General features: G+C 37.6%; 4 protein-coding genes and 1 pseudogene across 10 annotated transcripts in view; 1 reads left to right on the top strand and 4 right to left on the bottom strand.

Annotated features, from left to right (window-relative positions):
- Positions 1 to 33,598: 33,598 nt before the first annotated feature.
- LOC125268019 lies at positions 33,599 to 33,715 on the bottom strand (annotated as a pseudogene).
- A 4,772-nt stretch (positions 33,716 to 38,487) lies between these two features.
- zzef1 (zinc finger, ZZ-type with EF hand domain 1) lies at positions 38,488 to 93,899 on the bottom strand. 3 transcript variants are annotated; one of them, XM_048187797.1, is made up of 54 exons: positions 93,259 to 93,899; positions 92,225 to 92,369; positions 91,885 to 92,079; positions 90,882 to 91,065; positions 90,564 to 90,763; positions 89,697 to 89,907; positions 88,575 to 88,691; positions 88,119 to 88,297; positions 87,338 to 87,436; positions 87,024 to 87,115; positions 86,714 to 86,859; positions 86,270 to 86,375; positions 85,214 to 85,432; positions 84,970 to 85,061; positions 83,706 to 83,896; positions 82,213 to 82,346; positions 82,051 to 82,121; positions 81,830 to 81,944; positions 81,426 to 81,585; positions 79,570 to 79,691; positions 79,316 to 79,438; positions 78,961 to 79,130; positions 78,740 to 78,821; positions 77,945 to 78,146; positions 76,604 to 76,746; positions 76,266 to 76,509; positions 76,036 to 76,115; positions 75,869 to 75,959; positions 75,261 to 75,768; positions 74,190 to 74,354; positions 73,968 to 74,087; positions 73,668 to 73,829; positions 73,322 to 73,451; positions 71,097 to 71,235; positions 70,731 to 70,896; positions 69,634 to 69,896; positions 69,342 to 69,511; positions 69,041 to 69,179; positions 67,634 to 67,806; positions 67,195 to 67,475; positions 66,356 to 66,530; positions 66,058 to 66,190; positions 65,282 to 65,514; positions 64,181 to 64,498; positions 60,965 to 61,065; positions 60,409 to 60,544; positions 57,674 to 58,033; positions 57,383 to 57,526; positions 57,123 to 57,291; positions 56,741 to 56,839; positions 52,016 to 52,181; positions 50,418 to 50,568; positions 43,719 to 43,790; positions 38,488 to 40,790 (listed from the first exon to the last, which is right to left on the bottom strand). In XM_048187797.1, the coding sequence occupies exons 1-54, from the start codon at positions 93,736 to 93,738 to the stop codon at positions 40,710 to 40,712; spliced, it is 9,147 nt and encodes a 3,048-aa protein (XP_048043754.1). In that variant the 5' UTR covers positions 93,739 to 93,899; the 3' UTR covers positions 38,488 to 40,709. The 3 variants fall into 3 exon arrangements, with proteins under 3 accessions (XP_048043754.1, XP_048043755.1, XP_048043756.1); XM_048187798.1 differs by having other exon boundaries at positions 84,970 to 85,040; XM_048187799.1 differs by lacking the exons at positions 60,409 to 60,544; positions 60,965 to 61,065.
- Positions 93,900 to 96,475: 2,576 nt separating this feature from the next.
- Positions 96,476 to 98,554, top strand: LOC125266784 (neuferricin). Of its 2 annotated transcripts, none has more exons than XM_048187793.1 (4): positions 96,476 to 96,914; positions 96,998 to 97,174; positions 97,844 to 98,030; positions 98,115 to 98,554. In XM_048187793.1, the coding sequence occupies exons 1-4, from the start codon at positions 96,617 to 96,619 to the stop codon at positions 98,290 to 98,292; spliced, it is 840 nt and encodes a 279-aa protein (XP_048043750.1). In that variant the 5' UTR covers positions 96,476 to 96,616; the 3' UTR covers positions 98,293 to 98,554. The 2 variants fall into 2 exon arrangements, with proteins under 2 accessions (XP_048043750.1, XP_048043751.1); XM_048187794.1 differs by having other exon boundaries at positions 96,478 to 96,914; positions 96,998 to 97,138.
- Positions 98,555 to 98,736: 182 nt separating this feature from the next.
- ankfy1 (ankyrin repeat and FYVE domain containing 1) lies at positions 98,737 to 115,837 on the bottom strand. Of its 4 annotated transcripts, none has more exons than XM_048187789.1 (25): positions 115,739 to 115,837; positions 113,436 to 113,640; positions 112,905 to 113,023; positions 112,596 to 112,731; positions 110,589 to 110,712; positions 109,894 to 110,043; positions 109,361 to 109,526; positions 108,966 to 109,170; positions 108,765 to 108,833; positions 107,430 to 107,629; positions 107,239 to 107,336; positions 106,458 to 106,668; positions 106,277 to 106,375; positions 106,046 to 106,199; positions 105,650 to 105,818; positions 104,716 to 104,834; positions 103,062 to 103,218; positions 102,716 to 102,916; positions 102,434 to 102,610; positions 102,191 to 102,338; positions 102,015 to 102,105; positions 100,860 to 100,984; positions 100,568 to 100,714; positions 100,386 to 100,476; positions 98,737 to 100,207 (listed from the first exon to the last, which is right to left on the bottom strand). In XM_048187789.1, exons 1-25 carry the CDS (start codon positions 115,746 to 115,748, stop codon positions 100,075 to 100,077), a joined length of 3,504 nt encoding a protein of 1,167 aa, XP_048043746.1. In that variant the 5' UTR covers positions 115,749 to 115,837; the 3' UTR covers positions 98,737 to 100,074. The 4 variants fall into 4 exon arrangements, with proteins under 4 accessions (XP_048043746.1, XP_048043745.1, XP_048043743.1 ...); XM_048187788.1 differs by lacking the exon at positions 115,739 to 115,837 and adding an exon at positions 115,404 to 115,431; XM_048187786.1 differs by lacking the exon at positions 115,739 to 115,837 and adding an exon at positions 114,858 to 114,894.
- Positions 115,838 to 116,732: 895 nt separating this feature from the next.
- Positions 116,733 to 122,846, bottom strand: part of ube2g1a (ubiquitin-conjugating enzyme E2G 1a (UBC7 homolog, yeast)) — a 9,149-nt gene continuing 3,035 nt past the window's right edge. Inside the window, exons 2-6 of the mRNA XM_048187795.1 lie at positions 122,331 to 122,433; positions 121,458 to 121,555; positions 120,337 to 120,515; positions 120,066 to 120,189; positions 116,733 to 118,255 (exon numbers count right to left, since the gene is read on the bottom strand). Coding sequence (XP_048043752.1) covers positions 120,103 to 120,189; positions 120,337 to 120,515; positions 121,458 to 121,555; positions 122,331 to 122,433 — 467 coding nt within the window. The 3' untranslated portion in view covers positions 116,733 to 118,255; positions 120,066 to 120,102. The remainder of the gene's footprint in view (positions 118,256 to 120,065; positions 120,190 to 120,336; positions 120,516 to 121,457; positions 121,556 to 122,330; positions 122,434 to 122,846) is intronic.

Genomic DNA, 122,846 nt, shown 5'->3' with positions numbered 1-122,846 from the left:
GACCAGTGCACTTCTATAGATCTTCTATAGTTATGCTTCTGCAGAGTAAGGCTGTCTTAACAAAGCCCTTTCAGAGACTACCGTGGATACCCTACTTTAAAACCGTTGCCTCTGGAACACAATGTGCTTTTGAGGACTATATTTATCTCAAAATGTCCCAGGTCTCTTTCCACCTATCCAGGTCATAATCAGCTTCCTCTAAAGTACAGCAGCTCTGTTTAGACATAAGCTTTGTGTGCTGATCTAGGACCAGCTTTCACAACTGAAAGCGTAACCTTCATCATTATGTCCGATCACAAGCAAAGGGCAAAAGGCCTGTACTCAATAATGATGATAAACTTAACTTGAAAAGAGCCTACTTTAGTCATCACCATACCGCAATGGTGATCAGTATTCAGATCACTTTCTGCACTTGATCAATTCAGATATTGACTCTCTTCTTGACTCCACATAAAGTTGGATAGAGGAATTCTTGGGTTAAGCCAGTGGCTTGAGGCAGCACGCTAATACAAATTGATGGATCAGATTGCCTTGTTGGAAAGGAATATTAATAGGACATAATTCACATCAGTTACCACTTCTCATTTCCAAAACAGTACATTGGGGTGTGATGCGTAACTTTCAGGCTTCCTAACTTAAATGACTCAGCATGAAGCTGCGGAAATCTAATTTTGTTGACAGTTGCAATAGGACAGTTCTCTCCTCTGTCAATTCTTAAAATATAACCTTTGTGATGAAGAAAGCTACCTCAATCTCATCCCTGCACATTGATAGCAAAACTTAAGGTTTGATATATCTAGTTTATGTGACCGCACAATTTCATAATGGACACTCACATAAAACCAGTGTGACCATTATATATTTGACATCAAACCCAATCCACCCTCCCCCTAAATGAGAAAAAATAGAAGGGAAATCCTTGAATGCCAAAGTCCTTACAGAAAGGAAATCCTTCCCCCTTTTCCCTGACTATTTTACCACACTGGTGTACAATGGATGTCTGTGCGAGTTACAGATTCAGACACCAAATTTTCCACTCGGGTTTGTGAGCCTCCCAGCCGCATTTGCCTTCAAGCCTGGCTGGTCTCACCGTCACTTTGCATTATGGAAATCAGTTCCTAAATACACTTAATTTTCTTTCTTGTATACCATTCAAGACATTCATTGTTTCTATCAAAAGGGATGCTCTTCTCTCTCTCTCTCAATTCTGCTCCCTCTTTCCTGTGTAAAGAGAAGAATCCACCAATATGCTGTCAATATTAAATATACATAATAATGCCAAATTATAACTCTCAGCATTTTGTACCCATCAGCTGTGACGTGATGGGAAAGAACCGCTGTGATATCTGCTACAGGCACAGTACTGCGGTACCTTCATTGACTTTGACTCAAGGAGATCTGGAGTGAGACTAATCCCCAGACTGCAGCAGCTGCACCTGACAGAGAGCAGAGAGACAGAAAGAATGAGAGAGAGAGAGAGATTGTGCCCATGCTAGCATCCCCTACACTCCGTCCCAATCAAATGCAATGTACTTCATCTTCCTTTCTCTCTTCCTGTTACATACACAGACTCCAAGCACATTACATCTGTGACGCAGTAGTCATTTCACAGGAGGGTACCAGGGGATGCCAATGCGCCGTCTGCCAGCCTGCCTGACGGGAATAAAAGATGAGAGGGGGAAAAGGGGAGGAGGAAGAGAAAGGTTTGTCTGAATTGCAGAGTAACAATTATGTGCAATCCAATCATATCTAATATCTATTTTAGCCAATCAGAGTGTTGGTAACACGGTGCTGGAAAGAGAATCTAGAGAGAAGAATTGAATAACATTTCTTTTTCAGTTATTTTAACATTGCCTGATAGAACTTTTTCAAATATATTGAAGTGTAGCTCTTGTGCAAATATGAAAATTTAAATGTCAGTGTCAAAACACATACAAATATAAACACTTCATGAAATATCCATATTAAACATGCACAAAAGAGTCACATCTTTGTGACTTTGCCAATCTTCATCTATCAGTCATCACCTAATGGAATCAAACAGTCTATAATGAACCAATTAATATGCAGTGAAAGTTGTTGACTGTTAAAATGCCAGTCAGCCAGGTGGCCTGTTCAAGTGACATCACTAAACATAACTTGTGCTCTCATCTCATTATGATGATCTTATTCATTTCGATCCATTGCAAGTGACATTATTTCCCAGAAGCTTCTGATACTGGTTTCTGTAGAGGAAGTAAAGAATGTTTACAATTAAACAAATATGAATGAAGATTTTATGCCTCAAAAATGTGAAGCTTCCAAATGTGGCAGTGCTGTTGATATATTTTACATTGTCTATGTACGTCATTCTGTAGTTCCAGTCCACAGCCCTTGCAGAGTTATCACTCACTCTGTGAAGGGTCTGTCAGCATTGTAATAAGGGCTGTCAGTGCTTCAGCACATGCACTAATGTTCAGTGCAAATATAAACCACAGAGTGATGTAAAGTATTAGCAAGACAGCAAAAGCGAAATAGGGAAGAGTGGTGTATCGTGTGGGAAACCATTACTAGAAATGTACTGTTATTTCATAATGCACTGAAACATTATACATAATAAACATTGCCCACTAAAATGCACCTCCATTAAACATGAAAAGAACATCAGGATAAACTCGGCACCAAAAAAATCTAGAGATGTAAATTAAATCAGAGTTAATTACTCGCATCAGGAGGTACGTAACACAGTGAGGAAGCATGCATGCAGCACCTTGAGTGTTACTCTGAATCAAAGTAATTATCCTCTCAGAGAAAAAACAATGAGCAACCTTCAAAAAGTGATACTGTATTCCAGAGCGTGATGATCTCTTTCAGATGATCTCATCTGTACTTTTCGTGTGACAATGTAATGTTTATGGATTATCGAACTACACTTCTGACTTTTGCTCATCTCTATTCAAGAGGGGCCAGAAAAGAGGGAGGGAATAGAGGAGAATTTATTCTTATTTATTCATTCTTATTTTTATGCAATATTGCAGTGTTTATTATAAATGTTTCATCCATGCACATCCTATTTCTTTTTTTAAATTAATGTGCCCTCATAACCCTAAGGGATAGTTCACCCAAAAATGAAAATTATCCCATGATTTACTCACCCTCAAGCCATTCTAGGTGTGTATGACTACTTAAAGATGAACACATTCGGAGTTATATTAAAAAATATCCTAACTCTTCCAAGCTTTATAATGGTAGTGAATGGCGCTCCTGATTTTTAAATTCCAAAAAAGTGCATCCATCTATCATAAAAGTTATTCACATGGCTCCAGGAAGTTAATAAAGGCCTTCTGAAGTGAAGTGATGGGTTCTTGTTAGAAAAATATCCATATTTAAATTTTAATAAACTAAAATAACTAGCTTCTGGCAGATGGCCTACGCAAATCGAGTAACGGCGGAAGAGTAACCTCTGACCCGACGCATGACGCAATGACGAATGCTGAAGCGCAGAGGATAGAGCAAAACAAAACTCTGGTCACAAATTAGAAGTCTAAAATGAGAATTTTTAAAAATAAATGTTTGAACTTGAAATTTGTTTGAACTGCGAGAGGCCTCTAATCTTATGCTACTCCTACATCCTACGTTATACATACAGAGGATTACTCTTGTGGCGCAAGTCGATTTGCGCAGTACGCGTACAGAAGATAGTTATTTTAGATTATAAGTTTTAAAAATGGATATTTTTGTTACAAAAACCCATCACTTCGCTTCAGAAGGCCTTTATTAACCCCCTGGAGATCTTTTATGATGGATGGATGCACTTTTTTTTAAATCAGTTTCACCATTCACTACCATTATAAAGCTTGGAAGAATCAGGATAATTTTAATACAACTCTGATTGTGTTCATCAGAAAGAAGATAGTCATATACACCTAGATGGTTTGAGGGTGAATAAATCATGGGATAATTTTTGGGTGAACTATCGCTTTAATAAAAAACCGTGATCAAAAATTTATCTCCCTCGACAATGGACCCATTTCACGGTTTGTGACGACGCATTTTCAAAGTTATCAACATCACAAATCTAGTAAAGTTTTACATATTTTAATTTTTTAAAAATGTAATACATATTTATAACGCTATATATTGTGTTATATTGTCTCGTTAGTAAATGACAAAAAAATGAATTAAAGCTGCTGTGTTTCTAATACAGTTTCTAATACAGCGGCTGAGGGAGTGATGGCAAATTTGACATCTTTCTCTCTTCTGACCAACGTAATCATTCTCTCTATATTTTCCTCTCTTTTGGAAAGTCGTGGAAACACTATCACATATTTTTTCTTGTGCTATTGGAGCAAATTGAAATACAAATACAATACTTCCCTTCAGCAACCTGTCACTCACATGAGATTGCATCAGTTAGCAAATGACAGCGATCCAATCAATCCCCATGGACAAAACAAGTCCTGCCCTGCCCTGTTTCTCATTCAAGACACCGTTACACCGTTACTGTAGACAGAGAGAGAGAGAAAGAGAGAGAGAGAGAGAGAGAGAGAGTGAGAGAAGGAATAGACAGTCAGACTCAGTAAAAGCAAGAGAGAGAGAGAATAAACCAAATTGTATGAAACACAGATGAAGGGGAAAAGGGTGGCTGAGGAAAGAATAAAAGAGTTAGGTCAGACAAAATCAGGGATGCAAAAAGAATGTGTGAATGAGAAGTGCAGAAAGAGAGAGATTGAATTGGAGCTGGTGTCATTGATAGCTCGGCTCCTACTGACAGAACACCCCAGTGGTAAAGAAAAGGCTTTGGTAGATATCGATTCTGAGAGCAGGCTGGTCTTGATTTACAAAGCCAAAGCTGCGTAAGCTGGCCAGTGTTTTTTTTTTGTTGTTGTTTTTTTTTTTCTTTTTGGTGTAAACAAAGACACACTGCACTACTGAAGAAATGGGAAAGAAGAAAGGCAAAGAAGGGCCTTTCAGAAACAGGCAGAGAGACAGATAAAAAGGAGCAATGAAATGCAGGACACTAACTGTGCAACTAAAATGAATGCAACTGAAACATGAATTAATTCTGAATAAATCCTAATCACTTCAGTATTACTGTAGCAAAGCATTAAATAGACAATTTATCATCAATGATTGTTTATTAAAATGGCCGATACTTTGTTGACAAGATGCTATTCACCTTCCAGAAGCCTTGTTGTGCCTTGTTACAAATGTCACATAGGGCCCTTTTAACAATCTAAGCGCATGGTCTAAAGCGCATGGCACAAGTGCACTTAGGCTGTGTCCAAATCCACTTTTGCGATTTTAACGATGGGAAAAATGGTCAGCATGCATGGTCTAAAAGGGTTGTATCTATTTTCTTAATGAGTAATGGGCGGGTTTTGGGCGTAACGTGCAATAAACCAATCGGAGTCTCAACTCCAATTCCCTTTAAAAGCCAGTTGCACTCGCGGTATGGCGGAATTTAGAAGCGGAAAAACTGAACGCTTCTCTAGCAAGGAAACGGATCTGCTCATGCGCAAGATTAAAGCGTGTAAGCATATCTACGGGACAAGCCAGATCCCACCAAAGCATTTTTAAATTTATGCACACAATAATAATCTTTTACATTTTAATCCTTTCATTTTTAATATTTGGCATGTTTGTGTGCTGCTGCGCATCCCTGTGTGTGTAATAAGCAGAGTGTACATGTGTTGAGTACCCACCTATAGGCCCATATTACCAACAAGCCCTTTAAAGAACAAAAAAAAAAAAAAATTGACTTTAGACCAGGTTTCATTTGGTCAGTGGCGCAGTCTATTTTCAGTTGCCTCAAAATAGCAAGACGCCAACAATGCGCCTGAACACACCTTGTTTTCAGACCAGCACGCCCATGGGTGCACAGATAAGTGGAAATGCATTTGCTATTTGAACAATGTGGCGCAGGACAGAAAATGATAACTGCGTCGGGCTGAAATTTAGCAAAAAACACTTGCGTCGCACCTGGCGCCGCATTGTGCCAGGTGTAAGATTGGGCCCATTATGTCAACAGTCAAACAAAAGATTTATCATTTGTCAAAAAAAGTGAAATGCAACAGATAAGCATGATTTGATGCATAATTTCTTTCAGAAAGGCAAGGACGCATCACAACAACTGGAGCTAAAACAAAAGAATACCAAAAGAAATAAAGTACACAGCAGTAAGAAACAAAACATAAAAATGTGCCCATGGTCAGTCATATTTTACATACTTTTCCTTACTCACAAAATATTATTTCTCTTCATTTTAAAGCTCCAGAGTTTAGAAAAACAAACTTAGGAAAATTAATGTCTATATTCAGCCCTTGAGGTATCTAATTAGACCTAATTTCTTTGTGATTGAAAACCTTGAGACATATTGTGCAGAAGTCATCAGCTTATCTGTCGAAGCTCCAGAGACTGGGACTTATAGGAAACTGATCTGACTCTCTAATTACACTCTACCTCCCTTTGATTACCTGCCCTATAAGCAGAGCACGCTCACATGGACGACTGATCTTGAAGTTCCCCCTTGATGAAGTACCCAAAGGAGGGATCATGTCCAAGTGATTAGTGAATCACACTCTGGCTTTTGAACAGAGTATACACACCTGTCAACTTGTTGCCAGCTTGTGTGGTTCAAGGATCACTGTGCTTTCTCTTAAAATGTCTCTAATCTTCTTAGTCTCTATTTTAATTCGTCACTCATTTCCTTTATCCTCTATCCTCTTTCATTTGTAATAAGGAACCAGTGAATGTCTTCAGTGAATGTCTTTTCTTCTCTTACTGTCAGCAAAGTAACCATTAAAGAGGGACCCAGCATTGCAATATTTTATCAATATCCAGATCACTATACAATAAATGTATTATTCTTTTATTTTTCTCGCTGAGGTCCACTTACAATGTTGCAACAATGTTGACATTCATTATTTAGATTTCACATACTTTACACCCTTTCTCTCACCATTGGAATTAAACAGGACTTTTTCATTTTGTCATTATGTTTTGCATACAAAATGTTAAACATAATGACAGGTTCGTAAACATGATCACAGTCCACCCTGAAATGTTACAGTCAGATGGGAAAGATGAGGGACATTGTTAAAAATATGCCTCAGTCCATCTTTTCTAATGTTGTCTAATCCAACAGAAGGAAATGCTCTTTTTCTGAGCACCATATAGGCATCATTGAGAAGTAAATGTGAGCAGTCATATTATTAATATTCAATAAATGTCGTCTTTTTTTCATTGTGGAGGAAGTTTTAGGTTTTGAAAGTCACAGTACTGTATGTTTTCATATTTTTTATTTTTTTTTCATACTTTTATCTCACAAGATCAAGGAAATAGTGGCTCAACATATGACCCCTTTAATGATGCAGCTCATCTATTTATAAATCAGTTAGATAGCAAAACATTGTTTATAGCACTAATCCACTGTAAGATGACTAATAAAGCAGTTTATTTCACCCAAAAATGAAAAAGTGATTTATTCACACTCATGTCATTACCAAACATGTTTGACTTTCTTTCTCTCTTTTGTAGAACACAAAGGAATCTATCTAAAAAGTCTCAGTGTTGTTAATTGTTTTGTTATTTTTTAGGATTTCCTTTTTAAAGTAATCCATACAGCTGTGATATTACTATCAATCTGTCTCACTTTCTCCCTTTATATGAAAATCCTTATGACAGCTTTAAAATACTATTTTTAGCATTCACCTGTTCTTTTGTAAAAGCTGCACTCTTAAACAAGAACAGACACAAAATCATAAATATTCTTTGTTATAAAAAATTATGTGTCTGCTGTGCAGCTTTGACTAGGACAGAATCATTTGACACCGTCACAACATGTCCCTAAAGGCAGGAGCAAATAAGATGCATTAATGTGTCAATTTGGTTGGGATCATTGGACATTTTTCACTCTATTTCTCCTTTTCCCTCTACTCTGATAGAACTATAATCTGTCTTGCTCTGTGTTTAAGGTAATGCTCAGCTTGTACACCACACTGAAAAGAACATTGCCTCTCTCTACTCTCATGGTACAGCAGGATTATCTGCACAGTCCAAACTAAACATCCAGCTAACAACTAAAGAGGTATGTACTCTGTCTTGTGGCTGTCTTGGTGACAAGGAATAAGGATTGGGGTCATGGGTAAAGAGCGTTTCCATTCCATTAAATAAAACAGTTTGTAAAGTCCATGGGTTTGAAAAAGTATGCTTTTCTCATAGTGTATATACAGTACAGTATATTACTATTCAAAAGGTTGGTATCTGTATGACTTTTTAAATGTTTTTTAAAAGAAATCTCTTTACTCACCAAGGCTGAGTTTATTTGTTCAAAAATACAGTAAAAACAAAAAATAATATTGTGAAATATTATTACAATTTAAAGGGGACCTATTATGCCCCTTTTTTTTACAAAATGTAAAATAAGTCTCTGATGTCCCCAGAGTGTGTATGTGAAATTTTAGCTCAAAATACCCCACAGATATTTTTTATAGCATGTTAAAATTGCCAAGTTTTGGGGGGTGGGCAAAAACACGCAATTTTTTTGTGTGTGTCCCTTTAAATGCAAATATGCTGCTGCTGCCCTTTGAAGAAGAGGGTGGAGCTTCAAGACCTCATGCAACAACAAAGCAGGACAATCTCATGCACTGAAAATGTCAGAAACTGTCAGCAGCAGTTTTCGGCCTTACAGTATATGTTCAAACCGGAGTCGGACATTGATGCCTACAGATCCAGAGAATATATGCTGCATGGTATAGTTTAGTTTAATTATGGTTAAAACTTGTTTTGTCACCTTGCTTTTATCTACTATTAGTACAAGCCTTTCGTAGGGGACCCTGTCTGAATGATGGCCAAACTGCTAATACGGCAGAGTTGGTCAGCAGTCATAGGCGGGGCCTGAGCAGTATGACTTCAGTCATGTCAAAAAAAAGGAGTGGGTGGATTTTTTCATTATAGGGTGTTCAAACATTACATATGTTCAAACACCATGTAAACGTGAATTTTGCGCAACAGGTCCCCTTTAAAATAACTGTTGAAAAGCTGAACCATCACTCCAGTCTTTAGTGTCACACTCTTCTTCTGAAATCATTCTAAACTGATTTAGTGCTCAAGAAACATGTTGAAAACAGTTTTGCTGCTTCATATTTTTGTGGAAATCATGATCCACTTTTTTTCCCTGTTCTCAGAGTAATGACAACATAACTTCAGTCCCCAACGACTAAGAATAGAGAATGGTTTGGAATTAGAGATCTAGAGAGTCAGATATGAAACATTTTGGGCGGATGTGAGCTCTATCCAGTGGCAGATCTGGTCCTCTGGGATGTGTCATTTTCTTGCCCATTTGACCTTTTTTAAAAATGGTTCTGATTGAGACCTGCACTGGGATGAGACACTGATAAAACGAAACATGAAGGGATTACACAATTTAAGATGTGCTACAGTGTCTTCTTGAAATGAGATGTCCTTGAGTAGTTATTTTTCTTGGTAGTTTTGATCACAGTGTCAATATTCTCCAGGTATCACTGGCATTTCATATAATGTTTCATATAAGTGCATCAAATATGATTAACAGCATTTAATAAACCTCATTTCAAATTATATTACATAATTCGAGATGACTTGATGTTATAACTGAAGTAAGATTAATATTACTAGCTGTATAGCTGTAATTTGTCTAATTCCTATTATTAAAACAGAATTAGGAACATTAAGGCAGAAGGCCCAGACTGCTCTCTTCATTTATCAGTGGTCTGGCAGCATATGTTATAAATGCTGCACAGAGGAAATGACAAATAAACAGCCCTCCGCACCTTATCTACAGGAAGTCAAGAGAACTTTTCTCCGTCGCCCACCATGCCTTTGAATCGCTTCTCTCAGAGAAACATATACACATGTACAACAGAAATATCTTCTCTGTGAAGAAGGTACAGATTTGACTCTACTGATATGAGCTGTGATCTAACCAGACTGATGATGCAACCTTTATAACTGTCACACGATTCTCCTGTCATCACCATCCAGAGCCATCTTTATTCAGCGTGTACAATGAATAAATGAATGAGTGATCAATCAATCAATCAATGTCAAGAATAAAATATATATATTTTAAAATCAAACACCCACACACACAGGTTTAGTGTGTGTACAGGTTTGGGTATACATGTGAGGGCCAAATGTCCTCACTTTTATAGTAAAATATTATGATAACCGATTAGTGAGGACATTTTAATTAATATATATTCTCCTAAGGCCACATATTAAGGTCTGGGTGGATTAGATGGTAAGCAAATGAAAAGTACTCATAATCAATGTGTTGAATGCAGGAGAAAAGGGCAGGAATAAAGATCTGAGCGACAAAGGCAAGGCGACTCGGTCAGAGTATCTCTGAAACAGCAAGGCTTTTGGGTTGTTCCCGGTCAGCAGTGGTGTGAATTTACCAACAGTGGTCCGAGGAGGGACAGACCACAAACTGGTGGTCTGGTGGATAGAGTGATGGGCACCCAAGGCTCATCGATGCATGAGAGCAACAAAGACTATCTTTTCTGTTCCAAGCCAACAGAAGATCTACTGTGGCACAAGTCACACAAAATGATTGTTATAGGAGGATCACAACACACAATGCATTGCACTCTGCTGCGTATGGGCCTACATAGACACAGACCAATCAGAGTGCCTATGATGACCACAAGCCGGTGGATGGAGTGTGCTCTGGGAAATGTTCTGCTGGGAAACCCTGGGTCCGGCATTTCACGTGGACGTAAATTTTACACGTGCCACCTACCTTACAGAAGGCACTGGAATGCATATCACCAACAAGACTGTGAAACTGCATTTAATTCAAGTCTAACATGCATGATCCAGACTGCTGGCTTTCAGGTCTGTAGGCATTTATTTTGCACTACAGAGCAAAGAGCTCCTCCCAGAGAGGATGTGACCCTCTGCAAACAGGATTCAAGATTGAAAATCAAACAAAGCTTAGCATGCAAAAGCATGCCAAGCTGAAGATGACAGCAGGGAATATTCATATCACTGTCTGATATTTTTTGTTGTCATGATTTTCTACAAGTCAAGTCAAGTCACCTTTATTTATATAGTGCTTTTTACAATGCAGATTGTGTCAAAGCAGCTTTACAGTGATAACAGGTATATAATTTTGGCTGCACAGCAGCTCTTAAAGAATAGTGTCAATGCAGGCAGATCAAAAGCACTGTTGAATAAATGTCAAGAATACTGTTGAATATCAAATGTTAAGTCAAATGTCAAGTGTCCCCAACTAAGCAAGCCAAAGGCGACAGCAGCAAGGAACCCAGACTCCAACAGGTGACATCAGGTGGTAAAATGGAGAAAAAAACCTTGGGAGAAACCAGTGCTTTGTTACGATTCAGGTTGCTATTATAAGTCTGATAGGATCACAACATTCAAAGTATTTATTTCAGTTCCATCCAGTTGAGGATCGTATTCATCACGCCGGTATGGACGGTCTGTTGAGGAACTGTGGCACTGGCTGTCGTGTCGATGAGGCCTTCATAGTGGATGATCTAGTTGACTCGATCTATGTTGATACTTCAGGGCTGCGTTGTGGTCGTGTCAGGGCGCTGGTCCTCGGTCTCAGCTGGATACGGCCTGGATCCGGTTGACTACGGTAAACCTCGGGATAAAGAGAAAAACTAATATTAGCGTAGATGCCATTCTTCTTCTGATGTAACGAAAACATCTGGTGTTATAGGAAGTGTTCCCGGTTCCGGCTGACCTAATTTATGCAGCCTAATAATCCTTTAACAGATTTGAAAATATAAATTGATAATGTGTTATGTGTATGCCAGGTTAAAGAGATGCGTTTTTAGTCTAGATTTAAACTGACACTGAGTGTGTCTGCATCCCGAACAATGCTAGGAAGATTCTACAGTTACTTCATAATACTTTTAAAGAGTTAAATGATGGTGTAAAGTTAGACAAGACCAGATATTGATAAAAATATATTTGGATGCAGTGTCCATCATAAGTAAATATTGTTAGATGTCTCATAAAATAAGATTTAAATTAAAGTCTGAAGCCAATAAAATAGAATACAGGGAAAAAATACACACTGCTTTCAGAAAAAGCTCACAGAAGGGCAATAACACCAATCTGTTTACTGTATATTTAAAATCTAGTTATATAAGATAGCTCAGTCATCATATGCTACTGTTATTTGTTAAATTTGGACAGCAGTCTGCTCTAGTCGTGATTACAGCTGCACTGTTTACTGCGAAAGAGAATATGTTCATTTGTGTCATTAACAGCTCTAGTACATTTGGAAACCTAGTGTTTTTTTTTTTGTGTTTTTTTTCAGTCATGATCCTGGAGTGATCTTAGCTCAAAAATGTTAACATTCACTACAATCTGACAAGGCTCAAAGGATTACACCATCAACTGACAACAGATGCATTTACAAGCCTCTAAACCCACAGCTAACAATGTTAACTCAATTTATTTCAGCATTGAATTCAATAAGCCGGTTTAAAAGATAAAGTTTCTCCTGAGATGCCAATCACAGCTCACATCCATTCACTGTAATCCATCTCTTGAGGACAAACCTAACCAACTTCAAGTAGCTAACAGATGTATTTCAGTATGTGTCTCTGAGTGTCCTGCATTCTGTGCTATGAATCATGTAATTGTTGTCCTTTTTTTACAGTGTACTCTCAGTGTGCTGTTCTCAGCGTTCAGCTTTTGGCATCAGTGGCAGGCGCTCAGTGCGGCATGACATGAAGGTATTCAAGGGAAATGGGCCCTAATTATGTGTTTTGCAGGCTCAGCCATATTTGGAGAGATACAGCTGTTATGAAAGTGAAATTCATAATTGATATAGGACCTTTACAGTATAGCCAGGTTTCAATACAGATATGTTTGTGTGATTTTAGGGGTATCACATAAAAAGTGCTAAATGGGGACACAATTTAAAGGTGCCCTCGAATGAAAAATTGAATTTATCTTGCCATAGTTAAATAACAAGAGTTCAGTACATGGAAATGACATACAGTGAGTCTCAAACTCCATTGTTTCCTCCTTCTTATATAAATCTTATTTGTTTAAAAGACCTCCGAAGAACAGGCAAATCTCAACATAACACCGACTGTTACGTAACAGGCGGGGTGTACGCCCCCAATATTTGCATATGCCAGCCCACGGTCCCAATATTATCATTATGAAAGGCATTAGACAAGGGCAAAACGTCTGGATGTGCATAGCTGAATCATCAGACTAGGTAAGCAAGCAAGAACAACAGCGAAAAATGGCAGATGGAGCAATAATAACTGACATGATCCGTGATATCATGATATTTTTAGTGATATTTGTAAATTGTCTTTCTAAATGTTTCGTTAGCATGTTGCTAATGTACTGTTAAATGTGGTTAAAGTTACCATCGTTTCTTACTGTATTCACGGAGACAAGAGCCGTCGCTATTTTCATTTTTAAACACTTGCAGTCTGTATAATGCATAAACACAACTTAATTCTTTATAAATCTCTCCAACAGTGTAGCATTAGCCGTTAGCCACGGAGCACAGCCTCAAACTCATTCAGAATCAATGTAAACAATATAACAGTATACAATACTCACATAATCCGACGCATGCATGCCGCATGCATGACGAACACTTTGTAAAGATCCATTTTGAGGGTTATATTAGCTGTGTAAACTTTGTTACGGCACTGTTTAAGGCAAGCGCGAGCTCTGTGGGTGGAGAGCACGGGATTTAAAGGGGCCACAGCATAAATCGGCGCGTTTATAATGATGCCCCAAAATAGGCAGTTAAAAAAATTAATAAAAAAAAATCTATGGGGTATTTTGAGCTGAAACTTCACAGACACATTCAGGAGACACCTTAGACTTATATTACATCTTTTAAAAACATAATCTAGGGCACCTTTAAAACTTAAAAACTGCACATTAAAAAATAGTCTTGCTTAAAGGGTTAGTTCACCCAAAAATGAAAATTATGTCATTAATTACTCACCCTCATGTCGTTCTACACCCGTAAGACCTTTGTTCATCTCCGGAACACAAATTAAGATATTTTTTGTGAAATCCAATGGCTCAGTGAGACCTCCATTGCCAGCAATGTCACCGAACCTCTCAAGATCCAGAAAGCTACTAAAAACATATTTAAAACAGTTCATGTGGTTACGTTGTTTCTACCTTAATATCATAAAGCGACGAGAATACTTTTTGTGTACCAAAAAACAAAACAAAATAATGACATGTCAACAATATCTAGTGATGGCCAATTTCAAAACACTGCTTCGAAGCTTAATGAATCATTTGTTTCGAATCAGTTGTTCGGAGCGCCAAAGTCACGTGATCTCAGCAGTTTGATACACAATCCAAATCACTGATTCGAAACAAAAGATTTGTTAAGCTTCAAAGCAGTGTTTTGAAATTGCCCATCACTAGATATGGTTAAAAAGTCCTTATTTTGTTTTTTTGGTGCACAAAAAGTATTCTTGTCGCTTTATGATATTAAGGTAGAACCACTGTACTCACATATTTTAAATATGTTTTTAGTAGCTTTCTGGATCTTGATAGGTTCTGTGACGTTGCTGGCGATGCAGGCCTCACTGAATCATCAGATTTCATCAAAAACATCTTAATTTGTGTTCCAAAGATGAATGAAGGTCTAAGGGGTGTAGAACGACATGAGGGTGAGTAATAAATGACATTATTTTCATTTTTGGGTGAACTAACCCTTTAAAGTTTTTTTTTTTTTTTTAATTCGGTAAAAAAAGACGTGCATAAATTAAAATTGAAACACATTAATTCACAGATGAACATCAAAAACTCTTTTTTCATAGATTGACCTAAAAAAAACTTTGCCTCAAGCCATGTGACTGAATAATTTGCTCAGAGAAGAAAATGTCATCAGAAGAAATCATCATATAACATCTCAGATGTTGCACTGGTCATTATGAAAAGCAGGAGCTAAAGCCTGTCATCAATGATTGACATGCTGTCACTCAAGACATTCAAGGAAACATGATGATTGTCGGAGTGGTTTGTCTGTGTGCTCTAAAGTGTAAGTAATGATATATATATATATATATGAATCCTTTTTAATTTTTGATAATTTTGCACTGATAAGGGACAACACAAACTACGAAAACATATTTTATTTTATTACATAAACAGTTTAGACAAAGAAAAAACATACATTTTCGGTTCCTCAAAATATCCACCATTAGCAGCTATCTGACCTAAACTGGGTTATAATTGGTGTGTGTGTATATATATATATTATATATTGTATATATATATATATATATATATATATATATATATATATATATATATATATATATATATATATATATATATATATATATATATATGAATGCATGTGATGGAAACGTGCTTTACTCACAAAATGATATTCAGAATCTCAGTTCAGTTCAGTCAATCAGTTCAACTTAAGTTTTGAAAAAGACTAAAATATGATGAAACTACTGTATGGTTTGTATGAATGAACTATTGCAGATTTATAGATCATAATAAATAATAGTTAATTAGCTTCTGCGACAGCACCGTTGTGCAAACATTAATGCAAATAGAGATTTCTTGAAATGAAATTTACCAAAAGACTCCTGCATACAAAGAGCTGCCACAGCTCATGAATGGCCTTCAGCACTGAGGGGGAAGTGAAGCGTTTCTCACAAAATGTGCTGTGCTGCTGACTGTTTTCCAATTCCCAGGAAGAGCAAAAAAAAAAAATGAGAGAGAGAGAGAGACAAGATTTTTTGTTCTTTTACACTTTAGATGAGTTCAGATGCACACAACTCGCTGATAAGGGGCGATCAATCTTCATCATCACAGTTGTTCACTGAAATAGCCATCAAACAGTGCGTCATCTTCATGCCTCATTTGGTCACTCCATCCAAACACCCTCACCCCACAGCATCACGTCACCCTCTCCTCTCTTGCATACCCTGCTGGTTTCTCGTCATGTTTGTTGCTGGCAGTGGGTGGGCTTCCCTCCCTCTCTTTCTCTTATCCAGCACCCATTACCAATGCAGCACCAGTGACTCAGCCTGCTTTCTTCCATCTTACACCTCACACACACAAACAAACCAACTCATATACAAACAACTCACTCGACACATGCAAAGCACATGCCCACAGTCACCCTTCTCTCCCACACACACAAATACATGCAAACGCAATTAAAACCCACACACAGCCACTGACCTCTCAGTCCCTTCAGATCCCTATAATAAGGGCAGCAGATATGTCCCAAACAATTAGCGCTGTTGACTACTTGCATGCGCATATAGTCACAATAATATTTCAGCTCACGCAAATGCGACACTTAGTCAAACCTACTGATGGGATGACAAGTAGTCACGATGTCAGCTCTCAATTGAGCCACCTTCCTGCACAACACACACAAACACACACTGAAAGAGTGTTGCATCATTCATATGATTGCTACAAACACGCATTTCAACAATAGACGTCCACATACAAAGTACAGTTTCAGGAAAAAGTATGTGAACCCTTAGTAACAATAGTTTGGTTAAAGGAATAACACACAAACAATGCTACGTTATCATGTTTTTATTAAACACATTCACAGTGCAAGATGGGAAAAAGTATGTGAATACCTAAGCTGAAGACTTTTCCAAAAGATAATCAGATTCCAATCAATAAGAATCAGTTTACATGCACAGTTATAAAAGAGCTAATGCAGGTTATTGCGTAGTCAAGCTACAGTCTTCATTTGTCTATTCAAGTATGCATGACACATTGCATAATCCAATATTTGAAAGATTAAATACGTTGCGCATCACCTTTTTCTATCCAAGGAAGCACACAAGGCTGATAGTAGTTAACAAACTATTATCTCCATCCCAAAATATCAGTTAACCAGACAGTGATTCATTCAGAATTATTAAAATATTAGTGTCCGAGACATTGCGAGTTCTTTTTTTTTAATTGTGCAATCAATGAATAGTGCTCATAGACAGTTGTTTAGATAGTATACGTTGACAAAGTTGCTGAAAATCACATTATCTAGGTCTGTTAGTGAGACTATACAAAAACCGGACTGGTACAATTTCAGTCTGACCTAAACATTTAGCGAAATGAATAAAGATTTTAAAGTGCATGTAAACACTCTTATTCAAACAAGATTAGAGGTATTGGTGCCTTGTCCTATTAAAAAAGTGATCTCAGAAGACCCAGAAGAATAATCTTAAAAAAAAGATCAAAGAATAAAAATCGTTGACTTGCATAAAACTGTAAAGGTTAAAAAAAGGTACAAGCTTTGATGTTCATCAGTTCACAGTAAGACAAACTGTCTATAAATGGAGAATATTAAGCACTACTCATCCCAAGAGTGGGCGTCGTGCAAAGATGACTGCAAGAGCACAGATGCAAAATACTCACTGTTATTAAGAAGAATCAGAGATTCTTAAAGCTATGGATTGAACCATCCACCCCTTCTGCTTCCGTTTGGCTTTCTTACTCCACAGACGTTGCCTTGCTAGAGGGCACCACTGCTAACCTCAATGGGGCCAAGGACAGAACTATTTAAAGTTGGTCAATAACCGCAGAGATGCTGTTAGAAAAACCATGACTTCCTAATATATAATTATTTTATTTTGGTCTGGTAAATTTTCATGGCATCTCATCTGGGTTCATTGAAGCTTTGATATAGGTTTCTTAAATTTATTATAAAATGTTGATCAAAAGAAGATTCAGCCAGCTAAAGACTGTACAGAAAAAGCTGAAAAATGCAAACATCTCGTCTACGATACATAAAACTATAAACAAGAATGGAGCTCATAGGAGAACACCATGGAGGATGCCACTGCTGTTCAAAAACTAAATAAAACATTTATGCAGCTCTGAATTTGCAAAAGAGCACCTGGTTGTTCCATAGCGCTACTGGCAAAAATGTCTGTGGACTGACAAAAAACAAAGTTGAGTTGTATGTGGGGAAAAAAAGGAAAAATAGGCAAGCACAATGTCAAAACCTTATCCCACCTATAATCGATGGTGGAGCAGCCATCATGATTTTAGAGTTCCTTTAATGCTTTAATGATAGCTTGCTATCATCTGCAGAAAAAAATCATTCTCTTAACTTTTTAAAGGATGTTTGCAGGAGAATGTAAGGCCATCTGTTTGCAAATTGAAGCTCAACAGAAGTTGGATGATGCAACAGGACAACAACCCAAATCACAGGAGTAAGCAACAACAGAATGGCATCAGCAGAACAAAATACGCCTTCTGATGTGGCCCATGGCCTTGAAAGCGATTCACACCAGACATCCAGAGAATATTGCTGAACTGAAACAGTTTTGTAAAGAGCACTGGTGAAAAAGTCTTTCTGACTGATTCGCAATTACAACGTTTGCTCGAGGTTATTGCTGCCAACAAGGGTCAGCCAGTTATTAAATCCAAGGGTTCACATACTTTTTCCACCCTGAATTGTTCACAATGTGAAATTAGTAAAGACACGGAAAAGTATCATTGCTCATGTATTATTTAAGCAGACTGTGTTTGTCTGTTGGGAACTTGTTGAAGATCATAATTATCAAATTTATGTAGAAATTCATTGTAAATCCATTTTTATTTTCAAGTAAAATGCACATTTATTCTAGATACGGCATGTGGGGGGCCAATGTATACAATTTCCATCCTTCACTGCATAAAATGCTGTGCTAGCTATGTTTGTTCTTTCTTTGTATATCAGATATGCTGTGACGAAACATCCCTGTGGAACACAATGGCAGTTGGAGGCTTTAAATAAAACGATGGCCTGATTATGAGAGAGAGGGAGAGAGAATAAAAAAGGGAGTGAGGGAGAGAAGGAGGCACTGCCAGGCTGGACCAAAGATAAAGCACATAGTTTGGATGACTGATATTGCTCATTTTCAGTTGCAATTGTGGGACAAAATAGGGTTTTTGTGTGGACATCCCAAGAAGAAATGAGAGAATACTACCTTTGAAATGATGGATAGATGCAAGTAAAAATGAGAAGATGAAGGAGAGATAATACTGATTTGCAATGCAAAAGACCTCAAACATGCAAATAAGCTTATTTGGTAGTAGGCGAGAGCAGAAGGCCACACACACAGATCAATGGTTAGAGACAAGTTTAAATTAGAAGCATTCTGGGAAATGTAGTTTTAAAACGATCATCTTCTCATGTAACTAGTACAGCATGCCGCTAGCAACACCAAAGATGAGGGTTCTAAGAAACACACATAATGGTCAAATGTATACCTTAAATTCACTGTAAGTTTGGATAAAAGCATCTGCCAAATGCATAAATTCTGCTAATGGCAACAAACATGAGTTTAGTTTAAAGGATTAGTTCACCCAAAAATGAAATTTCTGTCATTAAGTACTCACCCTCATCTCGTTCTAAACCCGTAAGACCTTTGGAACACAAATTAAGATATTTTTTCTTTACTACTTTTATGATGGCAAATAGGTTGCTTTCCATGGGGGATAAAAAAAACAAACAAAAAAAACCACTTGGATTTAATCAAAAATATCTTAATTTGTGTTCCGAAGATGAACAAAAGTCTTACGGGTTTCGAACGACATGATGAGGGTGAGTACTTATTTCATTTTTGGGTGAACTAACCCTTTCACAGAGTTTAGTTTGATGGTATTTTAAAATTTCATCCAAAGATTACATTGCGCCAAACACATAAAATATCGACTTCACACAGCAGCCCTGAATCTCAAGTGAAGTGACATGTGGCCAAGTATGGTGACCCATACTCGGAATTTGTGCTCTCCATTTAACCCATCCAAGTGCACACACACAGCAGTGAACACACACACCGTGAACACACACCCGGAGCAGTGGGCAGCCATTGCTGCGGCGCCTGGGGAGCAGTTGGGGGTACGGTGCCTTGCTCAAGGGTCTCACCTCAGTCGTGGTATTGAGGATGGGGAGAGCGCTGAATATTCACTCCCCTCACCAACAATCCCTGCCAGACCTGAGACTCGAACCCATGACCTTTGGGTTACAAGTTCGACTCTCTATCCATTAGGTCACGACTGCCCCTAAGATAACAGGTCAGTCTATTGAAAGTTATTTCAGCCAGTTGAATCACTTTGGGTTCCTTGGCAGATACAATTCATCAGGCAGAGTAAACCGTTTCTGACACCGGCTCTGGCATAAGAACCAGCACTATCGCCATGAAAAAAGAGCATATGAGGGATAACCTCTTCTGATGGATCACAAATGTTAGAAGCTATTTTCTAAAAGAGAAATATTGCAGACAAGTTATAATTGTACCTTTTCAAAGTATGATATACTCTCCAGCAAGCAGTTCATAGACAGAGATTTGAAAAATGACTCATCGTCCTGATTCCGTTCAACTCTTTTCGGCAAGGTCCGTTTCACCCTCAAACAGCCCACATGTTCATGCAAAGTCCTGACTGCTTCAAACAAACAGGTCAATATAGCAACTAATTGCTTGAATTTCGTAATTAGCACTTAGCGGAACTGCTGTACTTAACGTACACTGTAATGCAGAGAAAAGCAGTGAGCTGGAAAAACCTAGCTAATGGCTAATTCACTCACAAGTCATAAACATTAGATGAACCCCACTGGTCTGGAGTAACAACTGAGCTTAACAAACTTATCTGTATCGTTAGTTGTAACATTTCTCTTGACTTGGAAACAATAAAAACAGGAGTCAGTGGCACCTTTTAACTCCCTACAATGTCACAGTCATGTGCATGACAGAGGCTGCATATTTAACATGCTAAATGTGTTTCTCTTTGTGACTGCTCAGGTGTTCTTGACAGATCCTTTTCTGTTTTAAGGCCAGCTGTCCACGACAGATCATACAGACGGTCTTCGTCTTCTTTCTCTCCTAAAACACATGCACATGAACCCACTGAGTGCCTGCTGTTATGTTCCCCTCAAAACAGGAGCAACAGCACCACCGGATCCATTGGCACATTCAATGGCGCCTGAGTTAAACTTTCATGAATCCCTTTCGCTATCGTGTTCTGTTCATCATTTTTCAAGGTCAGCACTTTATGGGTGAGACAAAGCCCGCGGAATAGTACAGAGAGACTGAAGTCGACAGAGCGTCATGTTTCAGCATTTTTAGCCGTCTCCTCTGGAGTGTGCAGTGTCAGGTTCTAGTCACACAGCGTGAGAGCTTCAAACCCCCTGTTCATCCGTAACACTGCTGCGAAGCATGTGCTAATTAGTCTGTGTCTCTCTTCTGAGCATGAGGTGAAGTCAGTTCTGAGAGAAAGACCAATATAGTAGTAGTGAAATGTGCTTTGGAGCAAGACACAGAGGACACTGTTATGAAATAAATCATGTTTCTATTAGAAATAGAATTTTATTCCATCTAAAATGGGCTGATCATTTGTTCCAAACCCAGATGAGTTTTCTTCTTCTTCTGTGGAACATACAGTATTTAGCAGAATGTCCAAGATGCTCTTATCTAGAGAATGCAAATGGATGAGGACCAGGAAGGCACAGTTTATGAGAAAACAGCAACACCGGGCCCTATTTTAACGATCTAAGCACATGATCTGAAGCGCACGGCACAAGTGCACTTAGGGCGTGTCCAAATCCACTTTTGCTAGTTTAAGGACAGGAAAAATGGTTGGCGTGCCTGACGGGTAGTCTAAAAGGGTGGTCTTTTGGGCGTAACGTGCAATAAACCAATCAGAGTCTCATCCCATTCCCTTTAAAAGCCAGTTGCGCTCATACCATGGCGGATTTGCTATTTACATGGTGGAATTTGCAAGCGGAAAAACTGAAGCTTCTCTAGCGAAGAAACAGATCGAGGTTAAAGCGCACGAGCAGACCATCTACGGGAAAAGCTGGATTCCACCAAAGTATTTTTATCTTTTTGCACATAATAATAATCTTTTACATTGTTATCCTTTTATTTTTAATATTTGGCATGTTTGTGGGCTTCTGCGCATCCCTGTGTGTGTAATAAGCAGAGTGTACACCCGCGTTGTGCACCCACATATAGGTGCATATTACTAACATGCTCTTTAAAAATATTTGGCCATTGACTTTAGACCAAGTTTCAGTTGGTCAATGGCACAGTCTATTTCAGTTGCCTCAAAATAGTAACGCGCCAACAACGCACCTGAACACACCTCGTTTTCAGACCAGCACGCCCATGGGCGCACAAATGGGTGTAAATGCATTTGTTATTTAAACAACATGGTGGAGGATGTGAAAATGATAAGTGCATCAGGCTGAAACTAGCAAAAAACACTTTGAGGCGTTGCGTCTGGCACCTCATTGTGCCGGTGTATGATAGGATCCTTAGAGTCAAACAAATTAGGAACAACAATGATGACAGAATTTTCATTTTTAGGTGAACTATCCCTTTATAAAATAGATGTTAAGTTGTTTCAAATAAGTTTAGCTGAAGAACATTATGCTTAAAATGAGGCCTACTGCCAAAGGAATTCATCACTTATGAAGGTGACCTCTCAGCACAGCCAGGAAGAGACTATATCCTCCTTGCTTTGAGTGAGATGAAAAAAAAAAAGAAAAAAAAAATGCATTGTAACCCAGTGAAGGTCATGGCCAGTGGCCACCACGTAAAACCAGTTACCATAATAGAAATGCGCCAAGCTCATTCTGAAAATCTTCCATTGCCTCCCTTTATTACCTCCTCCCCTCTATCCCTTATATTTTGTGCTCTCCTTTCCTCCCTCCTACAATTGCTTTCTTCCTGATATACAGTCTTGTTGTCATTTGTTTGGACTCATTGCTCTTAGCAGCTCCCCTCCATTTGTATTTTTCCTCCTCTGCTTTTTTGTCTTTCCTATACTGCTGAAGATTTCAGTGATGGAGCAAAGACTGAAACACATTCAAAAAAGTTTCTTATGCATATTCCTGGTCTTATTGTGAAAGATTTGTCAGTTATTTAGACATGCGCACATCATTCCACCTTCAAAACTAATTTGCTATTGCTATGTTCTGGTATAGCATCCACTATTCACCACCCAATCAATTCTCAATGGATTCCCAAAGTCATGCCCTACATTTTTGTCTTGTTCAACACTTGTCACATTACTTAAAGGGATAGGTCATTATTTACTCAACCTGGTGTTGTTAAAATGCTGAATGAACTTTCCTTTTCTTTTTTGTGTTTTAGTTATCTTGATTTCTCAAAACTTTGCTTTTCCTAGTCGAGCTAGCGTGAACTGCTGTGCTTAAACAGTCTCTTTAACACTGCATAGGAGAACTATGGCCAAGGTCAGCATTTTCGTTAAATAATACATTTAAATTTGCCCTCAAAACACTTGGAAAATACAACATATAGAATCATTCTGTGATACTTTTGCATCCTTTCTGTTCAAGCCTGAAGCTGGTCACTATTCACTTCTATTATGGGAACGACAAACGAGCTTGAGCAGGACTTTTTAAAAAAGATCTCATTTTGTGTTCTGAAAAAGATAGAAGGTCAAACACCATTAGAACAGCATCAGCGAGAGTAAATAATTTTGGGTGAACTATCCCTTTCGGTAAAAAGTGTTATGCATGGCAACTCACATTCACTAAGTAAATTAAATGAAACTGTCATGTTGTTTAAGTGGGTGTGTGCCATTTTCTTTACTTACAGATAAGGAATCAGTATATTTAGCAGGCAAACTCTAAATAACAACTACTAGTCATTATTACTAAAAGGACTGTACATTGTGTCTCTGAAAATGTGGAAATGTTTGATTATAACCAGTGTGAAATGCTTCTCGCATTTGACTTTCAGCAAAATACTACTAATAATAGCAATATACAATTTAACAATCTTAGATAGGATAATTTTCAAGAAAGGAAGCAGAGTACTCTCCGCCCCACTTAATGTTATCTGTTTTAGACTTGGAGTGATCACTGCAGTCCTGTAGCCCTATATTTCTGTAGAGTACTGATGTTTTGAGGTTACCGCCCCACTGCAGAGACTGCAGCGCTGCAAAGCTATCGCATGTGAACATCACAATTACACATCACGCTCTTGCTCAAGGTGTTAACATGGTGCAATTTTACTATCACTGAACCATCATCCAGTTTTTCCAAATGACACCTTGTATCATTCTCAGAGTGCTATAGTTTCATATCTTGATATCAACTAGAGGCATCATAATGACATTTGGGTTCACAGTGATACTTTACAGAGAAAATGCCATAAGGAATGACCTCATAAATGTGAAAGAGCAGCAGAAGAAGATCAAATGCTTATATAATTTACTCACCCTCATGTTGCTCTAAACCTGAATGACTTTCATTCTTTTGTGGAACAACATACAGTAAAAGGAGGTGTTCTTTTTGGCAGAACTGGTCCCCATCCATTGTTAATGTATGGAAAAAGAGCAGCGTGGACATTCTGCTGAACATCTCCTTTTGTGTTCAACATATGAAAGAAAGTCATATAACATGAGGGTTGGTAAATGATAGAATTTTCAGACAGAATTTTCTCAGAAACTTGGCGAGTGATAAATTGCAATTTCTACTGAAACTGTGGCACAATAAACCAATGAGTGGGTGAAGTCAACATTACAGAGATACCCAGCTCATTGAGGAGATAATAGCATGACTAGCAGAACTTCACCTCAGCCTCCTTTTAATAGCAACAACAGATATCATCACTTCTGAAAGCACCAGGATGCTTTAAAATGTTTGAGAGTAGATACAAACCTAATAAGTATAAAATAAAAAATTTGTTTTCCTTTTGTATTATATTGAATGTGGTTACGAATCAAGCTCATGGATTACACAGCCCTCAAGTGTTTTAAGTTCAGGGAAGTAGGTGGCGTTACGCAACACACACTAGAGAGAGTCTGCAAATCAGAGGAAAAATGAAGGAACATGTACTGGTGAAAGAACAACTAGAGCTCTTAGAGAAGGTCTCCACCCACAGCTTTACCTTGAGTGGATAGACATTTGTGGGTAGATGAGAAGAAAAGGTCAAGAAATGTTTCTGGACTTTTCTTACTTGGTCTTTTTTCATTAACCTCTATTCCAGTTCTTTCATCCTCTAATCAGCATATTCTCTCCATCTACTAAGAGAATCTTCCCCTCTAACTCCTGCTGCATCTTATCCTTATCCTGGAAGAGATAATGAGAATGAGAAAGAGAAAGAGTGAAATTTAGACTTTAACTAATTTGCTGAAGTCCTTTTAACCAAGTCTAGGAGATAGTCTCAGAAACTTTCTACACAAATTATGAAAATCACGCCATATCTAAAGGTCTCTACATGTCGACAGATATTCAAGAGATCAAGATTTGTTGGCCATCCCTGTACTCTTACTTGATTTAATCTCACTTTATGAAAAGTCATAATCTGTACAAGATTGCAAAATCATAATAATTTGAGTGAGTTGAGTCATTCAACGACTTACCTAACTATGTAATAGAAAAAAACATATAAAAGTGTTTTCGTACAATGTAAGTGGTATGTTATGATACGTTTTCACCATCTCATATGAATGATTACTACACTGTAAAAAAAATCCCAGTAAAATTTACGGTAAAAAAACGGCAGCTGTGGTTGCCAGAATTTTACCGTAAAAAATACGGTAGCAACATAAAAAAAAAAATCTTAAATTTACGGTAAAATAACATATTTCATTAACTGATATTAATGTTAATTTACCAACCTAATGAAGTACTAATATCTGTTTTGCACCTTTATAATACACTGACAATCACCAAACACAGTGGTGATGAGAGTCACATGATGAATCAAAGTTCATCACAAGCAGCTTTTCCACAAGCTGAGAAGGACAACACTAACATATAGAAGGTGCACACGGTGTCATTCACACACACACACTAAACACCATCATGGTATCATGGTAACACACATGATATTTTAAAAATGCAATAAACATTAATTTAACAACATTAGGTGTAACATAAAACCCTAATGTACATAACTATTAGAAAAAACTGAGAAAAACCAAGAAGAAACAGTTATTTCAACGAAAATATATCAAATGTGAAGTGTCACGCAGGGAATTGTGGGAATGTCAATTTACGGTTTTTCACTGTAAATTTTACAATGAATTGTTATTTTCACTTCCAAAAACTGTGAATTTAACGGTATTTTACCATAAAATTACAGGTTATTACTTTCTGTAAACCAATTAACAGTTTTTCACCGCAGCATTTTTACAGTCTTTTACTGTTAAAATCACAGTCATTTTTTACAGTGTAGTTGTCATTTTGACTATTGGCCAACCCATTATCATGTGAAGATTTGTTCAAGGTGGCACAATTTGTTTAATAAGATGGCAATAATTTGATGAAATATGTACGAATATGGCATTAGTTGCACATTACGACACGTTTTCTAGTTGTCACTCAAATATGTTGCTATCTGGACCAATTCTGTAACATGTAAACAGGACTTTGCTTGTAGGTGGATAACCAAAAATGTGTGCACAATTACAGTACACCTAAACCATCTGTAGCCAGTTAGAGACTGTTCTTGATTTCTTCATCAACAGCATGGACCTTGAACAGATTAACTGGAGACCTGTGTTGTAGTCTTAATACCTTCTGCTATTGACCAGGGCTTGTTTCCTTGACGATAAAGGAGAGGAACGGGGCAGATTATGACAACAAGGCCCCCAAAAGCCCTTATTAAGAATCAAACAGAGAAATCAAATCTAAAATAGTCTCCTGCGTCTCTCAGAGCAATCAGACATGTCCCTCTGTGATGTCATTAAATCTGGGTTAAAAGGCTGAGTGGGGTCTCGCACTTGTGGGTTATTTAAACAAGCCAATTAGCTGGCAGGTCTCTAAAGAAGTGACACTTGGGAAACAGGAAGTAGGTCTCATTAGTATTGTGATGGGGCATTCCTTTAATGAAGCTCTCAGATGTCTGTGACATCTGATGTGATGTCATTTCTGCTAAATGAGAGGATTTGGGGTGCCACATGTGAACTTAGGGTTAGAGTTGGGGTCTGAGTTATCGTGGATAAATGCTTATTCTGTTTGTAAAGAAATGACACCCTAAAACTGGTTAAGGTTGCGGTTAGCTCCATCTTTACACTTAAGAAAAAGTGTGTGGGGGGGGGGGGGACTTACTACATGACACAGAACTGCTGAATAAAGAAGCTCTAGTAACCTCTTTTCAGTGTTCTGTTGAAGGACAAACGCTGTAAAGACAGTTTTATTTTCCAACCTACTACAAGGACGGAGAAAGGGTGGTAGAATAGCTATAGTCCTCCATCATACTCATTAGAGACACTAAGAAAAAAGGCCATGTTCAGAATAGCATATTGCCATTCTATTCATACTATTTTTGAGGTATGTAAAATCTCTGAATGCATAGAATTCCTGGATTACCTATGCAAATGTGCACTATACAACCACACACTGTGAGGAAAACCGTATCCCACATGCAATGACAGTGTATTTATGTATGAACATGAAACAATATCAACATTTTTTTTTTTTTTTTGGTTTAGAGATAATTGAATGCTTATTGCTGAATTCACCATACAATACAATGTGGTCATGTAACAGCAGTGAAGCATATAACAGTCTGAAATAATCACCATGAGATACTGCAAGTTGTTTTAGATATTTAGAGAATACAGTATTTTAAAAGGGGACCTATCCTTTTCACAAGATGTAAAGTCTCTTGTGTCCCCAGAAAGTGTCTGTGAAGTTTCAGCTCAATATACCCCACAGATACTTTATTATAGCTTCGTCAAAATTTTCCCCTATTTGGGTGTGAGCAAAAACGCACCGTTTTTGTGTGCGTGTCCCTTTAAATGCAAATGAGCTGCTGCTCCCGGCTCACTTTCCAAAAGAGGGCGGTGCTTTAATAGTTCATGCTTCAGTTGCTCAACAACAACAAAGCTGGAGAATCTCACCCAGCCAAAATGACTAATGTCAGTAACGGTGTTCAGCCTTACATTGTTCAAACCAGAGTCGGACACTGATGGAGAGACTCAGGAAGAAGTTACAACTTTTATAATGCAACTAGACGTTTCTGAATGGTTAGTAGGTAAATTTATGTAGTTGCTGTGGAGTTGATTCAACTCATCGACTAGCATTTGCATCATGTTAATCGTTTGTGCAAATCCAGCGTTGAATTGATTTAAAGGTGCCCTCGAATGAAAAATTTAATTTATCTTGGCATAGTCAAATAACAAGAGTTCAGTACATGGAAATGACATACAGTCAGGGCCGGATTAACATAAGGGCTAGGTGGGGCTGAAGCCCCAGGGCCCGCGGATAGAGGGGGCCCGTGATTGGCTGGAGGAAATGAGATTGACAAGTGGTTGATTTGTGTCTAATAAAATAACAAGAAAAAATGATTGGAAAATGTGCCTGACTGATAAATCACCGTCCAATCAAAATCACTTTACAATTTGCGCCATGACATCGGGAAACGCCTCTTTGTGTTATGCTATCGCATGTAGACTAGAAAATGGGAAATTGGCTTTTATTGCTTGTTCAGCCTCGCTGGTGTTCAAAATGATAAAAAAATAAATAAAAAAAAATAAAGTGATAGTGGTGCGAAAAAAGGAAAAATAAGCTTAAAAGGGAGAAAAGGGATGCTAGTCTTACAGCAAAAATTCCCAAACTAACTAACTACTTCGGTTCACATAAAACATCCGAGCCAGTGGAAGACTCCGCGTGCAGCGGCAGCTCACAATTATCTTCACCCACCGACACCGTCGCCGATCTGCGTGCTTTACACGTTGAAGAAGGTGAGATAGCAGCTGCAGCAAGTTATTATTCTTATAACGAGTCAAGCCCTATTCGGATGGTAATTGTTTCTCATGAAAACGTAAGGTGTTTTCAACATTTACAAGGACGAGTCGATTGATTTTATTGCCGTTTGAATTCAGAATGTCAATGTTTTTCTCTCATCATCATCACCCGTGTAAAAATCCCGAATTAACTTTCCTACTGTGTTTTGACGAACACCAATGTCGTGTGACTTGTCTTCCACTATCTGCCTTTGAAGCACATTCTATCAGTTGCAGTTCTGGTGCCTCCATCCGTACAACTCGACCTCGACACATTCACATCACATGTTAACACAGCGGTAGAGTTACTCACGGGACACTGCACTTATTCGCAATCACACTTTATTTGCATGTGCTTTAAAGCCCTGCCAGTTAAACATGTCATTCGTGTGCTGTTCTGAGATGCGCTTTTTCTGACCCCATACACCCGAAGCGTGCACACACACTTAAGCCTGTCAAACAGCACCTGACTATGGACTTCATCTTTCGCGTCTGATTGCGCTATAATACTGTCAAATACACAAAAGGTTTACATAAACACAGTTGGTTATGTCTGAAGTGAGTTGAGAAAATCGGACGAGTGCAGGTCTTAAAGTGACAGCATCCTAATAGTTAGTATGTGGACCCTTGTCCTTAAAGGGATAGTTCACCCAAAAATTAAAATCCTGTCATCACATACTCACTTTCAAGTTGTTTTGAACCTGAATGAGTTTCTTTCTTCTGTTGAACACAAAAGAAAATATTTTGAAGAATGTGGGTAACCTAACAGTTGCTGGTCCCCATTAATTTCAATAGTAGGAAAAAAATATATAATGTGGAAATCACTGGGGACCATCAACTGTTTGGTTACCCACATTCTTCAAAATAGTTTATTTTGTGTTAATCAGAGGAAATAATTATTGTGTCAGCAATATATGCAATACAATTTTAAAATATGTATCATGCACATTAAAAATATTAATCAGCTCTACTTTACTTAATGTAAATAAGAGGCTGCAGTAACTTATTTCCGCTAATTTCTATATTTTTAAAATAACATCTATCATTTTGAGATAAAATGCAAGATAGAAAACCAGATGGACAAATCTCCATCTGAATGCATGAGTTGCACTGAGATGCAATGCAAATTGTTAGAACCATGGATTTTAATGAAATCATTAAGGATTTCTGCTCTGTTAAAGTTAGAAAAAAGACTATTTAATAGTAAGACCCTATTTATAGTGATAGTTCACCCAAAAAACACCTACTCACCCTCATGATGTTCCAAACATGTATGAGTTTCTTTTTTGTGTTAAACACAAAAGAAGATATTTTAAAGAAGGTTGGTAACCAGACAGTTGATGGCACCCACTGACTTTTTCCTACTATGGAAGTCAATGGGTGCCGTCAACTGTCTGGTTACCAACATGTAACATGTAAGTAATGACAATTTTCATTTTTGGGTGAACTATCTCTTTAAAGCATTCATGGTAAAGTAATCATTGAGGAAGTATGACTGAAGTATGACAAATGTTTTTGCTGCTTTTGGCAACCTGTTTGTTTGAGTTCATATCTGGAGTTAATGCATTTGTTTTTAATGTGTTAAATAGCATGGAATATTTAGTGTGCTTGTGCTTATATAAAATGATTTGATAAAATGAGATTTGTAAAAATATAAAAATAATAACAATTAAAAAAAAAATCTCGTGGTACAAGACACTGTGGCATGGTAATCAGATGAAAGGGGGCCCTTGGTGTTGCGATAGCCCCAGGGCCCAATGTGTTCTTAATCCGGGCCTGCATACAGTGAGTCTCAAACTCCATTGTTTCCTCCTTCTTATATAAATTTCATTTGTTTAAAAGACCTCCGAAGAACAGCCGAATCTCAACATAACACTGACTGTTACGTAACAGTCGGGGTGTACGCCCTAATACTTGCATATGCCAGCCCATGTTCCCAACATTATGAAAGACATTAGACAAGGGCAGGTAGTAACGTCTGGATCTGCACAGGTGAATCAACAAACTAGGTAAGCAAGCAAGAACAACAGCGAAAAATGGCAGATGGAGCAATAATAACTGACATGATCCATGATAACATGATATTTTTAGTGATATTTGTAAATTGTCTTTCTAAATGTTTCATTAGCATGTTGCTAATGTACTGTTAAATGTGGTTAAAGTTACCATCGTTTATTACTGTATTCACAGAGACAAGAGAGCCGTCGCTATTTTCATTATTAAACACTTGCAGTCTGTATAATTCATAAACACAACTTCATTCTTTATAAATCTCTCCAACAGCATTAGCCGTTAGCCATGGAGCATAGCCTCAAATTCATTCAGAATCAAATGTAAACAATATAACAGTATACAATACTCACATAATCCGACGCATACATGCCGCATGCATGACGAACACTTTGTAAAGTTCCATTTGAGGGTTATATTAGCTGTGTGAACTTTGTTTATGCACTGTTCAAGGCAAGCGCGAGCTCTGTGGGTGTGGAGCAGGAGAATTAAAGGGCCAGTAGCCCTGAATCGGCTCATTTATAATGATGCCCCAAAATAGGCAATTAAAAAAATGAATTAAAAAAAATCTATGGGGTATTTTGAGCTGAAACTTCACAGGCACATTCAGGGGACACCTTAGACTTATATTACATCTTTTTTTTTAAAAGTTCTAGGGGACCTTTAAATTGTAACAACACTTCACAATATTACTGTATTTTTTGATAATATAAATGCAGCCTCAATGAGTATTAGAGACAGATGACATTGCAAAATGCTTACAACCCCAAACTTATGAATGACAGTGTATGCATTATATACGGCGTAGTATGTCGTATTCCATTCTGAACACAGCCATTGATAGAGAGAGAGAGAAACACAGGAAATATTGTCTAAAACGCTCATATTGCAACAATGCAGGGACATAAAGAGAACAATAATCACAATGACGTCTTTTAGCTCTGCCTAAGGCAAAATAAGTAGGAAAAAACTGAAGTTAGGTGCAGTGTATTGACATTTGATGTGTGTGCTTCTCGAGTGTCAGGAGAAGAGTCACGGAGGTCAGCTGACTCCAGAGAAGCAGAGCTCACCCTCAGATCATCTCAGCCTGGCCCTATAGGCATTGCGATGGAGCTTGACATCAGAGAATTGCAAACAAATGCAAATATTCTCTCCCCAAACACACACAAACAAGCCTTTTCTCTGTCTCTTCCTCACTTACAAGAAATCAAACCTGCAGCGTTTGACAGAAGTCAGAGAGCAGATCACTGCTTTTCTCTAGAGCACGCTAACAGCGATGAGATCCATTTCACACAGCACTTTCGCCTCGATTTCATTTCGTGACTGAACATTAAAAGGACATACCGCCAGGATACTGACACATTTGAAGAAAAAGAAATCGTATCAGTTAATGAACATGATGAATAATTTAGCTAAACTAGCTTCTAAGTGATCATGAGCTGTTTAATTATCATTTTGAACATATAATCATGATGTATATTGGTAAATCTATGCAAATACTGTATGTTAATCTATTAGCTGACAAAAATAGCTAAAAGTCCACATAACATTTTAACAACACTTCCTTGGTCAAACATATGTTACATACACAACATGGCCAATAGTATGAAGACACCCAAATATCACATGTGCTTAGTGAGCATTTTTTACATCATCAGAATGGTACGAAACTTGGTAAAGATTTTAGCACTTGCTATGTGAACACTTTTGAATGTGGTTAAATATAATCATGGACATGATTCGAAAAGGTTAAATAGTCACACAAAAATGACCATACTGGAATGTAATGGGAAACGAATTTCATGGTGGAAGCGTTTGGTACTGCGCCCAAACAAAATCTTACTGAAAGGTCATTTTTTGAGATATCAACTTCAAATTTGGAACACAACTTGTTTAGATTTATGGCTTTGATTTTCTCACAGATTTAGAGTAAAACATGTTTTGGAAAATACATATTTCATATAAAATTTGAAAAAAGTATTTTTGTGCATTTTTCATAATAATAATAATAAACAAACTTCTCTAACTTTTTTAATTTCACTTTTTTCACTTCAGCAATAATCTGCCAAGCGTCATCTTTAAAAAAAAGGCCAAACTTTAAGTATGTGCTCCAAAGCATTCAAGATGTACGACAGTTTAAGTTAATAGTAATAAATGGATTATAACTACTGCATAAATATCATGTCATAAAATAAAATAAAAAATTATTGAACTAAAATATAGAACTTTCATTTCATTGAAATAATAAAAAATTGGTCATTTTTGACCACCATGTGAGCAGAGTACATGCATCCATGATTATAGCAAGACACAAAAGAGATCAGCTGTTTAGAAAAAATATAGGATTGTTGCACCATTATATTTTGTTTTTGACTTGCTACAGTCGTAATAAATAATAATAATAATAATAATAATAATAATAATCCTTACATTTCTATAGCGCTTTACATATTGAAGGGGGAATCTCCTCAACCACCACCAATGTGCAGCATCCACCTGGATGATGCGACGGCAGCCATATTGCGCCAGTACGCCCACCACACACCAGCTTATTGGTAGAGAGGAGACAGAGTGATGAAGCCAATCAGTGTATAGGGATGATTAGGAGGCCATGATGGACAGAGGCCAATGGGCAAGTTTGGCCAGGATGTCGGGGTTACACCCCTACTCTTTTCGAAGGACATCCTGGGATTTTTAATGACCACAGAGAGTCAGGACCTCGGTTTAACGTCTCATCCGAAGGACGGTGCTTTTTGTCAGTATAGTGTCCCCATCACTATACTGGGGTGTTAGGACCCACACAGACCACAGGGTGAGCACCCCCTGCTGGCCTCACTAACACCTCTTCCAGCAGCAACCTAGTTTTCCCAGGAGGTCTCCCATCCAGGTACTAACCAGGCTCAGCCCTGCTTAGCTTCAGTGGGCAACCAGTCTTGGGCTACAGGGTGATATGGCTGCTGGTCATATCACCCTGGTAATAGCCAACTGCAGGCCCATTCTCAGTGAATTCATACACTCATAAAAGCTGTCAAAGTCTTTTGGGTAACACTTTATTTTACAGTGTCCTTGTTACACGTTACATGTACTTACTACAGTAATAACAGTAAATTATGCCTAATTACATGCATCTAACCCTAAACCAAACCCCAAGCCTATAGTAAGTAGCCTACATGTAGTTTCTCAGTACTTAAATGTATAATTACACTGTAACAAGGACACTAAAACAACTTTTGCATCCCAAAAGAATAAAAATACAGTAATATGAATAGTCCTCACATCAGTTGTTCATCTATGAAACTGTCACTGTTTTCCTAAGAGTGTGACTGGTTAATGTAAAAAAGCACAGTATAGATAAATGTAACCCTGGCGGCAACATTAAATGGCCTGAGATGTAAATACAAATACAATGTGTCATTCCTGTGCATCAGTCAGTCTGTAGTCTTCTACTATCATATATATACAGAGTTCTTTAATTATAATGGAACTATAGTACAATGCTAGTGGCAGATAGCCAAAGACATCCACATCACAAGAACAGTATACAGTTACAGTACAAAAGTAAAACTACATGTAGATGATTGAGAATGTTGTCAGGGGTCTTCAATTCTGTTTCTCAGTCAGTCTTGCAGCAAAGTTGCTATCAGCGTTGCTAGCTGAGTTGCTAACATGATGCTACAACTACCACAAGGATGCAGTTCAATTTCTCATGTGCCCTTCATCTGGAGTTGGAAATATCATAATTATGAGTTCTGAGCACATGAATTACAGGCTGACATTGCATTTCCTAGCGGGGAAACTCGAGTTGCTATGAGTTGCATCAGTTAATTACTCTACTTTCATGATTTGCTCTATGTAGCCTAATGAACATTTATTTTTTTATATAAAGCTTAGTGATAGGAATGAATCATTTTAATCATTTTTGGAATTCAGATATAGTTATTGGGGTTTATTGTTCACAATATTATTCTTTTATTTTGTTTAGGCTACTTCTGTTATGTTTCTGACCTGAATGCGTGATAATATCGTATTAATGTTTTGCTGTATTGACTTCTCAGGTGCTCTTGAAGGCAGAATCAGTGTACCTGGTAAGCTCCTACTTCTGAGTAGGCCACTCGTTTTTGCAACATGTCATGCATTCAAGTAAGAAATACAGAAGTTGTCTAAACAAAACAAAACCATGGAACAACATGAGAAAAAATACTACTTTTGAAACAATGAAAACCATTTTTCTATCACTTTTTTATGCAAAGTATCTAAGAAAAACATTTAATTAGTGGTTTACTTTACATTTGTTGTCTCTTACGTACATATTGCATTAATAATATTACTGAAAGCAAAAGAAAATTGAAATAGAAAATTAAAATAACTTTGCAAAGTCTTTCATTAGGCTTACTATTTAGAACAGACACAATGCTTTGAGACACAATAAGTTGAGAATTATCTATAATTCAGAGTTTCCCAATTTATAAATACAATATTGGTCATTCATGTGCTTGGAAAGCATTTTCGACTCCACTTGAAGGCCATATAACAGGAACTTTTCACTGTGTTTCTAAGTTGCTACATAAGTAGGATGTGAGTTTAGGTGCTAAACGTATCAGTTAACAGTCAGTAGTTATGTAAGTCTAGTAGTATCTGCAACTGGTTCGCAACTAGCACAAGTTTGAGGTATAATTGTGTGGTTTTTTTTTTTTTTTTATTTAACGAAATGCATAAATCTCATCAACTGTTGTTAACCACAGACCATGTTTTACTCAAATCAAAATCGCTATATCCATAGGAAATTCTTCACTCTAAAAAATAAAACATTGGTTCAACAAAAAAAAAAATAATATGTTAACGTTTTCCACTAGAATTTTTAACTTAAGCCAATTGGGAGAATTACATTAATTCAAAGCAATATTTTGAGTTGATCCAACATAATGTTTTAAGTAAGGTGAAGATGTTTTTTTTTGCCACAATAAAAACACATTTCTAAGTAACATGAACTTAATAATTGTCAACATGAATGCAATTATTTAAGTTGATCCAACATAATGTTTTAAGTAAGGTGAAGATGTTTTTTTTTGCCACAATAAAACGCATTTATAACATGAACTTACCAAGCACCGCTTGTCACCATGATGGCTGTGTGTTGACTAGAAAATGCTAATTCTATTTTTAAATATTAGTACTACAAACCGAACAGTTTAATTCTATACTCCTGCATTTGTCTAGTGCAAGCCCTTATTCCTGCATAACATGACACCGAGCCAAAACACAAATCATCTGGTGTGAAAGCACCATTAATCCGGACTCATCTTCAGCGAAGCCTGAATCACAGCCACCCACCCCCACTCGAAAACCAGCACATCTACAGATTATCAGTTACTCCGTTTTTCACTTCGCTCTCTCTCTTTTCCCCTTCTCCCTTTTTATCAGAGGTGTAGGTGTGAAGAGCAAGTTTCGCGCCATCCCGGTGTCACAGGCTATTTATACTTCCTCAAACCCACTGCCTCACATTCCCACCGGATGACTTCATCATCATCATCATCATCATCATCATCATCATCTCCCCCTCTGTAGTCGCAGCTGTAGGGTCTCACTGCTGGTGTCCAGCTCGTGGGAAGGCAGGGAGCCGGAGAGGAGGTGGGTGGGGGGGGGGGGGGGGGGAGGTGTGAGGAGAGCTGACTCACAGGGAATGAGGGGGATGTTACAGTTTAGAGTGCCTCTGAATCATCAACGTCTTCTCCAGCACAATCACCACCAACACCATCACCAGTGACACGTCCGTCATTCAGTGTTTCTGTGAATGGAGAGTAAGAAGGAGGCAGAGAGAAATGCTGGTGGTACTATGATATGAGGTAAAGTTGTCCATATTTATTTGTGAAGATGAGTTTAATTCAAAAGCCAGGGTGTGGCTTTTTCACGGGTCCACCGTGCATGTGTGTTTGTTTGAAAGCGAGAGCCTATATTTAGGAGAACGGTTACAATAAAACAGCAGATGGTTTACATTCTAGGAGGGAAGAAAATGCTGACATAGGAGGGACTATTTGTAGTACTAAAGGGAGGGTCCATGTGTTTGCCAAGCCAAAACACAAACATATAGACATGAGACCTTAGACACCTCTGCTGTCTGTATTCAATTGGATCAGGATGCTGGAAATGGTGTTAATATTCAAAAGGGAATGGGGAAAAGAACACAAAAACTTTATGTTGGCTGGATATTTTAATGGACTTATAAATGTTACATTTTATTGAAGTTAGAGTCAAGTTTCATAAAAACTGGATTATGTGTAATTTAGTATAACTTTCAGTAGCAAGCCACATTCAAGGCTTCAGTCTTCAAATGTAAGGCAGTTGGAGAGGAATCGATCCTTTCAGCACCGGGAAAATATGTCTTAGTGCATAAGAAATGTGATGGCTTTTATTTAAAAGTGCAATAGGTAATTCTCAGAAACATTTTTTTTAATACTGGTTGAAAGTCTCCTCATATCCTGAAGGCAATCACTATGTTAAACGGTTTAAATATATATATATATATATATATATATATATATATATATATATATATATATATATATATATATATATATATATATATATATATATATTATATTTGGTTCAAATGAAATAATACAATCTCCTACCTGTCTGTAAACGTGTGTTTTTAAATACCCTCGTGCACCCTGTTCGCACAGACATCAAGCGCGCTTCATGATATGTAGTTTATACAGACAGACCTCAGACATGGAGCACTGCAAACAAACAGCAGCCACCTTTTACAGTTCCTACCGAATCAAAACAATGAGGTTATGCTGCATTCTCACCAAAACTACCATAATTAAGAGATGGCAAAATGTGGCGTTCTAACCGGAGCTCTTCAGTCAGACTCGAAATTATGCGTATCCATGTCAACAGTATCAACACCAAAATGAATCTGCAGCAGTCAGGTACAAGCTCTCGAAGTTGTTAATGTTCACTATTATTGTAATGGTATGTGCTTTGAGACATGAGGTAGTTTAACGCAGTCTCTTGTGACACTTTGCCGAGAGCAGCTGTGTGTGTGCGTGTGCATTCATGTGTTTTGGAGGAGGCGTGGCTTTAGACGGCGATTCGCAGGGAGGGTGGGATCGTATGCTTTCAATGCTAGCGGGCTAATGTTAGCACTTCTCAGATCACCTACTGCACCTTTAACTGCTGCAAAAATTATATGGAATTTAATATGAAAAAGGTTTTGAAGATCAAAGCGACAAAAACCTTATGCAAGAAGTATGGCTATAAAATTAAGCTTAAATACTTAATGGAAAATTTTGTGATTTTAACTTAAAGGTTAAACGGGTTTATAATTTCAAAAGAAAGTGAAATAGGTAAGGAAAAACTTACAGTAGAAAAACAAAATGAAGTTAATTTTACAAATCAAAGTGGATAAACAGAATGTTCTTCAGTCAGCTCAGTGTATTGTTATTACCGTTAACGAAAATAAAAAAGTTTTCATTTAGTTTTAGTTAACTGAAATAAAAATAAAAACTAGCATAAATGGGAGAAAAAGAAACTAAAATACATTATAATCACTCCAAAATTAAGTAAAATAAAATACAATATTGCTAAAAATTTATGTATTTAATTAATGTTTTACGGTATATATTATAAAACTTAAATTTACAAAAGACGAATTGCTTAAACTAAACTAAATCATGCTCAAGATTTGACTTCTAAGTGACTTTATGTAAAAGAAGGAAACCTTTAGGCACATGAATTTGCATATCTTGCTTTTTTAATTAAAAACAAATGAGCAATCAACCCAAAGCAGTTTTTTTTTTTTTTTTTTTGCGTGACATAGCAAATCAATTCAAAAGGATCAAGTGTAAACTTACAACAATATAGTACATTGTTCTGAGTTTTCATTAACGGAGGGCTGACATGAAAAATTATTTTCATATCAATTATGGAATTGTCCATATTCACAACTATATACATTCATGTCAAATTCAAAGCAATTGAAGCCATGAACTGAGAAAAAAAAACAAAAAAGACATTCATAAAAATAAAATAGATAGAAAATGCTCCAATTAAACTATATAATTTTTTTTAAAAATATAGTTGGAGAAAGGACTTTTACAATGATATGAAGATTAAATTAAGATTGCTTCATTTTAAACATAGGCACATCGTTTGTTAATATCTGAGGCTTTATAGTGACAGGAAGTTTTCCTGGCAGACATTTTAAAACCCACCCGAACTGAGGCTGAACAGGGCCACCAAACGTAGCCAGTGCTCCATGCTAGTACGTATGTAAACAAAAACATTGACGACTAAAGGATCTGTGTCCGTCGTTGGAGCCCTACACTTTAACCTTCTTTTCTATTATAACACCACCACCACCACCACCACCAACAACCTCAATATAACAGCCTCCTTCCGGAAGATAAATAAGCATTTCTGTGCATTTGATGCTTCTTTTTCAAACAATGATTCTTTGGCATAAATAACTATCCATCTCAATCCCTTTCCAACTAAAATGAAATCAATCAGAAATAAAAATCACAGACCTGAATACCCCTGTCAAGAAAAAAAAAAAAAAAAAAAAAAAAAAAATCCTAAATGACTACTCCGATATTTTATAAAAAATAGAAACACTTGACTACAGGGCAAAAATCACAATTAATACAATAACTGTTTAAATAAACATTGATTAGAACTAAGAACCTGACCTGCAAAACAGCATCACTCTCTATTAGCCAATCAAATGCTTCACTCAAGATTCACCCTATAATGTCCCTGTAATAATAATAATATTTATATTTTTTAAAGCAGCCCAACTTCCATAACCGTATCCATGTCACCACAGTTAAAATACTGGCGAGACTTAATCGCTAGATTAGAAGGAAATGGATGAAGCTTCGATGGATGAAGTTATGCACCATATGATCATCCGCTAAACTCACAACTGTGTATCAATCAACAGATCAAACACTTAAGATCACCTCCAACTGCAGTAATATTACAAAACAGAACTATAAAACACCAACCGATATCCCCTAACAGTAACGGACATCATGACATTCAGTCCAGTGTTGCATGCAGCACAACATAAAGTGATATTTCTGTACATAGTGCTCTACATTTCCTGATGGTATGCTGCACTACCGAGTGAGTTTTTGAGAATCTAGGACGGGACAACGTAAGACACGAGCGCTGACATTCCGCTTACTAGGACATTTTATAGCTTTGTTAACTGGCCCACCATCAGTTGAAAGCTGCTCTCTTAAGGCCTTTTGTACTCAAATGGCACATCAAACTCTTTGTCGTTTTTTTTTTTTTACTCGCAAACATCAGCTAGTATTTGTCTAGAAGCATGTGGTTTTCAAGTGTAACTGCTAGTACTGAACAAACATCAGCTCATCAGGCTCCACTGAGGGTGAACAGAGACAAGGCCCTGTGGTTTTGGATAGATATCGATATATCGCGAGTCGTATATATATATATGTAGTCTCGGGCCACTTTGAAGGATGAGACTGCGCCGGGAGCTTCGTATTTTTAGGCGACGTGTCCAGGGAGAGCGTGTGAGGCAGGGAAAGGTGACCTGCTTTCACTTTGATCGATTGTCTTGCCCACGGTGGCTTTTACGAAAAAGAAAATGAAGGAGAGAAGAGAGAAACACGTGTTTATGGGTGAGAAACAAATTTGGCACAGCCCACTAAACTCTCATGGTTAAAGCAGAAGTAAAACAGACGAGGCGAGCCCAAAAAACAAAATATCCTTCGCCCATCATTTCAAAAGGAAACTTTTATGATTACGAAGAGACACGAAACATCAATGTGCCCCTCACTTCATGATTTAACAGCGAAGGGGTGGGTTTTTCTGGAAGACGTATGTGGCCCGTTCGCGCCGCAGCCGTCGAGCGCAGAAGGCCGTACCCATGGGGCTCTGGCAAGCTTCCCTTCTCTCATCTCCATCTCTCTTTCATCCCTCCTTCATGGGGACAGGTTGAGCAGCTTAGTGGATTTATTTGGGTAATTAATGGCCAGGCTGATGGCTGCGATGTTCTTCAGCGCCTGTGCAATAAAACAGAACAATATAAAGAAAAGTGAGTACAGGAGGAGAAAAGAAAAAGTGGGGGGCAACAAAGGCAGAAAACATCAGAGAGAACGAGAGGGAGGGAGAGAAAGAGAATAAAACCATTAAGCAAAACATTGTGGGTAATTTATCAAACCGTTTCACACACCTGTGGCCCTCAGAGCAGCAAAAACACCCACACACAAACATACAATTATCACACTTCAAATATGCCACTGCTCAACCCAATTAAAACTTTTTTGGCACAAAAACACTATTTGCTTAACAACATAAAACCACTTGTTTGGCTGTCATGAATATTACAAGCGTGTTCCATTGAAGCTAAAAAGGTGCAAGGGAGAAGATAAATACAGAGCATTAATCCCGTCCTACACATCACAATGCGGTCCTTTAGCCGCCCCTGTGGCGGAGATGAGCCTGCGCCACACCCAACACGATAATGGGGTTAATGACTAAAAGCAACAGAGTTGCCCCCAGCCCACACGCAAACACACTCTTGCACACATGTATATGGATGATGGAAACACATACGCCTCGTGTGAGAATCGACAAAGGTGTTTTTATCAATATCCTTTCTGATGTTCAGCTGTTTTAGCATAATGTTTGGTTAGAGCCATCATGTGATGAGGAGCGCAAATATTTATTTCACCAAAGGCAATTTTGTCACTATTTGTCGCCATTATCTATCTACAGTATGTGAACAAAGGTCGTAAACTCTTACTTTCAGAGAACTCAAATTTAGACAAGTATTTTCTCAAATTGCATTTATGAACCTGTACTCAAACGAATGTTACTGCAACAGAAGCAGCATAAATGATCACAATGATGTGATCTCTACTGTATAGTAATAATAAAACACACTTTCATTAATTTTTCATCAAGTATCCATTCCGTACAATGGCTGTCAGTCATCAAGTTGTGCTAATAAAACAAGCTTTACACATCATTAGACATTAAAGGATCATTATTCCTTATCAACATATGGTGGGACATTTAATGCAGCCATCCATCAGAGCCATTTGAAAAACATTCACCTTTACACTGTGCTGTGGTTTCCTGTCCTTCCTGTGAATTAGCAGCTTTATGGCACACGTTAATGCACTAGGTTCTGCCACATCTTACTTTAAGCAGTGAACCAATGCAACTGAAAACACAATGTGGCTCCTGTTATACTGTAGATGTACTCATGTGAAGATGGGTGCATCAGTTTTGTCTTCATCAACTGCACAACCCTGACTAACTCACTGTATATTGTATAACAAGCTCTGTTATCTTTCTCTTATTATATGTCAAATTATTCATTGGTATATAGTGTATATATTGATTAAAAATATTACAGAATTACATGATATGCTAATTAATACAATTGGCCAATCTATGGTACTCGCGCTACTCACATAAAGTTTTTGTTTAAATAATTAAATGTACTGAATTAACAAGTTAAATTGACGGTCCATATTTATTTACAAGGCAAGACCATCTTAATGTTACAAATGTGGAGTTTATGGCATATGTTCACTGGACATTAGGGCTGGGTAAAAAATATATATTTCTCGATTTTAATCGATTTTCATTTTTACGAACTGATATCGATTCTTAAATTCCAAGAAACTATTAGTCTATCCTGTTTTCAGTTGATGAATAAATGGAACATTGTAGGGCACCTTCCATCCAATAAATAAGATTTGTGCTTTGTTACTTTTGATAGGAAACAAAGTCTCAGTTTTCAAATTCTGTCCATTTTATTATGAAGTTAGAAAAAAGTTTGGCGCTCTTTAATGTGGCGTGACAGAATCGCTGTAGCGTCTCAGATCAAGACAAACTGATCATCTCCTCCGCTTAAAAACAAGTTACACAGTGCGAAATAAACATGAATGAACACCCAAAGGTGCATTAAAAGATACAGTACAACTTACCTAAATCTGTATCATGTCTCATGTAATCATTCAATAAGTGTTTCAACCGCAGAAAAACGTCAATAAAACATTGTCATGTAACGTCACATTTCCCTCAGAAAAAACATGTTCAGTGACCATAAACTCCATATTAGCCAGCTAGAAAAATAAAAAATAAAAAAAGACTTTGAATGAACTCTAGAGAGGAGCATTTTGCTAAATACATGCGACATATTACATATTTTATCATTTTTAATATTCTTCAATATTTAATGCATGTTTGAATAAATCCGTCAAGTTTTTTATGACAGCCACCATTTAAATGTTTATATATAAAAAAAAACGGATTGGAGTATAAATATAATTATGTAATTGTAAAGTTAACTTTATTGTTATAAAAACTTCCTTGAGTGTAATTTAAGTGTTTGTATACAAAACAGTTCATTTTTAACCTTTAATATTCTAGTAATGTAGTACCACTTGACTTCCATGTATAGTTTACATGCATTAATTGAGAGATTTTTTTCCTTAAGAAAATTTGCCATGTACTGTACCTGATATGCATGAAAAATAATCGACTCGGAATTGCAAGTTTGTGAATCGAAATGGAATCGAATATTGAAATTTGTGTCAATACCCAGCCCTACCACACATGCTGTTCATAAAGCCTTGTCTGAACTAGGAAAAAAGGATTTTCAATATTTTAGTATTTTTATTATCTGGGAACAGCTTACAAACTCTCCTCAAGCTTCTAAATCCAATTACACTGAATGAGTTTAAACCATTGTTATGTAGGTATTTCAATGGCAATCTGAATCACTGATGATTTCCATCCTACCTGACCTTTTTTTTATTTTTTATTATTGTAATTATATATTTCAGCTAGTGCTTTTATGTTGTCTGCTCTTGATTTAAATATCAGTGGGGACTAACCTGTTAAAATAAAAAATATAAAATAAAATATATATAAAAAAAAATCTATAAACACAATAGGGAGTGTGGTTGTCTTACCTGTGCAGTGCGCACTACCAGCTGTTCATTGGTGGTGAGAGCAAGAAGGTACTCTTGCAGAACATCCTGCTCCTGATGGACAAATGAAAAGACACAGACCAGCTTCAGTATTCACCCACAATATAAATATGACATATCTGATATAGAAAACGAGCTGTAAAAATTGCTGAATTTATTCTATAGCACTTGCCAGGAGAGCAATCTGATGAGAAGCCAGTTCAATTCAAGGCCAGTTAGACTATACTGTTATTCACCATAGACTGGCCCACATGAGCTGTTAATCTGGGGTTTGGAACAGCACCATGCTGTTGATGACATGACTCTGAATCAAACCAGACACCATCTAAATCAGCCATGCCTCTGCTATCTAATTTCCTGAGGTAGGAGTATTTGCTCTCTTCCAGGTATTTCACATTGATCAAAGTCTAGATCCTATTTTTGTGTTATGCATAATCTCCAGGGAACTTTTGAGGAAGCATGGTGGAACCTAGGAACTGTAAAGCCCATTTAAACATGTTATGTAAAGTAGGCATAGCAATACAGTAAAGTAGACTCACACGTGTTTGTTAAAGGAACACACCACTATTTTTGAAAACAGGCTCATTTTACAGCTCCCCTACAGTTAAACCGTTGAGTTTTACCGTTTTCGAATCCATTCACCCAAACTGGCGGTAGCACTTTTAGCTGCAGCTTAGCATAGTTCATTGAATCTGATTAGACCGTTAGCATCTCGCTCAAAAATGACCAAATAGTTTCGATATTTTTCCTGTTTAAAACTTGACTCTTCTGTAGTTACGTCGTGAACTAAGACCAACGAAAAATGAAAAGTTGTGATTTTCTAGGCCGATATGGCTAGGGACTATACTCTCATTTCCGGCGTAATAATCAAGGACTTTTGCTGCCGTACCATGGGTGCAGCAGGCGCAATGATATTACGCAGCGCCTGAAAACTAGGTAACTTCCAACGTGACCGGCACTAAGTTTGTGTATATACCTATATCTTCTGAATTGTCTCTCACAAATGTCTCCATGGTTGCAAGGCACGCTCCCTGTGCAAACAGGTGGTCATGTTGGTTATGTTGACGGAAGTTAGCCTATTTTCAAGCACTGCGTCATATAATTGTGCCTGCTGCTCCCATGGTACGGCAGCAAAGTTGGAAAAGCCTATTTTCAATATTGAACAACTGAACAAAGGAAGATATTTGGAAGAATGTTTGTAACCAAGCAGATCTTGCCCCCCATTGACCATAGTACTTATTTTTCCTACAATGGTAGTAAATCGGGGGCCAGATCTGCTTGGTTACAAACATTCTTCCAAATATCTTCCTTTAAGTACAGCAGAACAAACAAATTCATACAGGTTTGTAACAACTTGGGGGTGAGTAAATGATGACAGAATTTTCATTTTTGGGTGAACTATCCCTTTAAAAAAGTAAGAAGTCAGTTCACATCAAGGTAAACTTTGTATTATGACAATACGTATAAACACAGCACACAACGAGGTTGATAAGGATAATGATTGTTAAAATGTGTTCATGAACTCAAGATGGCACGCTAGGCTAGAAATGAGAATGCTAATAACAAATGGGAAACTGAACAAGTACAGCACAAAAAGGTGCTGAAGACCGAAGTAATGGCTGCTGAAAATTCAGCTTTGCCATCACAGAAATAAATTACATTTTAAAATATATGCTTGAATTTTTAAAAAGAATAGGATCTTGCACACTTTTCAATTCACATGATTCCAAGTAGGGCTGAAACGATTAGTCGACATTATCGACAACGTCGACAATAAAAAATTGTCGACAAATATTTTTGTTGTCGAATAGTCTCTTGATCTCATACGACCTATTTGAAGGGCCTGCAATAACGCGGTGTAACCAGTGGGGCGCTGTAGCGCAATACTGTAATGCAGCCCTCCGGGATCCAATCCAATAAAAGAAGTCAGCGCTTTGGAGAGCATAGTGCAAACGAAGTCGAACCCGTGAAATGTGGGAGATTAACATAGCATAAACATAACAAACATAACGTTTAGCATAACTACAGAATACTGTCATGCAGGGCCACCAACTCTCATTCAAACTCACTGTTCTCACGCCACACGTTCATTTTCTCACACAGTGAAAGATGCATCGCAGAGCAAAGAGGACACAGACAACGGCAACGCACCGACAGATCAGGTTACTTTTGATATAAAACTAAGTCTAAGCTTTTAAATTCAGTCAATATTACTACGGGATTCAAACAATACTTGTGGTGGTGACTCTGTTTAACGTTGTGTGGCAGATCGCTGTAACACCTCGGTTCAAGCGGCATGTGAACCTATTCCTCTCTATTACAGCGCGAAATAAACATGAATGAACATCAAAAAGTACTTACTTAACTTACTGAAATGAATCCATCTCTATTGTAATCACTTAATCGGAGTTTTAACCGCAGAAAGAAGTCAATAAAACTTGCAAACAAATATATCACACAAAATGTAACATTTACCTCAGGAAAGCCATTCAATGACCATAAACTCGATAGTTTGTGTGTGTGTGTGTGTGTATATAATATATATATATATATATATATATATATATATATATATATATATATACACACACACACACACACACACACACATATATATATATATATATGATATGTAATATGTGTATGTATGTATGTTGTTTCATTTTTCACAAAAACCCCCACATAATTACATTATATTTATATATTTATAGTATATTGGTCTATTCAGTTGGCTTAAAAATGATTAAAAATACACTTTTAAAAGCTGAAGTGATTTCCTTGTTTTATTTACTAGTTAAAGTACAGTATAACTCAATATTTTAACTAATTGCTAAAGTAGAATAATCGAACAAAGCCTACTGATTAATCAGTGCAATAATCGATGATTAGTCGATTAATCGTTCTAATAATCGACAGATTAATCGATTATCAAAATAATCGTTTGTTGCAGCCCTAATTCCAAGATACAATAAAGCCCTTCCAAAAAGGGAAAAAGGGAAACTCAATACTTGAACTCAACTAGAATTGCTGATTTTTAAATGAACTGAGCACTTATTTTTTGCACTTGTAATAAAAAGAAGATTGCTAGTATCTCAGCGTGTAATCCTTTTTTGGATATGCAGCAAATTAATTTCAAGTAAGAGGTTTTTTTTTTTTTTTTTTTTTTACTCTACTTTTGGAAGGGTCTTATTTAAAAAAAAAAAAAAAAAAAAAGATTAAAAAAAAGATTTATTTTAAAATTGTAATAACATTTCACAATATTATTTTTTCATATCTCTCTATTCAATAAGCATGCTGGAAGAATGTAACAAAATAAAAATAAAACATTACTTAAGTAAATAAATTGCTTTTCGACATAAAAATATTTTAAAAACTAAAATATATCCATTTCAAACAACACCCTTACTGAGAGCTCTGCGTTGATGACTTTAGTGGGAGGAGTTATGAATGGAGTGCCATCAATGCTTTGGGTTAACAGAAGCCGTTCAGATCGCACTCCACTTCTACACCCAAACGAACAGCATCTAGACATCTAAGCATTTCTCAACAGAACTCTATGTAGACTGTGGAGAGGCTGCAGCTTTTGTCATGTCAGAACACATTCGAAACCACTTCCTCTGTGAAAGAGGGGTTTTTGTCATCCCGCAGAAATGAGTCTTACTACACTTACAGGAGAGGAAGACAGAGCAAGTCTGAATGCCTTATCTGTTTTTTTCTTCTTTCCGTCTCATTTCCGACTCAAACGGTGCATCAGCTGAGTATTCGCATGCTGAAACACTCTTGCAAATACAATCTCCCATCAGTTCAGTGTTCTAATCCCATTTTTTAGCATTGCCTTACTGAAAATAAACAATAGATCAGTTATAATCATCTCGCTGCTGAGAGGTTTGAACTCTTTATGGTCAGTTCTGAGAAGTGCAGCGGTTGTGGGAGAGATTAAGGCTCTTCATAATGAGGCCAAACAGTGTTGAGTGTCTACTGGTGTAACCACTCAACACTCACTTCATCCATTTGCCTGTCAGTCCTCAACACTAATGCTCACTGAAACATTTTTCATTCAAACACACACACACACAAAAACAAACCACTTCATATTCGTGTCCAACTTGGCTGTTAAAGGATTATGTCTCAGTGATGAAAGAGCATTGTCAAAAAACTTTCCTCCCATTCACAGGCTCAAAGAAAGAGAGCCATTCACTCAGGCACGGTAGAGGTTTTACATGACGTGGCTGTTTATATCTATAAATATCGTGTACCGCATATTTTCATAATGTTTGTGTGTCTCTCTGAACTGTGTGCGTGTGACAATACTGCATTCTTGAAGAACATTTTGGCTTACTTTGAATACAAGGAGGTGTCATAGTGCCCCCTAGTGCCCGCTTTTGTCTCTACCATGTGTATAATTGTTTCCTTGCATAATATAACAAAAATATCAAAACAAGTTGATTTTATTTTTAAGAATTATAGCAAAACACTTGCTAAGTCAAACATTTCCCCATTGCAATCCAAAATATAAAACAGGTATGTTTAGAATTAAGTGTTTGGACACTTTGTGGTTGTCAACCTTTAGCCTAACATAGTAGTTACACTATTGAGCTGAGGATCCTCCATCGGTAAACAGGACATGCGTTACGAACAGCCATAATGACGGTTTATCAAGTCTTGCAGACTCGCATGCAAAACATGTGGTCATTAAGGCTAATGGCAGGCTTGTACAGCATACAAATGCTGTAACTCTGGGATCGAGACACATAAGCACTCAATAGACAGTTGCGCAGGTGGATGTGAGAGAAACAGTAAATCATACGGGTATGAGTTGAAGACTCATTTTAGTGCAGCTCCCCTTACAGACACTCTCAGACCCTGGCATGATTCAGACCAAATAAAATCTGACATTAAACATGACAATAAAAACCTTATGCTCTCCAGTCCAGTTTTTCACATATCATCACAGAACTATTTCCTTATGACAGCACAAAACAATTACTTGTACGTCACCTGGACGCCTCCCAGAATTCGATATAAATGTTCCATAAAAAGCAACTGTCAGGACAGTCATTGCCAGGATAAATAACTTAACTGGGCATCTAGAATTTTTGGAAGGGGACACATTTGTCACTGTTTTATCATCACTGTCTGAAGAACAAGTCACGTCTGTTACACATGTATAACCCTAAACTCATGCCAAAATAAATGATGAAATAAAGATTAAGAATCAAAGATGCAGACAAATGATGCATCTTAAATGAAACTATACAAAAATATTACTGATGTTATCATCTGATATCAACTGTTTTCTGTTTTTAATATATAGTAAAATGTAATTTATTCCTGTGATGGCAAAGCTGAATTTTCAGCATCATTACTCCAGTCTTCAGTGTCACATGATCCTTCAGAAATCAGTCTAATATGCTGATTTGCGGCTCAAAAAAAACCATTTATTATTATTATCAATGTTGAAAACAGTTGTGCTTCTTAATATTTTTTTGGAAGCCGTGATACTTTTTTCAGGATTCTTTGATGAATAGAAAATTCAAACAAACAGTATTTATTTGTAACAGAAATAACATTATACGTGTATTTGCTGTCACTTTTGAATAAAAGTATTAAAGGATTAGTCCACTTTTAAATACACTTTTCCTGATAAATTTACTCACCCCATGTCATCCAAGATGTTCATGTCTTTCTTTCGTCAGTCGAAAAGAAATGAAGGTTTTTGAGGAAAACATTCCAGGATTTTTCTCCTTACAGTGGATTTCAATGGCTACCAACAGATTGAAGTTCAAAATTACAGTTTCAGTGCAGCTTCAAGGGCTTTAAACGATACCAGATGAGTAATAAGGGTCTTATCTAGCGAATCGATCGGTCATTTTCGAAAAAAATACAACCGTTTATGCTTTATAAACAAAATATCGCATTGAACGTACTTTCCGCTTCCGCATTCTTCATAACGCTTACGCTGAATGTTCTACGCCATCCCTATTCTACTTACAGAACGAACGCGGCGCCAGTTTTGTTTTTTTCCGTAACTTGAATAGGGATGGCGTAGGACATTCAGCGTAAGCGTTATGAAGAATGCGGAAGCAGAAAGTACGTTCAATGCGATATTTTGTTTATAAAGCATAAACGCTTGTATTTTTTTCGAAAATGACAGATCGATTTGCTAAATAAGACCCTTATTACTCATCTGGTATTGTTTAAAGCCCTTGAAGCTGCACTGAAACTGTAATTTTGACCTTCAACCTGTTGGTAGCCATTGAAATCCACTGTAAGGAGAATAATCCTGGAATGTTTTCCTCAAAAACCTCATTTTTCCTCATTTCCTCATTTCTTTTCGACTGACGAAAGAAAGACATGAACATCTTGGATGACATGGGGGGTGAGTAAATTTATCAGGAAAAGTGTATTTAAAAGTGGACTAATCCTTTAACTTCAATCTCACAAACATCAAACTTTTGAAAGGCAGTGTAAATAATTATAATAGTGTAAAAAATGTTACTAATTTGTTGGTAACAGCACACATGAAGGAATGTTCATTATGGTGTAAACCAGTCCTTTAAACAGCTGATCAGCGCTAATCAAAAAGATCTGTAGCTGAGGTAAACGTTTGAGATGGATTGCATTCTCATTAATGTTTTTAGAACAGCTGCTTGAGAAAAGAGGAAGAAGATGGTCACTCACCATGGCCTTTGCTTCAGCGATGAAAAAGAGCTCGGTGAGAGCGCGATGGAGAGGAAGGAGGACCGTGATGCTGGTGGGGTCCTGACTCAAACCACTTTCCATAGTAGTGAAGAGCTGCCACAGTGGCCGCAGAAGTGTAAGGTCACAACCCCTGTGTTAAAACACAACAATCAAAACGTGAAGTCATTACACTCTAAGGCCCTGTTTAGACTTGTTATTTAAGATGCGTTTTGTTCGATCGGATCAAAAGCAGACGAGGGAGACACATTACCGTTTACACCTGGTGTTTTAATCCGTCTCTTTTGTCCACTTTTGACTACTTCTGTTCTGATTTCTTCGAGGGGAGCGTCTATGGGCTTTTTCAGATCTTTCGAGGCAATGGACGAAATAAGCTCACTCAATTTACATACGAATGCGACCGAGGACAACGGAAAACGCACTGAGAGCAGAAGAAGTTTTCATTTCTGCTCTGACAGATGCAAGACCACGCCAACTCTGTGAGTGCATGTTAGAAATCAGGAATGGTGAGAGAACATTGTGCTTGGTACATTTTTCGCCTTCAAACCAAACTTGGGTCTTCAGTCGATTTTCAAGTTTAAATCCCATCTGGCTAGTGCGCTTCTCATAATTTCCATCAGTAGGCGGAGAGTAGGCAGTCTTTTGTGGTTGTTTGAACACATTGAGCGTTTACACTATGAAAGCAATCCGGTCGAATGAGTTTTCGACTACCTCTGGAAGTGGTCGAAAGTAGACAAGCTCAAAATGTTTTAGACCTCGTTTACACCTGTATTTAGCGTCATCCAGTTGTGATACGATCAACAAAAACATTTCTTAATATACCAGGTGTAACCAGGGCCTAAACTAACTTGGCTTCATCATTACTCATATTTGAACTATGTGGCCATCTCATTTGCCCAATTATTGTTCCCCTTGTAGCAAGCATGTGGTCATTTGCATGGGCTATTCCTCAACCTTGCTAACTTATCTGACACCACAGGTCCATGTCTCTATTTCTCTCATAAACTGTCTCTCTGCTGATGATGATGATGTAACTGTGTCCAAACACCATGGAAATTATGCAAATCAACCTGACATGTGACCTTGTTGCCATGGGAACAATGAAGGCAGAAAGCCACTGTCAGATACGTTATGCAAAAGCTGTGTAAATCTGGATGCTCACCAAAACAAAACACAAGAATGAGCTGATGTTAATATAAACCACTCAAGAAGTGGTTTTGAGGAAAACCGCCAATAAGATTATATACAATATGTGTGTGCTTAAAAAAGTCGGCCACTCGATTAAATTTTCACAAGCATTTCTGAACTCGTTGCTTTTCAGAAACAGGAAAAAAGTTGCAGTGCGAGAGGAAGATAAGCTCACTTGAGGGTTGGTAAACTGGGCCAAGTTGGACCTGCCATCCACAGAGTGCAGAACTGACCTGACAGAACCAGGTTCTTAAAGGAAGTTGCTGCCTCATCTCTTCTGAGTACTGGGACGACTATAAAGCATTGCAGGATGATGTGGCTGCCTTTTGTTAGGTTTAATAAATGCTGTCAGCTTTTAAAAAGACCTATCAGAAAGGTAAGAAGGGACACACCATTGAGACGGACACTGCAGGAGCCGCAGCAGCAGGTGAATGGCTTTCAGCCTCTGGTTTCCTGTTTGCCGACAAGCCACGCCCACCTGCCACTCCCAGATGTCAGCCAGCGGGAGGTGAGTGAGGGCTTGTTCATCCGCCAGCATCTGCTTCAGGATCTCAAAACCTGTTCAGATTCAAAAACATAAATGTAACTTATTAGTTAACTAAAGTTCCTATTATGCTTATTAACAATTTCATCACTGAGTATATGTCTACTACAATATGTCAATTAATGTAAAAAAAAAAAAAAACACTTTTTTCCCTTATAATTTACGTTGTTGCAGCACCTGTTTTAACCCAGTGTCTCAACGCTCTGTTTTAGTTTCAGTCTCTTTAAAACCCACCTTCTGAAAAACACAGTCTGCTCTGATTGGTCAGCCGGCCCAAGTCTGTCATGATTGGTCGGTAAACACTACTGTAACTATGCTAACTATGACCTCAGTTTGACAACACACTACTAACGCAACTCAATCAGGTGTCATCCCTTTTTTTGTGTATGCCTTTGGCAGGAACTATTTAAATGAGGAATATTGGGACATGTACGTTCCCTGAGGAAAACTCAAGACTACAATCGCGGCTTTTCAGCGAGTTCATAAAAACAGTGCTCGGCAGTGTTGGGGGTGACGCATTACAAGTAACGCGAGTTACGTAATCAGATTACTTTTTTTCAAGTAACTAGTAATGCATTTCTTTTTAAATTTACAACAAAATATCTGAGTTACTTTTTCAAATAAGTAATGCAAGTTACTTTGTTTTCCCATTTATTGACTGACACCTCTCCTGCCCCCATGTTGAGTGAAATCGTGTGCGCAGTGCGGTTTTTCTAGACTAGTTCTAGACTAAATGCGAGCATACATTTAATCATTTACTTCTTCTCCAGCATCCTTTTATTCTGTATTCCAGAATAGAAGCACAGCTGAAATGTTTGTTTGTTTGAACTGTGCCCTCTACTGTACAGGTGTGAATTTGCATTTCCTTCAGCCTGAGGCTTACTCAATTTACAGTTGGTGTTTTACAGTTTTACATTTGCCAAAAATAGAACTTTTTGTTGTTATAAGTACAAACAAACAGCCCAGCCCAGATGAGAACAAGTAATGTAACGCAGTTTTTGTTTTTTCCACAAAAAGTAACTAAGTAATGCAATTAGTTACTTTTTTAGGTAATAACACAATATTGTAATGCATTACTTTTAAAAGTAACTTTCCCCTTTCCGCTTTGTAACTTTGCAGTCCTTTTTATACTCAAACAGCAACATTACATACTAAAGTACAATAAGACCAGTTTAACTTGCAAATCGAAAAGAATATAAATTCACACGTGGGGCTGTTTTCTTTCTCTTGTTTACCCTCTTAAGCCTCATCTGTGAAAAAAAAAACAATGAGTTGGCAGACCTCATAAATGAGGCGCTGCTTCCATGGCTGAGAAACCCATTTGATATTCCATTATAGAATAATAACATCAGAAACAGAGCACAAGGTGCACAAGTCTATTAATTCTTTGATTAAAGGTGGATAAGGCTCAGGAGAAGAGTTCAATGTGACTCGTGACCCACTACTGACAGTCATGATCAATCATATGCTTAGAAGTTTACATAATAAGAGCCAGTTTACACAGAGTTCGTTTAAGTATTCCAGTGAGCTTGAACATTGTTTACCTAAGCAAACATGCTCTATATGGGTATTTGACTGTTGTGCCTACGTTCTAAAATGTCTGTGTTGAGGATGAGAATTCTGTAATGGATAAACTTAACTGTAGGGATGCACAATATATTGGCACAGTATCAGTTGATATCCGTTCTATAATTTATCAACATAAGTAGATATTGGACATTGAAGTGTTCATGCTCATTTTGCATATTTTTAATTCTTTAAAACACTAATAATTTAGCACCAATAAATGCAATCTTACAGTATTATTTTAGTATTATAGTATTTATAAATATTTGGAGTTAGCTTTTATTTTTAGATATTCTTTTTGACTCTAGTTTTAATTTTAGTTTAATTTAATTTAATGTGCTTTTATCAATTTTATTAGTTTTTGTTTTGATTTAATATTTCAATTTAGATGTATTTTTATTTCAGTTAACTGTTTATTTCAGTTTTTTTTTGTTTTAGTTTTCTATACTGTACAATATAAATCTCAACAAGCCTAAATTCAGTATTTAAATGACTGATTTTAGTTTTTAGTGTTTTATTTTGAATTTATTTAGACAAATATTCAGATATAATTCAATCATCATGGTTTCACAGTCAGCGTTTGTGATATGTCGCTTTGCGTTTTCCGTTCAGCATGAGAAGTAGCTCATTGGTCACTGCCAAAAGCATAAGAGTCCACCCTACTGACTGCCTTAATTCATTTTAAATGTGCTAGTTATGATCGGAGGGTCGGCAGGGCCATTGACTCAGCAGGAAGTTGAGTTTCTGGGGCTGTTAAAGCTCCCACACGCTGAGAGACACGGCCGCGCACACCGACCCCCTCTGATTTTTAGACTGCTGTGTAAATGAGGCTTACAACTGAAAATCAGCTAGTGATACACCAACATTACATCCCTAAAAGACTGAAAGAATTCGAGTACCACGTGAAATGATTCATTCAGTGCTTAACATGGCGTATACAGGAAGATATATCTAGCTGCAGAAGCGCAGTGCAAGCAGTTTCAGAACAGCAGTGCCAGACCCACAGCCACAAATACTTTTAACTTTTTCATTTTGAAAATATATTAATAAATATGTAACTGTATTGTAAAATGTTCACATTTGACTGTATTATGTGATAATATTATTTCGTTCATGTTCATGTTGTTACAAATAGCTACTTAAAGACACAGTTTGGGCATTTAATGTCAAATATACTGTATTTAATCAATGCAAAGTCTAGTGAAACATGCATTTAATCCATTACGACATTTGACAACAGAACAAGAATGATGGAGAACGGTGAGTTGTCTAGTCTTTAATATTTCTGTCACGATGTGGTGTGTTTATCTGCTAAAGATGTTGAATCTGTGCAAGTCGTTCTGATTTTATCATTGAAGCTCAAATTTACTTTAAAATACTTTATTTTATAGAATATTTTTTACTGTGGTCACATCAGTTTGATTACTTTTCAGGTTGGGTGTTGTAAATGGGCTTTGCAATAAACTTACTGTATGCTTTGTATTAATTATTAAAGAATATAAATTATGAGAGCTCATAAGTTTTCAAAGATATATCATATATAGATATATTATATATAGATTAATATCAATCATATTAATTTTTCAGGGATGACTGAGGTCTTTCTGCAGAAATGCCATGATCCATTAGGCTTAAGAGTCAACAGTTTTTGTGTTTTAAGTTGATTATTTGAAGAGTTTGGTTCCAAAACACAAAAACTCCATTTTGATTATTTTGAGTAAAAAAGTGTTTTCTTTACCAAGAAAGTGGCAAGATGAAAACCCCTATTTTCTGTTTCAAACTTTCACATAGCATCTTTTGGATATAAAAACTTTTTAAAAAGTTCATTATAAAAACATATTATTTTTTCCCCAAAATGTAATAAATTCATGACACTTTTTTTTTTTTTTCAAAACGCAATTAATCCATCAATATAAAAGTTATTTTTCAAATTGAAAATACACAACAAGGTAAGCTGATTCACTTATATGACAGAGTCTAAACCAATATTTATCTTATATTTAGGCATTTTACTAAAAAAACACATTCAGCCGTCGCTCCCAAAATGGTCATCTTGTTAATGTTATGAATTATTTGTCATTACCGATTAAAGAGTATCTGGCACCACCGCTTGGTTAAATAAACACATTTGCCGAGTACATTGGTATTAAAAACGGCTTTTAAAAAAGCCTTTAATGTTTACAGTGCGTGGAATGGTGCGCTGTGATTGGTTGAGAGTGGATATATCGCGTTCTGCAGAAAAAGGAGACTTTGTCGAGTTTTGGGAAGAAAGGGAGAGAACATGACAGAATAACACGACGGATATCGCATTTTGCGCAAAATTAATAAATGGCTTTTCAATACCGACCAGATACAATACTGATTTTGGCGTTACTTTTTGGCAATACTGAAAATGGCGTTTATCACGTTTTGGAACCAAACTCTTCTTTTGTTGTTTGTGTGTTTTTAAAAAATTATAAGCCATTCATATGTTTTAAAAATATGATCACATATACAGTCAACGGGAAACACTACAACGTTACACATTTATCAATATATTTTTAGAATAAAAAAGTTGTATAGTTGTAGCCTATATTGTTGAACTACCAATAATCTATTGTTTTTGTATCCATTAAAATTAAAAATGATTAATAGGCTGTTTTATTGCTTATTGTACATCATATCTCATGCATGTATGAACATAAAAGTGACTATTTGTAGCGCAACTCTATTAAGAATGTATAAGCACCGCCCCTCACTTTCGTTCTGGTGGTACCAGTGAAACTTAATCATTGAATTTATTGAATGTAATCGAAAATCTCAAATAGAATCGAACTGAGATCTTATGAATCGGAATCGGATTGAATCGGGACATCTGTATCGATACCCAGCCCTACCTTAATAGGGACTGTAGAGGACAGTAACCAGACAGGGAGATGATGACAGCACAGGTTGAAGAATAACAGTGGCTAGAGGACATTGCTAACAGACATCAATAGTTATTAATTAAATGACTGCAAATGCATACCAGTCTGGAACCGCCCTCGATGGCCACCGGTCACAGTGAACTTGTAGCCCCATTCCGTGTTACTCATATCTGATATAAACCTGTAGTAGAGGGTGTCCCCTAGAGGAGAAAGAGAAAAAATAACTCTTACATTCTGTTCATTTGTCATTGTACCTAAAGTTAAAATGCATGTACATCAGTACTGGACCTCTTTACAGTTTCAGTTTAGCTGACAGCAAACCACAATATTTGTGTACTACTTTTAAAAGCAAATTTAGTCTCTTGTTATGATTGAATTATATGACAGACCAATTCTATAAATCCAAACCAAGTAAATGTAAGTCTGTTATGAATTATTTATAAATCACTAGCACTCAAACATGCCACTTTCTCAAACTCTCACCAGGAATCTCAAAGTCCGTCCATTTCTGGTGAGAACCACTGAAAGTGTGCAGGTCCTGAAGGAAGTCACTACTGCTGGCCATAAGGAGCTCGTCACATCCTTCCTCTGTGTGACAGCGTGAGTCGAACTTCACAGACAGGAAGATCGCTCCAGGGATGTGCACCTTATCCTGAGACAATGCAAAGGATGACACTGAGTGGACCAGAGAGACTCAACCATGATCAAGTAAAATTTGAGTAAAAAAAATATATAATTCATACCTCAAAGTTAGTGTTGTTGTCGTAGGGATGCTTGGACTCACGGACCTGCACGGCCATCCCAGGCTCCTCCATAAACTGACATGCTGTCAGTGACAGATTACCCAGCATGCTCTGGCTGCAGCCCCTCAGAACCTTCTGCAAGATCTGAGATCCAACATGTGAGGAAGAAATTTATAATAGTACAGTTTCATTGCATGAAAGAAATACTTCTGACCTGTACATTTTCTCAACTCGCTCACAGCTTTGGCATTTTAGATCCTGACTACAAATCCACACACTCCTCCTTCTCACCTTCTCCCACATCGGTCTCTCCTCTAGTTGCATGAGCATGTCCAGTATGTAGGCCATGTGAGAAGCTCCACTCAGCTCAAGGTCTTCCTCTCTGATGGGAGTGTCAGAGGGCCAGTTGGCCAGCAGCGTCGCCAACACATGACGCGCGTACAGAATAGCGATGGCCTCGTTCACCTTGAAAAGGTACTGTCGCACTGCCTTGTTACTGCGGGCGTCCAACTCTTTATGCAACAGAGCTGAGCTTTTGGTGCGCCGCTGTTTGGCGTAACTCAGCTGCAGGTCGCTCTCGGTGTTGGTGATGAGTTTCTGCGTGATGACATTCGTTTCTTCTGTGGCTCGCTCACACCGGGTGGGTTTAGACTGAGGGTCAAAGAAAGTAGAGTAAATAAACTTAAAGGGCTAGTTCACCCAAAAATTAAAATTATCATCCTAGGTGTATATGACTTTCTTCTTTCAGTCAAATACAATTGGAGTTTTATTTAAAAATATTCTGGCTCTTTCAAGCTTTATAATGGAAGTGAATAGTAGCTGATATTTTGAAGCCCAAAAAAGCACATCTGTCCGTCATAATAGTAAACCATACGGCTCCAGGGGGTTAATTAAGGCCTTCTAAAGTAAAGTGATGCTTTGTTGTTACAAAAAATATCCATACGTCTAACTTTATCCCCATAAAACTGCAACCAGCATCCCAAATGTAGCTAACACACAGGCAGAACTAGGTGTTCTGTTACAGATACAGGGTACATTTATGATCAGAAAGACTGTTAGTGACTAGTGACTCCTTCTTCCTGAGAAGGACAAATAAACTCTCTTAATCCTATGTATTCTCTATATAACCACTTGGGAAATGTATAAACATGTATCCAAGTTTCCCATCTCATGACTTTCCTTTTACAGGCTCTATTCTATTTGTTAATTTTGTCTTTTGAACTATTTTGGGTATTAATATTCCAGAGCTGCAATTTATAGTTAACTGAGAGCACATTGGCAGCACGTTTGGTATTTACGGACTCCAACTTTCCTATTTGGTAATTTATGTTACATGTTACTAACTCTGTGACATGTTAGTATTATAAGAATCTAGAAGGTTATTCTCTCATTCATCCAATCCAGTGTCTTATGCTAATATCTTGCTACAGAACAAAGACTCTGTAGTAAAAACTTCCCTCTGAAAGGGAAACTCCTTATTGGCTCAGACACCTCAAGAGGGTGTGACATCTTCACCCCTTATATTCACTGATCACAAGATCAAACCCCTCTTCTCTTCCTGCTCTTCTTCTTCTCTTTTACTGACAAATGATGATGTTAAGATGATGCTGTAAGAAGCTAGAAGCTTCTGTGAAACCCCAAGCTTGTGCCAGGCTTCGGCCTAGAAACTTCCATTCACCAAAGATCCTCTGAATCCAACTGGTTCTCTTTCATCAAGACAATATCAGCAAAGATTCGACGGGAGCCTCCACAAATTGCATCAGGACAGTTTTAATTCAACTTGGAGAGACATGCAAGTATCAAACTTAGTCTCATTATTTGATACATTGAGTATCCTTACCCCTTTTAAAGAAGGGCCTGTTAAAACTAAACTGATGGTTTGCTCAAGGCTGTTGATCTGCTGAATTCCAAACAATGCTGTAACTTCTTGCTTTCCTGTACTCTGCTTTAGCTCTCTCTTTCCCTTGGTAAACTGTATGCATGTATGTGTGTGAATGTTAGAGTAGTTTAAGTGTTTAGTCTAGTTAATAAAGTCTTGTTCATGTCACATGTAAAGTTGTCCGTGTTTTGCGCTCATATTCTGGAGTCCCTATTCATGCAGATCCTGACAGGCTCTTAAGGGGCTCGCACACCAGACGCGAAGCTCAGTGCCACGACACGTCTTTAAAATTCGAACGCGTTGTTTTCTATGAGTGTACACACACTGGCGGCGACATTCGGCCTGTCCGCGGCGCCCAGAAAACGACAGAAAACAATGCGTTCGAATTTTAAGACGTGTCGCGGCGCTGAGCTTCGCGTCCGGTGTGCGAGCCCCTTTAGTAGTACTGTACAATAAGATTGTTATTTTCCATAACCTGGAAATGAACATTTCTTAGAATTAATAAACAATTAACACTGTGCGTTCATTGGACAACAGGTTAATTGGTTGTAATATTAATTTTATTACATTAAGTTAATTATATTAACTTATCCAAATATTTATAATTAATTATAACCAGTTATGATTAATTATTCATATTTATTTTGAGTTCAGGTATATGACGCATATACGCATAGTGTAAGCTTAGGTGAGAGTAGACACCTCTCGCGGATCAAACAAATAGGGCTGGGCAACAAACTCAAGCTCCTCCGACATTTCTCTCGTTTTAGACTTCTAATTTGTGACCAGTATTTTGTTTTGCTCTATCCTATGGATATTTTTCTTACAAAAACGCATTGCTTCGCTTCAGAAGGCATTTATTAACCACCTGGAGCCGTATGGATTACTTTTATGATGGATGGGTGCACTTTTTTGGGCTTCAAAATATTGGTTATTATTTACTCCGATTGTAAAGCTTGGAAGAGCCAGAATATCTTTTATTGTAATTTTGACTGTGTTTGACTGAAAGAAGAAAGTCATATACACCTAGGATGGCTTGAGGGTGAGTAAATTATGGGATGATTTTCATTTTTGGCTGAACAAATCCTTTAATTTACTTTAGAACACAAAATGGAAATTTATGTTCAATTTTTAAAAATAGTCTTACCACACAGGGCACGATGATAATATCAGTATCTACAGCCTTGGTGCTTCTTTCCTCAGAACGAGGTCTTTTAGATGGTTGCCACTTCTGTGCCAGCGTACGAATTGTCTCATCTGTTTTTATAGCATCGCCGTCAAACCTTCGAGATGATATTTAAGAGAAAAGGATTATTTGAGAAAAAGTCTTTGAATTTATTTTATACAACTGATTTATGCACAATATTTTTTTTACACTTCTGCTCATAAGTATGCATACCCCTCACAGAATCTGCAAGCACTTTGTAGATATTAAGACGGATCGATAAAAATTGATGATGCTATTTTAAATAACAATATTTTCATAATATTTGTTTTATGATAAACACTGATGCGCAATGGTTTTAAGAATCAAAAGATTTGTGTAATTTCAGTCAAACAATGTCTCTTATTTTTTTCATATATTATTTCTGATTCTGCAAAGGGAATGCACATTTTTGAGGTTATTCATTCTCAAATTTAAACCTTGACTATATAGATAATTAAAACCTTGACTATATTTGATAATTCAAAGTTTATGTCACCTTTTCTGCACCTCAAGGAAGAAAGAGTCTGTCCTCTTCATCTGAAGCTCATACATGGCTCTCAAGATGTGCAGTGGGGCATTAAGAGCATCATGGGTAATCTAAGAACAAGACAAATATATCGGAGCTCTAATAATTGTTCCTCTACATACTCATTTATTTCTAGGGATGTCCCAATCACGTTTTTTTGCTCTCGAGTCCGAGTCATTTGATTTTGAGTATCTACCGATACCGAGTCCCGATCCGATACTTCTATAATACATAAAAAAGAATAAAGAAGAGCGAAAAAACAGATCCAGGATCCAGGAACAGTGCTTTTCAGGTTTTTCAGGTATCTAACAGTAGTTTTCACGTACAGAAAATGGATAAAGTAATCAAATATAAAATAACACTGCATATTATCTTTACTGTATAAAATAAATAAAGATTAATCATTATTGAAGTTACAAAAACTATTCAGTCAAGAGCAGTGAGTGATTTCTTTGTTATTTGTTGTTTGATTTAAGCCCCGGGTATACTTCACTTTCCGCGCTCGGATGCGTCACGCGTGCAGTCACGTCCGCGCGTCTTTACACCACGGATGCGCGCAGATGACTGCGTTCGTCACATGTGCAGTACAGCTTTTTTCTATGTTCTACCTGACATCGGAGAGCAGCCCTGAGTCGTGTCATCAACTTGACATTCACTGGGCATGATCGGAGAAGGAAAGAAGTGCATCCTTTCCCATATTTTACTTATCCCCTCCATGAATTTGCCGCCCTAAATTAGTCTTTGTACTCTTTAAACATGAATTGTACAAATGTGGTTACTTTCTAATCTCTTTGCACAAACGCTGGTCAAGTTCGCTGTCCATTGTCGTGTTTTTCTCTTTTTTCAAGCGTGTTTTTAAACCGGTCTTATCACACTCTTCTTTGACGGCTGAACACTGTGCTCAATACTGTGCGTATTGCCACCTAGTGGACTCTTCTATACTGCTTGCGCATGCGCTGTTGCACGCGGTCTCGAAATTTGGCCTGCACGCGGCCAGGGTATACCGGGGGCTTTAACATTAAAAACAGGCAGCAGGAATAGTTTTTTTTTTTTTTTCCCTATCCGGTTGTTAAGTCTGACGTCACGCGGCAGCGCTTCCGGGTCCAAACACTCTATCTCATACCAAACAGTGCCTTTCTTTATCTAAATCAAAAAACAATAAGAAAATCAGAGTCTTGTTTCAGGAGGAATGTGTTTCTGTGCCATATGTAATTTCTTACTGGAATGGACTTGTGAGCAACATTCCCTGGAAAAAAGTTTGGACATTACCTCACAAGTATCTGATAACTAACAAAATAAGAGAAATAACCTTTAAGTTAATTCATAGGTTTTACCCAGATAAGTGTTCTCTCAGAAGACTTAAGAATGATATTAATACCCTCTGTTCTTTTTGTTTAGAGAAACCTGAAACTACTTTACATTTATTTTGGAATTGCTCTTACACACTAACATTCTGGTGTGACATTTGTGACTTTATTAAATGTTATGTAAATCCAAATTTCAAATTTACCTATAGAAATGTAATTTTTGGCTTTCATGAATGTGAAAAGAAAAATGATATTTATTTTATAAACCTTATTTTTCTGTTAGCCAAGTATCACATTCATAAATGTAAATTCTCAAAGTGCAAACCTCTTTTTTTAAGATTTAAACATGAGATGAAAATGTATTCTGACTCTATTGAATTCTCAAAAAACCTGAAGGCTTTGAGAACAATGGATGTGTTTAAGGACTTGGCACTTAATCTGGACTGAAAGACTGGACTCTGGTGTATTGTTTTATTGTTATATGATGATGACAATTGTTGTTATTGTTTTTTTGTTTGTTTGTTTGTTTGTTTTTCTTCTATTAAACATTTAATAAAAAAAAACAAAAAACAAAAAAAACACTATCTCATACCACAAGAAAACAACAAATGGTGCTAATATACACACACGATGTGGTGTAATAGTACAAAAAATATATAATTATAACCTTTATCTCCATACCAAATCCCAGATGGCCAGACAATGATTCATCTTTTATAAATCGTTAAAATATTAATGTCTGTGACGCTGTGAGCACGGAGACTGTTGTGTAGACTGTAAGTATTTAAATGTTTAACTTTTTTAAATGTTTGATGTTCATTATGAAAAAATAGCACTCATAAACGGCCGTCGTTGGCATTCTCAAGTGAAACGAGTCGAGGCTTGGACCCGTCATGACTTAACAAGCGGATAAGACATGCACGATCCAGTACATACTGTTACACATGCACTGTCTTTCTCGACTAATATACGTTCACTTAAGACATAACCGACTATGTTTGCTAGGATACTCGCTAAGACGGGCATGTTGACTTAATTTTTGTATGAATTTGTCCGCTGAAGCGCAAGACTTGAAAGAGAACTCAGTATTTGCGCGCTGACTGAAATAAGCGTGTGCGCGCTTCGGATGAGCGCACACAAATCTTCTCACAGCGCGCGAGTTCTCTATCGCGTCTTGATCTTGAAGGTTTAAATCAGCAAGGCTTAAATGAGTTAGTTTAAACACAGTCAGCAACGTGTGCTGTTCAGGTCTCACCTGCGCTCGCGCTATCAACGGCGATGACGGCGTAAATGACTGGACATTAGAGCATACGACACTCGCAGTGAACAGTTTACAAAGAGTAACTGTTTTGTCCACGCTTTTTGATTATCGTTGTTGTAAAGTTTTGCGCATCCATCGACTGAAACATACATTATTTGAACTCTGTCTGTCTGTTTTCCACGTTGCTATTTTAAACAAACCATATTAACCAATAGATGCGTCGTCATTCGAGATGGACCGCGGTGCAAGTGCGTACCGAACCGTAAGTGGAGAACCGTACGATTCGATTTTTTACCGAGAACCGTTGCACCCCTAATACATATATATCCGAGTCCTGATCGGGAGGTAACGTCCGACTCCGATCGAGTCTGAAACCACGTGATCGGGCCCGATTTCCGATCACGTGATTGGATCTGGACATCCCTATTTATTTCTACATTCCAGTAATGTGAATTATCTGCTCCCTTTCTTTCTCTAGTTCAGCTGGTGATGAGCAATTACAACACTCACTCAATCAATCTGAAGATTCTAGACTACACTGCTAGAAGAGATATGAGAAGAACAGAAGGAGTTGAAAAAGGCCCACGGTTGACAGAAGATGAGTGCCTGAAGCCTAACCTGGAAACATATTTTTGTCTCTTCATCCAGTCCTTCCAGTGGATCTGGTCTGTTTGGATCAGCATCATCAGCGCAGCAGCTGGAATGATCAGAGTCATGCTCTTTCTCTCTCTCCTTCTCTCCATCTGTCTCAGTGTCTGCGTCCTCCGCCATGGAGTGGATCTCTCGTTTAGAGGAATAAAGCATGATGGAGAGGATCTCTAGATCTCGCAAAAGCCACATCTTGCTGAAGCCTGTGCCCTTGCTGCACTTACGGACCAGGAGCTGCATCAGGCCGGAACCTTGGATGGCCTCCTGGGCTTGATCCACACCGTGTTTCTGCAAGAGAAACACAAACGCAACGAACACATTCATGACTTGTTGTGCATTTATATATGAGTGCAAAACATATTTGGAAACTAAAGCCACATGTTGTATTAGATATCGTCGAATTAGATGCAAAATATCATGCCAAAAGGAATTTATTTTCAAAATTTGTCACTATAAAGATGTTTGCAAGATTTTAAATAAATAACACATTATATAAACCCATTTTAATGTTTTTGAAAGTCCCTTATGTTCGCCAAGGTTGCATTTATTTGACCAAAAATACAGTAAAAACAATTATATGGTGAAATTCTATTACAATTCAAAATAACTGTTTTCAAATTTAATATATTTAAAAATGTAATTTATTTCTGTAATGGCAAAGATGTATTTTCAGCACCATTACTCCAGTTACATGAGCCTTCAGAAATAATTCTAATATTTGCTGCTCAAGAATCTTTCTCAAGAATCTTTACTGTCACTTCGATCATTTTTAATGCATTCTTATGTAATAATAGTAATTTCTTTAAAACTTATATATATATATATATATATATATATATATATATATATATTTTTTTTTTTTTTTTTTTATATATATATACACAGTACAGTCCAAAAGTTTGGAACCACTAAGATTTTTAATGTTTTTAAAAGAAGTTTCGTCTGCTCACCAAGGCTACATTTATGTATATATATACACACACACACATATAGACACACACACACACACACACACGTGTATATTTTTATAATATTGTTTTTTTTTTCCCAGTTCAGGTGTCTGGTGCATACCTTTAGAGTATTATAGAGTCCTTTAAGAGCAAGAGAGAGCACCCAGGTGGCCTCCACAGCATCTTGGGCACTGCTCTCCACCCCGACCTGCAGCAGGTGACTCACAATAGAGGTGAAGTTCTTCAGGTAGCGGCTCAGGTGGGCGGAGGTCAGGGACACTGCCTGTCCCTCATGAGACTCCACATCATTCCTGCTGCTGCTCTCATGCGCCTGGACTAACTGGTAGTCTTTCACTGAGAGGAAATATAGTACACAGTGAGTTACATCAATGCCCATTTCTTACCATTATTTGTTTTGAGTGACCATGGGCATTTCTGAAATGTCCTCTAAGCAGCCATTAACTGAGGTTAAGAAGTCCCAGTTTAATGTTTACTGAGATGCCTTCATTGACTTCATTTCTTAAGATAGTACCCAACAACATACTTTCAGTGGTCGACTGAAAAAGATCACAACAAACACAATACTTTTCAGTATATGATTGTTTTACAATAGATAAATAAGCATTGCAGTCATCAAATATTTGCTCTGTTATATTTAAAGCCTTAGAAGCCAGTAAGTTTGCTTAAGAGGTACCTTCATACAAAAACAGTCTGTTAAACAAGGGAGTATAGCAGATACACCCTTTGTAAATGAAGGTGGGTTTGAATGTCATTGGCAGTCATGTGATTTTAGACTGTGCTGAAAGACTCATGCAGCTCTGTTTTTTTTACAGCTGAGAAAAATTTGAGAGATGAGTGAGAACAGTGTGAAGAACCCATTGACAGCTCTTTTCGCACCTGTTCTCCTCTTACGAGTCTTCACGTCCACCACAGCAGCTCTGTTCTTCTCAGTGAAGTGTTTGAGCAGAATCATGTTGTGTTGTTCGTTGGCATTATCAATGAACACAGCCTGAGTCCCCATACACAGCACCTAATATCAAGAGACACATTTATTATGAGCAGCTTTTTCAAAATGTCATTAGTGCTTTTGCATCTTTAAATGAGTGTGACTGTAACAATTGTTATATAATTCTACATTTTACCTTATAAAGGCCTATATTAAGTGTGTTAGCGTGAATGGCATCTTTGTTCATACCTCAGGGAATCCCACGAGCACCAGCAAAGTGAAGAGGTTGGTTCTCTTAAGTTGCTGTGGTAACTGCTGGATGCAGTGATCAGTGAAAGCTGCCACAACAGCACACCACTGTGAAGAAACATTCAGGTTCCGCAAGATGTCCGCCACTGAACATGCCCAATCCAGACCGATACGACTATTGTCGTGTAAAAACAAATGATGGACACAGACATTTCAACTGAAGTGTTATTTGAAACATCATTATTTTCTTAAAAAAAAAAAATAATCAAAATGTGTTAATTAAAAATACATAACTTCCAACAACAGCTCAAGTTAAAAAATGTGAAGTTTCATCATCTCTCCCATATTAAAATGTTTTGTACACATACAATACTGTTCAAAAGTTTGGAGACGGTAAGATTTTTAAAAATGTTTTTGAAAGAGGTCTCTTTTGTTCACCAAGGCTGCATTTATTTGATCAGAAATAAAAGGATTTTGTATTTTAATAAAAAAACAGTTGTGCTGCTTAATATTTTTGTGGAAAATGTGCATGATGCCATGTTTTAGGATGCTTTGACGAACAAAAAGTAAAAAAAACCAAAATTCATTTGAAATAGAAAACTTTTGTCAACATTATGAATGTCTGGTCAATTTAATGCAATAAAGTATAACATAATAAAATAAATATATAGATATTTTACTGACCCCAAACTGACACTGTACATCAATAATGATTATTTAAGTGCTTTGCAATGTCAGCATTATAACACAATATATACATAGCTCTGTCTCTCTATTCAGGCTGAAGACCTCTCATACATATTATATTTAACCGCATGTTACACATTACATCACACTACCTGTCCAGACACACTGCTCCCAGACTGAAGAGCAGTTGAGTGGTCTTCCAGCCAGGAACATCAAGTGCTGCTCCATCTCCGAGAGAAAGTAGCTCAAATTTGTCTGTCAGTGCCTCTGCCACAGCTGCATCAGCCTCCGCAGGAGCGATCCTTAACAGAAGCTGTCCCAGAAGACCTAGCGTCAGGTGGTATGTTTCATTGAGACAGCCGGCATTCGAGATGACCACTCTGAACAGCAGTGGCAGGATGGGACTCAAGCTGGACAAAGAAACCGGGCTGCCCTATAGAGGATTCGATTTGTATATTAGCATATTCTGTAGACTAGAAATGTGAAACAAAAAAGGATATTAAAATTGCTTCATTTCAGATTACAAATCAAACATTTTCCAAAGTAAAAAAAGCCAGCAATTGCAAATTAAACCAGAATCTTTGTTGTTACCGGTTTGGTTGCAGGCAACATGGCTGCCAACAATCCCAGAATTCTCTCTCTGGAGCATTCAGCAAACACATGTTCCTGTAGCGGCCCACGGGCTGTTTTTTCCTCCTGTTCTTTATATGCATCCATGTTTTCTGAGTTAGGAGATGTGATAGTCTCTCCACTTGACTCTGAAACTGAGACAAAAAACAAACAAAAAAACAATATATACAATAAATTAGCTACATATTTCTCTGGTAGTTTTGTCTCCATTTACACCTTCTATGTTCTGTTGTCTTTGAATGAATCCCACAAGACATTCAAATGCAACAAAGTTAAACTTAAAAGGGGACATATCATGAAAATTTGACTTTTTCCATGTTTAAGTGCTATAATCGGGTCCCCGGTGCATCTACAGTACCAACCCAGAAAACATGAAAATGGACAACCCAGTAACTTTGTTTTGGTGAGCCTTTCTCTGCAAGCATGTGAAAAAACAAGCCACTCAGATTTCACTCCCCTAGTGATGTTGGAAGGGGATCTTATTATAATATTACCACCCCTTAATCACCACATTTCCACCCACGGCGGAGCCATTTTGTTTGTGCAAGCGAGGCAAAGCAGCAGATGAGGAAAATGTAAGTATTGTTAAGTAATGCAATGTGTTTCTCCGGTTCAGGCAGCTCCACTTTCCGTGTGTTATCCCTTAGCCTCTATACGCTCTATTACTTTATGCTAGCACAAACAGAAGTTGAGTTTGACAGAAATGTATCGGTGTTACATATGACTCACCCATAAACATCTTGGACAATTAATGTGATGTCATTTAATGCCAGACTGCTTCACAAACGAGAGTCAATTCAACACTAAATTTGCACAAAAGATTACCTTGACGGCACATGCTAGTCGATGAGTTGAATCAACTCCACAGCAACTACATAAATGTATCTATTAACCATTCAGAAATGTCCAGATGCATTCTAAAAGTTATAACTTCTTCCTGAGGCTCTCTATCAATGTCCGACTCCGGTTTCAACAATGTAAGGCTGAACACCATTACACCACAATAGTCATTTTGGCTGCGTGAGATTCTCCAGCTTTGTTGTTGTTGAGTAACCGAAGCGTAAGCTGTTAAGCACAGCCCTTTTTTGGAAAGCGGTCGGGAGCAGCAGCTTATTTGCATGTTTTTGCTCACACCCAAATAGGGGCAAATTTGACGAACTAGAATAAATGATCTGTTGGGTATTTTTAAGCCGAAACTTCACAGACACTTTCTGGGGACACCAGAGACTTATATTACATCTTGTGAAAAGGGGCATAATAGGTCCCCTTTAAAGCAGAAATCAAACTTTGACTAAATAAAGATATTATACTGTAGAGCTCTTGATTATTGAAGGGTACTCAGAGAAAACAAAAACCCAACAGGCTCACCTCTGACTCCAGGGGACAGTGTGTCCTCACTAGACACAGAAGGTGTCTGACTTGCGCTAGATGAGTCTGATGTATCTTGAGAGACCAGCTTCCTCCTCCTCCTATCACCTTCTGCATCTGGCTCCTCCTTTTGGGGTTTCTTGTAAAGAGAGGAAAAAAACAAGAATATTATGAGGACAGATTGTACTTTTTATTTATTATTAAAGAGTATGTATAAACAGCTACAACCTGGGGATTTTGGTCACAGATTTGAAAAATAAAAGCAAAGAATTTCAGTAATGTAGTAAGTGCAGTGACTGACTCTGTCTCTAGGTAGCAGAGGGGAGCAGATAGCTGTAGTGCTGCTAGGCAGTGAGGAGGTATCTGTGCTGCTGATGTCCTGAGAAGAGCCAGCCGTCGCAGGACACAGTTCGCTCTCTGTGGCCGATTCATTCGAAGAAAGCAGGGACAGCAGGGCAGAGGCTCGTAAACCTACAGGAAACAACAGCAACTCTAACTATACAGTGCTTACACTCCACTTTAAACTTCCATTATTAATTAACACACATAATATGATTCTTAACAGATCATGAACATTCAAATATACTGATTACCTTTCCCAGTCTGTCCCTTCAGCAGGCACTCATTGATGATGTCAGAGCACCGGGTCTGTAGAGCACTGGCATAACCGAGGGTGACATCATCCAGGGGCTCTCCTTCCTGTGCTCTCTCACTGACCAGCTCTGAGGTGAACAGGGCGAGCGCGGCAAAAAGAAGCCAGGAGTAGTTATGTATGTAGGGCTGGATGAGTCTGTGGCGGTCACTGATGCGGATGGTGACCATAGGGTACACTGTGATACGGTGGGTGGGCAGATGGCTGAAGAGAGAGGGGGAAAAAAAATTCATCACTTAGATAGGTATTTACACAGACTGTTTAATGCAGCACAGATGTATCATCAATGCATTGACCTGCAGTTACAAATGCATAAATAATGTTTTGATGTCTTAAAACGTTGAATATTGATATATGAAATTATTTTAAAATTGAAAAGATAGGCCTACTTTACATATGAAACTTAAACTGCCAGTAGGTAGCAGCAAGTAGCTGTTAATGAGCGAGTTATTGAGTCACTCATTCAACCAATTTGTTCAAATGGGCGATTATAACAGGAACAAGCATTTTACTTTCTTAATGAGCGTCTCATTGAATCATTCATTAAACCGATTTGTTCCAAAGGACTGATTTATTATTGCTCAGAGATGCAAAACAGTTCTGCTGTGACTTTGTTTGGAACCATTTTTGTCACTTCTTGTTTATTAAACTGTTGTATAAAATCAATTCTACATCACATTTTGCAAAATTTATGATATTTGAGAAAGAAAAGAAAAACACTGCACTCTCTGCATGATTGCTTAACTATATCATAGGATATAAATACAGCCTAAAAGACAAATACTCGTACAGGGGCATTTTTACTTCATTATAATAGAGTAAATCTTGCAGTGAATGCGTGCATTCTAAATGCGCACATGCAGTAGTCTAACCTAAACCTAAAAGGCCACATCACGTAGTGCATGCGTGGACTCTATATGCGTATTTTTGTTTGGTTTTTGCGAAGTGAGGGACATACTCAATGTCAGATTGCACAAAATTAAAACAATTACGATATTATCATAGATTATATATATTGCACACCCCTGCGTTTATTACCTGTCTGGGTATTTTTTGGCATTGTAACAGCCAAAGCAGAGATCAAAGTCCTCACAGACATTACAGTTAATCCTGCTGCCCACAATAAGGCCCTGGCAGTGGTCACAAGCATACTCCATGTTGACCATCTCATGGTCATCCTCATGACCTTCTGGTTTAGCACCACCTGAACAAGAAGAACAGAACCATTCAATACACGCACTCTGACTGATCAAGTGTGCAAGAAATATGCTGCTGTAATAAATAAATTGCATAGCGTCTAACTTTATGCTACTGTAATAAATAAATGGAAATAATGCTTCATGACAATGTTGCTTTCCCTTCATTACAATGTAAGCCATCGCCAGCTGCGAAGGTGTGACTCACTGAGGAAGCAGGTCTTGCACAGGTCCATGTCTATGCACTGCAGGCACCGGTAGCGATGCCACGGTGCGATCCGCTCACAGCCGTCACACGAAATCTCCACATTCAGCAGGTCACAGTAGCGTGCAATGAACATGTGCATCTGCAAAGATCAAAGGTCAGTGAATGAGCACCAAAAATATACAATGTTAATTGGGTAGGCTGCATATGGGGTTCTTTGCATATAACACTGCATTTGCATATAACTTTTTTGGTGTCAAAAAAAATCTGTGCTTCTGCAGAGAACAAACACTGTTCAACGATGAACTACAAACCCGATTCCAAAAAAGTTGGGACACTGTACAAATTGTGAATAAAAACAGAATGCAATGATGTGGAAGTTTCAAATTTCAATATTTTATTCAGAATACAACATAGATGACATATCAAATGTTTAAACTGAGAAAATGTATCATTTTAAGGGAAAAATAAGTTGATTTTAAATTTCATGGCATCAACACATCTCAAAAAAGTTGGGACGAGGCCATGTTTACCACTGTGTGGCATCCCCTCTTCTTTTTATAACATTCTGCAAACGTCTGGGGACTGAGGAGACAAGTTGCTCAAGTTTAGGAATAGGAATGTTGTCCCATTCTTGTCTAATACAGGCTTCTAGTTGCTCAACTGTCTTAGGTCTTCTTTGTCACATCTTTCTCTTTATGATGCGCCAAATGTTTTCTATGGGTGAAAGATCTGGACTGCAGGCTGGCCATTTCAGTACCCAGATCCTTCTTCTACGCAGCCATGATGTTGTAATTGATGCAGTATGTGGTCTGTCATTGTCATGTTGGAAAATGCAAAGTCTTCCCTGAAAGAGACGACGTCTGGATGGGAGCATATGTTGTTCTAGAACTTGAATATACCTTTCAGCATTGATGGTGCCTTTCCAGATGTGTAAGCTTCCCATGCCACACGCACTCATGCAACCCCATACCATCAGAGATCCAGGCTTCTGAACTGAGCACTGATAACAACTTGGGTTGTCCTTGTCCTCTTTAGTCCGGATGACATGGCGTCCCAGTTTTCCAAAAAGAACTTCAAATTTTGATTCGTCTGACCACAGAACAGTTTTCCACTTTGCCACAGTCCATTTTAAATTAGCCTTGGCCCAGAGAAAATGCCTGCGCTTCTGGATCACGTTTAGATATGGCTTCTTTTTTGACCTATAGAGTTTTAGCCGGCAACGGCGAATGGCACGGTGGATTGTGTTCACAGACAACGTTTTCTGGAAGTATTCCTGAGCCCATGTTGTGATTTCCATTACAGTAGCATTCCTGTAAGTGATGCAGTGCCGTCTAAGGGCCCGAAGATCACGGGCATCCAGTATGGTTTTCTGGCCTTGACCCTTACACACAGAGATTGTTCCAGATTCTCTAAATCTTTGGATGATATTATGCACTGTAGATGATGATAACTTCACACTCTTTGCATTTTTTCTCTGAGAGACTCCTTACTGATATTGCTCCACTATTTTTCGCCGCAGCATTGGGGGAATTGGTGATCCTCTGCCCATCTTGACTTCTGAGAGACACTGCCACTCTGAGAGGCTCTTTTAATACCCAATCATGTTGCCAATTGACCTAACAAGTTGCAAATTGGTCCTCCAGCTGTTCCTATATGTACATTTAAATTTTCCGGCCTCTTATTGCTACCTGTCCCAACTTTTTTGGAATGTGTAGCTCTCATGAAATCCAAAATGAGCCAATATTGGCATGACATTTCCAAAGGTCTCACTTTCAACATTTGATATGTTATCTATATTCTATTGTGAATAAAACATAAGTTTATGAGATTTGTAAATTATTGCATTCCTTTTTTATTCACAATTTGTACAGTGTCCCAACTTTTTTGGAATCGGGTTTGAAGAATCAAATGTAAAAAATCTGCCTGAACAAAGTGACTGTCTATTTTAGGATCAGCCATTACTGTGGATGCTGACATTTACTTGTGTTTGCAGAGATTATACATTGGTTTGCAGGAATATATTCAATAAACATTACAAGCATAGAATAAATAATAATGCTACACCTCCACCCAAAAGTTAGTTTTTGTGTTAATTCAGCTGCCTTATTTAATTGTCTTCATTATTAAAAAAAAATAATAATTATAATTCGTATGAATTTTGTTGGTCTTTTGTGATATACAGTTTTATTGTGCAGGAAAACATTTCTTTGATGTGATATCTGTACCTTTCTCTTGTCCTCTACTGAGGCCTGGCTGATCTTGTCAAACCATTTCTCAAACATGCCGTCCAAACACTCATCCATCCATTCACAGTTCCTCTCGTAGTCAGCGATCTCATCCTCCTCCGTCCACTGACTACACCACCATGTCACATGAAGAAACGGACAGACGAGAAGCCAAATGAAACATTGGATACATTTTAAGCCTAGTTTGTGAGATCAGGATTAAGTGTAGATTAAGCCCCATTAACATTTTCAATAATATAAGACAACTAATAACAAGAAAGCTCAAGACATGTTCAACAACATTACGTTAACGTATGGGTTCTGATTTCTGAAGCCCTGCTCATACCTAATGGCAATGTCATGTACACTGATGTTTTCCTGTGACATGGTGAGCAGAAGATCAGGCAGTTTGATGTCCAGAAACAGCGACAAATCTTCTGCTTCCCAGCTCATATCTAGCAAATGCAACAGACATGTCTGCACACATGAGAGGGCAGGCAGCAGGACCCTGAGGACATAAAGAAGACATAACGGGCATAAAGCATAGAAAGGACATAAAGAACTTTAATATTAGCAACTTCTAAGGGTTTCAAAATTCATGTTCAGACTGTGTCATTTATATTGTAGAACAAAACAGGGGACCCACTTCTCGTTCAGTGCATTGAAGCCCTGCACGGCCTCTACTAGCATGAGAACCAGCTGATGATAAAAGTGCCTGACCAGCTCCCTCATCTTCTGCCCGCTGCCTGCCAACTGAGAAAAGTAACTGAGAAAGAAAGACAGAGTTAAAATAATGATATTAGGATAGTACTAGTACTAGTAGATATTAGCACCATCTAAAATGACAGCCTTTTTTTGGATAACATACTTGGTGAAATCTTTCTGACAGGCCAAGAGTTCCTGAAGAAACAAAATACAGGGTGCCTGGAAGAGGTGCGGTTTCCCCAGGGTGAGTATACACTGCTGCACGAGCTCCAGCACCTCACACACACTCAGAGCCTGGGCCTTCTTCAGAGCCAGAGTATTAAGAACACTGAACACACACACAAACACACTTCATTACTACTGATCAGAGACAAGTCACCATATATGTACACACTGAAAATCTGAAAATAAAGTTTTATGATTTTGACAGCTTTAAAACAAAGAAACATTATGAAGATAAAGCACTACTTTAGATAAGCACTAAGTCACTAATCAAAAAAGAAAATTTGTGTCAGTGACCAAATGGTAAATAAAGTTCAGAATTTTTTTAAATTACCAAAATAAAATTTTAAACACAATATTTGTATATTTGTACTCAAACTATGAAAAGTTATATTACTGAATATATTGCATGGAAATACATACACACTCCTGCTCAAAGGTTTGAGGTCAGGGAGACTATTAAAGAGATTTTAGAATGCCTTCCACATCGATAATAAGAAATGTTTCTTCATCAAATCAACATATTAGAATGATTTCTGAAGGATCATGTGAAACTGAAAACTATGATGATAATGATGCTGAAAATTCAGCTTTGCATTACAGGAATAAATTACATTTTAAAATATATTCAAATAGAAAACAGTTATTTTAAAAAATTGTAATAATATTTTACAGTATTACTGTTTTTATTGTATTCTTGGTCAAATAAATGCAGCTTTGATGATAATTAATTAATAATATTAATTAAATTAATAATATTTCATCAACTAATAGCTATAATTTCAGTAAGACTTAGCAAACAAGTTGTAAGGGTCTGGTCACTATTCATTTTTACTGTGTGGAAAAAAGCCAACAGGACATTCAGCACAGTATCTACTTTTGTGTTACAGTGTGTCAGATTTGGGTTAGTACTGGTTAGCATGACATGCTTGTGAGTTTATGCATCCAAATTTGTTGAATAATGGCATCATATAGCTATTCACATCATGAGGTAAAAATAATCAGTTCATACCTGGTCTCATTAATGACTATGTCCTTCAAAAAGCTGAGGATGTGTTTGAGGATCGGGAAGCGCTCTTTGACAGGTGGTGCTGTGCGAGGCTCCTCCATAGATCGTAAGGACAGGAGCCTCAAGCGTCCCCGACTGAAAGGTGCTTTACGTGGGAAGACTAACGGGGACAGAGGCTCTCCTGTTTGGGACTGAAGACTTTCTGAGGAGCCCATGGCACCCTGAGAACTTATGCTGCTGGAAGGTCCAGCATCCACTGACGCAGAGAATGCCTGTTCCAGTGTCCGCTGACTCTGACCGGCCCCTGCTGCTTCTGCTCCCTCGGGAGTCTGGGATATAGAGGGAGAGGGGCTGGGCTGGAAGTCTCCCTCTGTGGTCGAAACAGATCGGAGAAGAGGAGCAGCACAGGCACCATCTTCATGTCTGGAAGGCTCTTGTTCCGGAGGTGCAGAGATTCCTCCGTTTGGGCTGAATCGAAAGAGGAACAGACTTCTACTGATGCAAATTTCAGCTGTTAAGAGAGTGAAAAATGGAGAGTGAGAATGCTGCATCATTATTTAAAAAAAAAAAAGAAAAGAAAAAAAAAGTGTTTTTATAGCATGCATATTTACCAAGTGATTCCATCGTAACCTCGTTCTGACCTCCGTCTTTTTCCTCTACTCCATTCATTTTACCCATAAGGTAGCGTTGTTTCATCTCCAACTACCAAAACAGTTAAAACAAGAGGTAAATAAAAATAAATGTTATTTTAAAACCAAAAATCATAAGCCACACTTACCATCCATGTTCTGATGCCATCTGCGAGGGTGTAAACCTGCATAATGTCCTCACTGAGACCACTCTGACCATTTTTAGCAACTAATGCAGGAAAGAAAGGAAAGGAAATGTGGTCAAAAGGACATTTACATGTGTGAACACTGAATTGTTCATACAAACATATATGTGCTCATACACCATCTGACACTTGAAAATTATACAGAAGTATTTGCAAGTTTTGACTGTACTAACCAAAGCTCCTAAGACTGTGGTGAAGCGCTGGTGTGTGATACACCATGGCCGCCCAGGTGGCATTCACAGCCTGGTCAACCTTTGAGCCTCCAGCAATCTCATTCCTGACTGGCTGCTTCTTGCAGGTCAGCAAAAGGGTCCTCATGAGCTCCGTCCTGCCATCAGAAGAATCCTGGGAAGGATCCCAGCGAGCAAACTCCTTCAGAAATTCCACCAATTCATCTCCACAAGGAGCTGGCTCTTCCTGTTAAACAAAATTGCACAAGATGGACAAGTAATTAGAGATTTTTTTTGGACTGAAACGCACACACATACAATAATATTCCTAGTACCCTCACCTGGTCGGTGTCTGGGCTGGACAGTGCTAACTCTTTTTCTCCAGGAAGCCCACTCAATACATGTCTGAACACAGGCTTCCATAGAGGACAGGACAGGACATGGTTCATCAAGCCTGCAGGTAACTCCTTCACACCACGGATCCCTTCGAGAGGAAGGCAGACATGACACAAAACCAATAAGTCAGTGTTTTTTCACACTTTCTTAACTATATGCAATTTATATTGTGAGAGTTTAAAGGGTTAGTTCACCCAAAAACTTTGAAAAATTGTCATCAGTTACTCACCTTCATGTCGTTCCAAGCTAGTAAGACCTGCGCTCATCTTCAGAACACAAATGAAGATCTTTTTGATGAAATCTGAGAGATATCTGTCCCACCAATGACAGTCCACGCAACTACCACTTTGTTGCTTCAAAAAGTTCACAAGGAGCTCATAAAACTAATCCATAATACATTTAATCCATTGAAATCTGAAGAGACACGATCGCTTTATATGATATACAGATTGAATTGCACCTGCTTGATGCGTAAGAACAAACCTCATTGGTTTATTAATGAATGTATATATATGAATAAAAGCCTAAATTCAATCTGTTCATCATATAAAGCAATCGTGTCTCTTCAGAAAATTTGGAATAAACCGCTAAATTCATATGGATTAGTTTTCTGATCTCTTTATGAACTTTTTGAAGCGTCAAAGTGGTAGTCGTGTATCTATGGAAAAAATGTCTCAGATTTTCTTAATATATCTTCATTTGTGTTGCGAAGAAGAACAAAAGTCTCAGGGGTTTAGAACAACATGAGTTTGAGTAAATGATGACAATTTTAATTTTGGGGTGAACTAATCCTTTAAACATCTTAAATCTTTTTTCTGAATAAAATGTAGGTCCGTCCACCTTATTTTAATACCATTTGTAACTTGAATATGCAAGGCTTCCAGTGTCATTCACTTCCAGTTATTTTAGATGTACAAAACAGTCTTGCTCCTTGCAAACTGGCATTTGTTATAACTGTATTTTATCTTATTATGTAATCAAACACACTGCTCTCTAGTTCAAATGGTTTTACCATTTGCTGCATTTAGTTATGCAGTTATCTAGTTATTAACCTATAGCAGCTAATAAACCGGAAGTCTCGCACATGCACAGAAAATCACTTACTTCCACATTGCAAAATAAGGTGGATACACTTACATTTATTTTTCTACAGCCTTCAATATACAGTTTATTATTTGAAGGAGAACACATTTATGTCGAATAAAAATGTTCAAATAAAACACAGGGAATAAATTTTTTTCTGAATTAAACAGCGAAATAATAAACTGACTAATCGATTATCTCACCGTAAGGTGATTTCAAAGCCATGGTGCGGGAGGCCAGACGGCCCATCAGCCTGGACACGAGGAGCTGCAGGTCTGAGGTCCAGGACACAGTGACATCCGGCAGGCCGTACGCCGTCACTGTGAACTTGTAACCCCATTCGTTATTACTGCTGTCTGAATGAAACAGAAACTGCAGCTGGGGACCTGCTTTAAATGTCACTTTCTGAAGAAGAAGAAGAAGAAGAAGAAGAAGAAAAAAACATTATTTATTATACATTACATTTATTTTTTTTCTTCTTCAAGACACCAGACCAGACTAAATAAAAAAATTGGAATTATGTACAAGCATGGGGCAAAAGTAATTGCATTCATTTTTAACACTGTGACAGTCACAGAATGACCACACGTGGAAACTGTCTATTCATGTTTGGATTTCTCCTTATAAAATATTTTGAAGAAGTTATTTTTCTTGCAAGATAATGTATTTTAGAATTATAATGGTTTAGATCTAATTTGGATATTGTTTAATTTGTGTGTTTTTTTTTTGTTTTTTTTTCTCCCTCACTATTTCTAATAATTTGGATTACAGATTTATCATGTTTGCATAGTTGCAGATTTATTGATATTACGCTTAATAAATAAATAAATAAAATCACACTATTCTGTTCATTTAGGCAATTTTTTTTTTCATTTGTTTGTTTTTGGCTGGTGCCCATGATTGGGTTACCATTACAAACACATTTTTTACATAATTAATATCACAAATAACACATTCAGTTGACAATTCTAAAATACTCCAATAAAAGGTTTTTGTACCTTTGGCCATTTCTCCGTTCCAACCTTCATATCATATCGCACTTTCCCTCCCCTAGCATCAGTGAATTCCAGATAGTCATACCTACAAAAAAAAAAAAAAAAAAAAAAAAACACTCAGTGTAAATATAAAGCATACTTGAGAGCCACAAGGGGTCTGTAACAGGAAAGTGAGCGATTGGTTCCTATCACCAGAAGGTGGCAGTAGAATAAGCCTTTCACACCTTTTCTCTGTTTCACAGCGTTCATCAAACTCCACCTCAAAGGATGTGGCACCAGGACAGACAAAAACAGTGGTCTCGTGTCTGCTGTTCTCATAGTTATGAGGCGACTCCATTTGCCACGTCCTTAATACAACAGGCTGCTGAGTCTGCTGACAGCCCTCCATATCTCCCTACAAACACAAGGGGAGGAAAACTCTAAAAAAGTATTCTTACTAATTATCATTCTGTTATTGGTGGCTTGATTATCTTGCTTTTTAATTGGTAAGTGAAAAAAGTGAAATACTCCGCAATTTTAATTCCATTTATTTTTACTTAAACATGTCTCAAAATTCTTTAAGACACAAAGGGAACTGACCTTGGAAAAGATATCCTCTGTATCACTTGACAGCTTCTTGAGCATGTCTGCCAGAGGGTAGAATCTTTTGAGCAGCACACAGTGAGGAATATCCAGAGCGCACAGCTCCAGCAGGAAGATCGTCTACAACAAGACACCATACACACTTACATGCAGAAGCATAACATATACATATACATATATACAGAAACACAAATAAAAGAATAAATAATGAAATAAAGATAGATATATAGCGGGACAAAGCGGTGTGCTACCAGCTGTCTTGTTGCCATGGCAAGGATAGATCCACTGAGTTTCTCCATGATCTCAGCTCCAGTGAAACGCTTAATAAGAGGACTCAGTATGTCTCTGGTACCTGACAGGAACTGTTCCACATCTAATAGCCAAGAAAAACAACATAGATGTATTCACACTGTGACAGAGCACTATAAATAATCACTACCATTCAAAAGTTTGGGGTCTGCAAGATTTTTTTTTTTATTCATTTGATCAAAAAAAAGTAATATTGTGAAATAAAATTACAACTTAAAATAACTGTTTTCTATTTTAATACATTTTAAGATGTAATTTATTCCGGTGATGGCAAAGCTGAATTTTCATCAGGCATTATGCCAGTCTTCAGTGTCACATGATCCTTCAGAAAACATTCTAATATGCTGATTTGGTACTCAAGTTTTTTTTTTCTTCTCAGAATTGTTTGATGAATAGAAAGTTCAAAAACATCATTTAATTGAAATAGAAATAATTTATATTTATACATGTCTTTAATGTATCTTGATAAATTAAATGTGTCCTTTCTGAATAAAACCTTACTGACCCCAAACTTTTGAACAGTAGTGTATGTTCGCTATTTGCTCTGAAGTACACCTCGCTATTTGACAGTCAAAAACAATTTACAGTACAATTTAGTACTAAACTAAAAAGTGCAGTTACTAGAATTCGAACACTGGATTACAGAACTCGAATATCTGAAGGCAAATAAAAATGCATGGAACTGGACTACATCATTATAGAGATTTCAAAACTCTGGAATACAGTGGGATCAAAACTGATCTCTGAAAATCTAAGAATCAAAATTTAAAGTTTAAAACTAAATCTTAAAGGGTTAGTTCACCCAAAAATGAAAATTCTGTCATTTATTACTCACCCTCATGCCGTTTTACACCCGTAAGACCTTCATTAATCTTCGGAACACAAATTAAGATATTTTTGTTCAAATCCGATAGCTCCGTGAGGCCTTCATAGGGAGTAATGTCACTTCCTCTGTCAAGATCCATAAAGGTACTAAAAACACATCTAAATCAGTTCATGTGCGTACAGTCGTTTAATATTAATATTATAAAGCGACGAGAATATTTTTGGTGCGCCAAAAAAAACAAAATAACGACTTATTTAGTGATGGCCGATTTCAAAACAATGCTTCAGGAAGCATCGGAGCAAAGTGAATCTGTGTATCGAATCTGCTGTTCGGAGCGCCAAAGTCACGTGATTTCAGCCGTTTGGCGGGTTTGAACCGCGATCCGATTCATGATTCGATACACTGATTCATAACGCTTCGATGCTTCCTGAAGCAGTGTTTTGAAATCGGTCATCACTAAATAAGTCGTTATTTTGTTTTTTTTGCCCCACCAAAAATATTCTCGTCGGTTTATAATATTAATATTGAGCCACTGTACTCACACGAACTGATTTAGATGTGTTTTTAGTACCTTTATGGATCTTGACAGAGGAAGTGACATTACTCCCTATGAAGGCCTCATGGAGCCATCGGATTTGAACTAAAATATCTTAATTTGTGTTCCGAAGATTAACGAAGGTCTTACGGGTGTGAAACGGCATGAGGGTGAGTAATAAATGACGTTATTTTCATTTTTGGGTGAACTAACCCTTTAAGATGCTCTTTGAAATGATCTCACGATCTGGCTTTACACAGACACATGAAATCCAACTCTTCGATTCAACTTTTCAATTGTTATGCTGATTTGTAATGACAAAAGTATTACAATATAAATATTTTAGCACATTAGAAGCATTCTCAGACTTCTGGACCCCACTGTATTTTTACGGGCTCTAGGCAAGCAGACTGGAAAACCAGGAAAAGCACACTAACATTTAAGCAGAATTTCCCTGGCCAGATCAGCAGAGGTGGCCGTTCCTGCTTTAAGCTGCAGGAAACACCAGGACAGAAGGCTTCCCTGTAGGGCCCAGAACAGAGACAGCAGGACCCTCCAAATAGACCCTCCTCTGGAGTCCAACATCAACACCTCACACTGAAAAAAAAGGGAGAGGGACATTCTTACATATATATAAAAGATAAACATCACATTACTCTTTATAAAGCTATTAGACAAGTAAAACCTATTAGCGAGTTGTAATACAATGCATTATAATACAAGGTGTCAGCTAACAGACGTCAATGCACTATGTAAACATCTAAAGCATGCGTCAGCTATTTGCAGGAGCTTGCATATGTGTGCAGGGGTGACTAGATGAGGTTGGCAGCTGTCAACATGCCTCTCTAGTGGCCACAATGAGCAGTGTGTCCATGACGGTCAGGATAGGCGAGATGTCAAAATCAGACGGGGCTCCTTTAGGGGGCAGCATAAGAAGACCTTTCGGGTCCTGATCGCTGCAAACAGAGATGAGCAAGAGACAATGTGTATGTGCATGAATTAAGTTATATAGTTTTACAGGACAGGATGGGGAGTAGTAGTTTAAAGGGAGGCATTTCATACCTGAAGTAAGTGCAGAGAGACTCAAATGTCAGTTTTACAGACTCTGGTTGATTTTCATCAGTTATGTTTTGCTGAGAAAAGCAGAGAACAAAAAAAACTTGCTCATATAAAAGCAATTCAATAACATATTCAGTCAAAGCAAGTACACTCTTGGAGTCTTACCATCATGTGGAAGAGTTTATCCCTCCGGCTCTGTTTGTTAGGGTAGAAGATGGCGGCTCCATTGAGAATGGCTTTCACAGCTTCTTTCCTCAGAGCTGTCTCCACTGCAGTCTCTACTTCAGGCTCGTCCACCACTGCACAGTGCAAAAACTACTCTCTTAACCACTAATCAAAACACAATGTTATAACTACATGGCTTTTAAGTGAATGTTTTAAAGGCATCATTCTTTAGTATTTAAGCCATCAACTTTAACTGATATTTTTTGGAAAGTTGATACTACATTATCATTCAAAAGTTTAGGGCTGGTGCGTTTTCTTTATTTTTATTAAAGGTGCCCTAGAACTTTTTTTTAAAAGATGTAATATAAGTCTAAGGTGTCCCCTGAATGTGTCTGTGAAGTTTCAGCTCAAAATACCCCATAGATTTTTTTTAATTAATTTTTTTAACTGCCTATTTTGGGGCATAATTAGAAATGAGCCGATTCAGGGTGTGTGGCCCTTTAAATCTGGTGCTCCACGCCCCAAGAGCTCGCGATTACCTTAAACAACATAAAAAAAGTTCAAACAGCTAATATAACCCTCAAAATGGATCTTTACAAAGTGTTCGTCATGCAGCATGTCTAATCGCGTAAGTACAGTGTTTATTTTGATGTTTACATTGATTCTGAATGAGTTTGAGGCTATGCTCCGTGGCTAACGGCTAATGCTACACTGTTAAAGAGATATATAAAGAATGAAGTTGTTTATGCATTATACAGACTGAAAGTGTTTAAAAATGAAAATAGCGACGGCTCTTGTCTTGTCTCCGTGAATACAGTAAGAAACGATGGTAACTTTAACCACATTTAACAGTACATTAGCAACATGCTAACGAAACATTTATATAGACAATTTACAAATATCACTAAAAATATCATGATATCATGAATCATGTCAGCTCCATCTGGCATTTTTGCTATTGTCCTTGCTTGCTTACCTAGTCTGATGATTCAGCTCTACACAGATCCAGACGTTCTGCCCTATAATGCCTTTCATAATGTTGGGAACATGGGCTGGCATATGCAAATATTGGGGGCGTACACCCCGACTGTTACGTAACAGTCTGTGTTATGTTGAGATTTGCCTGTTCTTCGGAGGTCTTTTAAACAAATGAGATTTATATAAGAAGGAGGAAACAATGGAGTTTGAGACTCACTGTATGTCATTTCCATGTACTGAACTCTTGTTATTTAACTATGCCGAGGTAAATACAATTTTTGAATCTAGGCCACCTTTAATACTTTTATTCAGCAAGGATGCATTAAATTAATCAAAAGCGACAGTAAATACTTTCATAATGTTACAAGAGATTCCCGTTTTCAAATAAATGCTGTTCTTTTGAACTTTCTATTCATAAACGAATCCTGAAAAAATTATCACGGTTTTCAACATTGATAATATCAGTAAATGTTTCTTGAGACATTGAGTCATAAAGAGCAGAATGTGAGTCTCACCTTGACACAAGTGACTGTAGAGCTCTCCGACAGCTTCTGCAGGGTCCACGTCTGTGCTGGCTGAGGGTGATGCCGACGCTGAGGCTTTGATGTCTGACGGCTGGGACTCTGTCAGGCTGGGCAGCATTGAGAAGCAGTTCTGGAGCAGCTGAAGCAGGAGAACTCGTGTCTTTACAGCCTCCTCTCCCTCACTGTGAGTGTACACACACACACACACACACACACACACACACACACATAACAGAGAAACATGTTAACACAGACAAAACTTGACAACTCAGTACATTTCCTTAAGGGAATGCATCATGGAAAAGACAAGTTTGTCCATTGGATGGTCCATGCACATTCCTTTTTGTCAACATTAGTTCATTTTAGTCCATAAAAATATCAAGCAGCACAGCTATTTTCAAAATAATAAGAAATGTTTCTTGAGCAGCATATCAGCATATTAGAATGATTTCTGAAGGATCATCTGACACTGAAGACTGGAGTAATGATGCTGAAAATTCAGCTTTGCCATCACATTTTACTTTAGAAAAGGACACTACTCTCATCTCAGTCTGTATTTAAAAACGGTTTGTATTTTGTATTCTATTTTGCCTTCATTAGTTCATTTTAAAATATTTTTTATGTATTTTATATGTGAATAAAAGCCTAAATTCAATCTGTTCATCATATAAAGTGATCGTGCCTCTTCAGAAAATTTAGACTAAACCACTCAATTCATATGGATTGGTTTTACAATCTCTTTGTGAACTTTTTGAAGTGTCAAAGTTTCAGTTGCATAGCTGTCAATGGAGGGACAGAAAGCTCTCAGGTTTCATCAAAAAGATTGTGTTCAGAAGATGAACGAACGTCTTACAGGTTTGGAACGACATGAGGGTGAGTAATTAATGACAGAAATTTTCATTTTTGGGTGAACTAACCCTTTAAATTGAAAAAGATTCTAAAATATACTGTATCTATTTTTAATATTTTGTTTAAAATAATTTACATGAAGTACAGTATGTCACACCATAGTACACTATTGTCTTGGCTTGAAATTTCATGTCAAGTGGACTTGATCTAAATCACAGGAAGCAAGAATATCTGACCATTTGAAGAAAGTGTCACATGATCAATTTCACAAATAAACTTTTCTGATTGGTGGCCTAAAATTAGTCCAGCATGTTTTTTTTAAAATCCCACTCATAGATATTTGCACATATATAAAAAAAAAAAAAAAAAAAAAAAAACCATACATTCATATTACAGCTTTACTCACATTGATTTGAGTTTGCGGTAAAAGTCCCAGAACAGCAGCAGGCTGAGGTCACTGAAGTCCAGCAGAGACTTCTGCTTGGACAGAGACACATCCTGTAACATAGGCTCAGGGTTTATACAGCTCTCTTTAAAGATGCATGTAAAGTTCACAAAAAAAATGCATAATGAATTTTAGAGTTGTGTTTAAATAAATCAGTTCAAAGTCATAGTGAGTCCCCTTGCAAGAGGACATTTGGTGGGTGTACCATATCTCTTGTGAGCTGCTGGATGAAATAAAGGGTTTTCTTCATGAGTGTGAGACCCGTAACCAGGCCTGAGACGCTCCCCTCGGCCTGAGAACTCAGATCCTCCACATCCTCTATCCGCTCAGAGTCTGGACACAAATAACCACTGAAACTCATCTGCTGAACCCCCAACCGCTCTGCTGTGTCCTGCCTAGCACACAGGAACTTCACCATCAGAAACTACATGCAGAGACAGAGAAAGGTTACGTTAATCGGGTGTGTATTGTCTTATGCATATAAATACAGTTTTTAGAGTTTCTATATTTAATAGCATCCACTCAACAATGTTTTGAATTAAAGATCAAAGCATTTGCGACAATGACATACAGAAAATTATTTTGACTCGTCTTTCCATTCTTACAGTAAAACATACTTACAATAGAACTAAAACAGACAAGCAGAGAATGAAAAAGTGAAAGTGAAAAAAGACTGTGAGAAAAAAAAGATGTGAAAGCGTTTTTTTTTTTTAATTAGAGTTGCAATGAAAAGAAAATGCACCTTATCTGTTTTCTAAATGCATGTTATTCACCCTCAGTGAATGATTCATCCATGCATGTTTCATCATTTTTAATCAATGTCATAATGCAGTCTTCCGGTGAAACATTAGACTTCTCTCACGTGATGCATGCCAGACTCCAATCATTTAGTCTGCTTAATCCCTTTCTTACAATCGACTGCAAACTCACATTGAGATCAGTTGACTTCAAATCCTCCATGGAATCAACTAATGATGTCTGAGTCATTCATTTTAAGGTGGAAGTAAATGGCCAAATGTTATGGACATACAGTAATTCCTGTGGGTTTAGCTTGCTTTGCACATTTGCGTCACTTGAATTTATGCTATCTTTTCACTTTTTGTGGGAAAGCTACTGGGTTACTTTGCCATGACAGCATCAATGTTTAAACAGTCCGCATTTTATTGTTTACTGTGTATTTTAAGGGTTTTCCCATAACCTAGACAGAGACAGACACACACAGACAGACAGGCAGACAGAAAGAAAGTAAGAAAGTCCATACTTTTGACACTCTGCATTGTTGCAGCTTGATCTCCACGTCGTTCCAGTCCTCCTCCACCTCAAACCAGCCAATGGGCTCCTCCTCACTGGTGTCTGGTATCCTCGTGCTGAAGTGTATGTGTTTGTGTGTGAATGTGATACACGTGACAGTGTGTGTGGGGTACAGAGGCAGATAACAGCGAGAGGTCAATTGACTGACAAATCATTCTCACTGAATTTACAGCCATCTTGGCCGTGTGCACACATGCAAAGACCAAAATACACTCACATGTACTGGGCAAGACAATAGATTCTCACACAAGCTGCTCTCTCTCACACACTCCATAACAAGCACCATTTAAAGTTCATGTGCTCAGCATTTAGCTGTCTCTTATGAGCAACAATGTAACGCAAATGAACTCCAGATAAATAAATCAACATGTTACAGACTAAGAATGTGGCATACCTGTCTTGGACAAATTCTTTATAGTCTTTGTATTCCCAGCCGTCAAACTTTTTGAATCTTTTAAAGTGTTTATCGGCATCAAATGGCTCACTGTCATTGTAGGCAAACACCAAGCCACATTTAGCACCAATGGCTCCTTTACGCACCTGAGGTGGAAGAACACAGCAGTGCTTTAAAACTAGGATAAGCAGAATGAGTAGAAGGTTTGTATATTTCCATCTGAATAACCATACAAGCAGAACACATTTTAATTTCATGCTTATGTAGTATAAAACACAAAAGTTCAAGTGTGTACTGAAGCTTCTCTCACTTTTATCTTGATCTGTGTGACCTGAAAGCAGCTCTGGTTTTCAGTGGACAGAATTACACTGGCTTTCCTCTTTCCATTCTCTGTTAGAAAACCTGCAGGTTAAAATGAAACATCTACTTTTAAAGTCTCAACTTTTACTTTGTTTCTAAGCAAAAAAAAGCAGCTCAAAACATATTCCTTCTCTCCACAGAGAAAGGTTTGTAGGAACTTTTGTCCCTATCCATCCCAGTACTCCCTCTACTTTATCTGTACTACTTTCCTACTCATATTTTAAAACCAGGATTATTTGGAATGTTATGTATGGTTTTGCGCACCATCTCCAGTGTTGGGCTCCATCAGCATGTTTTCGGGGCCAGACTTTTCTTCTTTACTCTTCACATCACATGCCTGCAGATGGAGCTGGAGGGGTTTACCTACACACACACACACAAAGGTTTACATGTATTACAATGCTGTGGGCCAATTCAGCTAATTCCTGTTTCTAAACAACTGTAAATTAGATTACTATACCTCATCCTAAGTAGACTCAACCTGTCGAGTGTCAAGTGTTTGTATCTGTAATTTTTTTCTGTTTTCTTCTAATCAATATTAGATATTTTTAATATAGCTATGTAGAGCTGCAAAAGCTATTTGTAACTAAAATCAGGAAAACAAACAAACAAAAAAAAATCAATGTAAAGATACTCTATGGCAGGAGTTTTCAAACTCGCTTGAAAGCGGCTTCTTAATTTAAGAGAAAAATTTTATTTTAGCAGTAACGAACGAGAATAAAGAAAACACAGCTAGATCAATGTTGAAAGAAAGCTTAAATAAAATAAAATAAATTACAAATAGTTGAAAAACTATCCTTTTAATTAAAAAAAAAAAAAGACAAAATCACATAATATTACCAAAACCTAAACTAAAATGAAATATAAACATAAAAATAAAAGCTAATTTAAAATATGAATTAATACCATAACAGTATATATAACTTATTAAAAAATAAGTGTCTTGCAGTGCACATTCATATATAGTTATGGGGATCATCACATGTAGGAGTTCATTGCATCAAAGTATCAAAAATCATTTGTCTACGGAACTCATGACAATTACCATTACGGTAGAGGAGTCTTAACCGGACCGATGCCATAGAGGCCAGCAGTGAGGAAGCTCTGTATTCGGAGTCCAGATGCTCACAGATACCAGACAGAGAGATGAGGACTTTAGCCACACTGCCTCGAGCCAGAGCGAACGCTAACAGAGTCAGCTCAGCCTCAGGAGACACACAGCAGCTAGAGAGAGGTGGGACGGTTAAAAGCAAAGCACTTCTGATAAGCTTTCTCAGCAGAGAATGGCAGAGTGTCCAATTACATTCAGATGAAACGGCTGTAATTATTCACTGATAGAAAACAGTTTCCCATTATTATCAGGTTGACTCGTATTGTATAATTAAAACCGAAAGGGGTTTGCCGTTATTGCAGTCCCCGTCGGCATTGTTTTGACCTCTTAATAACACATTTAAATGTGTTGAGTTGAGCTGAGCTTGTGCTAGTACAGCTTGATTCTTACTCTGCTATGCGCAGTAAAAAGCCGTCCACCTCTTCCAGAATGTTTGCAGAGAAGAATTTGGGGAACTCCGTTGAAGATGGTGTTAAGGACAGGGGTGGCATGTGCTGTAAGGCTTTCCTAGAGAACAAGTGGAGAAAGTGTAAAAAAGGGGTTTATCAGAACAAAACCACATTTACTACCATTCAAAAATTTGGAGTTGGTAAAATTTTTTTTTATGTTTTTGAAAGAAGTCTCTTATATTAACTAAGGCTGCATTTATTTAATCAATTAAAATATATATATTTTAAAAATCAAGAAACATCTCATTAATATCAATGTTCATAATGCTACAAAATGGTTGTGCTGCTTAATAATTTTGTGAATACCATGATACATTTAAGGATACTTTGATGAATACAAAAATTAAAAACAGCAGCATTTATTTGAAATAGAAATTTTTTGTAACATTATAAATATCTTTACTGTCACTTTTGATCAATTTAATGCATAATTTCTGTATAAAAAAATAAACTTTTGGTAGTGTAAATGTCTCAAAAATTGTGACTGTCAATTTTTTAAATCAAAATGGGTAACACTTTATTTTAAAGTGATGTAGTTACACGTTACTGCATGTCCTTACTATAGTAATAACAATAAATGATGCATAATTACAAGTAACTAACCCAAAACCAATCCCTAACCATAACTGTATAGTAAGTACATGTAGTTAATTAATATTACTCAGTACTTATTTGAGTACAATGTAACTACGTCAGCTTAAAATAAAGTAACCTCAAAATGCATTAGGCAATATAGAGAAGGAAAGTTCCCATCTAGGACACTATGGCCTGCTTTCACATACATGGCTTAGATTAAGCCAGGATTAGGCTTTAGTTTAATTAGGACATTTCAGTAGCTTTTATAAATGTGCCTTAGAAAAAGACAAAACAATGGCACTGACATTTTAAGTTATGTCAGTGCAAGTTGCTTTCAGTAAAAACAGCTCAAACATGCATTTTAGTCTGGGACTAGGCTGTGTGTAAATCAAAAGCTGGATTTGTGCAGCATGTGACTATAAAACAACAAATATAGTGCTATCACTACTGAGAAGCAAAAATTCATTAGTCATTTCTCTTGACTTACTGTGTGCTCTGTAGGACTGTCTGCGCAAGCACAGGGTTGGTTTCCATGGAAGCGGTGACCAGAGATGTGAGGAGCGACAGATACCATATAGCCGAGGCGTCAGATACTGAAACCTCTTTGCTCTTGGTGATCTGGTAGCCCATTGTCTTCAGACCGTGAATACGTGTGTCACAGCCATCGCTAAGGCAGCGCTTAATGTTTATCTGAATATCTGAGAGACAAAAGGAAGATCTGTGTGAGTTTACAAAGGCTTTCTGACTCCTTGCATTCACGTGGATAGCATTAGTGGATATACACTTGAAATACACAAATCACAGTCACTCTTTACATTCCACTCATAGTATGCATGTTCAAAATAAAGATACACTACTGTGCAAAAGTTTGGGGTAAGATTTTTTTGAAAGAAATTATTCCACAAGGATACATTAAACTGATCAAAAGTGACATTCATAATATTACAAAAAATTTATATTTCAAATAAATGCTGTTCTTTTGAACTTTCTATTCATCAAAGAATCCTGAAAAAAATGTATTACTGTTTATACAAAAATATTAATCAGCACAACGGTTCTCAACATTGATAATAATAAGGAATGTTACTTGAGCACCAAATCAGCATATTAGAATGATTTCTGAAGAATCATGTGACACTAAAGACTAGAGTAATAATGCTGAAAATTTTGCTTTGTTGTCACAGGAATAAATTACATTTTAGAAGATATTAAAAAAGTTATTTCACAGTTTTTATATCAAATAAATATAGCCTTGGTGAGCATAAGGGACTGAAAAACCCCAAACTTTTGAACAGTAGTGTACTGCAACTCCAAACTTCAAACAAAACACGGTGCTATATAAGCGTGTGCTCACAGGGATGGTTGATGTTGGCATTTTCTAGCAGCGGTACATAACCCGTGACGTTACTGGGGATCCTCACATCTCTGATCTCCTGCAGGGAACGCCGGCTCTTCCCTACAGCTACAGAAACCAGCTGCGGCATGTAGCTGTGGTCATTAGACGCAACCGCAATGGCCAACCGTCTCAAAACTATGTCTGGCTTCATTTTTAACCTGTGAAAGAGATGAGTGGTCATATTTAACTAGTTATTTAACAAAGATAATGGATTGTGTGACATTATCAGTGATATTTTAATTCCATGTGGATGCACCAATGAAATAAGCAGCTTGCCTTATCCAGTGTGAGCGAGCGCTGCCGTCCGACTGCCAGAAAGACACGGTCTCACCGTTGGTCAACTTGTTGATATCTGCACTATTGGACGAAGCCTCGATGAAGCTGTAGCACTGGGTGACCACTTTGACTTTATCCACATCTGGGTCATGATTGAGCTCTGCTCTGTACTGGATGTCTAGATCTGAAAGGAGAGTCATCAGAATATGAAGATGAAGAGCAAAGAAGGAGATGAAATGAAAATTTTCTCATATTTTATCCACAGTACATTTCACCACTAGCAACACAAAATGAAAATAGTTAAAATAATGTTTTGTTTTCAATAGAATTTAGTGAGGAGTCCTAAAACCCGCAAATTAGTATTTTTGCACTTCCGGTTCCACTGTCTCATGGTGGTTTTTGGTTAAATGCTTGAAATAAGGTCTGTGGTTAACACAAGCAAAACAATATTGTCTGCTTTTGCTCAATTTTGCCAATGACAAAATTACTTATAAAGCCAGAGCAGAACTGTTGTGCGCCTCTAAGCAACATATAGTGGTGCTTTGTTTCTGAATGAATCTGTGTTTTGAGTGAATCAATCGGGTTAACCAATGATTCAACTGCCCTTTCATAAAGAGAGCCATTTACTTCATTCCTGAATGAATTAGCCATTTAAACGAATCGAATGAATGACTCAGACTTACTTATTTAGACATTTTCCTCCATCAACATCATTTACTCAACCTCAATATTTTTTTCTGAAGCTACTTTTTGTAATCCCATTTGCTTTTCTCATTTAACACAATAATGACTTAAAAACTATTTTTGGGGGGTAATTTCTCAGCCAAATTAGAGGTGCAATTAATTTGCGATTAATTAGATTAATTGGCACAATGTGTAATTAATTAGATTAAAAATGTAAATCGCTTGACAGCCTATATTTTTTAATATATATATATATATCCCTTATATATTATTATATAATGAATTACTGTTACAACCCCACCCCCTATGTGCCATTCACCTTTCTCCTTCTGCAGCAGGTAATCCAGGAAGTCTTGCACCACAGATGACCTCATGGTGCAGATGCTGTTGTAGCCTTCCAGCACAGGGAATGGAATAGCGCTACTGGGGATGCGATTCCGGTGCAAGAATTTCAGAATTTTGGAGGCATGCGCTTTGAGGCGGTCCTTGGACTTGGAGAAGATATCCACAAATCCTGGATGAGCATGAAGGGTAAAAGAGGAAAACAACTGGATCAAACCCTGACAGTCATTTGCAAAATCACCCAGAATGGTCAACTATGGACATCTGTGCTCCTGTCGCTAATGCATTCAAATAAATATGCATGCTCATTTCCATACCTGGTGTCAAAGAGCATGCCTGAAGTTGCCTGATCACATGACTGAGTTCTCCCTGAAGATTGGCTCCATTGGAGTTCTTCAGTGCCATGAGCATGTTCTCCACATCAACAATCCCATCACCCTCAGCATCAAACTGACCAAAGGCCTGAACAGCACAAATGGAAGAGATGATTTTTCTGTCTGTACATTCTGTGACACAAATATCAGGACACAAAGGAGAAGACAAAAAAAAAAAAAAAGGACAACAAAACAGTCACGCTGCTGGTCTCTCTAGCTCTCTCAAACCAGTTGTCTATTTCACCTACATAAACACAATCGAGCTAGCATGTGAATCATTTGTAAATGAAAGAGTCATAGTTAAATCAGGAAAGGCACAAAAGTACCACTGTACAACCATGTTTTTTGGATACGTCTTTTTAGAATACCATGTAAATACAATAGTGCATAAATAAAATAATCAGTCGTACTAATTTATATATATATATATATATATATATATATATATATATATATATATATATAAAACTTATACAAATGGGCAGGTGTAGAAATATGTTTTAAAAGTAAGATTTGTGATTGCCAAATTTCATTTATTATATTTATTGGCAAGAAGTAGATTACAGCAAGAGCTGGCACTAGATGTGTTTGACTCCTCGGCGGTCAAAATGAATTGGTCATTGAAATCCAAAACCTGAAGCTGCCAATAAAAAAAGACAAAGCAAATCTAATAATGACAGTCAGTCCCATAATACATGTACTTAAAATGTTCTTTAGATTGGAAGTAAACTAGGTGGAGACAGCCAATAAACAGCCTTTATCAAACGTGTAATACAAAGATAGGGATTACACAATATAACCACTCACATGAGTAGAGCTGAGGGGTCAATTACACAACTTCATCATTACTCATTTACTAATTAATCGTTTAACTTAGTTGACCGGGACTTAGGCGCTTTTCTGGGTTCATCCTTCAATTTTTCAATGACCAGAATTGGCAAGAATTTAAACAACTAGGCGGCACACTGTTGCATCACCTCCTCGCACTCATCTCTGGGCGCGTCTCTGCTCTCCAGCATCTCGCAGAACTGCTCCAGGGTGACGGACTCCTCTCCGCGGCTCAACCGCTCCTCCAGCCAACGAACCAGAGCGCTCTCGTTGCGAGCCAGCACCGACTCCGAAATGGCGACCCATGAGTCGCTCATACGGGCCGCTGCCTCTCGCAGCTTCACCTGTTCCAGTAGAGCTTCAGGGGTGGGGAGTCCGTAGATCGGTGCCGGCGGGTTCGCCGCACTTCTTCCGCTTCTCCCCGGACCGGAGCCTGCCGCTCCTCCACCTCCACCACCACCACCGCCGCCGCCGCCGTCGTTGTTATTGCCGCCGCCGCCACCTCCGTTACCGGCCCTGTTGCCTGTGGCCGCAGAGGCCGGGCTGCCCTCGGCGAACACGGGACTCTCCGTTTCTAGGTCCTCCTCATCGCCGCTCCCAACGCCACAGCCGCTCTCCGCGTTCCCCATGCTGTTCTTTTGCGGCCTCGGGCTCTCTCCCGATCGCCTTCAGCCCGGGTTTCAATCTTAGTTTTGGTGTCAGGTTTGTGCTCTTCCAGTTAATGCGTTTCTCCGCTGTCACTACCGCATTGACGGGCTCCGCCAGCTGACGTCATGTTTGTCAGCAAAAAACTTTGGTCCCTTCCGTGAGCTCAGCGAAGCCCGCTGCGTTGGAAACACGCCCCCTAGCGTATTACCTCCAGTATTTGATTTCTTTCTTTCTTTTTAAAATTTTGGGCAATAAATAAATACAATATTAAGCCAAATAACTATGTGCTCCCATTCGAAGCTGTTTAATTTATTTTGTAGGGCACCTGGAAAGGTAATTCTTTATTTCAAAAATGCAAAACAAATTTAAAGGAATACCCTGCAAAATATTACATATAATTTATCTAAGAAAGTTTAGTAAAGGAACTTTTGATATAACTGCGAATTTTGTGGACTGGAAAAAGAAACAATTTTGTATTTGTTTTATAGCCTAATTATATTTACTCAAGATTATTTTTTAAAGTATTTAGAATCGATTTGATTTAGATGTGCTTTTTATTTTCAGAACAACATTTTTAAATGCAATAGCTTACTTTTTTTTTCTTTTTTTTTTTTTTTTAATACCATAGCCTACATAAAAAGAAGTGGGCTAAATGACTTTATATACAGTAAAAGTTAAAGTTTGGAAAAATTACAATTTTTTATGTTTCTGAAAGAAGTCTGTTATGCTCACCAAGGCTGCATTTATTTGATAAATCAAAAATACAATAAAAACAGTTATATTGTGAAATATTACTACAGTTTAAAATAATTGTTTTCTATTTTAATAAATTTAAAAAATATCATTTATTCCTGTGTGGCAAAGCTGAATTTTCAGCAACCATAATAAATGTTACTTTAGCAGCAAATCAGCATATCAGAATAATTTCTGAAGGATCATGTGACTCTGAAGGCTGGAGTAATGATGCTGAAAATTCAGCTTCGCCAGCACAAGAATAAATTACACTTTAAAATATATATTTGAATGTAAAACAGTTATTTTGCATTATAGTCCTTCACGTCTATTGCGATCTCAGAAATCAGGCCAGTTTATAATAGAATATCAAAATCAACCGCAGGCGGTATAGATCCTTCTCCTATTTGACACCTAAACTTTGGAACAATCTTCCTAGTGTTGTTTGGGAAGCAGACACACTCTGTCAGTTTAATTCTAGACTAAAAAAGCATCTCTTTAACCTGGCATACACATAACAAATGATCAATTTATGTTTTCAAATCCGTTAAAGGATTATTAGGCTGCATAAATTAGGTCAGCCGGAACCGGGAACACTTCCTGTAACACCAGATGTACTCATTACATCAGAAGAAGAATGGCATACGCTAATATTAGTCTCTCTGTTTATCCAGAGATTTAGGCAGCCGGATCCAGGTGAGATCGAGGAACTGCACCTTGACACGACCACAACGCAGCCCTGAAGTCAGCAGAGATTGAGTCAGCTAGATCATCCACTGTGAAGGCCTCATCAACATGACAGCCAGTGGCACAGTTCCTCAACAGACCATCCATACCGGCTTGATGAATACAATCCTCAACTGGATGGAACTGGAATAAATACTATTGTGATCCCATCGGACTTATGAAAGCTGCCTGAATCATAATAAAGCACTGTTCACCAGAGGAGAACTGGCCCCCTGACTAAGCCTGGTTTCTCCCAAGGATTTTTTTTCTCCATTTTAACACCTATTTGCCACCTGATGTCACCTCTTGGAGTTTGGGTTCCTTGCCGCTGTCGCCTTTGGCTTGCTTAGTTGGGGACACTTGACATTTGATATTCAACAGTGTTTTGATCTGCCTGCATTGACACCATTGTATGCGAACTGAACTGAGCTGGATGATGACATCTGTTTACTCCAGTGCTGATATAGATAAATTAATGAATAACTATCGATTCTTACATCGGAATGAATCAATACTGAATTTACTTAAGATGGATACTGACACCATTTTCTTTAAGAGCTGCTGTGCAAACAAAATTATCACTGTAAAGCTGCTTTGACACAATCTGCATTGTAAAAAACGCTATATAAATAAAGGTGACTTGACTTTTAATTTGTAATAATTTTTCGTATATTACTGTTTTTACTGTAGTATTGATGAAATAAATGTAGCCTTGTGTGAGTGAGCATAAGAGACTTCTTTCAAAAACATAAAAAATTGTAATGTTTCCAAACTTTTGACAGGTACTGTATATACATTTATTTATACTGTTAATAAATTCACCGAAATCTATGTAACTTCACCCCCTCCCCCCTGCAACTAATGTTGTTAATAATGTGACTATATAATACCTCTTGTTCATGTGGCATTAATAATAATAAAAAAAAACATTATTTATTTCAAACACTTGAAACAAAGAGTGCATTTTTTATTGTAATTTTGACAATATTTCATATAAATGCGTGTTTATTTACTAATAGAATACCCTTTATATTCTTATACTAAGAGTAACCAGTCAGTTTTAAGAGACTTTTCAATTAAAAAAACCATCAAGAGCCAAAATTTATATGTGAATTCTATGTACTTTATTTTGAAATTTGCCACCGTGTACATTTTTTTTCTCTCTTTTTTTTCTGCTTTTTGTTGGTTTCTATAGTGTTGATTAATGTTGTTGTTCACTGGATAAAAAAGACCTTTCAGCTTTAAAAAAAATTAGATTTACGCATGCGCAGTCCCACACCCGGAAACATGCTGATAGATGTGAATGTGATATTATATATGGGTTGCCCGGTACGCAATGTCATTGCTTCTTATTTTAAATGCTGACCGCTTGACAGTTTGCCTGTATACATTGTATGCACAATGCTGAAATATTTAGTAGCTCTCATATCAGTGGTCCTTGCCGTATGGACGGTGCCCGAGTGGCTCACGTTCCCGATCTATGGCAATGTTGTAAATGTCCTAGAGCCGTGGCTGCGGCAGCAGGTCAGTGAGGCGTCAACATCTCCACCAGGACGCATGCTGACCGAAGATGAGCTATCTTTATACAGCGGAGGAGAGAACAGTAAAGGGCTGTACCTGGCGATCTTAGGACAGGTGTTTGACGTTGAAAAGGGGAGGAAACATTACGGCCCTGGCGGCGGTTACCATTTCTTTACGGGTTAGTTCACTATGCATTTTACAAGCCAGATGTCTGAGTGATGCTAAAGCTTAGAAATCTTTGAAATCTGTGTGTTTGTGCAGGAAAAGACGCGTCAAGAGCGTTTATTACTGGTGACTTCACAGAGTCTGGCTTGTCGAGCGATGTCTCGGATTTCTCGGACTCCCAGATTGTGGCTCTTTATGACTGGCTGTCATTTTATCAGAGGGACTACACTCCAGTAGGTTGGTATCACACGATGATGTCACTCATGTTTAAGGGTTAGTTTTTAAAATTACACGTAATTGTTACTCAGTAAACTTGAGAAAATAGTGTTTATTGCAGTGTTTTGGAGTTTATAATTATTTTTGTATTCCATGCATAATGTCACATTGATAAACATACATTTTCAAAGAAAATAACTTTTTTTATTTTCAAGAAAAAAAATATATATTTGAATTCTTTAAAGAACTGAAAGTGCTTGTAAGACTCTTCTGTGGTGTAATACTTGTATTATTTATTAATAATAATAAAAAAAAACATTATTTATTTCAAACACTTGAAACAAAGAGTGCATTTTTTATTGTAATTTTGACAATATTTCATATAAATGCGTGTTTATTTACTAATAGAATACCCTTTATATTCTTATACTAAGAGTAACCAGTCAGTTTTAAGAGACTTTTCAATTAAAAAAACCATCAAGAGCCAAAATTTATATGTGAATTCTATGTACTTTATTTTGAAATTTGCCACCGTGTACATTTTTTACACGGTACAATCATAATACAATCAAAGACCTTAGATACTTTGATATATTCCACTGAAGGTCTTTGCTTAAATTGTTGCAAAAAGTAATTCACCCACAAATAAAAATTGTGCAATGACAGATTTTATTTAGGGTGAACTGTCCCTTTAAGGTCTCTGTCTGTATGACTCCTGTGCTGCAGGTAAACTGATAGGCCGATTCTACACAGAAACCGGTCAGCCCACTGACGCTTTGCTACATGTTGAGGCTTTCTTGTCAGAGGGGTTGAAGAAAAAGGCTCAGGCTCAGAGTGAGATGCAGCTGTACCCAGCCTGTAACTCGGAGTGGAGCGAAGCCAGCGGGGGACGGGTATGGTGCTCCACAATGAGGTACTTTGACTTTTTATCATTGCTGCTTTGGACAATATTTGATACATTTACTAGAAAAAATGTAATGCAAGTTTTACTTTGTAGCGGTGGCATTCACAGAGACTGGGTTGGAGTACCCAGAATGCTTTTCTCCCCTGGGTCTGGTCATTCCCGATGTGTGTGCATCCGACCGTCCGATCCTGTTCACTCAGAGAACCGAAACCTCAGAGAGTACAAGGACTGTCCTCCCCAAGCAGAGTCCTGCCAAATCGTTAAAGACTGAGCTACAAGTCTTCGCCACACTACAAGAATCATTTTCTTCCATATGACAAGATTTTTAATTGAGTTGAGTTTTCTTAATGTTATTATGTTTGGTTTATTAAAGCAGGCACATGCCATGTGTGACCAATGCTGCTCTTACTGTATGCATTTATATAGTTCTGTTTCTGATTTAGTTTTTACTTCTAATTCCTTTGCAATTTGTGACCAAGTGTTTTATTTATGTCATAGAATCAAGACTGTTAAATAAAAGACAATAGATTTTTTTCAGTTGTCCTTTATGTAAAGTTGTCCTCCCTTTCTTGAAAAGGATACTAGAGGCGGCGACAGGCTAAATATCTGAGCATACAGATACCATACAATGTGCAGAAAAGATAAAACAGAGGCCAAATTGTAGGTTTGTCACATAGGCAAAAAAGCACAATCTGCATTAAGTACAAAACAGTTGTAGTGGTCAAAAATATTATACATTTATCTGTACAGTTTAACAATACCAATAACAGACTGTGGACTTGGCCCTTTCCCCACCCTCCCCCCACAAACAAACCGATCTCCATTGAAATGTAATCAGAAATGTAAAAAAAAAAGAAGAAAGAACTCTGATAAAGTGCACCTGTTAAGCATGGACATGGAAAAGCATTTAAATTATGATAGGTCAACATAATGTGACGCATTACGCCACCAAGATGACTTTTGAAAACAACAACCAAGCGAGCAGCTCCCCCAGTGCTTGCTTGCAGGGCAAACATTAACTGGAATGTGTCCTTTGGTGATCAGAAATGAATAAAATGTGATTATGATGCAATGATGACAATAATAACAGGCTACAAATGATGTCATGCATATGCATAGTAAGCATATCATAATTCTGCGCTTGTATTTCTGCACCTGTCTGAATTAATTGAATCACAAGGAACGATTTGAAGTCCACATCAAGAACACTTCCACATCTGAAGTGTTTCTTAAATTTTAGTATGACGTTAACTCTAAAGGATTGGTTAAAATAAAGTCCACTGAATATGCAGATTAATACATAATTAAGTGATCATGTTACTAATAACATAATAACCCAGCAAGATATATTTCTCCATCTCTCTCTTAGTGTTTTGATTTGAACTCCAGAGAAATGTCCTTGCCTGTATCTTTCCAGAGAGGTTAAAATGGCTTCAAAACCTAAATACAACAACTCAAAGACCCTGCACAGTATGATTAAGGCTTCACACTACTGAAACATGGATACCTTTTATAAATCCTTTCATATCAGGCAACATTCAACACCAAACAAACTTCCTTGAAATATTGATCGACCAATCTGTAGAAAAGAGTCAGTTTGAGTGGTGACGGCATGATTGCAAGTGGGAATTGTACTAGTCTTGTCATTGTAATGGAAAATGAAGTGATATTTAAATCATAATTGTCCATATAGCACATTAGCCCTGTATAAAACCCCTATGGTTCTTTTTTAGTAGTAAATGATAGTTGCCCTTCTCATATTACACTTGTTTTTTGCCGACTCGGAACTGCATTTTTCATTTGCACCTGCATTCCACTAGTTTTAATCTGCATCCTCGACACATAATATTTTGGTTCTAAAAAGTACTGCTAGAACAAACACACATTGTTATGGTTGTATTTTTTTCCTTTGACAAGAATGGAATGGTTTTGTTCAAGGGCTCTTCCTCTCAATGTGTCTTACTCCATTTCTCCATCCTTTTAGTGCTAGGCACAGCCCCGTGGGTTCATTCTCAGCTCGGCTGGTGCCCGTCCTTCAGGTTCCTCTAATGTGTTAGGACACGCCGCCCAATGTCAGCACATCAAAGCAGATGTCGCATACACGCACAGGTTTGTTCAGGTCAAATTTGATGATGGGGATCTCTTTTATAGAGCACTTATGGCAAAGCAGACGCCCACAGTGGCGGCTACGAGAGAAAGAAAGACAATAAAGAATGAGTTATTAGGTGGCAGGACAAGGGAAGACGACAAACATCATAAATGGAGGGAAGAGAAAGAAGGGTATGTTCATGATGAAAGGAGGAAACAAATGTCTTTATACTTTATAAAGGCAGAAAGATTAAACGCAGTTAGTTGGCGACATACCAGTGATGTTTCCTGGTGGTGACTCCAAATTTGGTCAAACATTCATAGCAGTTTGATCCATCACACCACGGGGGCTCTTTGGAAAGCATATCTGGGCCGTACAAAACGTGATACAAAAGACTAGTTAGATATAACTACAAGCACTGTAAATGTCTTAGAAACACTAAACCTGTATCTTTTACCTAGCAGACGGAACAGAAGCTGCTTAGTGGCAACTTGATAGTTGAAGATGTTGATGCCCTGGTTGTTATTGACGCCGAGTCGAGCTCCAGCCCTCACGATGGCACGACACAGGTTAGCGTTTCCTTTCATATAGGCCAACAGAAGCACTGCAAGGAGGAAAAAACATCAACTATCACTGATTCAGTGTTTATTTCTGACAAGCAAAATGCCATTATTGCTATTATTAATATGGAAAATTACCCATTTAAAAATGCACATATAATTTAATCAAACCGGTTGTGCTTCACCAACCTGTGTTGCCCTCATTGTCAGGTTTATCCAGGGGATACTCAGGCATGCATTCTAAAAACAGCTCAAAGATGGCTGCTGCGTTCTCCTTCCCATACTGGCCGAGGACATGCATGGGAGATTGACCTCTGAAATGAAAACATGGCAAAAAGTTTGTAAATGTCAATGAATAATGCACAATTTATTTTTATTATATTTATTTTATCATTTTTTTTTGAATAAATAGTGTAAATAATTCATATTTAGCAAATATACATACATATACTGCATGTATATATTAGTGGTAAAAAAAAAAAAAAACGTATATATTACATAAAGAGTTTAAAGGTGAAGTATGTAGTTTCTGCGACACTAGTGGAATTACAACAATACAGCATATATACAGCAAAAGCCCCTTTCACGCATCACACCTCTCCAACTCAAACATCACAAACACAGCTCTTTCGGGTGCTTGTGAAGACATGTCTCAACAGGTATAATAAGACTACTTTCAGTAAAAGGCCCAACATATTAGGAATACTTTTAGATGTGTTTCAACATGTCATAAGTGAGCAATTGAGTATACTAACACTGTGTCTAGAGTGAACGTAAGCATCTCGTTTATAATAAACCCATTCAAAGTATCTGAACCGGGGTTATTTTTGACATGACACAACATAGCTGTTTGAGACTGTCTACATGGAACACATTAAAGTAAAAAATTTAAACTGGAACATTGGACGGGTACATGATGATGCTGTATTGAAGCGTTGATTGTAGAACATCGCCGTGTTCGCTTTGACATGTTAAGGACCTGTTTAATTTTTGAAAGTCTAAATGCAATTTGGCTTGCACTTCTGTAACTGAAGCTGAATGCCTTTTCCCAAGCATCAGCCAGGGTCCCACACCGGCTAAATACCCTCTAGCTCAGCCTGCTACTGTAGCCACACCCCAAACTCACGCTATTGGTAGAGCTGGAAAGAGATTGACAGATCTGATTGGACTGCTCTCAATGTTTAGATGGTGTCTGGGAGGCTCAATGTTTACACTTTTGGGGGAGATAAACCTATGGATAGCTTACTAATAGCAGTCAATGAACACTGGGTTAAAAGAATGTATTTAAAAAAAAATCATACATACTTCACCTTTACGTGTGGAATAAGATATTCTGAGTCAAACCTGAGATTATAGGCCTCTGCATCTACGTTGGACTCGGTGAGTAAAGCACGCACATTATTCAGACGCCCCTGCATCACAGCTAGATGAAGTGCTAGCGGAAGAAGATATAAAATATATGAGTGAAGTGGAATTTAGTCATTCAAGAATAATAAATTAAGTGTATCACAATAGTCTACCATTGTTCCCATTCTCATCTACGGCAGCAAAGTCAACGCCATTCTCGATCAAGACGGAACAGATTGTGGAAAGGTCCTGTTGTGCAGCGAGATGCAGCGCTGTCTGACGATGCTTGGTCAGCTCGTTTACTTTTGCACCGGCCAGCAGCTGTAGTCCACACATACATCAGATATGTTTCAGTTTTTGACTTGAAAATAAAAAATAAAATAAAAATTCCATCACTTCTATTCTCTTTGCTTTACCAGATTTCTGACAATGATCTCAGATCCTGCCTGCACGGCCAGGTGTAGAGGAGAGAGTTTGGCACTGTCCTGCACTCTGGAGTTCACATTGGCCTGTACGCTTATGAGGAAGAGCACACTCTCTATGTCTGAGTTTTGCACAGCAACATGCAGGAAGTTGCGACCTTTGTTGTCCACCTAGACAGAGAGAGAACATTTATTCAGTGGCTTGTGACATCACACATATAGAAACAACGTGGAGTAATTTCATCTACGTATGTGGATATAATCATGCCCACACACCTGTTCGGCAGCGCCAGGCTCTCTCTTGAGGATGGCTTCGGCAGCCTTGTTGTTCTTGTGAGTCATGGCACAGGCGAACGGCGTCATGCCTTGTCTGTCTCGAATATTCAACCGGATTTCAGGGTGGGAGATGAGCAGCTGGATGATGATGCTTTGCTGGTTGCTGATGGCGACGTGGATCGGAGCACGACCTTCTGAATCCTGCATGCAGAGAAATGGGCATTGTAGTTCTCAGGACATTTTTATACAGTGAGTATATAGAACAGATCTGCATAAAACCTTGTCATCTAAAGAAAAATAGAAGAACTAGGGTGAATGTATGCATCTGTTGTATATCTGTATTAACCTGTGCGTTCACATTGGCTCCAAACTCCAAAAGGCACTGCGCCACCTCCTCCAGACCCCAGGATGCAGCCAAATGCAGTGGGCACTGTCCATCCCTCGCCTCCTCATCTCCCTCGCCATTAGGACCAGGCCTCCTCGGGCTGTTCACATCACAGCCACTGAAAACAAATGTTGAGATCATTTATGATAGGAAAATAAAAACTTCTACAGCCACTTTTTGCATAACATGCAAATAATTTGATTAGATTTTTGATACAATTGACAATACTTTAATAAACCTTATGTAAAAGCCAGTGTTAGTTGTAGCCTGAATAGAATGCTGCAGTGATGACCTATTTTTGTAAGACAACCTGGAAGCAAGCATCACCCTGGCCTGGTTCACCCTTGTTTTGTTCATTAGCCAGGATGATCTTCACAAATGAACACAACTTATGAAAATATCTTGAACTTGAGTTAACAACAGACCTTATTTCAAGTATTTAACAAAAAACAAATTGACATTGGAACTAGGGCTGAGTAAAAAAAAAAAAGATTTCTCGATTTTAATCGATTCTCATTTTTACGAACTGATATCGATTCTTAAATCCCAAGAATCGATTAGTCTAGTCTGTTTTCAGTTGATGAATGAACAGAACATGTAACGCGCCTCCCATCCAATAAATCGCAATAATCTTTGTGCTTTGTTACTTTTGATATGAAGCAAAGTCTCAGATTTCAAATGTTGTCCATCTTATTATGAGATTAAATAAGATTTAACGCCGTTTAATGTGACGTGACAGATCGCTTTAGCGCCTCAGTTGAAGAGAAGCGGCAGCAGGAGCACAAGTGAAAATCCTCTCCTCCGCTTTAATACCAGTTACAGCGCGAAATAAACATGACTAAACACCTGAAGGTATGTTAAAATATACAGTACAATTTACCGAAATCCCTATCATGTCACATGAAATCGCTCAATCAGTGTTTCAACCTCAGAAAGACTTCAATAAAACAGCTTGTAAACACTGTCACGTAACATTTACCTCAGAAAAACATATTCAGTGACCATAAACTCATTAGTCAGCTAGAAAAGTGAACTCTAGAAAGCAGCATTCTGATAAATATAGATATGCCCAGTTACATATTCATTATAATGTTCGTCAATATTTAATGCATGTTTGAATAAATCAGTTATGACAGCCATGATTTAAATGTTTATATTTATAAAAAAAAACATTTTAAAAATATTTTTTTTAAAAACATAACTGAGTGTAATTTAAGTGTTTGTATATAAATAAGTTAATTTTAACCTTCAATATTATAGTAAAGAAGTACCAACTGATTCCGATGTGTAGTTTACAGCATTAGTTGAGAGATTTTTTTTCCTCTAGAAAATTTGCCATGTACTGTAACTGATATACTACATCCACAAATACTCGATATCCAATCGAATCACAAGCATGTGAAAAGAAATTGAATGGAATCTGGAAAATTGTGTCAATATCCAGCCCTAAATGGAACCAGAAGTGCCAAAATGCTAATTTCCAGGATTTAGCCTGCAACAATATGTCATCCCTGCAGCACTCTATAGGAATGAAGCACCTTTTTAGTTGGTGTTTAAAAAAAAAAAAAAAAAATTCTGATAAGAAGCAAGAGAAAATAAGGAGAGGTATACAAACCTGCGTATTAGGAAACAAGCAGTGACCTCGTTGTTCTCATCGATGGCTCTATGGAGAAGAGTTTGCTGACATCCTCCAGGCCCTGAACTCCAACAAGTTGCATCACATCCATGCCTGACCTAATCCAAAAACAAGCATTAAATAAATAAAAAAATAAATAAAAAATAAAAAATTATATATATAATAATAATAATAATAATAATAATAATATTATTATATATTATATATATATATATATATAAAAAATAAGTGTTTCAATAGTTCCAAATTGTTAAAGGGTTAGTTCACCCAAAAACGAAGATTCTGCCATTAATTACTCACACATGTCGTTCTACACCCGTAAAACCTTCATTCGTCTTCGGAACACAAATTAAGATATTTTTGACAAAATCCAAGGGTTTGTGAATCACACATAGGCAGCAACATCATGGCATCTTTTGAGGTCCAGAAAGGTAATTGTTTAACTAGTCACCATGACTACAGTGGTTCAACCTTAATGTTACGAAGCGACAAGAATACTAGTGCACTCATTACTGGCTGGCTCCTGCGTCCAATACTGAGCCGGCGTTTGGACGTAAACACAGAAGCCTGCACTTGCGTTCACTACGTCAACAGCGAATGACAACAGTTCAAATTGTTAAATACATTTTTTATTTTTAGTTTATTTTTTTATGCACAAAAAGTATTCTTGTAACTTCATAACATTAAGGTTGAACCACTGTAGTCACATGAACTGTTTTAAATATGTCTTTTCTGGACCTCAAAAGGTACAATGACATTGCTGCCTATGTGTGGTTCACAAACCCTCTGATTTCATCAACATCTTAATTTGTGTTCCGAAGATGAACAAAGGTCTTACGTGTTTGAGACGACATGAGGATGAATACGAGTACTGCTAGAACGAATGCTGGAAAAGCAAAATAAAAGTTCTCACCAGTGTGGATGCAATGTCCTCCAAACCATTTTCCAAAGCCAGCCAGAGAGGAGGATCACCCTTCTCATTCACCACTGACATGTCAGCTCCTCTTGTGCAGATAGCGTCCACTACTAAAGGGAGCTGGTTACTGATAGCCAACTGCAATGCTGTTTGCCCCTCCTGGGTCCTGAAACAAAGTATGATTTGTAGTTTTAGAATTTGTTTTCATGGTCGAATTATCAGCTATTATATAACTCTTTCAGCAATAGCTATTTGGAGAGACAGAGCGGGAATGGGATTGATACACACTGCAGGCAGGACTCGAACCTTCATCGCCCACATGAACACCACAGCTAATCGTGTCAGAGGGATGTCTGCTAGTGCTAACGAATGTTTTTATAGCAGTTCTAGTACCTGACGTTAATGTCGGCCTGGTGCTCTAGCAGGAAGAGGGCGCTCTTGCTGTCCTGTCTCTTTATAGCCATGTGCAGTAGCGTCTGTCCATCAGACATGGTGTCATTAATGGCTGCTCCAGAACCCAGCAGCTGTGCGGCAATAGTGTGCATACCTAGCAATGTAAATAAGAAACATTCAACGATCCGCATGAGCAGTGAACTCACTGAAGAAGATTTTAGCAGAACCCACCAGTCCAGAGTGCGAGACCCAGAACGGTCTGATCCATGGAGTCTTTCAAACTGAAGTCAGGGATGATCTGCAGGTTGTTGGTGGCATGTAGTGCATTGGCTATGAGAGATGGATCAAAAATGAAGTTATGAATGATAAGAGATGGCACAGATCAGTACTCAAATCAAACATACTCCCTCACCTTTCTGCTCTAGTATGACAGACACCACATCTGGGTGGTTGTGAACGATGGCCAGGTGTAGCGGGCTCTGCAGGGAGACTCCTTGACTTTTCTCAACTCCGTCAGGCAGGGCGCTTTCGGTCTGCAGGTTAGGATTCGCCCCCTGTTGGAGCAACTCCACTGTCAGCCCTGCCAGGCCACAGCGGCACGCTGTATGGAGGGGCGTCTCACCCTAGGAAAGAAAATGTGATCATAAGAAATAAGAAGGGGAAATAAAAGGTATATATACAAAACAATCAAAATAATAAATATTGAATTTATTACATTCCACCCCTTTACTACTACTCCTGTATTATAATAATAATTATGCTCAGCAAGTCTGCAATTTATTTGATCAAAAATACAGTAAAAACAGTAATATTTTGAAATATTACTACAATTTAAAATACCCGTTTTCTTTTTTAATATATTTTTTAATGTAATTTATTCTCTGATGGCAAGTACGCCAGCCTTCAGTGTCACATGATCCTTCAGAAAACATTCAAATATGCTGTTTTAGTCCTCAAAAAACATTTCTTAATATTATCAATTTTGAAAACAATGTTGATATTGCGGCTTAATATCTTTCTGGAAACTGTGATATATATTTTTCAGGATCATAGCAGAATTTCCATACTTCCAGTTTGTTCCATTTAATAGTTTTTGATGACTACACTATTATTCTGTATTACTGTGCAAAATGAGTATGCATGTTCAAACATTTGACTGGCAGTTTATTTCTAAACAAAGCTGACAGACTCACCCATTTGTTGGTGTGATTGACTTTAGCTCCATGTGTGGCCAGGAATATAGCAGCTGCTTCACTTCCTGCGATAGCTGCTCTCTGCATGAGGCAGTTACCTGAGGAGGAGATGTCGTGATTAGCAGGTATAAAATGGGTCATGACTAAAGGGACACATATAAACATTTTATAAAGTGCAAGGTGTTTGGTACCATTGGAGTCTGGTGCATCAGGATTGCTCCCTCTCTGTATAAGCCTTGCTGCGAAGCTGTTCTCGTCAAATGAGGTGCCATTCACAACAGGAGCTTCATCCTCAAAAGGGTTCACGGAGGGGTCAGAGGCCACAGTGATGTACTGCAGGGCCAGCCACAGTGCAGTGCTGCCTTCATGATCTTTCAGCTCCAGGTCTAATCTAAGTAGGCAAGGGAGAGATTATGGTATTACAAAAAGGAAACAGGAAAGTGGCAATATTACTCCAAGAAGGTAGGGTTAACCATCTCCATGTTCAGAACACTACCTTACTGAACAGTATACTCTGTTCTTTTTTCAAACATTGTACCTTTTATTTAAAAAAAAAAAAAAAATCAGAACACAAAGAATACATTATTATTGTTTTTTTATCCAACGCTTGGCAGTCCAAGTCAAGATTACAAATCACATTTTGATATTAATTCAAGTTCTTTTATCACAATGGAAATAATGTATCGTGGGAAACACTATCCCACATTAAACTCTTGCATTTGTACATTTTTCAATACAAGTTTTAGATCATTCCATGTTTTCCATACATACAAAAAGTAATTTAGTATTACCTACATCAATAATTTCAGATCAGTCGTTTTTTAAAAAAGAGGGTGAATTCCAATCAGAAGTGAGCATGCCTATGCCCTACTCCCTCTAAAGGGAAGATCTCTTGAACTGAGGACTTTGAAGGGAGCAGGGCAGTTGCATGTCATCATGTAGCAGTTTGGAATGCACTTGGCGAAGGGAGCAACGAAAGACAACAATTTCCTCATTATCTTCACCTGGAATGTTACCATGGCAACACCGTGCAGCGTCCATCAGCTCATTATCTGTTCTTAGTATGTGTGTGTGAGTGTTTTCCTCTCTCTGTTCTCAACTTTAAAACTTGCCATCTCTTCTTTGGACCCTGCATGTAGTCACATTTACCCAACATATCTACTATTAAACACATTTCTTATCTATGAAACTTATGAACCTTATGTTTACTTCATATCAAAAGTATGACAAAAATTGTGTGCATTGTATCACAAACAAAACAACTACTTATTCTATTTATACATTAACTGGAACTTTCTTACCATCTAGCTTTAAAATGAATCAAAAACAATAAAATCACTTCCTTGAAGTGACCACTGTATGTACCCTTTGCTAATGGACTTATGGAAAGGCCCTTGGTGAAGGGATTCAGTTGTTCACTTTCGTTTGGAACGCTCCTACAAATGGCGACCCCTTCCCAGAGTGCCATTGAAGGGCACAAAAGACTCAGTTTGGAATTCGCCCAGATAAAACATGTTTAAGCTTACTGTTTGCATTGTAGAAGCTGATTAAAGACGGGTTCATTTCCTGACACCACAGCCTCATGTAATGGCGTCCTAAAATTAGACAAAAATAAAACCAGGTCATGAATACAATGAATAAGCTTTACTCCCAAAAGATTATTGCAGATAAAATAATAATCCCAAAACTCATTCATGCAGAAGAAACCCTTGACTTATATTACCCACCGTCCTTTGCTGTTTTGCATGTTTGGGTTGGCACCAGCTTTGAGCAGCGCCTCAGCGATGTGGGCCATGCCAGCCATAACTTCACCACTGTGTTTCTTAGGGCTGAAAGAGCAGACCAGGTGCAGAGGCGTCTCCACTGCACCCACTGTGGCAGCATTCACCTGCGCAGAGTGACGGATCAGAAAAGTGGACGCAAATTCATCTCCTAAAGAGAGAGAGTGAGAGACACAGAGAAAGATATGGGACGGGGACAGTATTTAGACCACCAAAAGAAAAACTTTCACAATGGATCGCCAAAGTTTCAGCCATTTGTGAGCTACGTGCCAACTTCAAATTCATTATAAAAAAATGGCGCATTCGATTATTTCCTCTGCCCAAATACAAGCACTCATCACCTCTCTGGATGGCCTTGTGTAGAAGACTCCAGCCGCTCTGGTCCACCATGTCAACATCTGCTTTGTTGTTGACCAGTGTGGTGGCGATGCTCTCCAGCTTCTTGGACAGAGCCAGATCCAGTGCCAAATCTCCATTATTGTCCAGCTCATTCAGCTTTCCTGGTAACTTGAGAATGAAATGAAAGAAACATTTATCCTAATGAGTTTGCTATGCAATAAACAAGCTTATTAACAGAGGATAAAACATTTATCTGTGGCTAAAATGTGACTAAATGATTGAAAACAATAAATAGATACATTTTGCATATCATTCAAAATATAATAAGTAATATACATATTTTTGTTTATTTTTATACTAGAAATTTTTCAGTATTTTGGGTCACCACTAGTTGTCCAATGTAAAACCTAAAGCAAAACATTAACCATTCGAAAACATCACTTGATATTGCTTTTACTACATATAGGACCTTGCACTTTTTATATCATGGTATATAAAGCAAGAACACTTCTTTGAATCAGTGCTGGCTCTTTACCTGGGCGTCCATCTCTATTAGATAAAGGAAGACAACATCTTCTCGTTCTACTTTAATTGCTTTGTGAAGGGGGTACTCGGTCTTGGATTTGATCATCTTATAGAGCAGCTGAGCATCCATGGTACTGAAGTCCTCTTTCCGCAGATCATCCTATTTGAGAGGGTAACAAAAGCAGATATTAAACATATTTAAGCATCTCTTCATTAGCAAATCCTCCCTTCTACATGAATGCACACAAACAAAACAAAAAAAAAATCTCAATGATTTTCTCCTTTAAATCAGCAGGTGACAACATGTAATAATTATGCAAATCTCAATCTCCCTCTGGTATTTTTTCAAGGTCTTGCTCAAGGTCTGCTGAGCTCATATTGATGTGTTTGGTTCACTCAGCAGAGAGCGTGCCTTCCTTTACCATCCCAGTCTTACACATAACCTTGAGAATCAATCATCACTTACAAGGAATCATAAAGAAGACCCCAAACATCAAGGAGGACAACAAGATCCTGATGCTTTTAAACAGAGAGCATACAATGGAGTAAGGCTATTTTTCACAGTGAAATTTATTAATCAATAATTATTCTATTAAGATGATTAAAAAGATACCTAGAACTGTATATTGCTGGCAAACAAAATAAAAGTCTAAGCTATGTGTATCTTTCAAGCATGAGGACGATGACTCTGTTCTTCTGACTCACCCAGTGACTAGCAATGATCTCTCCACAATAGTTCATCAATGTTGTGGCGTCCAGCTCTTCAGCTGTCTGGTAGAACCTGATACAGTTCCTCACGTTCACCGATGACATCACTCCTTTCTCACATCTGCATTTGAAAAACAATATCTATGTTTAGAGCTCACTTTGTATTCTCTAACAATAACATTTCAAATTTTGAAATCAAGCAGATGTGATCGTTAAATGTATCAATTTAAATTCTTCTCTCTTTATTTTATTAAACCACCACCTGACTTTAGATGATATACTTAAAGTGATAGTTCACCCAAAAATGAGGTCATGTATCCACCAAAGCTTTTTTTCTGAGGCTAGTGTATTTTTCCAGTTGTTTTCAATGTGTAAAATGAGGTGCTGAGCGTCTATTTCATGCTGAAGCGCTGAGACGTTTTTTCTGGTCTCCGAGAGTTGAAAAATGCTCAACTTTGGGTTATTTTTACATAGAAACAGTACAGAAACAAACTGTGAAATTAGATACTACAAGTAACACTTCCTTGGATATTCTGTATCTTTGCAAGCAAAGCATCTCAACTGAAAAAACAAAACAAAAAAAACACTGCGCTGACAGCTAGACATTTTCAACATAGCACCTAGCGATTTCAGCAGGCTAAAAGCACTTTGGTGGACACACAGCCTTACTCGCCCTCGTATCGTTACAAACCCATGAGACTTTTGTTCATCTTTGGAACACAAACTATGATATTTTAATAAATAGGTCTGTATCTTCATTGCAAGGTACGCAACTACCACTTTGACGCATCAAAAAGTTAATAAAGAGATCGCAATACTAATCCATATGAATTGAACGGTTTAGTCAGAATTTCTTAAGAGACATGATCGCTTTATATTATGAATATGAATAGATTGAATTTAGGCTTTTATTCACATAAAACATTCATCAATTCACACATCAGTTTTGGTAAACAGAAACTTAAGCATGTCGGCTTGACGTGTGAGAACCTCAGCACGTTTGAGCCTCCGCAAGAACCAATGAGGTTTGTTCTCGTGTGTCAACCATGTACAGTTGAGCTTCTGTTAATGATCGAAGATCAATGTTTATATGTGGACAACAGCCTAAATTAAATCTGTTCATCATATACAGCGATCGAGTCTCTTCAGAAAATTTGGACTAATTCAGCCGCTCAATTCATATGGATTAGTTTTACGATCTCTTATGAACTTTTGAAGCTTCAAAGTGATAGTTGCATAGCTGTCTATGGAGGGACAGAAATTGCCCAGATTTCATTTAAGTCGTCAAGAAATCAAAACTGACCCTATTTACTTTGTTAGTGCACATTACTAGTCTAGACGGCATTTCCTGTCACAACCATGATTTGACAACTCACAAATGGATTTTAAGACAATTTCTTGCATTTTAAGCAAGCCCTGTTATTCAAAATAATATGTGACATAAATGTGACATGTACATTTCAGATATATTTTTCTGTTCTGCCGTGCCAGTGCTCAAGAATAAAAGCTGATCATTAACGTAAAGCACCAAACATATAGGCTGTTTGCTTGCCATTAAGCAGCTGCTTTTATCCAAAGTGACTTAAAGCATACTTATCGACGGGAGAAGACTCAAGGGCATATTGATGATGGGGCATCACTGCAATGCTCCAGTTTAACTATAAGCCTCTTTATAGCAAATGTCAGGTAAAAAAGCACATGCTTTCAGGGAGATGACTATTTAATTTGATGAACATGAAGGACTAGAGTGACTAAAATAATGGTGTGATGCATATGCTATATTAATCAAGTGTAGAATTCATCACCAAAAGCATTCATGTTCCACATCAATCCATGCTGAGGGGTGCTTTTTTTACTTGTAGTTTATATTCTTACATATTGAGTGACTGATAAGAGCAGTTACATGGTGTGTTTGTTGATGAATCACTGAGAAGTAAAGCTGCAACATGAGTCATAAATCTATCCAGTCAATTTGATCTATTATTCTAAAGAAACCGTTCCCACCTTTCCCGTAGAAGATGGAGCTGGAAGCGGTTGGCTAACTTCATCAGGTCGATGAGGAAGCCATCATTCCCACTCAACTCCAGATCATCCGTGTACGCCCAGCGCAGCATTGCCATGGCAACCTCTGGTTTGGCATCTAGGAAGTCACATGGGGATGCACAGGAAAGAATCCAACAACAAGTTCAGTTTTGAGGAATTTAACACTGCTGCATGCTGCATTAGAACAATAAGGAAAAAAAACAGCCAGACATAATCTAGATATGGTACATTTCTAGTGCAGGTTGTAGGAAACAGAGAAGCCATTGTTACCTGAGAGGTCCAGTTCTGTGGTGGAGGCCATGTTGGCTAAACTCCAGATTTCACTCCGAGCAGCCAGCACGAATTTATGAGCACTGAGCCTCTGATCTCCAATCTTCACCTTCAGATCGCTAGGAGAAAAAAGACTGATGTGGTCATACTGACTTTTTACACAACATCTCTGTGAAATATGCAGTCATCCTTTGATGCATTAGACCTAATGTATTATGCATTGGTCTCAGATCTGAGACAGCAGTCTGGGCTCAAATCTCAGACAGGTCAATCTGTAACCTCATAAGAACATGGTCCAATAAAAAGAAATACAACTGTAATAGAACTTCCTAACTTTAAAGACCCAGCAGGCATTTTCAAACCCTTTCAGCCAGCTTTAATACACTAAGAAGCAAAACGAAACTGTAAATCATAAGTTTATACCCTGGTGGAAGTAGAAATATATATATATGACCTGAACATTTCTTGGTTAAGATTCACCTGACATCTCATCTAACAGTATGTGACTGCATGTTCATGTCTGGTTCTCACCTGTACTGCTCTTGCTGAAAGAGGTCAGCCACGATGGCCAGCAGGCGGCTGATGAAGGAGTCACTGGCCTGGGAGGCAGAGCCAGGGAGAGAGGCCTGTGCAGCCAACACGGAGCAGCGCCTCTCCGTCTCCACCAGCTTCTGTTGCATCTTCACATACTCCTGCCTCAGCAGAGCAAGGTGCTTCTGCAATTTCTGCACCTCCTCTGCAGGCATGATGGAAACCATGAAGAGATGGGGGACAAGAAGTGGAGAGATGAGTAGTGGAACAAAAGGAATGAGCACAAGGAGTACAAGGACAAAATAATGGTAAACGAATAAAAATAAACCGTCAAATGTGATGGGTAAAGCAAAAGGGAAGTGGAAATGCCAAGAAAATGAAAAAAGGGACAAAATACAGATTTCACATGAAAACTGCTGACACAAACAGACTGCCTGAGCACGCTCACGGGAGGAGAAGTGGACCTGAGATATGAGAGCAAAACTGCCTTTACACATTAAAAGAAGTAAAAACATGATAACCACAAACGCAAGTTCGTTTACAACCTCGTTCAATCTCATTCTACTCAAAATAACAACTTTAAACTTGCCATCTTTAATGTGGTAATTGCCTCGGATCAGTAACTAGAGGATTTTGCAGCTTAACCTACATTCCAACACAGCCGCTTCCTTCCTCTTTCCTTGAATTTATTTCTGCGTCTCTCCAGAATGCTGAGGCCACACTTTTCTCTTGCTCTATATAAGCTCAGGTGCTGAGAGAGCTGGTCTAGTAATGTCTTAACATTTGACATCTAGGAAAATTTTGAATTCTGCTTAAAAAAAGGACAGCAAGCTGGCTGGCACCTTCTATATAATATCCCAAAGCTGTGAGTTCTGTGAAAACAAACCCTAATTGTCTACCCTAATCGTTGTACACCATTAAACCTGTGCGTGTGTGGTCCAAGCGAAGGATTAGAATGTTTTCAGTTTAATATGTGAGCCATTTGTCTTCAGCCTAGATTCAAGAATCCAGTATCCTGAGCAATCAGCAACTCAGAGCTGTCCAAACAGGTACCATAAAGTATTTAAAAAGCTCATCAGCCAATCAGATGACATGAAACCTTGTGAAACAATAATCTGCTTGCATCACCCACAAACATTCAAACGAATTATAACAGCTCATGAATTACACAATGAACTCTGATAAAGAATAAATCATTCTCGAGAAACAGGAAAATGTGCAATTAATTTACAATAAATTGTTCGGAAATACAGAAAATCATGTACAGACGGTAAGATTTTTTTTTAACCATGATAACCAACCATAGCTCCAACCCATATGACTGTCACTACATGGTTGTATTGTTACAACAATAAAACTTCGCTAGCCTGTGTTAAAATAAGAAGTTAAACAAAGTAACAAAGACTGCTAAAGTGTTCTTACGCTGTTTTGAAGGCAATGCCATTGTAATGTATTATGATTTAACAACATGTTGTGGGAAGATAAAGAAGAGAGATGTCACATGAGCTGATAAAAGTAACGGTTGCAAACGCCTGCTGCAACGTCATATACTATATACAATCATGCTATATGCTAATTATACAAGCTGTACAATTATTTTCTACTGTTATTATATATAAATGTCAAGTTATATATTCAATTACATCAAATACACTGAATAGTGCAATGTATTAACATATTTAACAATCGATTTGAACAGCTAGATGAATTTCTCATTCAATGTGATGAAGACCGAGACAAAAGACTAAAAAGGGAAATTCCTGATTATAAATGACTTGGAAAACCATCGCAAAATGACAACACAGGACAACAATGTCTCTAAAATGCCTCAAAGACATTTGAGACAGCTATACAGCCAAGATTATGTTTCCTGCTATCACTGTAAAGCTGCTTTGAAACATAAATCTGCATTGTAAAAAGCGCTATATACATAAAGGCGACTTGACTTGACTAAAATCTACCATTTACCTTTCAGACCCATAACGGTGTATGTTCTGCGATAAATGCGACTGAATATATCATTTGAAAGAGCATTTATTCGATATTTCTTCACATGAGAGCTCAAATCACCCGGCGAATTATTACTACCACCGCCCAGCCCACCACCTGACTTGCAACCAGCTAGCTGGAAAAAATATATGCAATAAAGTGGTTCGTTTCAGGATTATGCAATATTTATCACCAGCTGGCTATGGTGATAACAATTAAATGCAGTATTGGGCATGTCCGTCGTGTAAAGAAATAACAGCTGTTGGTGTTAAACAGAAAGGGCGTGAAAAATAAGAAAGAAACCATCCTCATACCTTCTGCCATGTTGGATCCGTGGCTCGTCGCCTAATATCGCGAGAGAGCGCGAGACGAAGGTTTTGATTTGGGAGGAGCGTGTGTGGAAGCCGAAGCACTGACTGACCCAAAGATACATTACGTTTGTAAAGTGCACTATGAATGACAGATTAAAAAAAAAATAATAATACTCAAGTCTGTGTACCAAGGCAACTAACTGTACATGGGGTCTTTATTATTCAGTCTAATTAAGTTTAATTCAGACGAATAGCTTATGTGTTCCTCAAGACTGTTCCAGATATATTAGAGATAAGGAATTACATTTAGATAAATGTCCTCTTTGACGTGGATCCTCAAACCCTTTCTAAAAATAGGACCTAGTCTGTTATATAAAAGTCTCAGTGGACCTAAATGGCACCTTGAGCATGTTATCTGTTGCACATTCAACTGCACATTTTGTTAAAATTCAATTGTCCTTATGATGGTCAATCAATATTTCCTATTGACCTAACCAGTGTTGTTATTGTTAGCAAACACAAAAACTATTACCATTGTTTTCAGTAATTGAAATTAAGTGAACTGAAATAATATTAATATATGAAAGACTTGAGGGAATATTTGTAATTTTCTTTTACTAACTGAAATAAGTTTAAGCACTAAAATTATTATAACTTAATAAAATACAATTGAGGCTATGTAGAAATATAACAAAACACATGAAACTACTAATTTAAACTAAAATTAAATAACACTAAATAAAAAAATATATCCAAATAAGGCAAATTCAAAATAAAATACTATAATAGTATATAAATACTAAAAATCACCCTACAGAACAATAGATACACTTTTTACCCAGTGGTTTATATAAAACTGCCATGTTCTGATAAGAATAATTTTAATAAAAAGCAAATACATTTGTAGTTATGCTGGTATTGATGAATGGATTAGTGTTAAAACACTCATATTTGTGGTAACACTTTGAACTGAACACAGATAGCACACTCAAACAAGTATTGGAAAAAAATTATATTTTAGAAGAACTCACTAGAGGTGACAATTTCCATAACATGAAAAATATACATCGGTATTTTGTCTTTGTACATTAGGCAAAAGAACTGCAGTAGTCTGTCAGAGCCAGAATAAAATTAACCAGAGAATTAAAGATTGTGGGAGGAGAGAGAGTGGGATACAGGCATGCATGCACACACACACACACACACACACACACACACACACACACACAAACCTCTGCATAACACTTATGCTCAATCGCCCTTAAACACGTACGTACACACAAACACACACACCTCATCTGAAATCCCAGAAATGGTTTGCAAGAAATCTACATTTAAAGCATGGCTAGAAACCTATCAAAGAAACCACACAAAAGAGGTCAAGCATGGGAAAAAAAAAACTGCTCTGATACAAGGGAGAATCTTTACTAGAAATCTTATATGAATATCCAATTTTAAGATGTCCGCACAAAGTGGGCAAAGCAGTTATTGCTACACCAAAATAATTCAGAATGCTGGTACAAGGGTTATGGGGGGAAAAAACCTTACACATTCACACAAGCTTGAGAGGATGTTGAGCAGTTCTTAAACATGTTCCTCCCTTTAGCTCCTGTTTGATGCAGGGCATGTAACAAGCCAAGCGATTTAAATTGGAGGCACTTTTGAAAACAAAAGAGAACTTAAAACATGCAGGAAAAAAAGAAAATCACATCTGATGGGTTTCCTTGCCAATGCCTCCCCGCCTCAAAAGGACAAAATGAAAAAAGATGAGAATCTGACACTCAGAATGTAGTCATCCTTTCAGCCAAAGTAAGAGCGCCCCCCCCCCCCCCCCCCAATCTAAAAACCAAATCAGAGAAATACCTTCATGACCCCTAATTAATAAGAAAATGACGTGCTTTACAGCTATTTTTACCTGAAGTGTCTCGAGTGAGAAAGCCGTCCAACATGACGAGCATGCTTTGAATCGTAATGATAGCTTACCCCTACCTTCCCCACCCTAAAACTGGATTGAGTTTGAGGCGGGTGACAGGCGGGTACGTGAGGCCGCTCGCACCTGTAACAGATCTGATGCACACTAAGAGATGTGAGGCAGCAGGAGGAGGAGGAGGGTAGGAGATGAACTATACTCTTCAAGAACTGTACATGATGTCACACTCTAACTACAGAATTGCTATTTTATTTGGTACTAAGTCTTGCTGGATGGATAGGAACAAGTTATTATATATTATCCGGTTTTTATGTCTGTGCTATGTACACATCTTTACAATCTCTTCCTGAAAAGTTGTATCAGTTCATAGACTTGGAAAAAAGGAAAAAAGCGTAATTGTTTGTGAGTTTTTTTTTCTCTTTTTTGTTGGCACTTGCTTGGCGTGTTCTGTCAGCATCTGTGATGGCCTTTATGTTCTATTGGAGCCTATTAATGCCAGTCTGTTACTGCCAACATTCAATGAAAACCAGTCCAGCAATAGGGTGGTAGAGTGCAAGAAAACAGTGCCATGTTGTTTCTCAACTGGAGACCTGTGAAAAACACAAAATGAGATATGAGACTAGAGATATTTCAACAAATTTCAGAACATAATCACCAACCAAATGTCAGACTAACAAGACCTTTAGCATATAAAGCCTTCAACAGTTAATTTTGTCAAAACAAGTGATATAGTTCAGTAATCTCAATCTTTTGAAACTTACTTTAAACACACCACAGTTCAAAAGTTTGGGGTTAGCACCTTTTTTTTTTTTAACTGTATACAGTAAAGATGCACTACATTGATCAAAAGTGACAGTATATCAATATTACAAAAAATTGAGCAGCAAATCAGCATATTAGAATGATTTTTTGAAGGATCACGTGACACTAAAGACTGAAGTAATTATGCTGAAAATACAGCTTTGCCAACATAAGAATAAATTACATTAAAGGTGCAATATGTAAGATTTTCTGTTTGCTAGAGGCCTATTCAAAACAAAAGCTTAGCTTGATGACGCCAAGTTTGAGCACGGAATCTTGGGACATGTGATCTTCACATCACAGCCAGGGGAAATAATCGGGATAGGACTCGGGAAGAAATAATGATCATGGATGCGATTATTAATGTTACTGTAGTATGAAGCAGAGCAGGACCGAGTGTTGTGGGAGCTGAACGAGGCCGCTGGAGTGATTGCGCAACACACGCCTCACGAGCAGCGGAACTTCTATTATGCCACAGTAGCTGGCCCTGCTTCCGCTTTTCTGGTCATGAGTATGAGGTAACGCAGCTCTGTTTATCATATTAGATACATTTGAGTGTGTTGAAAATGATGTTATAACGTTACTCTTTGCGTTCGCTCAGTGGCTGCTGTAAGACACTTGTTGCACACTGTAGTAAGCTAGATCGATTTTAGAATATATTAAATGCTGGATGGCTTGTGTTGATAAATGGCTTGTAATTAATTTTAAAACTTATTATATGATGGAGAAAATGCTGTATTACTGTTACTAAAAGTAAAGCTGCATCTGATTATTTTGTGAAGTAGCTAACATAGCATAGTGTTTTTCTCTGCTTACCATGCCTCACAGTACTCACAAAAAACAAAACAAAACAAAAAAAAAAAAAAAAAAATTCTTACATATTGCACCTTTAAAACAGTTATTTTAAATTGTAATAATATTTCACAATATTACCATTTTACCATTTTTGATCAAATAAATGTAGCCTTGGTGAGTATGGATACAGTTTCAAGGGAATCGACCACTGTGAAAAACAAGGGGGAAACCATCTGAAATGCTCTGAACTAAAGGGTCTATAGGTTACCTATGAGAGGCTAAGCAGAAAAAAGAGCTACCTAATAATCTTTAGCACTGAACCTCCATTTTAAACAAGCCTTGTGAACCTGTTCTAACAGGTTAGCCCACAACATTACTATGATAAAACACTAATCTGACTAATAAAAGCCCTATTTCGAAGGGGATTAGTTCTGTATGGGATAGTGACGCAACATTAGAATTGTGTGATTTTAACCCTGTACAAATCAGCAGTGAGCAATATTTTCCTGACTTTTTAATGTGCTGCGCATTCATGTGCGGATGTTAAAGCATGTTTAGAATTTATTATTCAAAAAAAATAGTCACAGGTAAAAACAGACCTGTGTAAATCAACATGCTAATAAAAAGCCAGTCATCTGAGGGATAGCTTTAAAACTTTGAATAATTCCCTGCATCATCTGGCTCTGTGCTTGTGAGTTTTCAATTAGTCAGTCAAGATGGGAGAACTAAAAAAAAATAAATAAATAAAAAAAATCACCACAAGACATTGGCGGTAAAACAAGACAGTAAAAGTATTTTGCTTACCCTGAAAATAGTGAAGCTACAAGCTGCTAGATGAATTTCACTCAAAGGCAGTCTCTTGGCTTTTTCTTACACAGCGGGCAACTTTTCTTTTGAATTCACCATGTCTGTCTTCCCTCCACTCTTTCTGAAATATTAAATAGATGAAAATAAATAAATGCATAAATACACACATTTATCTAATTTATCTCTGAAGTGAAGAAAAGTACAGCTGCATCACATTCAGCTAACATAAATACAATGGAAGGTGAAGCATATATTATTTATTGCTTACTGCTGCATCAACATTGGCAGGGGAATCTCCATTGGGGTCAGCTAGCATAGAGATGACGCTAATCATGATGGTCTCTACGGTGTGGATGGGGAGCCAACGCTCTTCTGGTTTCTCATAGCCATATTTATCCTCCCCCGGTTCGTGCAATATCGAAATACAAACATCACCATTCTTGTCAACTGCAAACACAATACAGAGACAAGACATGAGGGTGGATGTAAGTTATTCCAGTCTTACACAGTTATGAAAATACCCATAATAACCATTTTTTCTGTTGCTAATCATTATATCATCAATATAATAGATAAATATGGTTGCTGAAATAATTATTAAATTAACAAAATAAACAGGGAATGGGAAGATGTTTAAAGGTTTTCTCTATAATTTTTCCTTCATTAAACTACACAAAAGAATATTACTTCTGAAAAATGTTTAAAATTATGTACATTCACATGAGAAACCTCCTGTCATATCAATAGAATAATAAATGCATTTTATGAGAGTGATTTATTTTTTCTCCTAATGGGAGCAGACAAGATTAGATCTCAAGGCCAGTCAAAAATATGCACAATGGTAGGTAAGCCCTGTTATTAGACATTTTTCTTGTGGAATAAAATAGTCACATTCTGAATTAGCAACTGAAAGCATTTGCATTTCACAATGCTAGGTGTCAGTGTAAGTGCAATACAGCTTCGTTGTTAGCCCAAGTGGTGCTCACTGCAGAGCCAAATGACCTCCAGCTCTACCTCTCTGGACGTCATGGCTTGAGTTTGACCTAGTCCAGCGCCACCTCTGTGGGTCTAATGGGTGGAGGGATTGAGTTATGGGTAGGTTTAGGGTGTGGATGAACCTTCTAGCTTCATCCATTACGCCCAAATTAGATCCAGAGAAAGGGAGCTGAACTCCACTCTCCACCCATGGCTCTGCAGTGAGCAGGCTTCTCTATCAGCCAGAGAAAAATTACTGAGTGCAACTTGAATAACGGGTGTTTAAATTCTGTGGGAATCTGCAAACAACAAATCTCACAAAACTTGCTTCAGCTAAGAGTCTGTTTTACAGCATTAAATACAAGCGTTGCTGATGAATACTGCTCAGAAAAAATGTGAAAGACCCACACTTACCATTTGGATGCCATATTTCTGTTATGAACTTCATTTTAGGAGGCCTGAGAGGATAGTCTTTGGGAAATGTAAGATGGGCTTTAAAGACACCACCCTCACTGTAAACAGAAAAAAACATAACAGGCTTAAAGTGCTATTCACAACAATATTGTGGTGGTACATTCTTTGCAATGTATTAAAATATTCTGCAACTGCTTAAACTGTGCCAGCTAGGACTCCCCTATGGCACCACAAAAACATATGTGCGTGTGTGTGTGTGTGTATATAAATACATATTCTTCTTCATAAAAAAAAACAAAAACAAAAAAACAACAACAACCAGGCTGTCATTTTGTCATAGTTCACACAAAAATTAAAATTCTGTCATCATTTTCTCACCCTCATGCCTGTTTGACTTTAGGGCTGTCAAACGATTAATCGCATACAAAATAAAAGTTTGAGTTTGCATAATATATGTGTGAGTAATGTGTGTAAATAATATGTATATATAAATACACACAAATAAATGTATATATTTAAGAGAAATGTTATTTATGTACAAAAAAAAAATGTATTTCTATATTATATAAATTATATAAAAATATAAATACATATACTTGTAAATATTTCTCAAATATATACATGGATGTGTTTGTATTTATATATACATAATAATTACACACAGTACATCCACATATATTAGGCAAACTCAAACTTTTATTTTGTATGCGATTAATCGTTTGACAGCCCCATTTGACTTTCTTCCAAGCAACACAAAATTTACATTTTCAATAACTGTACTGCTCGCTCTTTGTTTGTATGTGACATTTTTGATTTTCATATGTTAGTAAATAATTGTCACATGGTATTTCATAAGACAACAAAAAGACTTACTAGAGTGTATCAGGAGGACCGATTATAAGCACTTCCCATCTGTAGAGGTCATTATCATCTATCAAACCGGCTGAGAAACCTTCCACAGGATTTTTATTCAGTTCTGTCAGGAAGAGAAAACATGAAGATACTGATTAGCTATTTTATATGAAAGAAGAAAAAGTATATGTGGTATTTCAGGCCACCAGGTGCATTTGTGCTTACACATGGGTGTTGATAGTAGGACCTACACAGTTACAACACCAAAACTGTTTTCACATCTGGGGAGCATTTTAGACAAGAAATGAGCAATTTGCCTGTTTGTTATCAGATCAACTGACTGAGCCTCGAGCCAAAGAACGTCGGTCTGTTGGTGCCTGTGGTCTCAGACGCTCTGTCTGAACTTCTGTGTTCTTACAAGAGAGAGCAAAACAAAATCACTGTAGGTTGGGGAATGACCACCTTGTTGACAAAAACAAGTTGACAGTTGGGTAATCCAGTCATATGGATGTGTCATTTTTATGAGCACATGAATCA

This window comes from Megalobrama amblycephala, linkage group LG4 (genome assembly GCF_018812025.1).
Source record: "Megalobrama amblycephala isolate DHTTF-2021 linkage group LG4, ASM1881202v1, whole genome shotgun sequence".
In the NCBI taxonomy this organism is placed as follows: Eukaryota; Metazoa; Chordata; class Actinopteri; order Cypriniformes; family Xenocyprididae; genus Megalobrama; species Megalobrama amblycephala.
Note: the sequence above shows the minus strand (reverse complement) of the source record. Positions and strands in the feature narration are given on the sequence as shown.

What these genes read in the sequence shown, in the direction of transcription:
- ankfy1 (XM_048187786.1), bottom strand. Translation starts at nt 114,879, where the DNA reads ATGGCATTGCCTTCAAAACAGC. An exon ending in GGCATTGCCTTCAAAACAGC is followed by an intron (nt 113,641 to 114,857) that starts GTAAGAACACTT and finishes TCATGCCTGCAG; the next exon opens with AGGAGGTGCAGAAATTGCAG. An exon ending in TGACAATGAGGGCAACACAG is followed by an intron (nt 100,715 to 100,859) that starts GTTGGTGAAGCA and finishes TCCTCCTTGCAG; the next exon opens with TGCTTCTGTTGGCCTATATG.
- zzef1 (XM_048187797.1), bottom strand. Translation starts at nt 93,738, where the DNA reads ATGGGGAACGCGGAGAGCGGCTGTGGCGTTGGGAGCGGCGATGAGGAG. An exon ending in GACTCTATAATACTCTAAAG is followed by an intron (nt 64,499 to 65,281) that starts GTATGCACCAGA and finishes TTTCTCTTGCAG; the next exon opens with AAACACGGTGTGGATCAAGC. An exon ending in TGGTAGTGCGCACTGCACAG is followed by an intron (nt 40,791 to 43,718) that starts GTAAGACAACCA and finishes TTTATTGCACAG; the next exon opens with GCGCTGAAGAACATCGCAGC.
- LOC125266784 (XM_048187793.1), top strand. Translation starts at nt 96,617, where the DNA reads ATGCTGAAATATTTAGTAGCTCTCATATCAGTGGTCCTTGCCGTATGG. An exon ending in CGGTTACCATTTCTTTACGG is followed by an intron (nt 96,915 to 96,997) that starts GTTAGTTCACTA and finishes GTGTTTGTGCAG; the next exon opens with GAAAAGACGCGTCAAGAGCG. An exon ending in GATGTCACTCATGTTTAAGG is followed by an intron (nt 97,175 to 97,843) that starts GTTAGTTTTTAA and finishes CCTGTGCTGCAG; the next exon opens with GTAAACTGATAGGCCGATTC.